The sequence below is a fragment of the Zootoca vivipara genome, chromosome 6, assembly GCF_965207765.1.
Source record: "Zootoca vivipara chromosome 6, rZooViv2.hap1.1, whole genome shotgun sequence".
NCBI lineage: Eukaryota > Metazoa > Chordata > Lepidosauria > Squamata > Lacertidae > Zootoca > Zootoca vivipara.
Window position 1 is genome coordinate 71,447,740 of NC_142589.1, and position 142,337 is coordinate 71,590,076.

Below are 142,337 nucleotides of genomic sequence, written 5' to 3' on the forward strand. Positions count from 1 at the left end.
TAAAATAATAGCTGCACTTCATCTTCCCCTCCTCTTCTTGAGTCTCCAGAAAAGCCAAGTTTGGGGTGCTCAGAGCTAGGGAAGCAAGCCAGACTCCTGCAATTACCTTCCGTGCCAAAGGTATTGTGCGGTTACGCTGGGACCAGATAGGATAGCAGGTGAAGAGGTAGCGGTCCAGGCTGACGGTGGTGAGTAGAAAGACCGTAGTGAACATCCCCAGAGAGAAGGAGAAGAGCAAGATCTTGCACATGATTCGGCCAAAGATCCAGTCGAAATTGAGGAGGACAAAGACAGCAAAGAAAGGCATGAGTGAGCTGGAGACTAAGTAGGTGAGGATCAGGTGGAGGAACCACAAAGTATTCACAGTTCTCTTCATCTTCATCCCCAGCACCCAGAGGAAGAACCCATTCACAGTTATCCCCACCAAGAAAGATATGAAGATAAGGATGGCAACAACCAGATTTGTGTCTGCTGGAGGGTGGCTTACATCCATTTGTGTGTTGCCGGAATTCTGCAAGGTGATAGTTGTGTTATTTTTCTCCATAGTGCCCTGGAAGAAGAAGGAAGAGATTTGAGATGGAGGCAGGTGAAAGTTAGAGGGAACACGGGGAAGTTGGGGGAGAGATCAGAACACTGGAAATGGGAAAATGCATCTATCCAGTCAGGCTTGTGCACTCTGAGTAAGCAAATATCAAAACTAAGCAACTTAGCACTCAAACTTCAAAGAAACAACATCAGCAACCACATACATTCATATGGTTTCACTAGGACAGATATCAGGTTTGGAGTTCAGACCTAATTCGTAGCCTCCCTGCTCAAACCCATTTCCCATTAACAGCTGGAAACAAGATTGCTGAATATCATTCAGTTTAGAACTCTGACCCAAGACCGCATGAAGGTCCTGTGGACTTCCAGATGTTGCTCAACTCTATCTTCCATCCATCAGTTTCAGCCAGCAAGACCAATGAACAGAGATGATGGGAACTATAGGTGACCAACATCTGGAGAGCCTTGTGTTGCCAATCTCTTGAGTTCCAAGACCCACCCTTTTCCATCTGAAGACTTCATCTTCCATAACTACAAAGACAATCAATTTTAAAGATTTTAAACTTTCCTTCTCTTCCCCACCGACCTTGCCACCCAGTCTTCAGAGCATGTCCACTCACTTGTTCTGCTCGTCTAAAATAGTTGTCCTCAGCACTTTCCACTGTGCGTTTCAGCATTTAGTAGAAGCATTCTGAGGGCATAGCATCTTTATGAGAACTGAAAGACTTCTCCTCGGTTTTTGGGAACAGAGTGCCCTTGAATCATATATTCTTAGCAAGTTCCATTGCCAATGTTGCCTGTTTTAGAGTAACACTCTCAGCATGTTGACTCAGAAGTAAATTTCACTGTCTGCAACAAGGTTTACTACCATTTTTTGTTTCGTTGTTATTTTAGTTTTTGGCTTTGTCTGCTTGCCTTTGGCTTTCTGAAGAATTGCAGCCTCAAGTCCCTGTAGCTGAAATATCATTTGCATTCACTGCTTCAGTGGGCGGTTTCACTTCAATTTTTTAAAAAGGATGTGGGGTGGTTTCTATTTCAAACTTTTGAAGGAAAAAATGGGATGGTTTTAGGTCCAGATAATATCTCGCCCCACTTTGAACTCTCATTATCATGCCTTTGTGACACTGACTATATTTGGAAAAATACAAGCAGAGGATAATGGAGGAAAGCAAAGAATGAAGTATCAGGCAGCAAATGCACTCAGAGTCCCATGAAGCAGCTTTTCCAACACCTTCCTAGCTTCTCTGCCAATTTATGGCTATAAAGAGGTGGTATGGAAGCCAGGAGATCAAGAATGATGCCGCAGAAGTGATGAGGATTCTGAAAGGTTTCCCAGCCCTCACCAACTTTTCTTTCTTCGTTCTCTGACCTACCTGATAAGAGCAGCTCATGATGATTATGAAGGGAACCAGGAAAGCCAGGAGAAGCCAAATGAGAGTCAAATGAACATGATACCTTAGGCCTTTGTCTACATATCATCCTAGTCCCCAAGAAAGCGTAATTATTGACACACACAATCCTCCCCTTTTCCACCTCTTGTGTCTCCAGGAAACCTAAGTAAGGGTCACTCAGGGCTCGGGGACACAAGCTGCACTTCTATGACCAGTCTCTTTGCTCGAGATATTGTTTGGTTATGCTGGAACCAGATGGGGTGGCAGGTGAGAAAGTAGTGTTCCGGGCTGGTGATGGTGAGAAGAAAGGCAGTGGTGAACATTCGCAGAGAACCCAAGGAGTTGATGAGCTTGCACACAACAGTGCCAAAGACCCAGTGAAATCAAGAAAGATGTAGGCAATGTAGAAAGCATAGGAGCCAACTCCTAGGGGCCGAAGGGTCTTTGCCCCCCTCATAAAATATTTGAGGGGCTTCCCCCCCCCCCAGTTAATGGGCATTGCCATTCAAATAGTATGTGTATGTCATGTCATGTGATTGACTATGTCTGCTTCAGTGTATCTGAATAAGTGTGCATGCACACAAAAGCTCATACCAATGACAAGCTTAGTTGGTCTCTAAGATGCTACTGGAATGATTTTTTTAAAAATTTGTTTCGACTACAGCAGACCAACACGACTACCTACCTGTTGTATTATTGCATAAGATTGACTGGAGCCCACTTCATCAGAACATTGCACATTCATTCCTGATGCAATTTGTGGCTGACTGTTTACAGTCTTGATAAATGTTTCTGCTTTTTCTCATTTTCTTGCATAATCAATCAGTTTCCTGCATCGCTGCTAGCACAGTGGAATGTGGCAGACACACTGGTAGAGGGGGACTACTGGAAGATTTGGAAAGATACTCCTGACACATCAAAGGGGTAAGATTATTAATCTTAGCATTGCGCTCAGTGGGACCTAGTCATTAGTAACTCAGCTTCCCCAACCTGGTGTCCTCCAAATGTTTTGGACCACGGTTTCCATCATCCCTAGCTAGCACAGTTGGGGAAGGCTGCCTAAGGAAGTGTTCCGATTGTATCATTTGGTTTGTCTGAATTGGTCTGAGGGCACATGTTGCCTCCATTTGGTGCAGTTAAGAAGGTCTGGGTCTGGACAGTGTATGGATGGGAGACAACTGGGAACTCTATAGTCACTACCTTGGTTCCCATGTTTTAAGAAAGGTGGGATATACATTCAGGACATAGCTTCTGAATTTGTTTCTCCTTTACCTTCAGTTGCTGTTTGGCCTGCTCATCTACGATAGCTCTATCCCATAGTGTGTTGTGTTCTTTCCTCTGTCCCATAGTGTGTTGTGTTCTTTCCTCTGTTTGTGAGATTAGCCAAGAGAATAATAGGTTTCTATACTGTCCATGTATATTTTTCATAGCTAGTATTGCTCTGATGTACAGTGGTGCCTCGACTTATGAATTTAATCCGTTCCAAAGGCACCTTTGTAGGTTGAAAGATTCGTAAGTCGAAAAGCGCCATTGGAAACGTGATTTCTCATAGGAATGCATTGGAAATGGAAAAATTCGTAAGTCAAAAAAACCCTATCTAAAACTGCCGCAGTTTCTGTTCAGATGTCGAGAAATTCGTAAGCATGCGGCCATTTGCCCCACTCGTAAGTCAAAAAATTCGGTTGACGAGTCGTTCATAAGTCAAGGTACCACTGTATTATAATTCACAGTTACAGATTATGCAGTTCTCAGTTCTCTCAGCATCATGCCTAACAGGTAAACCAACCTATTGCAGCATATATATCATGCTAGCAATTGGGGTGGGGGTGGTTCTGAATGATTGCAGTCTATTTTTTTGTCAATTACAGTTGTGCCTTCTCTGCAAACAGCTGGAACTTGCTGGAACTCACTTATGGCACTTCTCAGGTAAGTGCTATTGCCATTATAAGGGAACAAGGAAGGTGTTCGTGGTAAGTTCCAGCACCTCTTTTTCTAGAAAAACAGCACTGAGTAGTTGTAAGTACCATTGTAGGTGTTCTACCCTGTAAAGTGTGGACTTCTCTGACAATTATCCAGGATTAAGTTTCATGAGGACTTCTTTTATTTTTTTAAAAAATCACAAACTGATGAGCAAAGGTGGACAATCGGATTTAAGACTGGAAAAGGGAGAGAGAAACCGAGATAGACAAATTTATCCACTTCTAAGCAAGTGCAATTATTATTATTATTCCTAAATACAAATAAAATAATTAAAATAACAGGCTTAGAGTAGCGTGGCTTCAAAATTATTCGAAGGAAGACTCATTCTGTATGCATTTTTCGTGGTCCTCATTCTTTCAGTTTCTTGGGAGCCTAAAGTGAACAGCAGAGTTACAAAAAGTTTTCAGAAGGAGGAGCAAGATGAGCTATCCCCTTGGAGTCTTCATTTTGGGACTGGTTTCCAAAACCAGGGACTGGAGAAAACTGAGAGGTCAGAGCTATGGGGACAACACAGAGTCTATACTCTGGATTATCCAGTCGTCCCCCCCCCCCAGTAATAGGGGACAGGGAGGAGTGGGTGTTCTGGAATAGGCTGTTGGAGTTTCTTATTGTCTCCTCCATGCAGGTGCTCAGTGCCTTCCAGGGTACAACCTGACGGTCATTCCTGAAGTGAGAGTACAGGAGGGGATCTGCGCCATCTCCTGCAAATTCACTTACCCAGCATTCACTGACACCAGTGGTGTTAAATTGCATGGATATTGTTTTTTGTTTTGTTTTTTTTAAAAAAAGTTTACGGATACTCTCATTTTGACTCAAGAAAACCACCATTATATAGTTCAAATCAGGGAAAATAAATACAGTAAATGGACAAAAGTACGAAGATTCACAAAATGTTTAGGGGTATGCGTACCCCCAGGGGGAAAAGCGCTGGGTATACCAAAGGCAGCAACACAACGATGGGAAGGAAAGGTTAGCCTTTGTTCATGATCACTTCCATCTGTCAGGGGACTTGGAACAAGTGGACTGTCCCCTCACCATTAACGATGCCCACAAAAGCAACGAAAGAGGGTACTTTTTCAGAATATAGAAAGGTTTTATAGTTATCCAACAGAACCACTTTTGAGAGTGTGCCAGGTGAGTACCTGCAAAGATGCCTGGCTCTCTGCTGAAGCCTCTGTCTGCCTCTGAGCCTTTGGGATAGGGTGGGCTATAAATAGCAGGGATAAAATATGTGAATGAATTCCCTACCAGGACCACACAGACACACACCTCCTCTAATAGGACCCACAGTGCTCCACGGGCATAGGAGCCAACTCCTAGGAGCCCCACCCCCAAAGTATTTGAGCCCCTCCCCAGTTGATGGGCCTTGCCATTCGAATGGTGGGTGTGCACTGTGTCATGTGATTGATTATGCGGCGTGAGGCTTATCTGGGCTCCCCCAATATTTTATTCAAGTTGGCACCCCTGCTTCCAAACAGACATGGTTAAGCTTACAGCATAAAGTGTTCAATCTATACCCACACATTTTGCAACATTTTGGTTGGCACTGCCCATGTGTGGATTGTGCACTCTCCCAATGGATCTTTTCTTTTTATGAGTCTCGGAGAATACAAAACCTAGCCATTCAGGGTGGGGAATTTGCACCAGAGGTCAAAGAAAACAACAATTACCAGACCTTTAGAAGGCATCTTAAGGCAGCCCTGTTTAGGGAAGCTTTTAATGTTTGATGGATTTCTGTATTTTAATGTTTTGTTGGAAGCCGCCCAGAGTGGCTGGGGGAACCCGGCCAGATGGGCGGGGTATAAATAATAAATTATTATTATTATTATTATTATTATTATTATTATTATTATTATTATTTACTTTTCTACCACTTGAAGATGGCCTTTGCCTTTTGACGGTTCCTTCCTTTTCTGTCACAGTCAACTTGGCCTCCGTTGATTGTGCTTATCTAGCACACAATCCAGAATGAATCCTTGGCTTTGCTAAATTAAAGTCTGCTATGTTTCATTTTTACTCCTGATCTGTGCCTACTCAGGAAATAATAACCTGACTTTAGTTTAAAGGCTTAGTTATTGCTTGGGGTGCCTGGGGTGGGACGAGCTGCCCATAGGGGTGGGGTGAGGGAGGGGCAAGCCACCCATAGAGGAGGAGCACACAGGGGGGGCTCCGGAGTCTGCCTGCTTCCTCCCACTCAGCCACCCTGCAGCTGGGGAGGAGGCATCGAGCAGACCATTTGGGCAGCACAGAGCCTGCGCGTGCCCGAGCCACAGTGTCTCTCCCAGGAGAGACGCATGGCTCGGGCGTGCTGCAGGCCATGTGGTGAGTGCCACCCAGCATTTTGCCAGCCCCCTCAGTGGTGACACCCAGGGCAGCCCGCACCCCCTTCCTCCCCCCACTGTTGTAGCCCACTGTTTCTAAGCATTTCATTACTCACTTCTCATTTCACCAGTACGGTATTTCTTGTCAATTTTCTCTTCTGGATCAACCGCCTTCCTCCTCACTTCTCTTTCCCCTAAGTTTAAGTTCTGACCTTTTTTGTCACTTTCACCTTCACTATTCTCTTCTCATAGTGAAACCCTAGAATGCCTGTCTCATCAGTTGTAAGTCTCACTGAGCACAATAGTGTTTTCTCCAAAGTACAGCATGGGGAGGGCCGGCCGCCCCCTCAAATATTTTATTGGGGGGCTGAAGTCCCCACAGCCCCTAGGAGTTGACTCCTATGCTTGGAAGTACTACTAAATTCAACAGTTCTTGCTCTCAGGTAAGTGCTTGTGAGTCCTGTTCATAAACCCCTGGTCACGAGTTTCCAGAAGCTGCAGTCAGCTACTGTAAGTAGAACTGGTTGTATAATACTTTATCATTCCCTGTTCTATATCTCTCTAAGTTTCTGAACTTCTACCTTACCTAAATCCATTAAGCATTTAAGCAACAGTTATAGCTTTAATTTTCATTAAGAATCCATTAATTCCTTCCATAACTTAGAAGATGTCAGAGTAGACCCCACACTATTAGGAGCCATCAAATGTTACACACAAACAAACACATACCATTCAGAATTTAAAATATTGAATTCTTTAGTTTCGAATGATATGAATGCAGGAAGAGAGTGGAGTGGGGATGGGCGAGAAATACAATCCAGTCTGCATTTAAAGGCAAGCTACCTAATTCTCACTTTCCAAAACAATATGTCAGGGATGTCCAACTCTCAATAGACTGTGATCTATTCACAGTATTAAAAAACTGATAGTGATCTACCCATGTAGCCTTATCAGCTACTAAGGGTCCTTTAAGTTGCACCCAGGCAGGACAGAGATAGTCAAAACGACACCGGGGTTGAGTTCCAGAGAAAGAATTTAATTTCTTATTAATAAGAGACTCAAGGTGGTCAGCCACGACAAGAGTAAAGAAACACAAATTGCAAAGCACTCTTATACCCTTCTTTTGGGCTCTTTCCCCCTCCCTGTAAATGTGCGCACACGAGGGGGTCACGCACGCAAGGGGGTCACTAGTACACGTCCTGTGCGTAAACACATGCTGGCTCAACAAAGCCTTTAGCCTTCAGTTTACGTGTCAAGCTAGCAACTTCCAGGCTGGAAGTGCATCATCACTGATAATAAGCCCCTCTCTGCCTCTTGTTCTGTCCTCCAGACAAGGCTAACTATTCGTCCTTGATAGCAAGCTGGGCATCCTGTTCCTTTTGCTTTGCACTTTGAAACACTTTGGTACAGAGACGCAGAGGCACTGAAAAGCATTCTAAGCAAGACATCCCAGGGCTACAGCCATACAGTCAGAATTCATACAATGCAAGCAATGCAAACTATAGGATCCGATTTAGCTCAATAATACAATTAGCAAATCTCTCTCTACACCCATTGTTGTATCTACCCAAAGTTTTGAGCTTTTTGGGGAAGCAAAAGTTGTGGAGCTTTCTTAGGAAGCCAAAGTTGTGGAGCTTTTTGGAGAAAGGCAAAGTCGTGGAGCTTTTTTAGAAAGCCAAAGTTTTTGTTTTTGTTTTGCTTTTTTCTAAGGAGATCGCTGGGGGGCCAGAGATCAACCAGGATCTACCAGGAACACACTGTGATCTATCAGTAGATCACAATCTACCTGTTGGACATGCCTGCAATATGTGAACTGAAGCACAACTATCCTGCAAAATTCACACGTCTCAGAATTTTACAATGCAATCCTCTGACCAAGCTGTGTGTCCAAAAACTACAAATAACAGGGTAGAGTGTGCATAAGATTGAATATAGCAGTGAAAATAACATACAAAATGTATTATATTAGGGAGCATCGCTTGGCAAAAATGTGAATAACAGGCAAAATTGCACACAAACTTTAGGAGGCATTCAGAGTAAAGTGCATTCTGAGTAGCAACAACGACCCACAATCTGATGTTGAAAAGTGGATAACTGATTGTAAGATTGGGAAAGTGAGAACCTGAAATTTCCCCATCATTGCCCTGTCATCACCAAAGGTTGGCAGCAGCAGGATCACATCAGATATATTTATATGATCATATATGACCAGTGTAAAAAAACAGCTGGGGTAATAGACTCCATAGAGCACAGAATGTTGCATGAGATATAAAGACAGGCAAGTTCTGTAATATTTCCCATCTGTGCAAATGTCACTGAAGCCACATGAGCTCTTATCTTGATTGTGGTATGTTTTACAGATGTCATTTCCTGTAAGTTCTGCTTATATATTTCCTACTTATACTGTATTAATATATTCTAGCCATGTCCTGTGAAATACCAATCTGTGAGAAGAAGCCAAAAAGACAGAGGGGCTCATTGTCCTGTTTATATGGTAAGTACACCTAGCTTTAACAACAACAACAACAACAACAACAACAAAAAATTTATTATTCACATGCTGCCCATCTCACCGTGTTGCTCCAGCCACTCTGGGTGGCTTCCAACAAATTAAAACACAGTAAGACATGAAACATTAAAAACTTCCCTAAACAGGGCTGCCTTCAGATGTCTTCTAAAAGTCGGATAGTTATTTATTTCCTTGGCATCTGATGGAAGGGCGTTCGACAGGGTGGACACAACTGCTGAGCTTTAGGGTGACTGCCACCTTTCCTCCTAATAGCAGATCTATTCCTTTAGCATATGAATGACAAAGAAATATTGATCAAGTGTATCTTTCACAAATACTGCATCTCCATGCTGGAAAAGATGCATCTGTTAGATTCCTGGCTGACATGCATGTGTTAAAGGTATGGAACCTTGTGCAGGGACAATGGGGAGTTAGTTGGTAGTATTTATTATTATTAATATTATTATTTAAAATTGTATATCGCCCTTCATCGGTAGTGGTGCCCGCCCTGTGGAACGCCCTCCCATTGGAGGTCAAGGAGATAAACTACCACCTGACATTTAGAAAACACCTAAAGGCAGCCCTGTTTAGGGAAGTTTTTAATATGTGATTTTTTAATGTATTTTGGTATTTGTTGGAAGCCGCCCAGAGTGGCGGGGAAAACCCAGCCAGATGGGTGGGGTGAAGAAGAAGAAGAAGAAGAAGAAGAAGAAGAAGAAGAAGAAGAAGAAGAAGAAGAAGAAGAAGAAGAAGAAGAAGCATAGGAGCCCTGTGTCCCCCAGCACCCACAATATTCCCCATGAAGGAGATGGGCACTGTTGGGATTCAGGACAGTATAGAGTTAACACTCCAGGAGGCGTTCTTATTCACTGGGTGCCTGCCCAGACTATCCGGGCATTTCTTCTTTGTTCTGTGTTAGTTGGTTTTGGTTTTGGTGAGATAGAGACAGAGAAAAGCACTGCAGCCATGCAGCTTGCTTTTGTAGGATTTTCTGTTCATTTGTACTAAAGTAATAAAGACTTCTGTTAGAATAGAAGCACTGGTGTCGAGCTGTTCATTTGAGACATCACTAAGACACAGACAGCTGTCATTCCTTGCTGCGTTTTGAACTCTGCAACGTCCGACAAGAGAGAAGCGTGGCTGATCCGCTGAGGAAGCATGCAGGGTGGCCATAAATGTCGGACCAGATCGTAAATCGAGCTAATTACAGTACCGGGCAGCAGACTCCATGGGTCAAAGGATTTATGACCCACAAACAAACATACTACAACAGGCACCCACAAATTTTAGTGCCAGCTCAGGCAAGGAATCCTTGGTGCAGCGGGGAGGTCGGTACACCAAAAGGAATCCTGTACTGCCCCTATTGCCCAACTTCCAGAACATGCACTCAGAGAACTGGGTCTTCCCAATAGGATGCCCGGTGTAAACTAGTGACTTCCTTAAAATCACTGCAACCCCACCACCACCACCACCACCCATATGACCTGGGCTGCTGTGCCTACGAGAAACCTGGTGGACAAGCAGACAAATTAACAGTACCCAACAAATCCCAGGAGCACAAAAATAACACTATCATGTATGTGTTTATTTCTGTATGTAATTTCTATCCTGCTCTTCTTTCAAAAGAGCCCAGGGTGGCAAACACCAAAGTAATAAAATAATACGATTTTTAAAATGTTTTAAAAATATTTAAAGCAATGAAAACATTAACAGCCATTTAATCTATCAATTAAAAATTTCAAAGATGGCAGGAAGGCACAGTAGGTTTCAGACATGAAATGCATGGCTGAACAGGAAAGTTTTAAAATTCCTACTGATAATTAATAACGAGAGAAACAGATGCATTTTATTGGGGGGAGGGCATTCCATAATTTTTAACTTAATTTTTTAATTTGGAAATTTAACAAAAAGAAGGAACAGGAGGGGGGTGGAGAAAGGGGAAGAATAAAATTAAATGAAAATAGAAAGAAAAATAATACAAAAATAATGCTAATAATGATAGTAAGCCACAATCAGTGCATGGAAGTAATACCTTTATATAAGTCATCCAAATGTTCAAACAGGGGTCCAGGTGAAATTGATGCTGATATGAAATATGTTTGAATATAGCCAGATGTCCTGGACTGGTTGGCTGCAAAGGAATGGTGGCAGGAATCAGCTGGGGTTCAGAAGAAGGCTCAGAGTCCGGGGATTGTTGGTGGGACAATGATGAGCGGTCACAGGGAGAAGAGGGAGAAGACAGGGAAGAGTCTGTATAGCCCCAAGGTTACTTCCTCAGGAATCTGGGCAGATTACTGTCTTAAGTCACTGTCAGCACCAAGCTGCTCCTGTCAATTGTTTCCCTCCCCACCCCTTCTGTCAAATTTATATTATAGGCAGATGTGATGGGTTCATCAAGAAAAGCTTTCTGAGCTAGAGCAAGAACTGATGTCTTAAAGACCTGCTGGAATTTCTCCCCAACAAAGATGTAGAGGATGGGTGTGAAACAAAAATTGAAACAGGCTCCAGTGATGAAGATTGGCTTCAGTACATTTCCCATCATTCCAGATCCCTCAAGGAGCACTGAAGCATGGTAGAGGTGATAAGGAAGCCAGGAGATGAAGAATGATGCCACGGAAGCCACCAGGATTCTGAAAGGTTTCTTAGTTCTCCTCACCAACTTTTTCTTCTTCATTTCTTGGGCTATGCAATAAGAGCAGCCCATAATGATCATGAAGGGAACCAGGAAGGCCAGGAGAAACCGAGTCACAAAGAAAGCAAATTGAACGCGATACCTTAGGGCTTTTGTCTTTTCATCATCCCAGTCATTTGAGAAAGCATAGTTATTGTCACACACAAGCCTGCCGTTCTCTACCTCTCGTGTTTCCCGAAAAGCTAAGTAAGGGGCACTCAGGGCTAAGGACACAAGCCAAACTCCTGTGACCAGTCTCTGTGCTCGACAGATTGTGCGGTTATGCTGGGACCAGATGGGGTGGCAGGTGAGGAGGTAACGGTCCAGGTTGATAATGGTGAGAAGAAAGACAGTGTTGAACATCCCCAGAGAACCCAACGAGTTTACGAGCTTGCAGGTAACTGTCCCAAAGGCCCAGTGGAAATCAAGAAGAATGTAGGCAACATAGAATGGCATGTTCCAAGAGGAGATTAAGTGGGTGAGAATCAGGTGGAGGAACCAGAGAGTGTTCACTGATCTCTTCATCTTCACACCCAGCACCCAGAGAAAGAGCCCATTCACAGCTGCCCCCACCAGGAAAGACAATGAGATAAAGCAGGCAATGGTTAAGTTCATGGACCTTATGGCTACATAGGAATGGCTGGCATTTGTTCGTACTGTTGATGATGCATTTTCCAAGATGGTTGTTTCCATGAAGCCCTGGAGGAAGATAGAAAACAGTAGACTGAGTTAATAGCAGAGGAGGGGAACAAGGCAACAAGAAGAAACATCCTTAACAGTTTTTTTGTTGATATGGAAATTAAAAGCATTATGCCCTAGGATTACAATGTTGGACATAACATGTAGACAGCTGGAAATTAAATTTACTAGTCAGGTGGGTAATTTTTTGGAGTGGAAACAGGCAACCCACAAAAAGAGAAATATAAAGACATTAGTCCCCTTGTGTTCCAACTCATTTTCTCCAATTGTTGCATAGCTTTTAAAAATTGAATCGAGAACCACAAGGTCTCCCAGGAGGAGCTGAAAACAGAAATGTTCATGATGCCAAGCAATGTTACATTTGGAGGAATAGCGATAGGAGAATGAGATCACCTTGGTTATGAGTTCTAAAAGACCTGCTCCCTGCCTTATCATAGAATCATATTGTTTTAAAGTTGGAATGGACCCCAAGCGTCATCTAGTCCAACCCCCTGAAATGCAGGGATATCAACTAAAGCATCCAATACAAATGACCATCCAACCTCTGCTTAAAAGCCTCCAGTGAAGGAGAGTTCACAACCTCCCGAGGGAGACTGTCCCACTATCAAACAGCACTTGCTATCATAAAGTTCTCCTGATGTTTAGTTGGAATCTCCTTTCTTGTAGCTTGAAGCCATTGGTTTGGTTCCTACCCTCCAAAGCAGGAGAAAACAAGCTTGCTCCAGCTTCCATATGATGGCCCTTTAGATACTTGAAGATGGCTATCATCTTTCCTCTCTGTCTCCTCTTTTCCATGCTAAACATACCCAGCTTCCTTAGTCATTTTCCATAAGACTTGGTTTCTAGACCCTTGATCATCTTGGTCACCCTCCTCTGCACATGTTCCAGCTTGTCAATTTCCTTCTTAAATTGTGACACACAGAGCTGGACACAATACTCCAGATGTGGTATGACCAAGGCAGAATAGAGTGTTACTGTTACTTCCTTTTATCTGACATTATAGTTCTGATCAAGGAAAAAATGCTTAAAATGTACATTAGGCAAAACTGTATACAGAGATAAATTTATCAGGAGAAATTCATACTAAAATACTGATCAATTCTCATGAAGAATGTTTTTTAAAAAGTATTTGCAGCAACAATTGCAAACTGATGCAGAAATGTAAACCATTAAGACTGGAAAAATGAGAAAATGAGACAAACAGAAACTGAAAGATTCACTTGCCTTGGTTATTGCATGCCTTAAGTTTAAGAATGCCTGTTGTTACCCACAAGTGAGGATGAGTTAGTATGTCAGTTTCATTTTCCCTCATTTTCCCTCATTTTCGACCAGAGCGGTGCCAAGGCTCTGACGCGTCTCTGAGCCCCTCCTGCCCACTCTGTTCCCCAGAGCTTTGCCCTCCTTCCATTCCGCTCCATTCCTCGATCCCTCCTCCTGACTCACTGCTTGTGCTATCGCTGGGCGAAGTGCTGGTCAGGATGACCGGGGGGGGGGGGAGGCTTTTGCATGCGGTTTTCTCTAATATACACATCGTTGCAAACCATTGTTCTCCATTATAATGTTTGTTATTTCCCCAATTCAGGCATTTGCATGCACATTTCACACTGGTCTGTGGAATTTTATTCACATTGCTTGGCTCCAGAACTGCACCACAAAATTCAGAGCAGAGGAAATTTCAAAGGGTGGCTGGATTTTAGTTCACATACTTTTTGGAAAGTGCAAATTACTTTTGTTTGTTTTTCTTTAAATGGGAAATGAATAAAAAAATTTCTCAATGATCTTTATTGGTTTAGATTAAAAACACAAGTACATAACAACATTTAGTACACAAACAGAAAAAGGAAAGAGAAGAAAGAAAAGGGACAAAGAGAAGGGACAATACATTTCTTCTACATGAATACAATAACATATTAACACAGAATTCATATAAATACAAACTCACAAAAAGAACAGAGAAGGTTTCTAGAATTAAACTAAAAAGACTTCCAAATATTCTCATTTACTATATCTATTCTTTCCTTTGTACCGCACAGTCTCGAATTACGCTAGTTTATCTCATACGTCCACACAGAATATAATTTTCACATTTTATTTTACAAGAATCACTCTAATTCTGCCAAGAGATTCTTGTTCATACAATATTTTTTAAAATATTCTTTAAATATTCTCCATTCCTTATAGACTTTCTGTTTCAGATGACTTCTTACTCTTCCTGTCATCTTTGCCAGCTGGAGGTATTCAATCATTAGGGCTTGCCACTCTGCTATTGTAGGTATTGTTTCGTTCTTCCAATTTCTTGCCACTAATTTTCTGGCTGCTGTTGTCGCATACATGAACAATGGTCTTATGGTTTTTTTTTCTTATTTCTATTGGCAATATGCCTAGGAGGAAGGCTTCTGGTCTCTTTTTGAAATTGAATTTAAATATTTTTTTTAAGCTCATCATAGATGTTATTCCAGAATTCTCGAGTTACTACACAACTCCACCACATGTGCAAGTAAGACCCCATTTCTTTTTTACATCTCCAGCATATAGGTGATATATTTTTATACATTTTTACTAGTTTTGCTGGAGAATAAAACTTCTTCTCAATATGTACCCATAAGCAGGACGCAAAGGCTGCAACTCTTCCCTGTGTTTGTCTCCAGTACGTGGTAGCCTATTTAAAGATGCATTGTGTCCCTGAATGTGGACAGCTAGAGATAGAACAGCGGTAGATGAATTTCCAATTCTCTCCTCTCTATTTTTTCCATGTGATTTCTCCAATTTTATATTGAAAGACCTCACTTGATTTTAGCTGGCTCTCAACTTTCCATGCTTCCTTCCCCCACCCCACTGCACATAATATCCTTGCCCAACAACAAATTACAGTAATGCAGGCTTTTGTCCACCACATCAGAGCTGCGGATTCAGCACCCCAGATGTTGTGGAACTCCAGCTCCCATCAGCCCCAGACACCGTGGTCAATGACTAGGGGTGATGGGAGTTGTGATTCAGCAATACCTGGTGCTTGTATTTCCTGATGCAGCCTCTAAAACCCGACTGCTGAATCTCCAATCATCCAGAGCTCATCCAAGTAGCAGAACGTCCACGGCCCAGAATTTTGGCATTCTGATTCCCATCTTTCCCCACCTCAGGCTGAACTGGGGGCTATTGCTATCCAACCATTCCTTCTCCGTTGCACCTAGCCTGAGAGCTCCACTCACTTGATACCTTTGATCTTCTTTTCTAGAAGTGGTTGTCATCCGAACTGTCAGGACCAATCTGGGGAAAAAAATGCTTAGAGAATATGGGGTATTTCACTGTGGGTGCAAATTAAACACCTTCACTTCTCCAAATAGATTTTCTGTAAAACCCACTTCTCATTTCCTTTTAGCAAATTATCCAGAATCTGTCATGCCTGTTCCACTTCCCTAAGTGATAAGAGATTGCATAAAAAGACAACATTTCTTGTGAGGATGGGGGTAGAGAGAGAGAGAGCTGTGCATGCATCGGCGTGTGTTTAAAATATTTTACCAGGAAAAATATTCAAGGTGGTCAAACTGTGCTTAGACGTTAGCAGCACATTTTGTCTCATAACTTCCTTTCTAGGAGAGCTAATAATAATAATAATAATAATAATAATAATAATAATAATAATAATTTATTTATACCCCGCCCATCTGGCTGAGTTTCCCCAGCCACTCTGGGTGGCTTCCAACAGAAACATTAAAATACACTAATTTCTTAAACATTAAAAGCCTCCCTAAACAGGGCTGCCTTCATATGTCTTCTAAAAATCTGGTAGCTGTTTTCCTTTTTGACATCTGATGGGAGGGCGTTCCACAGGGCAGGTGCCACCACTGAGAAGGCCCTCTGCCTGGTTCCCTGCAACTTGGCTAAATACTTACATTACAAAAAAGAAAGAAAATAATGAATGGTCAGAGTGTGGAGCACCAGTGGTCTACACCAGGCACCCCCAAACTGTGGCCCTCCAGATGTTTTGGCCTACAATTCCCATGATTCCTAGCTAACAGGACCAGTGGTCAGAGATGATGGGAATTGTAGTCCAAAACATCTGGAGGGCCAAAGTTTAGGGATGCCTGGTCTACACTGACTGCCAGTGTCTCAGACAAGGAGACAGTCCCAATCCTACTAGGAGGTGCTGAGGATAGAACCTTCTACCTGCAAAGCAGATGCTTGAACACTGAGCAACAGTCCTTCAATTTAGTCATGTACCCACAATCATGTCTCCCTCCCCTTTCCCTCCCCAAGTTTCCAAATTGTAAAAAACAAAAACAAACAAACAAATGGATGAGCACTGTCTTCACTTCTACCATGCCGCCTTGAGCCCAGAAGGGTGCAGAATATGATACATGGACTCCTTTGGGACCTTTCCCCCTTTGCAATCTCAGGATTACAGTTCAAAAATAGTCATACTCAGAATAGTCTCATTTAAATGAATGGACATGATCGGAATAGACCTACAGAAGTTAATGGGCATGATTAAGTTGAATGAGCCTATTCTGAGTAAAACTTAGCTGCATGCCACACAGTGGGTTTATTTTAAAATACAATACAAAACAAAATAGTTTTCTTAGCCAAGACAGGTTATAGTCACCAGATGTGATACTTACCGGTACTCTCCCAGAGAGGTACTGTCCTTCTTTCAGGCTGATTCAGAGAAGATGAGCCAGAAGAGCAATTCTCTAAGCCTTTTTTATGACCTCAGACCACAATAACTAATTTCACACCTTTGGACATAAACGTGTTTTGTAATAAACTAAGGCTTGTGTTTCACACCTGACTTTATCAATCTCTATAAATACCAACATGTCTTGAGCAGGGCATTCAATGTTCCCTGGTGATGGGCATTCACATTCTTCATATTAATGGGGGTTTTAATTGTACTTTACTTATTTCCTTCTTTTTTCAGATTTTGAGATTAGTAAATTAAATGTACTGAAGTCTGTGGTTTGCTATGTTGGTTCTGCATTTCCTCCCTCAGCGCCAGCAGCTGTGTAAGAAATACACATTCATGTCTGAGGTGTGAAAACCACTTGTGGTCTCTGCAGAAAAATCGTGCAACTTGCTAAATTCCCTTAAAGAATGGTCAGGGTGATTAACTTGTTTTGTGTCCCCACAGCAAAGACTGGAACAAAGTCTTCCTCCCTGCTCCCAGGGCCTTGGGCCTGTGAATGAGACATGTGTGTTGTCACCCCACTAGCATGACATGCATGTTCCACCCACAGGGCACCCCAAATAATGCACAAAGCAAATGCGGTGTAGGATGACAAACAGTGTTGCTACCCTGTAATGCCACAGGAATCTCCCCCACAAGATCTTCTGCTGCTCAGACTAGAAGACAGATTAAACCAAATGAAAATGCCACTCCAAACATAATACTCCCTACAACTTGAGGGTGGTTACCTGTCATGGGTGCTTTAGCTGAGATTCCTGCATTGCAGGGGTTGAACTAGATGACCCTTGGGGTACCTTCCAGCTCTAAAATTCTATGATTCCATGAGGAAGGCAAAAATGATGAGTCCCGAGCCAATGGGAGGCTATCCAAAATATTTAACAGGTGGCTAACAGAGCCCATACTGTTGAGGGAGGGAGGGAGGGCACCACAAGGGAAAAGAGGGGAAAGGTTGGGGAGGAGCAGGCTTATAAACCAAGCCGTCCCCATTGACAATTGGCCCATGGCACCCCTAGCGCCTCCCCAGAACAAACCACTTGAGTCATCTTGTGGGGGGATTTCGGATATGGCTAACATCCCTACCATAGAGTGGAAGTAGAATGTCCTCCTCTCCTCATCCCCTCTTGCATTGTGATTGTTAAGTCTGTCGATTAGGATTGCCTTAAAAAATAAAATAAAATTGTATAGTACTGAAAAACTATACATGCTTTATAAACTCTTGTTCTTAGCAATAATGAATGCGGGTGCCACAAAGTTTAACAATGAATGACTGTGCAGAGGAGTGCAAAACTCTTACGTATAGAGATTTAATTTACTGAAATTGGGATTGCTTAAATGCATTACTGTGCGTTTAATTCTGAAATGTACCCAAGTAACTCTTGCGTGTTTGGTTAACTTGAGTCACATGGGAGATACCTTATTACATTCTCCATTTTGTGTGTAAGTGACTTGTAATGGTTGCATCTCCAGGAGCACCAAAGAAGAGACAGTGTTAGATAACTCTCTTTCTAAACGCAATAGAGCCGAGTGCTAATGCTTCATGACAGAGAGAAGTCCTGAAGTTGATGTTCTCCCAAAGAAGCAGTCAGGAGAAGTCTGCTGGAAGGAAAAAGTGGAAACCTCTCAGAAGGAACTACATGGCCGAGCTGGGCAACGTACGCAGAAGACTGAGTGCAAGTACTGGAAAGAGGGGGGTCGGCCGGCGCTCGGTGTTTGGTGCCCCGCTCCCCAAGCCCAACTCGGCTCCAAATATAAGTCGCACTTTAACTTTTCACAGTCAGAATTTTTTTGGGGGGGGGGGAGTGTGGCTTATATTCGGGCCAATATGGTAAATGTAAATACTTTGCAGGTATTCTTATTTAGCTGTATGTTCTCCAAGTAAAAGCTTTTGAATATCTTGACGAGTGTTTGGACATTGTTTTAATTTCAAGAAAAGAATCGGTCATCCACAGGATTGGGCTTCCTAGCTGCAAATTAGCTACTCTGCCAACAAAAACTACATATGTGTAAAGCAGGAATACATCAGTGAAACAACTAGAGTGTGTTTACCTTTATTGAATAAATGGGAAAGCAAAGCACAGTCGTTTTCTGAGTCGACACCCAAATCTTTAAATTCTACAGTCAACGTGGCAACCTCAAGATGTCGCTGCTCTCCAGTGCCCTTCAGCCTTAGCCTGTAGGGGCAATAGTGTGTCTTGACAACCACATCTTTTATCAGCAGCCAACATAGTGCATCCAAGTTGTTGTTGCCGAGTTCCAGCTCCCTTCAGTCCTTCAGCCCAACACTATCTAGAGGGAGGCCACCTCACTGCTACTCTGAATCTATTGTAATTATTGGGGCGGGGGTATAGCTGTTCATAGAAATGGCTGCTTTTCTCTCTATAGCAGCTTCTTCAAGGAGATCCTAGATTATTCCATTGAGTTGGCATCATCTGCATGGTGCCACGCCATCATTCATGTGGCCGGACTCTTCACCAGCATTTGTATCCTCTATCGGCATGATGAAACCTTTCTTTAGCAAAACAACAGTGGATGTCCTGAAAACCTGCTTGAATTTCTCCCCAACGAAGAGATGGAGAATTGGGGTGAGGCAGATATTCAAACAGAGGCTAATGCTGAAAATGATCCGCAGGACTTCTATTGTTCCCTGGTTTTTATGAAACAGCGAGAGAGCATAATAGAGGTAGAACGGAAGCCTGAAGATGAAGAAGCATGCCACGGAAACCACAAGGACTTGGAAAGGCTTCCCAGCCCTCCTCACCAGTTTCTTCTTCTTGATTTCCTGACACATCCAATGATAGCAGCCCACAATGATGAAGAAGGGGAACAAGAAGGTGAGTAGAAGCCGAACAACAAAGACTGCCAAATCAATTTTGTAGTGCAGGGCCTCTGCTTTGTCCTTATCCTCAGTGATAAAGAAAGCAAAAAAAATTCACACAGACCTTGTTTTTGCCATCTTGAATCACATAGGAAACCAGATAGGGAAGGCACATGACCACAGAAAGGGTCCACACTCCTGCAAGTCACTCTCCTGGCTCTGGGTTTTGTGTGGTTCTGTCGGGACCAGACCGGATGGCAGGTTATCAAGTAGCGGTCCAGGCTGATGATGGCGAGTAAAAAGACTGGGGTGAGCATACCTACAGCAATGCAGAAGTTGACCGCCCTGCACAAGAATGCGCCAAAGACCCAGCGGAAATTGAGGATATTCTGGACAACAAAAAAAGGCAGGCAGGAACAAGAAACCAAGTAGGACAGAGTGAGGTGGAGGAACCAGATGGTATTCACTGTCCTCTTCATCTTCACACAAAGTAACCAGAAGATGTGCCTGTTCATAGCTGCTCCCACCAGGAAGGATATCAAGATGATGCTAGCAAGGCCCCAACTCAGGGGAGGTTCATCTGTTGGGTCATCTTGGCTGAGGTTCATTTCTGTTGGTCTGGCCATGTTGCCTTTTTCCATAGGATCCTGGAAGAAGATGGGAGAGAGAGGCAGATGAAGGGAAGAAGAAATGCAAGAAAGAAAAGAATATAAGATGCAAAGAGGCTGAGAACTTCTGGGGAGATCTGGAAAAACAATTGGTTCCACTGCACTTCTAAGCTAATGAACTTCACATTCTAAGCTCAAAATAAGATAGTAATTTAGATGTTCTTTAGAACCAACCAATAGTCTCAATACACCTTAAACCAGAGGTGTGGGAATCTTTTCAGCCTTAGGACTGCATTCGCTTCTGGGCAACTTTCCAAGGCTCATGTGAGTGGTGGCCAGGGCCAAAGGCACATATGCGTGAAAAAACTAATTGTACTTTTGTGCAGTAAGCACACACACTCACACACCTTTCACTATCCTCCTTACAGGCAGGGAAGAGGTTTAATATCCTGCCCTTCCATCCAAAGGAGACCAGGGTGGCAAAGTTCAAGGACACATTCCAGCCAAGCAAAAATACTTGAGGTGCAAAGTAGGACCAGTGAGGGGTGTGGCCTGGGGAGAGTTCCAAGAGCCCGATAGAGATGCCTGGAGGTCCACAAGGGGCCTGAAGAGCCCTGCTCTTACATATAGGTTTAGGAAAGCTTTTAATGTTTAATAGATTATTGTATTTTAATATTCTGTTGTAAGCCACCCAGAGTGGCTGGGAAAACCCAGCCAGATGGGCGGGGTATAAATAATATATTATTATTATTATTATTATTATTATTATTATTATTATTATTATTATATAGGGGGGCTCTCCTAACAACTCTCAGCACCCTTAGCAAACACTTCCCAGGGTGCTTTGAGGTGAGCCATGGCTATTTAAAGCAGTATGATATTGCACTGCTCATGCTGCTTGGGCCTGATGGGGGGAGGTGGGATCTCACAACATCTGGAGGGCCACAGGTTTCCCATCCCTGTAGCAAATGCTGAATCTCCTGCAATTCAGATCTCTAGACAACAGACCCTCATATTACCTGCAACACTGATGTCCTCTCTTCCACTCTTCTGCATCTCAAGTTGGCAACAGAGTCTAGGAGAGTTGACCTCCAAACACTCCACAAACCCCCCTATCTGCTGAGTATGCCTCACTCACCTGATGGCCTCAATCCACTTGTCTAGAAAGGCTGGTCTTCAAAGCTGTCTGCCATCTGGGTCTGCTTCCAAAGAAGAAATGATGAAGGCATATTAGTGCACAATGTCTTTAAGTTGTGAAATATGAAGCACTGATTTATCTTAAAAATGAATTCTCTGTAACTACTAGCATTGCGTCATGCTTAGTTTCCTGAATGAACTCCTTCACTCCTCCAACTTCAAGGAGCAGCCATGTGCTTTCTTCTGATAATATTCTGTGAAAACAGAGACATTGTGAGCCCATTCGGATTGTGCGGGAAAAACAACCCACCAACCACTGGGAGGTGAACTGCAAAGAGAACTTAATGTGATTCTGCATGGATTGCAATATGGGGCAATTCTAGTTACTGGAGGAATACAATCCTGCCCACAACTGAAATATGGAAGTCCAGATAGGAGGAGCACTGTGAATGGACAAGCCTGTAAATGGTGAGGAATGAAATTCCTCTCTATCTGGTGTGTTTTTCTGTTTGGAGATTCAGCAATTATATGAAAACTCCCTGCAGGCTTGGGCAAAATGGTTGATGAGTAGGGCTTCCTCGGAGTGCACTGTCAAGTCTGCATCATCTGCAAACATCTCTTGGCTAAGAATCAGCCACACTTTTCAACTTGATATTCAACTACATTATGCTTAGTTTCATTCATAAGGGGGGCTGTGGTATGACGCAACAATGAACATCATCAGACATGTCCCCATTTCCCCCTCTCTTTCTAGGCATGTGCACTTTATAAATAAATTAAGGTAAAGGTTAAGGGACCCCTGACCACTAGGTCCAGTCGTGACCCACTCTCGGGTTGCAGCGCTCATCTCGCATTATTGGCCGAGGGAGCCGATGTACAGCTTCCAGGTCATGTGGCCAGCATGACAAAGCCACTTCTGGCAAACCAGAGCAGCACACGGAAACGCCGTTTACCTTCCTGCTGTAGCGGTACCTATTGATCTACTTGCTCTTTGAAGTGCTTTCGAACTGCTAGGTTGGCAGGATCTGGGACTGAGCAACGGGAGCTCACCCCGTTGCAGGGATTCGAACTGCCGACATTCTGATCAGCAAGCCCTAGGCTCTGTGGTTTAACCCACAGCGCCACCTGCGTCCCCTGTAGAAATAAATTATAAATAAGTACCATAAATGATAAATAAGTAAATGATCTAGCTCTGCCTACACTGACATTCCAGGCATTCAGAGAGGGGTCCCTCCTAGCCCTTGGGTATCTTCGGATCTTCCACAAAATCGTCCCTCAACAGATCAACAATAGACATCATGAAGACCCACTGGAATGTTCTCCCCAGCAAAGAGATAAAGAATGGAGGCAAAATGGATGTTGCAACAAACTCCAAGGGCAGTAATTTGTTTTTTTTAAAAAAAACACTTTCACAACTTCAGGCACCCCCTTGAGCAACTTGGAAACTTCATAGCGATGGCAAGGGAAATAACAGATGAAGAAATGACACCACAGCAATTACCAGTACTCTGTAAGGTTTTCCATTCCTCACTAACATTTTCTTTTTCATGTCTCAACCCATCCAGAAATAGAAGCCCATTATGATGAAGAAGGAAAGCGGGGAAGCCAGCAGGAACCAAACTAGAAAGAAAGCTCATGGAGATCCACCGAGGGAAATACAAATGATGCAATCCTTCTTCGCCTTTTGAGTTTCTCAGAAATCCTATGCTCAGGTTGTATATATGTGAATATAGAAACTGTATATCCTAAAGCATGGGTAGGCAAACTAAGGCCCGGGGGCCGGATCCAGCCTAATCGCCTTCTAAATCAGGCCTGAAGATGGTCCAGGAATCAGCATGTTTTTACATGAGTAGAATGTGTGCTTTTATTTAAAATGCATCCCTGGGTTATTTGTGGGGCATAGGAATTCATTCATTCCCCCCCAAAAAATACAGTCTGGCCCCCCACAAGGTCTGAGGGACAGTGGACCGGCCCCTGCTGAAAAAGTTTGCTGACCCCTGTCCTAAAGGCACCACAATCTCTGCTGACCTTCATTCCAAGGAAACCAAACCCTGGAGAAGCTCTTAGAACCCCCCAGAATCTCTCACTAGAATGGCATGTAACAATAGTAACTGGGCAAAACACTTGTCTATTATATGGGCTACAGCAGAGTTCTTCATTGTTAGGTGCCCAAAAGTTGTAGGACTCCTTTTCCCATAATCCCCAGCCACTGGTTGGGAAGATGATAGGAGTCAGAGTCTCAAAACATCTGAGGGCGGAAAGCCCCTGGACCTACCTGTTTAGATTGATTCGTTCCTGATCCAACCTGATTTGGATACAGAATCCAAACTGAAATCCAGAAACCCACATCTTCTGTAGCTCCGTTCATTTGCACTGCCAGATGCATGTGCCATTTTTTTTCTTACCTGGATACAATACATAAAATTTGGATATATGGTAGCCCTCAAGAAGGGTTTAAGCCTGCCAAATGTCATACAGGTCAGTCCAGAGCTTTTTGTGCTAGACATCTTTAAAGATCGCCTTTTCTCTCTTCAAAATGTAAGAGAGAGGGACAAAGAGTTGCTTGAGTGCTAAATCCTGCCAGTTCTTGTGCACCTGTCTGGTCTGTTCCATGAAGATTTTAAAAAACAAATCCAAGCTTTATGGTTGAGGTGCACATTGTTTGTATGGTGATCGTTCGCTGGCTGTTCCTGTGCATAATCTAATGGGCTGTGTGTGTTTGTGCAAGACTTCCTGATGCATTTGCACACACATGACAAAGCACTAACAAAGGCAAGACACGTAAGTCAAAAGAGAGCCGCTGCAGCAACATATCTTTATTTCCTCACATCCAGAAATGCAAGAAGGGCTTTCACCCTCACTAGAAGCTCGGCCTTGCCCTCACCGGTTCTGGAAGGCTCCTATGGAAGAGTCCCCTACACACAGAGACTTTGCGCCTGCCCATTAGGGGAAATAGGAAACCCCGAACATATATATTTTTAATGTCTTTTTTATGCTGAGATTTGTAGAGAAACCATCGACCCTTTGCTGAAGAGGCTCGCCGATCTACCAGACAAGTCCAAACTTAATTCTCTCCTCTTAGGCAAATATCACAAGATGACCTGGCCAGATTCTGTGCCCAGATCTGTAGGCACTGGTCATCCCCTAGAATAAAATAGCTTACTAGGGAAAAGCTGAAGTCCCCTTTTGGGATGCCTTAGGATCAATTTTTATGGTAGGCCAAATCTCAGCCGTATGGATGTATGTATATATCTCCATTTTAACTCATGAGCTATTGCTGCAATCTACTCTAATTGTAGAATGGCGCTGTGGGTTAAACCACAGAGCCTAGGGCTTGCTGATCAGAAGGTCGGCGGTTCGAATCCTCACGATGGGGTGAACTCCCGTTGTTCAGTCCCTTAGGATCAATTTTTATGGTAGGCCAAATCTCAGCTCCTGCCAACCTAGCAGTTCGAAAGCACGTCAAAGTGCAAGTAAATAAATAGGTACCACTACAGTGGGAAGGTAAATGGCATTTCCGTGTGCTGCTCTGGTTTGCCAGAAGCAGCTTTGTCATGCTGGCCACATGACCTGGAAGCTGTATGCCGGCTCCCTCGGCCAATAACACGAGATGAGTGCCGCAACCCGAGAGTGGGTCACGACTGGACCTAATGGTCAGGGGTCCCTTTACCTTTACTCTAATTGTATATTTTATCTTTATGAATGCTGTCACTATTGTGTTATGGGAGCTGGTCTTTGACCGTAATAAATTATTATTATTATTATTATTATTATTATTATTATTATGTCAGAATAGAATTGTAAATAAAATGCAAAACTAACCAATCATCATCATCATCTAAGGCCAAAATGCAGCAGGCAGGGAGAGATCGGGGAAATGACATTGCTAACTAGACTGATTGGGAAATGACTGGTAAGCTATCACACGGGTACTGCTGTAAAGGATAAACAAATGAAAAACTAAGCAAATGCCACCAAACTCCTAATATTGAGAGAGCAAAAAGTCCAGCTCTCCTTCTCCCACTTTTTACCTGGTCTCTCTCCTTTTATGGTGGTGTTTTGCAAATCAGCAACACTTTGCCGGCTACCTGGCTTTCTTAGAGAGTGTTTTGAGCTCAGGATTGAATGGGAACCCTCCAATTTGAATCCAGTAAGATTCAGAATTTGGAGATTCAACCAAATTGGTTGCACAGCATTTGCTCCCAACATAGGCCTGCAGTATAAACTGTATAAACAAGGAGGCATCTGGGATTGGGCCAGGACTTAGGACACTGCAGTGTCAATTCATTTGTTGAAACACATCATTGCAGACTCATGGGCAGGATGGGACGTTTTTCTGCAGTAAATTCTGATGCATCTTCAAAAGACAACAAGCAGTGTTGACCAACAAGCTGGATGTCTTTAGACATCCAGTATGTCTCAAGCATTTAGTATTAGACAAGTGCATAGAGAAAGCAATTGATAGCTACACACCATGTTGACTACATTCTACATCCATTTTTGGCCTCTGAATATCTGGGAGTCACAAGTGGGGGGAATGCTGGTGCAGTTGGGTCCTACTTGTGGTTGGCCACTGTAAGAAGAGAGTGCTGGACTAGATGGGCCATTGGCCTGATCCAGCAGCTCTCTTCATATGCTCTGGTGATTTGATGATGCTATGCATGCAATATTTTCTGCTTTAATACGTTACTGAGCCTATAAAGAATGAAGCAAGCAGAAAACCACATACATACCTCACACCTTTTTATGGTGGAGATGAACAGGCAGTGATGAGGAAGGAGTCAATAGCTGAATTTCAAGAAGCCATACACCATATCCTTTTTTAAAGGGAAATTCCCTTATGCTGAATAGGCTTCCTCATGAGAAAAGGGAAAACTTGGCAGCTATGCATACACACACAATGCATACACACACATACACACACACAGAGAGAGAGAGTGCTCCCCCCCTAAAAATCATTTATATCCTGCATGCTCCAGCTTTATTCTGCTTTCGTCAGGCCACACCTGGAGTCATAGAATCATAGAGTTGGAAGAGACCACAAGGGCCATCCAGTCCAACCCCCTGCCAAGCAGGAAAAGTTCTGAGCGACACAATTTAAGATGGATATTGACAAGTTGGAATGTGTGCAAAGGAGGGCCACCAAGATACATAGCTGTCAAGTTCTCCCTTTTTTTAAGGGAAATTCCCTTATGCTGAATAGGCTTCCTCACGAGAAAAGGGAAAACAGCTATGCCAAGATGATCAAAGGGTCTGAAAACCAAACCTTATGAGGAACGGTTGAAGGAGCTGGGTATGTTTGGCCTGAGAAGGAGAAGATATGATAGCCATCTTCAAATATCTTATGGGCTGACACAAGGAGGATGGAGCAAGCTTATTTTCTCCTGCTCCAGAAGGTAGGCCACAAACCAATTGCTTCAAGTTACAAGAAAGGCAATTCTGACTAAACATCAGGAAGAACTTTCTGACAGTAAGAGCTTTTCGAGAGTGGAACAGACTCCCCCAGGAGGTTGCGGACTCTCCTTGGAAGTTTTTAAGCAGAGGTTGGATGGCCATCTGTCATGGATGCTTTAGTTGAGATTCCTGCATTACAGGGGGTTGGACTGGATGACCCTCAGGGTCCCTTCCAACTCTACAACTCTGTGATTCTATGATTCTATTTATATCCTGCCTTTCTCCAAGATTGGGACTCAAGGTGGCTTACACAGATTAAAACGGCGCTGATAAAGAAAACATAGAAAAGAACAATAGTTTAAAAGTGATTAAATTATTATAGAATTTAAACAATACAAAAACAGATCAAAAAGTCCTTTTTAGCAGGACTGTGCTTTTCAACTTTCCCCCCTCACCTTTAAAATAAAGAATCAGGACTTACAAAACTGAAACTGAGAGCCATTTTAAGTAGTGAGGAAAAATACCTCTGTACATATGTGGAGTGGCATTACCTCCTGACAGAAAAACTGAAAAACTGCTGTGTCCTGCCTCTCTACCCATTTAAGAAGCCAGGTGCAGGTTTTCTCTGAGACACCCTCTGCTGGTACATAATCCATTCTTGGTTTCCTCTCCCTTCAGTCCTTTGGTTCCAGCAGCCAAGAATTGATTTACGAATACAATGGAAGGTACTCTACCCTCCACCAGCTCCATCATCTAATCTAAACTGCGCATTGCTGAGGCACTAATGCAAACATGAAATAATATACAGCATGTTGTGCTTGATTCATCTTATATGACCCTCACTTGTATTGAATAGAAAATATCAACGTGCATTGTAAAAACTGAAGTCAAATCACTGATACGTTGGTTAATCGCTGACGGAACCCTGGAAGAAGGAGAATAATGGGAATTAGATCCATTCCAAATGCTCAGGCCCAATCTTAGTCTCAGCTAGGGTTGCCAGACTCAATAGAGGGCAGGACTTCTGTGCCTTTAATTGCCCTGCTCTCTTTTGAGTCTGGAAACCTTAAAGAGAAACCAGCAGACCCTTTGTTTAATTTCCAAGCAAAGGGTCTGCTGGTTTCTCTTTAAGGTTTCCAGACTCAAAAGAGAGCAGGGCAATTAAAGGCACAGAAGTCCTGTCCTCTATTGAGTCTGGCAACCCTAGTCTCAGCTCCTTTATTCTATTTTTGTATCCTGTCCTATCTTATCAGCTATGGGGCACCAGGAGCAGTTTTAAAGAGACCCAGGTGCTGTAAGCTGGCCATCCTAGTCTATATTTAGTCACAGGTTTACCTGCACAGGTGTTTTCTAATTCCCATCTTACCCTGTTCCTTGATCTGGATAGCAATTTTTTTTTAAAAAAACAACAACCCTGGTTCTGCTTTTAAAAATGTGGGCAATTCTTGAAGGTTACATGCATTGTATTGAGTTTATCCCAAACCTGTACAAAGCTTGTCTAAGCCAAGGAGGGAGTCCTGTTGGCTGGGAGGCCGGGGGGGGGGGTTCTTGGCATGACAACGTAAGTCTGCCAGGCCCCTGGTGGGGCACCCCATCTGGCTTAGCCCTCTGATGCCTGGGTCAAGTATACCCTACTGCCCCCTCCTCTGCATGGGCCTGGGTAACCTGTAAAGGGGCCCTTTCTGCGACCTGCTTCAGACATCTTTGGGAGGTTCTTTTCAAAGGGTTTCCCTGATCCCTGAGCTAACCTCTCTCCTTTGGTATTATTACTAGGGTTGCCAGACTCAATAGAGGACAGGACTTCTGTGCCTTTAATTGCCCTGCTCTCTCACGGTGGGCCACAACAATGTTAGAAACAAAAACAATCGCATCCAGAGTGAGTCTTGTGGTGGAGCTAATCTTTTAGTGGGGTAGGTAGAACTTGTGCATCTCATTACATTACTAGAGGAGCATTTGAGGTATTTTCTATGGCTCACTGTTTTCAGTTTTCTGGTTTGTAATTGTTGTCGGTTTTGCTGTTTACATTTCATCTTCATCACTTTGAGAATAGACTATCCAATGTCATCAGTGGTGATGATGATGGTGGTGATGATGATATATTAATGGTTTAAAATCACCTGTTGGTTCCTATCTGATCTCTGGGGAAAGAACACAACCCCAGAATCTCTGGTTCTAGAATATATTACTCACCTAAGAAGGCGAAAAGGCTGCCCCCTGCAATGGCTACTGCAGCAACAACCCCAAGAACGATCCCAGAAATTATCCCACTGCTCAGCTCCATCTTTTCATCTGGTGGTGATTTGGTCCCTGCACCTTGGATAATGATGGCGACATTTTATTACATTTCTATATCGGCCACCTAGCCAAGTTTTCTGGGCAGTTGGCGTAAGCAAGGAATTGCAAAATGCCATCCACACAAAAAAACTAGAATAAAATCCCTCAGAAATAAAATAAAAAAGGCCAGGCAAAAATAAAGAAACTCAGACCCCAGCTAAAATCAGCATCAAACACAATAACAAAAAGCAACTCAAACAGGAATGGGGAACCTCAGGCCCAGAGCTTCTCTTTCTAGCCTTTGGGATGCTCACCAGATCACAACCCTCACCAGGCCTGCTCTGCTTTTCCCTGGCCTTTTTTATTTTATCTGTGTGTGTGTGTACAAAGAAAATTGCAGTGGTTGCCTCAGCCACTTTGGCTTGTGACTATGTGCATCACTGGCATTATAGGGAACTTGGTACAGAACCCGAAGCACCCAGTGAGATTGATCTCTCTTCATTGCTTCCTCTGTCAATCAGAAGCTTTGCAACCAGCTTCAGCACTGCCAGTCTCATCCAGCGCTTCTGTTGCTCTTGAAAGGCAGCTTTTAAGGGAATCGGCACATCTCAGCAAGCAACGTCACTCATGTGTCAGGGGAGTGTGCCAGTCCAGAACGATTGCATAGTTGATTAACTGAAGGCATTGTTATGTCAAGCAAAAGGGAAATTGTAACCCTGCCTCCTTGTTTACTTTGGCCCCACCACCCATTTTCCCTTTCTGGCTTTCCCCACTTTTAGCAAGTGCCTTCAGAAGGTCTGCCATAAGGCAATATCAGGATTGTGAAGAGGGCGGCATCCTTTAAGAGTGATTTATTTATTTATTGTATAAAGGGTCTCTTGCATGGGCTGAATAGTCTAAAGCAGGCATCCCCAAGCTGCGGCCCTCCAGATGTTTTGGCCTGCAACTCCCATGATCCCTAGCTAACAGGACCAGTGGTCGGGGAAGATGGGAATTGTAGTCCAAAACATCTGGAGGGCCGAAGTTTGGGGATGCCTGGTCTACAGGCATGCCTGGGGGAGAGAGGGACAGATTTAGACTCCCTCAGAGCCAACTCCATAGATTTTCCTTGCCCATGACCAACGGTCTTCTGGAAAGGTTCCCAAGAGAAAGGGGCAGGCAAGAGACCATCTCAATACCTGCTGCTGCTGGACACTCCCTCCCAAACAGAGCCACCCACCATCAACTGCCCTGTGGGAAGGATCCCAGGAGAAAGGTGAAGACAGCTCAGGTTAGAGCATGGTGCTGTCCACGCCAAGGTTGCAGGTTCCATCCCCATAAGGGACAACTGCATATTCCTGCATTGCGGGGAGTTGGACTAGATTAGGCATCCCCAAACTACGGCCCTCCAGATGTTTTGGCCTACAACTCCCATAATCCCTGGCTAACAGGACCAGTGGTCAGGGATGATGGGAAATGTAGTCCCAAACATCTGGAGGGCTGAAGTTTGGGGATGCCTAGACTAGATGATCCTCAGGGTCCCTTCCAACCCTTGGATTCTATGAGAATAAATGTGGGTCCTGCTCCAGCTGCTCTTTCCCTTCCCCTCCACAGGGTCCTGTCAGAAGAATCCCAGGAGAGGATGGGACATAGGCAAATATCACCTCAGAGCTTGCTCCAGCAGAACCATCCCTTCTTCACACACAACTTTTGTGCCATCAACCGCCCTGCCTCAAAAACTTTTAAAATATATTGATATTGTTTCATTTTGTGGGTGGAGTTAACTTTGGAAGCATTTGTATCCTGAAAGCTGGCCTTTCACAATTAAACACAATTAAAAATGATATGCAATCCACCAGCCCTGTCTTGGAGGAAGAGGAGCAGCCAAACTTGTACAACCCACTGTATATTTCTGTGGAAGTCCTGCAATGTTCAGTGGCAGCTTACTCTGCCAGGAAAGTGTGCCTAGGACTGCACACCCAAGGCTTTCTCCTGGAGATGTGTAAATGTTAGCAGACCATGCATGGGACTTAAAGATGAAGTGGGAAGGCATGCTTACTTGTTGGGCTCAGAGGAGAGCTCAGAGTCTTGTTGGGCTCAGAGGAGAGCTGTATTGTGACCTTCCCATATGCATTTGCTCCGGTGCAGGTGACGAAAGACTTTTTCTGGTCATCTAAGTCTCTTGGCCAGCTCAGGGTGCTGGCAACTGTATTGCCCTCAACCCAGAAGGAGAGTCGCTTGGCCCCTGAGCTCACAGTCTCATTTACAAGCTTCCCGTCCACATGCCATTCAATCTTGGATGGAGGCCATGAGTGGATAGTACAGAAGCATAAGAGTTCTTTCTTCTCGTGCTGGCACGTAGTGCTCCCCCTGTTGGTGGCAGCCTCAGGGCGATCTGGGAAAATGTTTTGGAAAGCCAGAGTGAATGAGTCCAATCCTGGACTAGTAACTTACCTGGCATAGCTACAACAGAGCATGAGAGGCTTCTGGGATGCAGAAGGCAAGCCACAGCAGTAAACTTTGTCTTCTGCAGAGGTCACACCTGGAATGGGGTAGCTGCATCCCAAAATGGCCTGGCCAAGCATTAGGGGGAATGGGAGCTGTAGTCCATATCTTCAGGCATGGGGTGTAGGTTCTTGCCACTGGCTTGGAGCAAAGATTGATGGGGGCTTCTAGTTCGGACAGCTCTGCTCACAGATGTAGAGCCAGAACAATTGCCAGTTGGGTGGTGGAGGGCAAGTGTGGTGCCAACATATAAAAGGAACGTAGAGAGTACCTTCTATCATATGCGGTGGTCATGTAAGGTAACAAAAACATTTTGGGAAATGATATATAATGAACTGAAAAAAATGTTTAAAATAATCTGCATGAATGTTATTAACTCAAGGATGGAAAGATGCAACAATCTCGACTAAGGAAGAATGGCAAGCCAAACTGCTGGACTTTGCCGAAATGGGAAAACTGACTGGGAGACCCAGAAATCAAGAAGATAAGGACTTTAAAAAAGAGTGGGGGAAATTTATAATTTACCTAAGAGACCATTGTAAGCTGGACTTCAAGAATCACTTGTAAAGCAGTGAGGTTTATGTATAATTCAGAGAAATTAAAATCATGAAGAATATAATGATATGTAGATTGCTAAGGGGAAAAAACACCAACAACTGTTATTAGGACCCGTGTAAGGGATTGGGGGGGATCCCACAAGATTCAGAGAAATGATTATACAAATAATTTTGCTATAAAACAATATTTCAATAAATAAATAAATGAATGGAACATAGACATGATCCTGCCATGTACAGGTCAGTAAGTCTTCAAAACATAGTACCACATTTTCCCCCCGTATAACACGCCCCTGGGTATAAGATGTCCCCTATTTTTGAGGGTGCAATATTGAGAAAATGGGGGGAATGACCCGAAAGAGAGAGTTACTCACAGCCAAAGGCAAGGCGGATGGTTTCATGTACTGCATTCTTCAAGTCATGGTATTTGACGCTGCAGGTGAGGACTTTGCCCTCATCACCTAAGGAGGGCGTAAAGGTGATGTCAGCTCCATATGTCTCACTCCACTCGCTCTCTTGCGTATGCCAGACATGTTTGCTGTGAAATAATTTGCCATTCCAGTTGATTTGGGGATTTCTCCCTGGGCACACTCCTGGCATGAAACATCTGAAAGTGGCTGGTTTACCCCAGATTACCTCTGATGGCGTCACAATCTTTGGCTTCTTCAGGTCTAAAAAAGTGAGATTCCCCGGGAAGGAGTGAGAAGAAAATTCACAGGGCATTGAATAGGATGCATGAGCCCTCGGTTAAGGGTGGGATTTCTCAGTCACAGCCATTTTGCCACTCTTAACTCCCACCATGGTTGCCGTGCTTTTGTTCTCACGGGCCTCTCCCCCCCCACACACACACACAGTTAAGAACTGCATTATATCCTGGAAACTAACAGTCCGCAGGTCTGAATGCACTGTCAGCACAATTTTGAAACATTCAAATCACCCTGAAGTGCTTCAGAGTCTCTTGCTTCTAAATCCTATGTTTAATGCTCCTAGGAAAGCCACCTACCCGTCAAGAAAATCTGAGGTTGAGCATGAATTCGCTTATGGAAAGAAAGAAAACTGTATCCTTCTCCTTTCTCAATTCGCAAGTAGTACCAGCCCACATCTTCTGGCCCTATATTCTTGATGCTGAAGGAGCAGTCACCCATCTGAGGATCTCCTGTCATCATGAAATGGGTTGTGGTAAGATTGTGATTTTCCTTATTGGTGCAGACAAGTTTACCAGGGATCCAGTATCCGGGCCACATCCAACTGTGGGATTTATCTGCATCCTTAAGCCAATGGAGATATACTGGTCCAGGCTTTGCCATGAACCAATTAGGTGTAGTAAAACTGCAGGAAACATAGGCACAGAAGCCTTTCTGTACAGTGATATTTTCGGCCACTTCGATGGAAAAGTCCAAGTCCTGGGCCAGCATGCCTGCCAGAGAGGGAATAAAAAAGATTTAACTGTTATCTAGAAATGTTCGCTTAAAACAAGCTCAGTGTTCTGCTCCTCTAAGGTAGCCACTTGAGCATTGCCCCCCAAAAGAGCCAGTGCATTGCCCATCCCGAGAAAGGGCAAAAGAAGACACTTGCATAAAACTTGCATAAAATCTGCAAAAATAATCCTCAGAGTACCATACTGGCTACCTCTGATTATTAATCACTGTCCTTGGAACTGTCCAGGATGCTGAGAGATTTTTCTTAACACACTTGATTTCTGCTTCTTGCCATTTAAGAGGATTTACGCTCCCTGCCTCCGAATCCCTTGCTCCCTGCCTCTGAATCTGCTCCAAACCACTGCACATCCCCACCATCCTCAATCTGACTTCAGTGAGCCCCTACTTGCCTACCTTCCACAGAACCTCCTCCTCCTCCATCTATGTGGAGCCACTTGTAGGCTTCAGCAAGGATGGGGACAAATCTAGAATCAGTTGACTCTGCCAGCCATTGGCTTTGGCTGTGTTTGCTGTTGACTCTCTTGTCCTCATCCTTACCAGTCTAAGAGGAAACCAGCCATCCAGTGGACAGGAACATTGGGGGTTTTTTTATAAAAAAAATCAAAGTATTTTCTCACCTTGTCAATTTCACTTCAGAAGGAACAGGGAAGAGATGGTAATGGCAACAATAGCGGACAGGAAATAAGATAATGATGGAAAGTACAGGGTGACTGAGGGACACGGGTGGCACTGTGGTCTAAACCACAGAACCTAGGGCTTGCCAATCAGAAGGTCAGCGGTTCGAATCCCTGCGATGGGGTGAGCTCCCGTTGCTCAGTCCCAGCTCCTGCCAACCCTAGCGGGAAGGTAAACGGCTCTGGTAGGAAGGTAAACAGTGTTCCCGTGCGCTGCTCTGGTTCGCCGGAAGTGGTTTTGTCATGCTGGCCACATGCCTTGGAAGCTGTACGCCGGCTCCCTCAGCCAGTAAAGTGAGATGAGTGCCACAACCCCAGAGTCGTCCACGACTGGACCTAACAGTCAGGGGTCCCTTTACCTTTTTTACAGGGTGACTGGGGGGTGGGCATAAGGACTTGGACAAATCATAAAAAGACAAAGGAATTAGTGGTTTTCTTCTTCATCATTTCTGCACATGGCTCTTACCTTTGCAAAGTAAGGCAAAGATCAGGGTTGCCACTGTTTCTAGAGAGGTCGCCAAACCTTTTGTCTTTGAGGAAGGATTTGCAACCTGCCAGCTATTCTCCGCCTCCATCCTCTTCTGGCTACAAAGGAGATCTGTCAGTGGGAAAGAGGGAAGGGTTTGACAAGAAGGTGGATTGTGACTACAGGCCACTGAAAGATTTCTGGTTGTGCTTGGGAGGTCTCATCAGCGATCCTTGCAGCCCAATCCCAGGCATGTTTACTCAGATGTAAGTCCCATTGAATTCAGTGGGGCTTACTCTCAAGGAGCTGTACATAGGCTTGCGATCTTAGATAAAAATCATGCCAGTGGTAGGAGCACTGCTTTAATTTACAGTGGTACCTCTGATTAAGAACTTAATTGGTTCCGGAGGTCTGTTCTTAACCTGAAACTGTTATTAACCTGAAGCACCACTTTAGCTAATGGGGCCTCCTGCTGCCACCGCGCCGCCAAAGCACGATTTCTGTTCTCATCCTGAAGCAAAGTTCTTAACCTGAGGTACTATTTCTGGGTTAGTGCAGTTTGTAACCTGAAGCGTTTGTAACCTGAAGCATTTGTAACCTGAGGTACCACTGTATTTGATTTAACTGGCAGTTAAAGGTAAAGGTAAAGGGACCCCTGACCGTTAGGCCCAGTCGTGGACGACTTTGGGGTTGCGGTGCTCATCTCGCTTTTCTGGCCGAGGGAGCCGACGTACAGCTTCCGGGTCATGTGGCTAGCATGACTAAGCCACTTCTGGCGAACCAGAGCAGCACAGGGAAATGCCGTTTACCTTCCCACCGGAATGGTACCTATTTATCTACTTGTACTTTGAGATGCTTTCAAACTGCTAGGTTGGCAGGAGCTGGGACCGAGCAAGGGGAGCTCACCCCGTTGCAGGGATTCAACCCTGTCATTGGCAGGTAGGGGTGGGCAAATCTGTCAAACTTTGCTCCTCCATTTCTCACTTTTCCAATCTTAAGACCTCAATGATTTCACATCAGTTTATGAGGGTTTTTTTGTATGTTACTTTCCCCCCCTAAACTATGCATTATAATACACAATTTACCTCCTTACCTCCATTTTTGTAGATGATACTTAACAGGAGCTGTACACCAAAATTCAGGGAAATGTGTGAATTGCTGTGTTTTGTTTCGCATATTGCTGCAGAAAATGTGAATGGAGATGACTCATCTTTAAATGAGAACCGAATCAAATTTCCAAATGCCCCATCCCTACCCAGATGTAACATGAAATTGCTTGGAATATGATTCAATCTCACCTCAAAATAGCAACAGTTTGGAAGCCCCCGCAAGCAGCTGGAGGGGGGGAGGAGAAGAGGGTACTGATGGAGTCTAAAATACTTCATGTACCTTGACTCATTAATAAAAAATCTATAAACAATGGTAAAGTCTACATTTTCCCATTTTCTAATTTTCCACTTTTCTCTCCCACCTCACTGCCTCTTATTCATTCTAAGAAGATTCCGACTGCCTTGGAATATTACATCACAAAGGATGCCCATATTGTCAAAAGGCAAGGACATTCCACAGATTTGGATGAATCTATTCATTTCATAAAAGCATTTTATTTTATTTTTTAGAATTGGAAGGGACCCCAAGAGTCATCTAGTCCAATCACCTGGGGTTCATCCAGTCCAGCCTTTCGCATGATGAATTCTGCATATGTTAAATAAGCAGGGAGACGATATACAGCCTTGTCGTACTCCTTTTCCAATTTTGAACCAATCAGTTATTCCATAACCAGTTCTTACTATAGCTTCTTGGCCCACATAGAGATTTCTCAGGAGACAGATGAGGTGATCAGGCACTCCCATTTATTTAAGAGCTTGCCATAGTTTGCTGTGGTCGACACAGTCAAATGCTTTTGCGTAGTCAATGAAGCAGAAGTAGATGTTTTTCTGGAACTCTCTAGCTTTCTCCATAATCCAGCGCATGTTTGCAATTTGGTCTCTCTTTCCTCTGCCCCTTTGAAATCCGGCTTGTACTTCTGGGAGTTCTCGGTCTACATACTAATTACTAATTATCACATACTACCAGTAATACCACATGCTAATAGAAACATGAAATAATGTGCAGCACATCAAGGTCAATTCATCTCATATGACCTTCACTTGTATGGAATGGAAAGTATCAATATCCATAGTAAAAACTATAGTCAAATCACTGGTCACTCGTCGATGGATCACTGGAAGAAGGAGAATAATGGGAATTAGAGAGTATTTCATCACAAAGAGCAGCCACATTCTCAAAGGGCAGGGACATTCTGTTGGGAGTGACAAATCTTTCCATTTCAGTTCCTTATCTTTCAGATTTTAGTTCTCCACATTTCCACATCAGCTTGCAAATTCATGTAATGTTTGGCTGGCGGGTATATCTGGCTTTCTAAACCATCTTCCATGGTATTATATTGATTTTATTGATGCTGTGTTATATCACACTTTTGCAAGTCACTGACGGTGCCTTCATTACAGATCTATAGTCACCAGGCGAAAGCCTTCCTCTTCTCCAAGGTCTTTGGCTAATGAAACTATCCATGGCCTTTTACATACTGGGGAGGGGGGATTTGGGTGTTGTTGTTGTTGTTGTTGTTGTTGTTGTTGTTGTTGTTGTTGTTACTATGCACACGAAAGCTCATACCAATGACAAACTTTGTTGGTCTCTAAGGTGCTACTGGAAGGAATTTTTTTATTTTGTTTCAACTACGTCAGACCAACACAGCTACCTACATGTATTTTTATATTTTAAATATTGTAATCCACCCAGGGATCCTCAGATGAAGGGCGGCATGGAAATTTAATCAATAATAATAAATGAATAAATAATGTATAAAGGTAAAGGGACCCCTGACCATTAGGTCCAGTCATGACCGACTCTGGGGTTGCGGTGCTCATCTTGCTTTATTGGCCGAGGGAGCCAGCGTACAGTTTCTGGGTCATGTGGGCAGCATGATTAAGCTGCTTCTGGCAAACCAGAGCAGCACACAGAAACGCCATTTACCTTCCCGTCGGAGCAGTACCCATTTATCTACTTGCACTTTGATGTGCTTTCAAACTGCTAGGTTGGCAGGAGCAGGGACCAAGCAATGGGAGCTCACCCCGTTGCAGGGATTCGAACCGCCGACCTTCTGATCAGCAAGCCCTAGGCTCTGTGGTTTAACCCACAGTGCCATCCGCGAGGGAAACTGCTTTGCAAAACTGTGGGAAATTGCATACAAAAATGTGTATATTGGGGTAATTTCACACTAAAGTGTTGGTGAATTTTTGTGGGGACTTAAAAACAAACAAATTTGTAACTGGTGTGAAAATGGGGAGAACTAAGCTTTGAAATAGTGAGAAGCTTTTGAGAAAGACATGGGCAGATGCATTGATCCTTACAGAACGTCTTTGCCCTTTTAGAATGTGGGTGTGCTTTGTGATGGAAAAGGATATTCTAGGGCAGTTAGAACCCATTTGGAATGAGCAAGAGGCATTGAGGTCAGTGAGAGAGGGAAAGGGGCATGCACAGGCAGTTGTTTATAGATCAAGAAAGGATCTTGTGTACACTATGTTTTTAGGCATTATCTGTGTCCTTTTTCACTCTTCTACCCAATCCATTTTAGTGTGCGCACTTCCAATTTGTTTAATTTGCCTGTGCACAAATTTCTGAACACACAAAATATCCTGCAAGGAAGGGAATAAAGTTGAACGATTAGTCCCAATACCACTGGCATTATTGTTATCTAAGACTGCAATCCTGTGCACATGTATATCCATCATCTGATAATACCTGCCCAGGCACAGACAGAAATCCTTCGGCAACCTCCTCCTCGTCAAATCCTCCCCTCTTTCTCTGTGCCAGTTCTACTTCCATGAGAATAACTGTAGCCTGCACAGGATGCAGGGAGGGAGAAGCTGGCAGGTTGTGAATTCTCCCTCAAAGACAAAACGTTTGGCCTCCTCTCTAGCAACAGTGGCAACCGTGATCCTTACCCTGCTTTGCCAAGGTGAGTGTGATGTGCAGAAAAGTCACCGTAGAAGTCCCGTCACTTTCTGATTTCTCCAAATCATAATAATACTCTCTTTGGTGACCCCACTGCTGTTCCTATCACATTCTCTTCCCGTCTCAAGTGAAACTGATGAGCCTTGTTACATGTTCTGTTCCTGTCTTTTGGGCTTGGTGATAGGGGTGGGGGAGAAATTTGTTTAGAAGAGGCAAAATACAGATTATGGAGGAAGTTGTATGGAAGACAGCAGGCAAGTGGGGGGTCAAGCTGGGGACAAACTGAGGTTGATGGGGAAGGGCCCCATTATTCCTAATGGACCAGCCTCCACTGCTCCTGTCTGTTTGCTTTGAGCAGCCCTCAGTAGAGTCTAGGAGAAGCAGACCAAGCAGTGGTCTGGAGAAGATAACTGGATCAGGGTATGGACAGACAGGGAGTGTAAATCCTACCAAAGCGCAGGAAGCAAGAGTGATCAGAGAGAAAAGGTGTTCAGCACCCTGGACAGTTCCCAAGAAAGTTATTATTAAAGCAGTGGTAGAGTGGTTCTGGACTCCAGATCCCATCATGCATGACTATAGGCCATGCCAGCTGGAGTGATGGGTTCAAGAACATCTGGAGGGGACATATTTTGTATGCCAAGGGTCTTGGTTACAATCACCAGCATCTCTACTTAAAAGGTATCAGGTTGCATACCTATGCCTGAGATCCTGTTGAGCTGTTGCTACTCAGAGCAGACAACAGTGGAGTGGGTGTAGCAGAACTCTGGAGTTCTGCTCAATTTTCAATATGTACTATAATCAAGTGGGGTAAAAAGTGTGGTAACATTTGCACCATCACCAGGAGGTCTAAAATGAAACACTCAGGATTTAGGGAAGGTCTCTTTTTGGTGGCTGAGTATATTCACAACCAGGTGGCTTAGCTGGTGCTCCTAGAGCAAATAATATAAGTGGAGTAAATGCTTTGGGGACTGGAAAAGGTGAGGGAAGGAAATGGTCCTTAGCCCTGTTCTCAGTTACAAAAAATGGGGGGGGGGTTGTTGCCTTAAGAAGGGATCTCCTCTTGTTAAACCCAGCCAAGGCCACAAAGGTAGACTGTAACGGCAAGAGGAAGTGGTAAAAAGACTACAATAAAATTGGCTCTGTGCACATCAAATGGAGAGGATCTAGCTATGGCACAGAATACAAAATCTGAGTTTTCTTGGTGATTTTTCAGGGCACACATCTTGAGTACCCCAGTTGCTTAGTAAGTATCTGTTTCATAAAACAGTTTGAAACTTGTCTTACTGTCATGGGTTTCTGTAAAGAACTATAGTAATGGAATCTTTGGCGAGGCTGCTGATAACTCTTTTGTGGTATCTCAGACCCTTTTGCAGAATGGCAGCTCCTAGAGGAATGCACAGCTAGACAGAAGCACACTGAATTTATGTTCTCAAAATTTTATTTGGAACCATGAGGGCTAGAAACCTATTGTTTGAACTTTGAAAGCAGAGGTTCTCAATGTTGTAGCACGAAAGTGTCTCAGGAGCTTACACATCAGCTTCATGTTGCCCCCTTATTGTACTAGACCCTACTATTTTGCCCAGAGCTGGGCAAAAAAAACAATAAAACAATAAAAAAACAAAAATTTTAGTTCTAAGAAAAAAAGGGGGGACAGTGGAGTGTGTAGAAGGCAGCTTCTGTGAATGACACTCACCCCAAAAACATTCTGCTTTTCCTTGCTGGAATCTGAAATGAAGACCAGTGGTTGATTCCTGCAGGCTTCTCTGGTCCAGTGAGTGAGACTACCCCAAGAGGGGACACATAGTGGTGACATGCCCTGTTTTACAGAGGGTAGTCCCCACAATGTAAAGGCATCCTCTGTTTGAAGGGCTGCCTGGTCAAACTTCAGTTTAAAGACAAAGAAGGGAAAGCAGGAGGGCCATTGAAGGGGCAACTGGGCAGCAGACTAAGCAGGCATGCAGCTCACCTGGTCAAAATCCTTCTGTCTATGGTAAGATGCACTTCTGTTTCAGTTACAGTCCTTGTTTCTGCATTTGCATCTATAAATATGCATTAGCACATGCAATTTTGTGCAGAGGAATCTCCTCTTCCGCTCTCTTTCTTTGCCATATTTTTGGAAGTGCTGGATTAATTGGTAGCCTCTGGACGCTAGTTAATTCCCCCCCCCCCCATGCACACTTTCTGACAGGTATGCTGACCAACAACTTGGACTTTAGAATCACAGTGCCTGACAGCATCTCTGCACAGCGAGGCTTCTGCATCCACATTCCCTGCAGTTTTACTACTCCCGGTTGGTACAAGCGCAGCTCTGAGCCACTGTATGGCTATTGGTTTAAGATTACGGATCGGCAGACCTATTTGGCAGGGACCAACATCTGGGTCCCGGGTGAACTTAAGGCCAGCAATGATGAAAGGCAGAGTTCACTTAAACTTCATTCCACTCATATGAATTTATCAGGGGATCCAGAAGAAGGCGACTGCTCGTTTACCATCATCAATGCTGGGCTGGATGACCAGGGCCGGTACTACTTTAGAATTGATAAAGGAGAGAGCTACAGATACTCTTTCAATCCTTCCACTTCTCAAACTCACACTAATCCTAAGGTTGTGCTGACAGGTAGGTGGCTTTCCTATTAGGGGCATGCATAGGATTCAGACAAATCCCAAAGCCTGAGTTTAAAGCATCCTGCTTTGAAATGATTTGTAGTTTGTCTGAAGCAAAGCGGGATTTCTCCAAAGAGCCCCAAGCAAAAGCAACAATCTCTGAAGCATTTCATGGTACAGTAATTCAAATATTTGAAAGCTGTGTGGTCAGTGTGTCTGCAAGCATGGAAATACTTCTCCCCAAGCTTGCCATATAAGGAAATTGCAAGGCAGGGGAGTGGAGAGCTTTTTTGTGACTGACATGTCTACTCGCAAGTAAAGAGGGCTTTCCAATCACAGTATTTGCAAGGAGTAAGATGTTGATGCAATGTATCACATTGTCCTTGTTTGTTCTCTGCTCTTTTGCTAGTTCTACTCATGGTTCTTGCCTGGGACATGCTGGACATTGAAGTCCTTCTGCCTCTGGGCTCCATACCCTCCCACCCACTCTGGTGAAATCAACTTTGCCCTTTGATTCCTATCGAGCAGAACACAACCTGGAGCTGTTTCCCATCCCATTTGTCATATTTCTGTACCCTCAGCACCCACAGTGTGAGAAGGACATTGCCCTCATGTCCTGCTTGTGGGAGTTTTCAGAAGCATCTGGTTGGCCACCCTAGGAAATAAGGTGATAGGCCATTTAGTCTTGAGTTCCACTGAAATTAATGCGGCTTAAGGAAATCAAGACAGGAGTGCCTGGCGTGCTATGGTCCATGGGGTCACGAAGAGTCGGACACGACTAAACGACTAAACAACAACAAGGAAATCACAACTCATATTCACATTTATTTCAATCAAACCAGAGTATGACTAACTTGTCATGGATCCAGCTCAATATTTGTTGCCCCCCCTTTTTTTAAAAAAGAAAAGAAAAGTTGTTGGTTTCACTTTGAGCTGATGTTTTTTATCACAGTTTTAATGTTTGATCTGTCTCTTTTCATTACAAATGGTTTTATAATTTTATTGGCAGCTGACTTGTGAGTTCATTGAATGAAAAGACCAAGTAGAGATTGAGTTGAGTTAAAATAATAATAATAATAATAATAATAATAATAATAAATATCATTGCCCTGGGATTTTGCTACATTAAGGTGCATTGATGTGCACATAATGGGCTCTCAAATGTGTGGCCAGGAGGCTCTTGAAAACAAAAGGATGACAACCTTGATGGGAATATATATATATATATATATATATATATATATATATATATATATACTTTTTATTAATTTTTCATCATATATAAATTTCATTACATTCCACATTGTATATTTTAACATTCTTTCTTTTTACTCCTAAGAGTTTACTTCCATTCTTCTTTCTTCTGCTCCTTCAGTCATCTTTATCTTTCGCTTTATTCTCTCATCATACATCTTCATCTTTTTATCTCACATCTTATCTGTTATATATATACATACAGCTCTTGTATACAATATATTGTACAGTATATAATGTTATGTACTGTATACCCATACCTTAAATTCTTTTGTACATTAATTATACCGGGAATATATATAAAAATAAAATAAAAATTGTCCAGATGCACCTTAGAGACCAACTAAGTTTGTTCTTGGTATAAGCTTCCGTGTTGTGCATGCACGTAAAAGCTTATACCAAGAACAAACTTAGTTGGTCTCTAAAGTGCTACTGGACAATTTTATTTTTTGTTATATATTTCAACTGTGTCAGACCAACACGGCTACCAACCTTGATGGGAGTTAAGAATGGCAAAGTGACTATGACTGAGAAATCCCATCCTCAAGGCAGGGCTCATGTGTCTTACTCTATGCCCAGTGAAACTTCTTCTAATTCCTCCCTGGGCATTCTCACTCGTTTAGGTCTGAAGAAGCCCAAGATCATAAAGCCACTTGAAGTGATTTGGGAGAAGCCAGCCACTTTCAGATGTATAGCAGCACAAATGTGCCCAGGGACTAAGCCCCAAATCACCTGGCCTACAGAGCCTGATATACACCCTGTTTACACAACATCTTCATGGAATACTCAACAGAGCAATTGGAGCTCGACCTATGGAGTTGACATCACCTTCAAGCCCAGCTTAGCTGATAATGGCATAGTCCTTACCTGCAGCATCAAATACCATTTCTTGAAGAAAGCAGTCCATATAGCCACCCGCCTTTCCTTTGGCTGTGAGTAGCTCTTTGTTTTCTTTCCTCTCCCTGCATCCCAATCCACAAACTCTCAGCAGCTCCCTGAAGATCAGATGCCCCCCACCCTGTTTTGCCCTTTGGTTTCCCACTTCCCCCTTTTTGGTGCCCTCAGCAACCACATTTTGACAAGGGGGACCTGAATCACAGTGTTGCAGTGCACCTCATCCTCTAAGACATCCCTTGGGCCACATACAAACCTCTGCCTAATCTTATGCAGAAGCAGAATAATAATAATAATAATAATAATAATAATAATAATAATAATAATAATAATTCTTGCAATTTTCAGTCCAAGTGATTCTTTGAGAAGGCAGAAGGGTTTTTTTTTCTGCCAGTTTTGAACAGGATTCATAATGGCATTTTCTAGGAGAATTCAGATCAACAAGAACACAAGGTTACCTTTCCCTTCCTATCTCAAAACATGAAGGAATGTATGTAGTCATTTGTTCTTGCCAGCAATTTTAGGTAAAGGTAAAGGGGCCCCTGACCATCAGGTCCAGTCGTGTCCGACTCTGGGGTTGCGGCGCTCATCTCGCTCTATAGGCCGAGGGAGCAGGCGTTTGTCTGCAGACAGCTTCCGGGTCATGTGGCGAGCATGACAAAGCTGCTTCTGGCAAACCAGAGCAGCACACGGAAACGGCGTTTACCTTCCCGCCGGAGAGGTCCCTATTTATCTACTTGCACTTTGAGGTGCTTTCGAACTGCTAGGTGGGCAGGAGCTGGGACCGAGCAACGGGAGCTCACCCCGTTGCAGGGATTCAAACCGCCGACCTTCTGATCAGCAAGCCCTAGGTTCTGTGGTTTAACCCACAGCGCAATTTTACACATGCTTAAATGAACAGGGTACATTGTCTGTGCTAAATTGAGATGAAACCATTTCCTTCTCTCTCTTTCTCTGGGTGCCTTCAGCCTGTATCTAGCGTATTTTGTTCAAGGGATTCAAGCACATACCGGTACCAGAAATCTAGGTTTGCACAATTAAAGGGATTGAAGTGTTCTGCCCCCTAGTGGAACAAACACACTTTTTTTTTTAAAAAAAAAGGAAGACTACTTCTGCAGTCCGGAAAATGATGGGGCAGGGGAATGCACTGGAAAATGTATGATGTGTGGGAAGACTTCTAAGGAACCAAAAGCCAATGAGGATGAATGCAAAATGAATGCTCAATAAAGATCAGCTGTAATTTAACCGAACCCTTGCCCACTTCTCTCTTGGGCCCATCTGTGCTATAGATTTTTTTTTTAAAAAAAAACTATGATACCACTTTAAACAGTCATGGATCCCTCCAGAGAATTGTGGGAGCTGTACTTTGTTAAGGTTGCTGAGTATTGTTAGGTGACCCCCCTATTCCCATCCCAGAGCTACAGTTACCACAGCAGTTTAGCAGTCAATCCCTCTTCTCAAGATACTCTGGAAATAGGCAATAGAACAAACAAACAAAAAATACCTCCATCTCTCCCCCCCCTCTCCTTTCCCCCACCTACAAGATGTCTATGACAAAAGTGTCTCTCACCAAATGCAAAGAAACTGTGAAAAAGATTGTGAATTGAAAGTGGAGACAATAGGTGTACCTTTCCTTGTTTCTCTGTTTGCTTTGTAACACAAATAAACCTTAATAAAAATAACTTTTTTTAAAAAAAAGTGTGATGTGCACATCCACATCTCCACCCCCATCGTTCTGCGGTCCAATACCGAGGGCCTTTTGGCAGTTCCCTCGTTGCGAGAAGCCAATTTGCAGGGAACCAGGCAGAGGGGCTTCTCGGTAGTGGCGCCCGCCCTGTGGAACGCCCTCCCATCAGGAGTCAAAGAGAAAAACAGCTACCAGATTTTTAGAAGACATCTGAAGGCAGCCCTGTTTAGGGAGGCTTTTAATCTTTAATCGATTATTTTATTCTTCTGTTGGAAGCCGCCCAGAGTGGCTGGGGAAACCCAGCCAGATGGGCGGGGTATAAATAAATTATTATTATTATTATTATTATTATTATTATTATTATTATTATTATTGCATTCTCAATACCACTTTAACAGTCATGGCATTGCCCAAAGAAGCCTGGGAACTGTAGTTTGTTTAGGGTGCTGGGAATGGTAGCTCTGCGAGGGGCCTCCTAACAACACATAGAACCCTTAGCAAACTACAGTTGCCAGGATTCCTCAGAGGGAACCATGACCGTTAAAGTGGCATAACAGTGTGTGGCTGTGACCTCTGTATAAAACAAACTTTATTTGCTTCCACTGCCCGGAAGCCTCTCGCGCTCTGTTGTAGCATTGTAAGACATGTTAATAGTTCTGAATTTGGCTCATTCACCCCGGCTTGTGGTTGCTTTTCAGATAGGCCTATAGCCAGCACCATCCTGCCTCATGCTACATGTGAGAATGAGGACCAAGGCCACCTTTGCACCTGTTCTTTCCACTGCTGGCCTCCACCAACACTTACGTGGGAAGTGGACGGGGTAACCGTCACTGGGAACAGAAGCACAAGTGACATGGAGGTCTTACACTGGACAGAGGGCAATATGGCTACCAGCACCCTGCTGTGGAAAAGGGCCTCCATTGACCACTATGAGCCCTTCATCACCTGCACGGCAACCAACCCCTTTGGGAACCAGACAATGGTGATCCTACCTGGGTCCAACGGAACAAGTGAGCATCCCCTGCCCCAGACTTCACCTTTAAGTCATGGGCATGCTAACATTTACAAATCTCCAAGACAGGCAAACTTGGGTGGGCAGTCTTAGGCAGACCTTTCCTGGGAATAGGCACCACTGAACATAGCCGGACTTCCAAGGAAACATGCATCCGATTGTGCTGTCTGGCTTCATCCAAGGCAAGGATGGGGGACTTTTCTCAGCCCAGGGGCCACATTGCCTCAATTCAGAGCTTTGGGGGGCCACATGACAAAACTCAGGAAAGCCAGAGGGAGTGAGTTAGGTGGGGCCAAAGTAAAACAAAATGGGTGGGGTTACCATTGTGACCTTTACCATTATTTAGTTGGCTTCTACATAACCACCTCCCCTTTCAGGGACCATATCTTACAGTTAGCGCTGATGAAGTTTGTGTAAGCCTTTCTACAACTGCTGGCAGTGAGGGCAATTCTACTGCCCTCAACAGGGTTTCTAAATTGCAGCCTGTTAATCTGGTATGAAGGTGATGCTTTGTGTGAGATAGAATTAAACATGCCCCCAAATGGAAAACGAGTGAGATCCCAACTAAAGAGGAATGGCAACTTAAGCTGACAGAATATGCACGGCTTACAGACTTAATATATAGAATAAGAGAACAAGAAGAACATACATTTAGAGGAGATTGGAAAATGTTTATTGAATACATGGGGGGAAATTGCGTATACTTGAAAACGTTGGCGGCGTTAAGATAAATTCAATGATGTAAATAAGTTTGGATGGATGTAATAATGGAATACTGAATGGTTTAGTTTTTGTAAAATATGCAGGGGTTTATGATATGCAAAATGAACCATGGAAAGAGAAGAAGGGAAGCCATTGACATTTTAGCAATCGGTATTCAGAAGCATGACTACCCAGGGAGTCAGAGCATAGCCATTGATAGTCTTCTCCTCCATGAATTGGTCTCATCCTCTCTTAAAGCCATCCAAGTTGGTGGTTATCACTGTGGCAGTGAGTTCCATAGTTTAACTATGCACCCCCATCGTTCAGCCCGGACTCTGAGGTCCAGCTCCAAGGGCCTTCTGGAGGTTCCCTCAATGTAAGATGCAAAGTTACAGGGAACCAGGCAGAGGGCCTTCTTGGTTGTGGTGCCTGCCCTGTGGAACACCCTCCCATCAGATGTCAAAGAAATAAACAACTATCTGACTTTTAGAGGACATCTGAAGGCAGCCTTGTTTAGGGAAGTTTTTAATGTCTGGTGTTTTATTATATTTTTAATATTCTGTTGGAAGCTGGCCAGTGTGGCTGTGGAAACCCTTCTCCCTTACCTTTTCTCCAAACTAAAAAGTCCCATACTTTGGAAACCTCTCCTCATGGGAGAGTTGCCCCTTCACCATTTCGGTTGCCCTTTTCTGAACTTTCTACAACTGAGAAAAACTACTCCCAGTGTGCATGCACATGAAATCTCATACCAATGACAAACTTAGTTGGTCTCTAAGGTGCTACTGGAAGGATTTTTTTTAATTTTGTTTTGACTACAGCAGACCAACACGGCTACCTACCTGTAACTACTCCCAGGTAAAATCTTCCCAGCACTGGAAATGCATGTATATTCGAAAAATGAATCATGAACAGCACATTTCACAGAAAATGAAATGCTTGATTATTCTGCAGTTTTGAAGCCAAACCTAATTACCTTTGAAGTTCATTTAATGATGATAATGAACACAAGATGATAAATATCTTTCAGACTTTCCAAGATATACACACCCACATACACAGAGCAGTTATCCCACAGGCTGCATTCAGGGCTCCCCTTGATTTAATGATGACTTTAATTAATCAAGCAACTAATCATAATTAATTGATAATCAGATTTAACTTGCAGGCAGTTCAGAACACAAGCACAAGATATGCGCAGCTTGCAGGCTTAACATATAGAATAAGAGAACAAGAAGAACATACGTTTAGAGAAGATTCGAAAATGTTTATTAAATATAGAGGCGAATTGTGTGCACTTGTAAAGGTTGGCAGCATTAAGATAAATTCAACGGTGCAAATAAGTTTTGATGGATGTTATAATGGAATACTGAATGGTTTAGTTTATGTAAAATGTGCAGGGATTTATGATTTGCAAAATGAACCATGGAAAGAGAAGAAGGGAAGTCATTGATATTTTAAGGATGTTTAATTAATACATTCCTTCATGGGTAATCTCCTGGGGCATGATGGCCAGAGGCAAATGTGGGTGTGATCCTTTCCTTTGTACAATGGGCTACATTCCAGCCACACAGCAGTCAGAGGTGTCTACGCAGACATGTGCAGGCACATCTCTCCATCCAGGCAAGCAAGAGGCATTCTCACAATTCAAGCGGCATTGTTGGTGCCCATTGGGAGTAGTAGGATGGAAGGCAAGGAGACCGGCAGCAGGTGGCGCCAGAGCCAATGAGATGCAGAGATAAACTCAGCCTAGTTTTGCTGCCATCCTCCTCCTGGATGGGATTAACGAGGAGGAAGATAACAGTCAGGTTGCAGGTAGGAAGGCAGGACAGCTGAGGGGAAACTGAAGGCAGAGTGAGGCTGATGGGACAGTGCCCCACTTGCTGCAATGAACCGGCCTCCACAGAAGTCAAGGAAACATTCTAGCCAGGCATAAGAACCCAAGGAGGGTTTCAAAGCAGCATTGGTGAGGATCATGGACTAGGGAGAGCCCCAATGGTGACATCGAGAGATTGGGGTGGAGGGATACATTCGGACCTGGGTCTGAGCTTCCCCTCCCCAGTCTAAACTGCTTTAGCTGCTTTATATTTATGCTAAATTTAGTGGTTGGGACCTTTTGTTGGTTGGCTGGGCTTCCTGTTCGTGATGGATTTGATTCTGGTTTTACAGAGCATTCTTGGAGGCCAACATAGGTAAAGGTAAAGGTAAAGGGACCCCTGACCATTAGGTCCAGTCGTGACCGACTCTGGGGTTGCGCGCTCATCTCGCATTATTGGCCGAGGGAGCCGGCGTATAGCTTCCAGGTCATGTGGCCAGCATGACAAAGCCGCTTCTGGCAAACCAGAGCAGCACATGGAAACGCCGTTTACCTTCCCGCTGTAGCGGTTCCTATTTATCTACTTGCATTTTGAGATGCTTTCGAACTGCTAGGTTGGCAGGAGCTGGGACCAAGCAACGGGAGCTCACCCCGTCACAGGGATTCGAACCGCCGACCTTCTGATCAGCAAGCCCTAGGCTCAGTGGTTTAACCACAGCGCCTTACCCCTATTCCAAACTCCATTGAGGGAATCTCTAAGGAAGGCTTGCTGAGCCAGTAGGTGAGCAAAAGCCCATGTTTTGGGCCCTAGGTCAATGTGATCAAGGTTTGGAATAGGTAGAGGTCTCTTCATTTTGTCCCCTATGCCCATTTGGGGAGGACTTATGACAGCATAGGTTGCACCAGGTGAGCCCCTACACTGAGTCAGGGTGAGCCCCAACTCAGCACGGAAAGACAAAGATCTGTTAAATCTCTGGCCTCATGGTAGATTTGCATTGTGCTGTTATTATTGTGTGAGGGTTTTTTTTTGTATTTTCCTGGTGTATGTCAACTGCCCAGAAAACTTGATTGGATGGGTAGCATATAAACACATTGAATCATCTTCTACAGACAGCTCTCCAGCACCACCTTATGTGAAAATGAAGATTCCTTGGGTCATTTCTGGGATCACTCTTGGGTCCTTTACTGTGCTGACTGTTGTTGTGGCCCTGGTTTACCTTGGCACAGGTGAGTAATGTGGAGAGCAGGCTCTATCCTCTCCTCCCTCAGTTGTGGTTGAGTGAGACAGGCATGTCATCTCCCAGCTTGCCTATCCATGGCATAAAGATCCTTAGTGGATATTTACCCATCTTCCTCTACACCAGGAGGTGTCTATCACCTTCCCCAATCTCCAGAAATGTATCACTCTGTTTCCCTGTAAAATATGACTTTGGTTTTCATAGGTCAGAAGGAGCCAAGTTTTGCTCAGTTCCGGGGCTGTCTTAAGCATATAGGGCACCAGGGTGCAAAGATTTGCCTGCCCCCCCCCCGGTTGCCCAGTCCCAGGCGTGCAGGAGAGCAGAGCCAGCTGGCCACCTCAGCATCTCACTGGCTTGGTCGCCTCTGAACTTGTGGCGCAGAGCCGCCCGCAGCAGAATAGCCCACTGCAACACTCCAACCGACGCTCTTCAACAGAGCGGGCTCTTCCCCGGACTCAACTCTCAGGCCCCGGACTCTCGGCCTGGCGCCCCTGAGATCCCTGCACCCAGGTGCCCTGCACCCCAGGTGCCTATGGGTAAGACGGCCCTGCTCAGTGCAACCTGGGAGAAGGAGCAGCTTTTGTTTTTGACCTCATGGGTCGATACAGGATGGGAGTAATCACAGGGATGACACACAACAACGGGGGGGGACACATAGTCCAGGGGGAACAGACACATCCTCCCCCTTTCCTGGGAAACAAGGACCCTGAGTCAGGCACAGCAAACAATCATAAGAAAACAAAAATAATTAAAACAACAAATCCAAGGACAAAGTTCATACATCCGGAAAAGCATCAAAACACTAACCAAAAACAAGTTATGCAACCATTACCATTTAAAACACAAATGACATCAATACCCCCCCCCTCAAAAAAAAAACAACCACAGCAACATGTGACCGGGTCAGCTAGCAGTGTATATAAAAGCCTGAGGTATTTCTGCAGGGTGGGGGGTGGGCCTGAGCATAAGGAATGGATTTAATACCTATGCATTTCTTCCCTCCAGTATCCGGTCGTCAGATTTACAGGCATCGTAGAGATGCGGCTGAAGTTTCTACGATGGATGCTGCCATTTCCCATTCAATGCAGGTGCGGAATTGAGTGGATCATATGAAATTAATTTACCATGACATGCTAGCTATTGTTTCATATTTGCATTCACAGCCCAAATATGCACAGTAGAGTAACTTCCCTGTGCTAACAAAATAAAATAAAAAATCATTCCAGTAGCACCTTAGAGACCAACTAAGTTTGTTATTGGTATGGGCTTTCGTGTGCATGCACACTTCTTCAGATACACTGAAACAGAAGTCACCAGACCCTTATATATAGTGAGAGGGTGGGGAGGGGTATTACTCAGAAGGGTGGTGGGAAAGGGTGATTGACTGATAGCTGTTGACGACTGTTAACGACTGCAATTGGTCTTACAGGAAAAAGCGGTGAGATGGCTAAAAATAGCTTTATCGTGTATAACAAGATAAGAATCCAATGTCCCTATTCAGACCAGGTCTCTCCATGGTTTTGAGATACCTACCTGTATCTATCTATCATCTTTTTATCTATCATGATTATGACAATGAGGAAGTTCTTCCAACATATTCCACTTGGAATTTCCACCTCATGTCTCTCAATTTTCTCTTCAGGCTCCACAGCAGCAAGACAACAAGGCCTAGATCAACAGGCCTTGGTGGCGACAGAACCCACTGAACTATTAGCACTGATTCTCTTGTTTCTTTCAACAACGATAAAAGAACCTTTCTAGCCCTTATTCAAGACACTAGGGACTAGCGCCCTTGCCCTGCAAATGTTGCATGTACAACTCTCCTTCTTCCTTCAAATAAAACCTTTTGGTTATTCATGTATAACCTCTTTATTTTGCCTTTCAAAGCATTTGAGGCATACATTCCCACCATGTGTTGGACAGACCCAGCAACATTACAATGAAGGAGGGAAGGCCAGCAAGACCTGAAGCAAAAGACCTTGATCCTTTGAGGGCTGTATTTTCTCCCCCATTTCAGTCACTGCAAATTCTAGAGAAAGGTATTTGCTTTGTGTTTTGCCCGACTTCCTTTTGCCCTTCAGTCTTCAGCCCTTGACTCCGCCCACCCTCAGAATGTGGCCCTCAAAATGTTGGCCACATAAAATCCGCTCTGTGGGCTGAAAGGCATTATCCACCTTTGCTGCCCAAAGCACCACTGCTAATACATACAAACCTGCCTTTCTTCCACATAAGGGACTGGGGTATTCAGGGTGAGCCACGTAGGTGGAATCAATCTCCACGACCACAGTGTTGTGCAGTACTGCTGAGACCATATGGGGTGACAGATGAGGTCCTTGTGGTACAGGCCAGCGGTTGGAAAGACTATGGTAAATCTCTCCAGAGTCATGGAGGACTTGACAAGTCTGCACATACCTCCACTGAAGAAAAGTCCACTATCTTCATTACTCTTAGACTCGTAGACTTTTCTTTAAATCAATTTTTATTAGATTTTCACTTACAAATCAATCATATCAAACCAATTATTCCAAATTATACAAATATATATCTATTAAACCAAATATTATGCCAAATTATAAAAAAATTTACTTCCCCATGCTTCAAATTCTGAGGGTTCTGAATATCGATATTTGCTGCCATTCTAATCAAAGTTCCAAGTTCTTTCCAATCCTTTTAATCCAACATAGTCCAGATCTTTTCCAACAGCCTCTGAAATATTTTCAGGTGAGATTTACCACAAAGCCTATGTTTTCTGTCCAGCTTCCCCACAAATCCTTGCATTCTCCTTCCAGACTGGAATATCTTCCAAGTTGTGCTGTTTGTCATGGGCAGATGCCCTCTTAAAGATCCAATAAATCATGTCCAGGCTTCTGCTCTATGCGGCTTGGGACCCTCATACCTACAGGACCGCCTCTCTTGGTATGCCCTACAGAGGACGTTAAGGTCCACAAACAACAATACTCTGGAGATCCCGAGCCATAAGGTGGCTAGATTGGCCTCTACTAGAGCCAGGGCCTTTTCAATATTGGCCCCAACTTGGTGGAACGCTCTTTCCCAGGAGACCAGGGCCCTGCGGGATTTGTCATCTTTCCGCAGGGCCTGCAAGACAGAGCTGTTCCGCCTGACCTTTGGGCTGGACTCAGCCTGACCCCTGTGTTTTCCTCCCTCATGGCCTGGATTTATGGACTACTTGAAATGAGGCTGCATTTTAAATTTTAATACTGTATTTTCATCTGTATTTTAATTGTTTTTATGTTTTATTGTGGTTTTGTTGGTGTGAGCCGCCCTGAGCCCGGTTTTTGACTGGGGAGGGCGGGGTATAAATAAAAATTTATTATTTATTATTATTATTATTAATTCCTCCGGTTGCGGATTTGCAGTCTTTCCAGGCAGGGTCAGCCAAATCCATATATTAACACACATCTTATAACAAACCCAAGGCTCCCCCGCCCTTTGACTGCTTTCCACTCCCCGGCCTCCATTTTTAGCGAGCTCAATTAAAAGTGCGCCACAAGTCGTAAATCTTCTTAAAACCGTCCACAAAGAATTTTAACAACCTCCAGCCGTTGATATAACCACCCTAGGGAAGCTTTCATCTTACAGGCTTATCTAAACAAATTCAAATAAATCCTCTATTGTATATATTTCAATGTCCACACAGTTTATATTTTTATAACTTCTCGCTTGTTCTAGGTACTTTAGACAGTCTATCCAGGGAAGGTGTTAAGTGTAATCTTGAAACATAAAAATAAAAAGTTCGCTTCCCTTTCTGTTCGGTCTAACATAATATTTTCTTTCTTTAATACAATATTTCCTCGACTCTTTTATCATTCAAAAGCTGGATTTTCTGGCAGTGTCCTCCTCCTCTGCATTTGAAGCATGTCCATGAATTTAAATCCAATTATTCCTCTTAAATCATGGACTCGTGCACGAACAGGGTGGCCTCCAGGAGTTCCGGCCCCCACGGGTGCTTGGCCCAGCCCCCCCCCCGCCCAAAGGGTCGGAGTGGGTTAAGGGGCACCTGCAGCCCAGCGGCCCTTCCCGTCATCCCGGGAGGGTTGGGAGACTGCCTACTCCCCAAAGCAGCCGCCAAATTTCCCTGTGGGAGTCGGGAGAGATGTTACGGGTCAGCCATTTCTCCCGACGAGCACAAGCGGAAGTAGACTCGTAGACTTTTCAGCAGCTGTTACACCTGGAAAGTTCTTGAGCTTTTTTAAGGAAACCACCGAAATTGTTGAGCTTCTTTTAGACAAACCCCAAAGTTGTTGTTGAGTTTTCTTTTACAAAAACACCAAAAAACATAGAAACATGTGATTTTTCAATTGACTTGCCTAAGATCCAGGACAAAGCACCTTTCAGGAAATCCTCCCCCACCCCACCCCCCAACATCAATTACACCTTTGAAATCCCAGTAATGTCCAGGAAACTCCAGACACATGGCAGCCCTATTTACCATTCATTCACAGTTTGTTGTTGTTGTTGTTGTTGTTGTTTAGTCGTTTAGTCGTGTCCGACTCTTCGTGACCGCATGGACCAGAGCACGTCAGGCACTCCTGTCTTCCACTGCCTCCCGCAGTTTGGTCAAACTCATGTTATGTATAGCAAATTTTTACCTGAGTAGAATGTGTGCTTTTATTTAAAATGCATCTCTGGGTTATTTGTGGGGCATAGGAATTCATTCACCCCCCCCCCCAAAAAAATAGTCTGGCCCCCCACAAGGTCTGAAGGACAGTGAATTGTCCCCCTTCTAAAAAAGTTTGTTGACCCCTGCTCTACCCCTTCTACAGGCACGTCACATAGTTTGATTCCCTATGGCTCAAAGAATACTGGAGACATATGTCTTTGTAATATGTCTTTGTAATATGTACTTGATTAAAAAAAATACACAGGCAGGCCACGGGTGGAGACAAACAGGCACTCTTGCAGGCGCGGTAGCATTTATCTATGTCTAGTATTTCATGGGCTGATGAGATTTCACACTTGACTCCTGAGACAAATCGAAATGATTAAGATGTACCTATTAATTCTGAGGCAGAATTTCAAATCTTTTTGCAGATTCATTGGGGAGCAAAATTTCCCCCCACTGCTAATGCAAAAGAACAGCTTTCATACATAGTGGAGGTCCCTTTTTTAGCACCTGAAAGCTGCTGCATGCAGACCATTACTCAGAATGTGAAGCCATTATTCAATCTTGTATATGGAAACAGAATCTCAAAACCCCCTTCTCCAATGTTGAGAATCACCCCAGATTTGAATGGATGAGATGGTCTATATGCAATTTTGTAAGGGTGTCCATTCCACAATGTCCTGTTCTTTCACACTTTAATCTGCTTTGCAGCTTCACTTCCTGTTTGATCAGAGAGTCAAACCATAGTTCTGCCCTTGAGGGCAGGGCTTTCCTCCTTAAGAAATAGCTGGGAAGGGAGGACAGCAATCTAGATTAGCACTCTGGTGTGACAGTACATTTCTGAGCACAAGTGTTTGTGTTGACCTTTAAAGCCCTAAACAGGCTTGGCCCAGTATACCTGAAGGAGCATCTCCACCCCCAACGTTCTGCCCGATGGCAAGAAGCCAAGTTAAAAGGAACCAGGCAGAAGGCATTTTCGGTAGTGGCGCCCACCCTGTGGAACACCCTCCCATCAGATGTCAAAGAGATAAACATCTGACGTTTAGAAGACAACTGATGGCAGCCCTGTTTAGGGAAGTTTTTAATGACTGATGTTTTAATGTATTTTAAATCTTTGTTGGAAGCTGCCCAGAGTGGCTGGGGAAACCCAGCCAGATGGGCGGGGTATTATTATTATTATTATTATTATTATTATTATTATTATTATTATTCTCAGTCTAGAGCAGCCTTTCTCAATCTTGGGGCCCCAGATGTTGTTGGACTATGATTCCCATCACCCCTAGCTAGCAGGACAAGGGATGATGGGAGTTTTAGTCCAACAACACCCAACAGTTTGTACCTGGGTGAGGGACAGGGAGAAAGGGAGTGGTTATGTTGCTGTATGATATTCTATTGCTCTAGATGGGAGCATAAGTGCCGACAATGTGGGGCCCTGGGTGCCCAGGCACACGAAAATTTTAAATGAAGGGGCTGCCCCCCCACCCCTGATTCCACTTGGTAGCGTGTGCATACCATGGGGCGTGTGTGTGTGTCATGTCAGCACGCCCCCCCCCCCACGATGTGCACACAGGGCAATCCAAATTAACATATAACAAATACAAATATCCAAATTAGCACATAACATTTAAAAACAATTCGAAGCAACCCCACCCCCACCCCAAATAAAACAACACCCACCCACCCAAGTATTTCAATGCAATTCCTCGCATTGGTTCATTCACCCAGTGCAGACACTTTGTAAGGAAGGGCTGTGCTTAAGGGCAGAATTATGCCATGTAGGTCACACGTGGTTTGGTTCTCAGTTCAATAAAAATGAAACGTGTTGTGGCTATTGAGGTCTTGCAACTCACTGTAGACATGACTGCATGACCACCACCCCACTTCCAGTACTGTACTTGGAACTCACTAACAGATAACTAACTGCCTGTGCTCTCTCTGATCATTGCTCCATACTTTTCCTGCAGGAGGGAAGGGCCATAGCTCAGTGGCAGAGCCTCTGGCTTGCATGTATTCAATCCCCAGACTCTCCAGGTAGGGCTGCCTGGAACCCTGCAGAGCCTCTGCCAGTCAGTGTAAACCACACTGGCCTGGACGAGCCAATGGTCTGGCATGGTATAAGGCACGTTCCTTTGTTTCTATGAATCTCCTGGGAACTGAGCACTCGGATGTCACAGCTACTGATTTTCCTGCCTCATTTGTTGCATCACTGTCCGGGTTGTGCAAAGTGAGGAACAAACTGTTGTGTACCTCGGTCTTTGTTGCAACCGAGATTTCGCTGTCTCCCTCCTGGAGAGGAGACGGTCATTGAATACATCCCTGGCTAAGAACCAGCTTGTCCTGAAGGCATTTGGAATCTGCACATGGTGAGCCAAGGTATGTGCAGGACCTGTGGCATGTAGTGGGCTTTTTTTCCCTTTCTCCCCAAACTTGAAGGCGGGAGGAGCGAGCTGTTGTTGCACCCGTGATTCATTTCTGCTCTCCTGTGGCTCCTGATCCAGCAGGTGCGGAAGGCTTTTGCAGTCTTTCAAATAATTAATTATGTGGATCACAGATCCTGATCCTCATTCCCTGCTTGTGGGCTTCCCAGAGGCATCTCATCAGCCACTGAGGGACACTGTGCGCTTGACTGGGAAACCCATTTCATCTGTCCAGTTCCTCTTAGAGTCTCATTTTCCCAACTTTAGGGGGTTGGACGACATGACTCTCGGGGGTCCCATTCACCTGTACAATTCCATGGTTCTGTGAAAACAAGGCATGGCACCGTTCAGAATTGGATTCTCTTGCTTAATAGCTGCTAGACAGGAGGATCTGATCCTGTGTAGCACTGCATCACAAGTGTTTTTTTTGGGGGGAAGCTGTTCATCAAGCAGCACCCACACCCCACAGAATTGGTGCCTCAGCCATTGTTAAGCAGAGGCTTCAATCCTGTCGAGAAGGAAAGAGGGGTGTCTTCTCCTGAGAAGATGCAGCCCCTCCGGTCAAGTAGGTCACAGACTTTCCCACTCAGTTTTCCTGCCCTGTCTGCCTCTCCATCTTGCCTGGTGGCCTGCACCCTGAAAGTCACCCTGGGCATAGTTTTGAGTTTGGAAAGCAAATAAAATGGTTGATTTGTTGATTGAATTTCACCAGAATCTACCTTATTTTCAGTAGCACCTTAAAGACCAACTAAAAAAAAGCTTTATCATGTATAATGAGATAAGAACCCAATGTCCTCTAGGCTCAGCCTAGAGATTAAACATTGGATTCTTATCTCATTATACATGACTAGTATCTTGAAGCCCGTTAAAATAACGGGTGCTAGAGCAGACCTGTTGCTCTAGCAACCTCGGGGACATTCATAGAGGTGATGAAAAGATGTGGTGATGGTGGTGGCTTATAGGTTTATCAATGGCACTGACAGAGGAAAGGGGGGCAGAGTAGTGGCCTGCAAAGGGTGCAGAGTGAGAGGGGCACCTCCCTGCTGCACTGCTCTTCCTTTCCCCCCTGCCTCGCCTTCCCTCTCCGCCGGTGGGAGAGCATGAGCTTGTGCCTGTGCTGCCGCCCCCTAAACCCACTCATCGCCCTTGCAGCCACCGCATGGAGGCAGAAGCAGGCGAGAGGGAAGGACAGTCGGAGCGGAGGGAGGACCGTGGAAGAGGACGGGGCTCCCTGATGAGGGAGAGGGAGAGGGGCGGCAAAAGCCCCAAGTACGCCACTGATCAGTGGGTGACTACATGCAGCCTCCATCGCGAAGCAGCAGCTGTCTTGGACCCCTTATTGTGCCCCTTGAGTTCAGCATCGTCTATTGGACTGCAGGGACCCCGACCGAAAGGAGAGTCTTTCTCTCTCTCGCTCACTCTCAGCCTCTCTCAGCAGCTGCAGCTGCCCCCTCTGCGCCGACTCCTCCGCATGGGGCTTGTCCGGGCTGGCGTCTCCTCAGCCGCCGCCTCCTGCTCCTCCTCCCTCGCTTGCTCGCGGGTCTCTAAGGCAGGCGAGGGCGGTGCTGCTGCTGGAAGCTGCCGCCACATGGAACCATCTTCCACCTTCACCTCAGGTCGCCGCTACTGCCCCGGTAGGGAAACGGTAGGCAGAGGGGTTGGGGGGAGAGCGCTTGCGTGCGTCAAAGTCTCTACGTCTGATCCCTGTGTCCGTGGGGCACATGCGCAGTAACGCGGACACAGGGACTGGACGCAGAGACACAGGGACTTTATTATATAGGATAAAGCTTTTTCAGCCATCTCACCCCTTGCTTTTTCCTGCAAGACCAATTGCAGTCCTTAACAGTCGTTAACAGTCGTCAACAGGTTTACCACTCCTATCAGCCAATCACCCATTCCCACCACCCTTCTGAGTAATACCCCTCCCCACCCTCTGACTATACATAAGGGTCTAGTGACTTCTGTTTCAGTGTATTTGAAGAAGTGTGCATGCACACGAAAGCTCATACCTATGACAAACTTAGTTGGTCCCTAAGGTGCTACTGGAAGGAATTTTGTTTGTTTGTTTGTTTGTTTGTTTCAACTATGTCAGACCAGCACGGCTACCTACCTGTACCTTCTTTTCAATAATTTTCAAGTGAAATCCCCCCCTTAATGTATACCTGAAGGAGCATCTCCACCCCCATTGCTCCACCCGGACACCGAGGTCCAGCTCCGAGGGCCTTCTGGCTGTTCCCTCCCTGCGAGAAGTGAGGTTACAGGGCAGAGGGCCTTCTCGGTAGCGGCACCTACCCTGTGGAATGCCCTCCTATCAGATGTCAAGGAAATAAACAACTAATCAGTCAGATGGGCAGCATATAAAATTGTTGTTGTTGTTGATGATGATGATTTTTAAAAAAACGGGGAATGGTCGCAAAACTGCACAAGGCATTTTTGGTTCTGCACCAGCATTGGTGGCATCTGCGTCACCACAAACTTTGACTCAAGGACTCATTTTGGACCAGCTCCTCTGACTTTTCAGAAGATGGGGAAGCTGCCCTCTCAGCCCACGAAGGGGAAGTTGTGGTCTCTTCTGAGCTCAGTGTTGTCGCTGGTTTCTCAACTTCCAGAATGTGTGGTGCTCCAGGCATGGGGTGAAGGGGGGCCTTGGGGGAGCAAGACACAGTCAAGCTTGGCAGCCCAAAGAGAACATCACATCAAGAAGTCGTTGTTTTTTAAAGAGGCAGACCCAGATTGTGATATTGGAAGCGTTTAGATAGCTCAGCTTGTATTGTGTTTGCACGTGAGTAGCCCAGGCATGGTGAGTCCTCACAGATGCTCAGCCTAGAGATTAAACCAGGTGATCACTGCCATCTCAAGAGTTATTCTTTAGGCCAGTTGTTAGAAGCTGCAGGATTGGAGAACGCTCTTGTTTTCAGTTCCTGTTTGCTGGTTTCTCCCAGGCACCTAGTTGACCATTGTGAGAGCAGAATGCTGGACTTGACGGACCATGGCAGGCTCATCCAGCAGGCTCATTTTATGTTCTTATATGCAATTGTTCTGGCATTCCTCATCCAACATACCTCATTGAATTCAGGAGGACTTACTTATAAGTAGTAATTCTAAGATGCCATTAGAATTGTTTCAGTGGTTTGCTTCATTACAGGGTGTGGGCCTTGCATTGTAGCATTGTAGAAGTGGGATTGAATTTAGGCCTACAGTTCTCAGGCAAATTCTCCTAAGACGTTTTCCTGCCCCCCCCCCAAAAAAAGTGTACATCAGTCAAAATGGCATAAAAATGTGTTTATTAAGAGAAATTCACACTAAAATGCTCGAAAATTGTCATTTTTAAAATTGCTGCAGAAATGTGGAGAACCAAATTCAGGACCAGAAAAATAAGAAACAAAAAATGCCAGATTTGGTATAGCCTTCCATCCCTAGTCATACCTAACTTGGGGCCATTCATTTCAATGGGTCTACTCTGAATAAAATTTAGTTGGATACAACTCTCAGTTGGCACATGTAAAATACAGTGGTACCTCGGTTTTCAAACGTCTTGGAAGCCGAACGTTTTGGTTTTCAAGCACCCAAAAACCAGAAGAAATTGCTTCCATTTTCAAACGTGCCCCAGAAGTCGAACGGCTTCCACTGTGGGGGTTTGTTTGTTTGTTTCCCAATTTTCTCCATTGACTTTGCAGACTGCCCTTTGCGCCTCGGTTGTCGAACGTTTCAGAAGTTGAACTGTCTTCTGGAACGAATTACGTTCGACAACTGAGGTACCACAGTACTAGATGATAGATAGATAGATAGATAGATGATAGATAGATAGATAGATAGATAGATAGATGATAGATAGATGAGAGAAGCCTAAGAAAGAAATCAAAATCTAAGACTGAAGATGCTCAGTGATCACAGAATGCTGAATGTCCACTGTAGGGAGAGGGGAGCTGGAAGGAGAGGAATGGAAAATCTTGAGAGAAGGAATGGCCAGCTGGCTGGAACACTGACCAAGGGCACTCCACACTACAACTGTTCTCACAGGTCCCACTCATTCCCATTGATAGCATATTGAGGGTCTCTGCACTAACTGGTACCACAGCAATATGGCGGCCCCCCACAGATGTTAAGTCAGGTTTGTTTGTTTTAGCATATTGCCAGTAATCCAAGGTGTGAGATTTAAAGCGGGGAGAAAGACACTAAATATGGCCTGTTTCCTTTTCTGCAGACATCATGAACTCCTCAGCTGACCAGGTTGACACCACATCGGTGGAAGCCTCCATGCGCCACATCGCCATAGTAACCAACGTCATCATTCTGATCCTGGGCGTTAGCGGCAATGGGCTGGTGGTGTGGGCCGTAGCCAAGCGGGAGAAACGCAAGACCTTCACATCCACCTGCTACCTCAACCTGGCTGTGGCAGACCTCCTCTTCTCTGCTGGCCGTATCCCTGCCCTTGTGCAGGAGATCATGCACGGCAGCTGGCCCTTTGGCCTCGCCTTGTGCAAGCTCCACACTTTTGCCCGCTACCTCACGGTCTTCACCAGCGTCTTTGTCCTCACCGTCATCAGCGTACACCGGTGCCTGTTGATCGCGAGGCCCATCTGGGCCCGCAACCACCAGGGCCCTCGCTTTCAAGTCCTGGCATGCGCTGGGGCGTGGATCCTAGCTCTCGCCTTCAGCGCCCCTTATCTGGTGGTGCGCCATCTTGAAATAAAAAATGGATTGGCCTACTGCGTCTATCGGGGAGATCTCAAGAGAGCCACAGACCTGCCCCTGAGGCTGAGCAGGTTCTTTGGAGCATTCCTGGTACCCTTCATCATCATCGCTGTGGCCTACTTGGTTCTGATTTGCAAGCTCCGCGGGCGGCGCTGGGAGGGCTCCCACCGCACCTTCGGTTTGGTGGCCACCATCGTGGTGCTCTTCTTCGTCTGCTGGCTCCCCCACCACATCTTTGTACTTCTCAGCACCGTGTCAGAAGAAAAGCACATGTGGGGGATTGGGCTCAAGCTGTCGAATGCTCTGGCGTACCTCCACAGTTGTGTCAACCCCGTGCTGTATGGCTTCGTGGGGTATGTCCGAAGCAGGGGTCTCCGTCGGCGGGCTTCTTTCTTGGGACTCTTCCGCAAAGCACTAACTGAAGAGGATGAAGTCTCCGCTGGGGCAGAAGCATCACGGAGCCTTAGTCAGAAGGTCTGAGAAGCAGTGAAAGGTTGGGACATTCTTGCAGGGAAGGCTTTGCCATGAAATCCCCTGGCTACTTTACTTTCAGAAAAGATGGGAGGTTGCAGTGCCTGTAACAAGAGATCTGGTGATCAGGAGAGCTGACTTTGATTCTGTACCTGTGACTTCCTTGATACTCAGAGCTGGATCTAGGCTTTAGTGTGCTCTCGAGAAAGATGACCTCTGCAGGCTTCTTGCCTCCACCTAAACACTGCCCAGTGCCCATTTTCCTCTGCATCTGGGCCTAATTTCAACCACTACCTAGAGCAGTAGGCAGACTAAGGCAGCTGCCTCCAGAAGCAGACATTAGGTGTTATGAAAACTGTGTTATTTAGTTTAATCGTATTGTATTTTTCTGGCAGAGAGGTGTGAGATAATTTTTGTTTTTTTTGCCTCTGGAGCCAAAACAACTTGACTAACCTTGGAAACTTTGCACCTTGATTTAGAACTGAGGGGTGTGAAGCATCTGCCTTGGGCCACCAGGTGTCTTGGGCCTGCTCTGGCCCAGAAAATAATGGCAAATATATTTGAAGATGACTATCATATTTCCACCCAGTCTCCTCTTATCCAGGCGAAACATACCCAGCTCTCTCAACCATTCCTCATAAGGCATGGTTTCCAGACCCTTGATCATCTTGGTCGCTCTCCTCTGCACACGTTCCAGCTTGTCAATATCCATCTTAAATTGTGGTGCTCAGACCTGGTCACAGGACTCCAGGTGTGGTCTGACCAAGGCAGAATAGAGTGGTACTATTACTTCCCTTGATCTGGACATTATACTTGATGCAGCCTAGAAGAACATTAGCCTTTTCTTTTCTTTTCTTTTTTTGCTGATGCATCATGCTGTTGACTCACGTCAAGCTTGTGGTCAACTAAGACCCCTAGATCCTTTTCACATGTACTACTACCAAGCCAGGCGAGCCCCATCTTATATTGGTGCAACTGGTTATTTCTTTCTAAGTGCAGAACCTTACATTTGTATCTATGGGAAAATGTTTCATTACTTTTGGCCCAGTTCTCCAATCTGTTAAGGTCGTCTGGCATCCCAGTTCTGTCTTCTGTAGCATTAGCTACTGCTTCCAGTTTGGTATCGTCTGCAAATTGGTCATAGGGCTTCAGTAAATTTTGAAATCAAATTGAAATTGGATTTGAATTAACTCTTGGCTTTAATAGGATGCATTTGATGTGAATTTAATTTTGGCTTGTTTTATATTTTGGTATTTGCTACATTCTGTTATATTGACTTCCATTCCAATCTGCTAATTGAGTTGTTTTCTGTTTTGCTGTCTTATGCTATGGGCTTCCCTAGGGAAAGCAAAAAAGCAGGATATAAGCAGCGAATAAAATGGAAGAGAAAGGACATTCTGGAAATTTCAGCTTAGTGTGAACACGTGCAAAATTGCCTTTGAAGAAGTTGTCTGTCCCCACCGCCACCTGGTTTCATTATCCCTTGGCCATCTGTACTCAGGGAGGTGTGCGTTACAGCTTTCTATCCTCTAAAGGTCACTCTCCTATCCTTTCAGGACTATCTCGTAAACAATACACAGTCTAGACAGTCTCTTTCCAAAGAACAGATATATTATATTATCCATCAACCTAATTTGTCATCCTTTTTCTCTTTCTTAGAAGGTTCAATTACTGCACACATAAATGTCCTACTCCAACTACATTCTGCCTCATGAGGCCTTTCCATTCCTTTTGATAAGGCTTGATCCTGACCTGCATTTTCCTGCTGCCTAATCCCTGGGTCACTGCAGGGCCCATCATGGATGCAAGGATATATCTTTGGAAATGGCAAGGCAATATGTTTAGCAAGAAATGCTTGCTCAAAGGCATTTCTGTTATCTCACCAAATCATCTGGGGCTGTACTCTGAAACATTGGCAGGAGGTTGAGAATAGATTTTTTTAAAAAAAATCACAGAATTTGATTCTGTGGGGACCTTGGGTGGAGGAATCTATCCGTTTCAGTTTCTCTCAGTTTCTCATTCCCACCCCCAATCTTAAATTAAGATCTTCACATTTCCACCGTAGCTTGCCATTTTTTAAACACAAGAATGCCCCTGTCAAGGTGGCCAGTATTCAGGGGTCATGTGGGGTTGCCATATTTCAAAAAGTAAAAACCAGGGCACCCCGAAAATTGTTGAGTTGAGCTTTTTTAAGGAAACCCCAAAAGGTGTTCTGCCTTTGAAATCTTGGGAAAATCCGGGTGTATGGCAGCTCTAGGTGGGGGCAACTGAAGACCAACATATGGAGACCATGGGATGGGGGGAGCACACTGCACAGACCAGATGCCCTTCCCTATACCCTGGACTTCCCTAAATCCTCCAGCCCCTTTTGTAAATGTCAGAGTAATCATAACACGTTCTCTGAAAATGCCAGCTCAGCAAACGCTCTAATCTCCTCATAATTGCTATTATACAACCTCACCAGCTAGGTAGAGTGCCTGCTTTCAGAACTGGGTTCATATTGCCACCTAGAGGCAAGAAGGACCGAGGAGAAATCCCTTCTGCCGGTTCTGTGTTCCTCGTTCATGGAGAAAAGTATTTCTGTACAACCACATCGTGAACTAGAATACACCATTACAAACAGTGCGGGAAATCGTTCAAATGACTGGCTAATTAAGCAGCTGCAAAGGTCTGTTGATTAAAAGTATTCAAGGTGTGCCCACAAGTCAATAGTGAGCATGCATGCCAAATCTCTGCTGGAAGAGTCTTCCACAGCGTTGAGGCCAGTGACATCAAATGCCCACCATCTAGTTGAAGCCAGCCGGACCTTTGTAACATGGGACACACACACACACACACACACACACACACACAAAACCTTCCAACATTCCTCAAATCAACTTCATTAGTGTAACAGAATGAACTGTGTCAATGGTGGGTAATGTACCATTCTTCCTGGTCAATGGCGTAAAGGTAAAGGCACCCCTGACCATTAGGTCCAGTTGCGGACGACTCTGGGGTTGCAGCGCTCATCTCGCTCTATAGGCCGAGGGAGCCAGCGTTTGTCCGCAGACAGCTTCCAGGTCATGTGGCCAGCATGACTAAGCCGCTTCTGGCGAACCAGAGTAGCGCACAGGTACCTTCCCGCCGGAGTGGTACCTATTTATCTACTTGTACTTTGTGCTTTTGAACGTCTAGGTTGGCAGGAGCAGGGACCAAACAACAGGAGCTCACCCTGTCACGGGGATTCGAACCGCCAACCTTCTGATCGGCAAGCCTTAGGCTCTGTGGTTTAGACCACAGCACCACCCACGTCAACGGTGTAGCCTGACTAATAAAAATATGCAACTAGAAGGGCTAGAGGAATTCAACTGTTGCAAATCTGGGATCTTGACAAAATATCAAATTTCATTTTTTGCAAATTAAACAGTGTGCAAAGCCCCTGTCATTTTTAAAATTGCTGCAGAAATGTGGAGAAACAAATTTAGGACCAGAAAAATAAGAAACAAAAAAATGCCAAATTTGGTATAGCCTTCCATCCCTAGTCATGCCTAACTTGGGGCCATTCATTTCAATGGGTCTGCTCTGAATAAAATTTAGTTGGATACAACTCTCAGTTGGCACATGTAAAATACAGTGGTACCTCGGTTTTCAAACGTCTTGGAAGCCGAACGTTTTGGTTTTCAAGCACCCAAAAACCAGAAGAAATTGCTTCCATTTTCAAACGCACCCCAGAAGTCGAACGGCTTCCACTGTGGGGGTTTGTTTGCATGTTTCCCAAGTTTCTCCATTGACTTTGCAGACTGCCCTTTGCGCCTCAGTTGTCGAACGTTTCAGAAGTTGAACTGTCTTCTGGAACGGATTACGTTCGACAACCGAGGTACCATTGTACTAGATGATAGATAGATAGATAGATGAGAGAAGCCTAAGAAAGAAAGACTGAGTTGGTTTGGGGCCCAGATCCAGGTTAGGCTGCCCTGGATCATCCCATGTCACATCAGAGCCACTCCGAAGCACTGGATCATGCCCTGAATGGACCTGTGGGGGGCAGACATAGGACATATTGATATTCACGGCCTAATAGGAAAGCTTCTCAGCAGATGTTTTCCTTTTCTGCTAGTGACGAAGAATTTTGTGTAACTCAAAACTAGACCAATATAAGTTTAATTTCATGGTCCCTTATAGAACTCCTTTTATTTTTCAGTGCCTTTGTTCCAAGTTAGTAAAATCATTCCAAGTGAAGTAAATTGGCAATGCATAATGTAGAACTTCATAACTTTGATAGTTATTTCTACTCCCTGTGCCATATGTTACCATGTTTCTTTTGCCAAAGACCAAGGTAGCTCTGACCCATCGATCCATAGCTGTCAAGTTTTCCCTTTTCTCGAGAGGAAGCCTATTCAGCATAAGGGAATTTCCCTTTAAAAAGGTGAGAACTTGACAGCTATGCTTCGATCTCTTTCGGAGCCAAACGCCCTGCACTTCTTTTTCTTCATCATCAACTCTCTGGGCTCCAAGGTTGCCCTTGGCAACTCAGAAGAGGAAGAGAACTTAACCTGTGAAAAAGAAGTCCCCTGTGGGACTCAGATACAGGCTGCCTGTGCTGGAAACCATAGCTGCCAAGTTTTCCCTTTTCTCGCGAGGAAGCCTATTCAGCATAAGGGAGTCTCCCTTAAAAAAAGGGAGAACTTGGCAGCTATGCTGGAAACTGCTTACAGGTGGCCTTCCAGGAGAAGCAACAGCCCTTCAGAACATTTGCACAAGAGATGCTAGGAAGGACGCTTTCTTGCCCAGAATACATCGCTTGGAAACCGTAGAGACTGAGCTGTCCAAAGAGCCTAAGGGGTGAGGAAACATTGGCCCTCCATATGTTGCTGGACTATCAGTGGCTGCTGTCCAAGTTGACTATGTTCCACCTCCACTGTCAGAGACTGAATAGCAGGTCCTAGGCTGTCACTCTAACCACTACACTACTGCTGCCTCCTAGGGTACCTCATCCTTCCCTAAAACATGGGGTGATGGCAAAGGGCAGCTTTCCCCAGAATGCTTATGGGCTTTTTGTACAGAAAGGGGAGGCAAGGGTTCGTTTGGAAGCTCTGCTTGCAAATCAACAAGACAGAATTGATTGTTCCAGGGGTGAGAAGGAGCAGCCACTTCAGGTCAACAGGGTCACTGGTGGAAAACCAGGCAGGAGCCATTAGCAAACGAAAGAGATCCACGCCGTTGGTGTTCCAGGCCTATGCAGTAGCCTCAGGGCCCAGAGACCTCCTTTTGATCTGTAGGCTTTCGAATCCAGCAGTGCCATGAATTCAAGCAGCTACGTGCTCCCACTGTTAATCTAAGCGAAGGCAGGTCCATCATGTCAGATGAGCTCACCACCTCCTCAGCACACCAGCATCCTCGCCAAGCCCTCACAGGAGGCACTCGTAACGCCTGGCTTCCTTTAGTTGTCCGCGGCGTTTTTCTGGGAACAATGCCGCGAGATAGTTTGCTCCCTCTCAGTTGGAGAGACTATTGTGCTCACATTGGCAATCATCTCCTGCCGCTTTTAGCCCCTCTGGAAGCTGAACGCAAAGGATGCAGACGATGGCTCATAGCTAACCCCCTCCTCCTCCTCCTCGCCTCCCCGCATCCATGCACCTTTCAGATGGATTTGCAGGGAAATTAAGACTGAAATGGGACACTCTCCATTTCAGAAGCTAATGAAAGGAAGGCAAGAGAAAAATCGGGGGCCGTTTGTGTGAATGCAGGGTCTTGGCGTTCTGTCGTGGATGCTTTAGTTGTGATTCCTGCATTGCACCTAGTCAAACAGTTCTTTTGTTCTATGGGATGGTGCAGCGACTATCTCTGAACAGTTTTGCCCAGAGCAACGAGGGATGCATGTCACCATTGTTTTGCAATCTGTGTGGCAAGTGTAAATGATTAAAGCATTAGTGGCAAAGGTGAGTTTTAGAGCAACTGTTTAGCATGCAGATTGTCCCGGGTTCAGTCCCCAGTATCTCCAGGTACAGCTGGCAGGGACCCTGGGCAGTGGCGAAGCTGCATGCTCCGCCACCAGGGGTGGAGAGCAGGCGGGGGTGTGTGTGGCGTGCGTCCTGGGAACATTGCACGCTGCCTGTGGGGCGTGGTGCCTGGCGCAAAGGGGTGTGTGCGGTGTGTATTGGGGGTGGCTGTGATGGTACACCCCTCCCCGTTCCTCCACCAGTGACCCTGGCCTGAAACCCTAGAGAGCACCTGCCAGTATCTGTACCAGTGTAGACAGTACTAAGCCAGATGCTAATAATAATAATAATAATAATAATAATAATAATAATAATAATAATTTATTTATACCCCGCCCATCTGGCTGGGTTTCCCCAGCCACTCTGGGCGGCTTCCAACAGAAAAATAAAACACAGTAATCTATTAAACATTAAAAAGCCTCCCTGAACAGGGCTGCCTTCAGATGTCTTCTAAAAGTCTGGTAGTTGTTTTCCTCTTTGACATCTGTTGGGAGGGCGTTCCACAGGGCAGGCGCCACCACCGAGAAGGCCCTCTGCCTAGTTCCCTGCAACTTGGCTTCTTACAACGAGGGAACCGCCAGAAGGCCCTCAGTGCTGGACCTCAGTGTCCGGGCAGAATGATGGAGGTGGAGACTTCAGGTATACTGGACCGAGGCCATTTAGGGCTTTAAAGGTCAACACCCACACTTTGAATTGTGCTCGGAAACGTACTGGGAGCCAATGTAGATCTTTCAAGACCGGTGTTGTGTGGTCTCAGTGGCCGCTCCCAGTCACCAGACTAGCTGCCGTAGTTTCCGAGTCACCTTCAAAGGTAGCCCCACGTAGAGCGCATTGCAGTAGTCCAAGTGGGAGATAACTAGAGCATGCACCACTCTGGCTAGACAGTCTGCAGGCAGGTAGGGTCTCAGCCTGCGTACCAGATGGAGCTGATATAGACAGCTGCCCTGGACAGAGAATTGACCTGCGCCTCCATGGACAGCTGTGAGTCCAAAATGACTCCCAAGCTGCACACCTGGTCCTTCAGGGACACAGTTACCCCATTCAGAACCAGGGAATCCTCCACGCCTGCCCGCCTCCTGTCCCCCACGAACAGTACTTCTGTCTTGTCAGGATTGAACCTCAATCTGTTAGCCACCATCCATCCTCCAACTGCCTCCAGGCACTCACACAGGACCTTCACTGCCTTCACTGGTTCTGATTTGAAAGAGAGGTAGAGGTGGGTATCATCCGCATACTGATGAACACCCAGCCCAAACCCCCTGATGATCTCTCCCAGAGGCTGCATGTAGATGTTAAAAAGCTCCAATGGTCTGAGTCAGTATAAGGCAACTTATTTTGCCCCTCTGGGAAGCAGACAGGGTAGAGCCTGCAGCCATAAACAACGGGCCAGAGGGCAGCTGATCACAAGGTGTGCAAATAAGGAAGGTTAGTTACTTAAACGTGCCTATTTTCGTCTGTGTGTTGCTGCGGGTTGGCATGCGAGAGCTACAGGAAACCAAAATAAACTGCAATGGTCTCGTCTCATGGTGTGCCGCTTTGACAGCTGGAGAGAACGAAGGCGCTGATGAGATGGTGAGATGGATAGGCACCAAGCTGTGTCCCAAAATGCTGTTGCTGGTGGAAAGAAGATGCACCACTTTCAGGGTCCACAGGAGAAGAGATGCAACAAAACCATCATTCAGTAAAGGTAAAGTGACCCCTGACCATTAGGTCCAGTCGTGACCAACTCTGGGGTTGTGGCGCTCATCTCGCGTTATTGGCCAAGGGAGCCGGCGTACAGCTTCCGGGTCATGTGGCCAGCATGACAAAGTCGCTTCTGGCGAACCAGAGCAGCACATGGAAACGCCATTTACCTTCCCGCTGTAGTGGTACCTATTTATCTACTTGCACTTTGACGTGCTTTCAAACTGCTAGGTTGGCAGGAGCTGGGACCGAGCAATGGGAGCTCACCCCATCGCGGGGACTCGAACCGCCGACCTTCTGATCAGCAAGCCCTAGGCTCAGTGGTTTAACCCCCAGCGCCACCCCCAGCAAACTTTCACAGCCTTCATGAATGACTTTCAGTTTCATACATTTTATTAATCTGCTTTCAATATATACTCTTATGAAACTGGAGGGTATTACAATAATCCTGCCAGTGTTCTTATCTGTTTACAGTTTGCTTGTAAATATTCAATAAACCATTTCTATTATTTTATAAAAAGTTTGTTGTCTTGATTTCTCATTTTTCTGGTAAGTTTTGCCATTTCTACATATTCCAAAAGTTTTTGTATCCATTCTTCTTTTGCTGGGACTTTTTCTTTTTTACATTTTTAGGCAAGTAACATTCTTGCTGCTGTAGTCGCGTACATTAATAAATTTCTATACAGTTTGGGTAGTTCTGTCCCTATAATTCCCAAAAGGAAAGCTTCTGGGTTTTTTTTTACAACCGTTAATTTAAACATCTTTTTCAATTCATTATATATAATTTCCCAGCCTTCAAAATAGAGCAGAAGTGTTGGTTGATGGATATCAACATAAATTTGGCAGTTCCGTTATTATTTTCTTGTTGCATTTGTTGGTCACTTCTTACACAGCAAGGTTTCTAATCAACGTACAATGTGTTTTAAAGCAGGAAAAATCAACAGGAGCAAACATACATTTTTTAAAAAAGTACAATGGTACCTCTCGGATCCGTTCTGGGGTGCCGTTCACACCCCAAAAAGTCCGCAACTAGAGCGGTGCTTCTGCACACGCGCAGTGAAATCCGGAAGTATACACTTCTGGGTTTGCCATGTTCGCAAGCCAAAAAGACGCAACATGAACCTAACGCAACACGAGGTATGACTGTGCTTATGAAAATGCAGTTTTGTCGATATGTGCATTTATATGCACACACTGATATTTTTATTTTTAAAAAAACCTTGTGAAAATTCATTAGCATTTTAGTGTGAATTTCTTCTAAAATGCAATTTTATATGCATTTTTGCCCAATGTACACAGTCTAGCAGAATGACACATACAAAATTATTATTATTATTATTATTATTATTATTATTATTATAGCCTGTTATTTTCACCTGCATGTTCTATCTATATCCGCTTTACCCTTTACATGTTTTACATGTGTTTTGGGGGCAAATTACTTGACTGGAGCCCTGTATTGCAAAATTTGGAGGCATGTGAATTTCAAAGGAAATTCACATTTTCATAAGTACAGTAATACTCATGAGAAGAGAAGACTCCCTGGAAGAGACCCTGATGCTGGGAAAGCTTGAGGGCACAAGGAGAAGGGGACGACAGAGGAACGAGATGGTTGGACAGTGTTCTCGAAGCTACCAACATGAGTTTGACCAAACTGCGGGAGGCAGTGGAAGACAGGAGTGCCTGGAGTACTCTGGTCCATGGGGTCACGATGAGTTGGACACAAGAAAACAACAACGAATTTCAAAGGATGGCTGTGTTTTGGTACTCGGGTTCTTTCAGAAAGTGCAAATTAGGGAGGCCTGCTTTAAAATGCAAACTGAATCAAACTTCTCCCCCATCCTTATCACCTGCCTCCAAAGTCATACCCTGACAGTGCCACTCCAGAGAAAACATGTCTGCGTGCCTCTGAGGCCTCCTCTCTACACTGATGGCCCTGATTGTGGTGGCAGATGTTTCAGAAAGATGGCAGAGAAGGAGACAGCCGGTGATGAGCGTGATAAGAAAGACAGTTGGGGACTTGGTGCATTCTGCATAGCAGGAGAGCAAAAGAGAAGAGGGCTGCTGAAGAAGACTTCAGGAAGCTGGAGAGAACAGCCAACAGTTGGGTAACTAAGACCCCCCCCCAATGTCTAAGGTATGATATCCAAGGGTATGGGAAAAGATGGAAAGGGGGGGGAGGCTAATGTGAGGTGTCTCGGTACTCAGAATGTGGAGGGTAGCAGAGGGTAGTAGCTGGATCTAAGCCCAAGCCTGGTTTCCCAGGCCAGATTTAACATAAGAATCTAGTAAATGGGTCAGATAGTCCAGTGTTTCCCAACCAGTGTGCCTCCAGATGTTTTGGGACTACAACTCCCATCATCCCTAGCTAGCAAGACCAGTGGTCAGGAATGATGGGAGTTGTAGTCCCAAAACATCTGGAGGCACACTGGTTGGGAAACACTGAGATAGTCCACCAACTTGCCACAGGAGCCTCCCAGATGCCCATGGGAGGCCAGAATGCAGGGCCTGAGTGCAACATTCCTCTCCTTGCTTGCAATTCCCAGTGACTGGCATTCAGAAATATACTGCCTTCATTACGCAGAAGGTCCCAGTTCAATCCCTGGCTTCTCCAGGTAGGACTGGAAGAGATTCCTTGTCTGAAATCCAAGCTGCTGCCAGTCAGTGTATACTAGTCTGGATGGGACCTCTATAAGTCCCTGTAGAAATTACATGGAATTGTTCCAGGCCATCTGGGCCTCTGTGAATCTCCCTTTCGATTTATAAGTGTGAAATAAATAACAACAACAACCTGTGATTGTAAGTTGCTTTAAACTGCTTTTAACATTGTGTTTTAATTGCTGTAACCTGCCCTGGGACCTTAGGACGAAGGGTGAAGGCATCTTACTATGATGGTCATGGGAGAACATAGGAATCACTGATAGTCTTCTCCTCCATGGCCATCACAACATCTTCTGGAAGCTTGTGACTTGTGTGCCTGCAACTCCAGGTTTCTTGGGGATGGGACTGTCAACTATCCACCTATCAGTTTAAATCAGTGTTTCCCAAACTTGGGTCTCCAGCTTTTTCTTTTTCTTTTTACTACAGTTCCCATCATCCCTGACCACTGGTCCTGCAAGCTAGGGATGATGGGAGTTGTTGTCCCAAAACAGCTGGAGACCCAAGTTTGGGAAGCACTGGTTTAAATGAATATTATTGTGGACGACGCTGTGCCAAAAAAATTCTGCTATGTTCCCCCACCCCCGTCCAACCGTTCTCCAAACTTAACTCAGAAATTAAGTCAAATGTCAAGTTTCACACCTCTGATTCAAAATATGACTTGGGAACTAGGATTTCTTCATGAAAATCTGATACCAGTTTGAAATCTGTACACACACCCTTGCCTATTCATTCCAGTTCTGTGATACCAATATGGCATTTGTGTGGGTGTTTTGTTTTGTTTTGTTTCAGGACAAATAGAGAGAGAGAAAGAGAGAAGTGGTAAGTGAACCTGAGAAGAGATGGATCTTCTCCCCTTCTTTCAACTTGACAATGACACAGACTTTCCATCACCCACCAACAACAACATGTTTGACTACAACTGGACAGAAGAATGGCTCCTAGACCCTCACTCTGATGATGCCCACATTTTGCAAGCAATGAGAATCTTTTCCTTGGCAATTTACACCATCACCTTGCTCTTGGGGGCCATGGGCAATGGCCTTGTTATCTTCCTCACCGGTTTCCACATGAAGAAGACAGTTACCACCATCTGGTATCTCAACTTGGCTGTGGCTGATTTCATCTTTGCCCTTTGCCTCTCCACCGAGATAGCTTACGTAGCTCTGGGTTATCGCTGGACTCTGGGGAGGCTGATGTGCAAACTCAACACCGTGGTTCCCCTCTTGAACATGTTTGCCAGCGTCTTCTTCTTAACAGCCATCAGTGCCGACCGCTACGCTGCTGCGGTCCACCCGGTTTGGGCCTTGAACCACCGTGGTCCCCAGCTTGCTTCCCTGGTGGCAGTGTTCATCTGGGTAGCAGCCTTGGCTCTCAGCATCCCGTACTTCAGCTTCCGCGACACGGAAGAGCTAATGGATGGCACTATACATTGCATCTACAGCTTCCATTTGCAGGATGAGGGCAGCCTAAGGACACACCGTCTCATGGTGCTTGCTGAATTCGCGCTCGGCTTCCTAATCCCCTTCGGCGTCATTCTGGCCTGCTACTGCGCCATCATGATCAAGCTAAAGGGGAAGATCTTTGGCCAATTTGGACGATCCTTCAAGATCATAGTGGCAGTGGTCATGGTCTTCTTCTGCTGCTGGTTCCCCCACCACCTCTTCTCCATTCTCGAAACACTGGAAGACGATAGCCTTCAAATGCAAACCACCCTAGATATTGGCACCCCAGTGGCTGAGGGCCTGGTCTGCCTCAGCAGCTGCCTCAATCCCATTCTGTATGTCTTTGTTGGGTCCGACTACAGAAAGACCAGTCGCCAATCCCTCTTCCTGGCCTTTAAAGGAGCGGTCAGCGACAAGTGGGCCTTCACACCTTCTTTCCCCAGCAACAGAACCTCCAGCTCCACTTCGGGAATGGAGTCCTGCATGGTTTGAGATTTCCTTTTCGCAAGTTTATGTGTAGTCCATGTTCCTTACCCACCCACCCACCCACCCACCCACCCAAAAAACCTCTGCCTGGTTTTGCAAACTAAATAAATTAGGGGAAGGGGTGGTGCTTCCAGAAGACCTGTTTCTTGAGCATTCGTCCTGATCTGCTTGCAGGAAGATATGACAACATTGGCTATTAAATGAGCATTCATTCCCATTTGTTTGCGGAGAGGTGAAATGATGTTGCGTCAAGGCAAGTGTTACCTTTGTTGTCCACACACACACACACACACACACACACACACACACACACACACTTTGCAGGCTGTCTCCCCAGCACTTTCCTTATCATAAAAAGTCTGATCTTTTGGGGATAGGGGGTTGTTGATTGCACAATTTGAATTTGCCTGTTTGTGATTGACTCCATGGGCGTAGCCAGGGGGGGGACAGGGGGCAGCTGCCCCCCATCAAGTAAAACAGTAGAAATACTTAACTAACTGACCAAGCACATTGGTTCTGCCCCCAGTAACAAAAGTCCTGCCCCCCCCCCACACACACAACAAAAATCCTGGCTACACCCATGATTGATCCCAAAGTGCTGTCATTTTCCGGTGGAAAAGCCCTATGCAACTTGACAGTTATCTCTGTTAGATTCCAGAAATGGCCTTTTTTGGTGAGTTGCACCCAGATTTGGGAACTCAATCCCATAGCACCCTCTCAGCCAGCCACCAAACATTGAGTTCCTGGCAAGTCTTCCACCTGTGAGGTTAGCTTGTTTTATTCTGTTTTGACTCTGTTGCAACTGGCTTTTAGTTATCATTTGCTGCCTTTTAAAAATACCAAAGTCCTTATTTCCTTCTTGCAATATTCATGTTATATGATTTTATGTGAGGTTATGCAGTTGTCAGCCATCCTGAGCATTAAGTGTGGAAAGGCACGATATAAATATGTTTAATTAATCCATGAATGTCTTTTACACATGCTGTTCCCAGTGCCGGATTATAAGCTAAACAAGCTATAGTTTAGGGCCCCCCAAAAAATTAAAGGAAAAAAAACTGGATGTACATTTCCAAAATATAAGATGAAAAACAAATAAAATAAAACCTACATACAGCAACAGTGTTTTGTTTTGTGTAGACACCTGTGATGTAAGCAATGGGCCCCGCCTGCTAGCCTGCTCCCTAAAATATCACTGGTTTTCTCATTACTATATCAATTACTTTGATAAAATACATATTTTGTTATGTGCAAATGGCTTTAGATACCTATTATATCCATAAATTACCATATAACATATATTCAACACAAAAAAACAGTGTTGTTGACAAAGGACAGCTGGACATATAAAGGGCCCCATTACCTTCAGTAGCTTAGGGCCTCATCAAACCTAAATCTGGCCCTGGCTGTTCCACTTCTGCTAGCTGGGTGAAGCAGCAAAGGGCTACAGCAACCTGAGGGCCACATTCCCTCTCAGGCAACCTCCAAGAGGCCACATCTCAGTGGTGGGCATAGCAATGAATACAAATGTTGCCTTTGTACTGAAGTAAGCAGGGGTATTCTGATAAACAACAAACAGAGTTCAAGGAAAATCACCTTTATTTCATTACTGCAGTAATGGTCCCCAGTCCAGGCAGACTGAGGCAAAGTATGCAGCTCAGTCCAGACTTTTATACATTTTGAGAGGTACGCCCACATGATACAAGAGCACTTACCGTAGATCCATCTCTCTTATGATACCGGATGAGCAGCAGGTCAAGAAGGTCGTTACAGCATGTGTCCTTTAGATCTTTTGCCGAGAGATAACATACTTCCCTACTTGGGCATCTTCCCAGATTTCTTGGGTCATACTGACCTGACTCTGACCCAGCATGTGAGGATATCTAGCTTATGAGCGCATCAGGCCCTTGACAAGATTCTCGCCTGTTCAACTGGTCAGGTGGGCTTAGTTTACTCACAGTTGATTCCTCACAAGTTTCTAGCCTGGGTCTGCATAACCTTTCCATAAACCTTTTACCTTCAAGTGAACTGCAAGAGGGAATGTCTCTCTTTTTACATCCTTTTATTTTTACAGGCTTGGGGGTCATTTGCAAACTTGGTTATTTTCTACTCAAATTGGTGATTTAGAATAAATTCTGATTGACGCTTCCTACAGTACAGCACACCAATTTCCACAGACATTCACATCTTCCTATCCGTCCTTCAGCCAAGCAAGAGGCACCATCAGAGTTTAAGGGCACATTCCAGCCAGGCAAAAAAAAAACATTCAGGGAAGGTGCACAGTGAAGCCAAGGAGGAATGTGTCCAGGGTGAGTCCCAAGGGCCAGGCAGAGGGGCCTGAGGGCCACATTAGGTCCTGTGATTTCCTGAGCCCAGTGCTTTTTTAAAAAAATGTTTAGGGGTACTCTCATTTTCCTACTCAAATTGAAATACTGCCCCTCAATGAGGCTAAACTTAGATTCACAAAGTGCTTATTGGTGTACGTACCCCTGTGTCCCCCCAGAAAAAAAGCACTGCCCGACCCTGAGCTGTTGATTACCCCTGAAATCCATCTTCCTGGCAGACAAAAGTTCTAACCTGACTTCCACTATGCCTCTGTCAGGCACTACCAAGCCTGCACCAGATGCCCTGTGCCCCTGTGGCCCTTGCCCTTTGCTCCAGCGCCACTGAGCCGCTAGTCAGAGAGATTGAATGGCAGACACATGGAACTGAGATCAGAGCCCAGACGGAGACAGCAACATCCATCAATGGATCCTTGGCATGGTGACATCAGCGCTCCGCCTCTGTGCTCTCCCTGCTGCATGCTTTTGCCTGGGTTAACAGTCATTGAACTGCCATATTCCATCTTACTTGCCTGGATGGATGGAAGTTGGAAAGGTCGGTGGGTGTAGAAAAACTTTTGTGTAGCTGAAATGCACCATCCATTGCTCCACCCGATTTTTGCCTCTGGCTCCACCCCCCACTGGCATGTGCCCCCCCCCGAAGGTTGCCCACGGTGGAATTTGGCCCTCAGATTCACAGTGTTTCCCCCTTCCTGGTTTAGACTTTGAGAAGTCTCTATGAACTTGTTGCTGCTGCAAACTTAGATGAGTGTAAAATGCCCCAAGGCACTCTTCTAACTTGAAATTGGCAGATCCTTCCACCCATCCATACTTGCACCCCCATGTGGATGGGGAAGAATAGAGGGCACAGTGGGATCCCACTGTTGGCTGTCATGCGCTCGTGTGAATGCCTACCAGGGCAGTTGGGGGCCCTGGGAAACTAGCCTGCTTTTCCTAAGTTCCCAAAGTCTATGTGCATGCAGTTGTGGGCTGACAGGCTTTGTTCAGGCATTCAGATGAGCACGTGGAAGTTGGTGTCGGGCTAGTGGGCCTGATCCAGCTTTTCCACCTCCATGTACCTGCAATGCAAACATGCTGCATGGGAAAGGCTCCAAGGCGTTAACACCAGCAGGGGTGGCTTCGTGGATTTCTTCACCCCCTCCTTAACCTTCATTCGCCTCCCTCTTTCCCTCATCAACTCAATGCCACCTCCTTTTCTCTCTGGGGAATTGATCTTTGAGTTTCAGGGTTCTGGCGATGTTCCTGGACTCCGACTGCCATCAGCCCCAAGGCAGCAAAGCCACTGGTCAAGGATGATGGGCATTGTAGTTCAGTAACATCTGGAAGGCCACAGGTTCCCCATCCCTGCTTTTTTATACAGTGGTCCCTCGCTAGACGAATGCCCTGCTAGATGAATTTTTCGCTAGATGGATGGGTTTTGCGATCGGAGGTTGCTTCGCAAGACAAATTCATTTTGTGAAAAATTCATCTAGCGAATCGCGGTTTCCCATAGGAATGCATTGAAATTCAATTAATGCGTTCTCATGGGCAAAAAAAAAAAAATCAATGCATTCCTATGGGATTCGCAATATGAATTTTTCACAAAACGAATTGACTCACAGAACGCATTAAATTCGTCTTGCGAGGCACCACTGTATCCCCATTTGCTCCAGAGTTGGTTGATAAGGATCCACTGAAGGGGGCATGCTTGAAAACTAGGACCTCCAAGGACATCTGCCTTTCAGGGTGGCAACATACAAAGCAAATTCAAATCCAACAACAACATCAAAGCAAATACTTTTATTTAGATACAGGGATACAAGGTCAATGCAGAGTTAAGACAGTCTTGTTTTTTTAAATGGCTGTCCATAAAACTTTTACAAAGAGACCAATATCAATTTTTTTGAAAAAAAAGTCCACATAGCATAGCATGAAACATCAGGTCACAAAAGAATGATATATGCACCTACAGTGCTATTTTTCTAGAAAAAGAGGTGCAGGAACTCACCATGAAAGCCTCCCTTGTTCTCCTATAATGGCAATGAGGTGCCAGAACTGAGTTCCAGTGAGTTCCGGCTGGAATAAAAAAACACCGTATGCACATACTGTAGATCTGCCTTCACCCAGCTGGTTGCTTCCAGATGATTTGGACTACAACTTCCCCAGCTCTAGCCAGGACTATAAACAGTGCAGGGTAGATTCTGAATGGATGCATTTCACAATCTTGCCCTGGAGGGTGGGGTTTGGAAGCAGAAAGTTTCATACACCCTGGGAGTCTAACTCTACTGAAGATCTGGTCTTGTTGGTCACCAAGCTCTGGCTGCTGTCCTCAGCGAAGGCACTCTCAAATGCAGAGAAGAGTGAGTATCTCAGCCTCTCCTTGAAATCATGCCCCATGAAGGCATACAAGATGGGGTTGAGGCAGCTGTTGACGAAAGCCAAGCTGGTTGTCAGCGGAACGCCGATGATCAACACCAAACTCAGATCTACACCTTCGTGTGCTTTCAGCTCAATGAAAGAGAAGACATGATAGGGAATCCAACAGACAAAAAAGGCCACAATCACTGCTGTGATGACCTTGAAGGGCTTGTTTGATTGGCTCAACTGGTTCCTCCTCAGCTTCAGAACAATCGCCCCGTAGCAAATGACGATGACGCTGAAGGGGATGACGAAGCCAAAGATGAACCGGCTGATGCTCATCGCACGATGCTCCTTAAGGCTACCATATTTGCTGTAGCAGTTGGTCTTCTTTGGATCACTGTGAGCTGGGGCTGTATTCCTGAAATAGAGGTTTGGAGAACACAGCACCAATGCCAAGATCCAAACACCGAAGGCCACAAAGGAAGCAAGCCGGGGTGTCCGATGATTCTGAGCCCACACAGGCCAGAACACAGAAATGAACCGGTCGATGCTGATGATCATGAGGAGGTAGACACTGGCATAGAGGTTGAGGAAGGCAAGGGTAGTGTTCAACTTGCATATTGCCAGGCCAAAGGGCCAATGAAAGTCCAGGGCTAGGTAGACAATGCTCAAGGGAAGGAAGAAAGTGAAGGCAAAGTCAGCAATGGCCAAGTTGAGAAACCAGACAGTGTTGACTGTCCTCTTCATACGGAAGCCGGCAATGAATATAACCAGCCCATTACCAATGACCCCCAGCAGGAAGGCAAGGCTGTAAATTATCATAGGGACAATGTTCAACCTTTTTCGCAAGGTTTCTTGAAATATATATGCTTCCTCGTCATATTCATAATCATAGGGAAGACCTGTGGGGTCTGGAAAAGAATTATCAATGGGAAGGTTTGTCAGTGCAGTTGTGCTCTTCATTCTTTTTGACTGAGAGTCTCCTTTATTGAAGTCTTCTCCCTTTTCTTGGCTGAAACAAAGCAAGAACATTAGGCCCAATGTGCAGGAGAAGGTCCAGCATGCTATTCGCCACAGCAACCCAACCAAACACCTCTGGAGGCTCACAGGCAGGACAGAGATGACCCATAGAACAGCCTTGTCCCCAGCATGTGGTATTCAGAAATATCCTGGCATAGGTTACCGCAGAAAGGCAGAATACAAATAAATGTTGATGGCGACCAGGAAATGAGAATTCTCAGCTTTCCTCCCAAGCCTTTAAAAAAAGTCAAGACCAAATACTCACCCTTCAGCTCCCAGCCTGTCCTCTCCCCTCTGAACGTCGATTGCTGCAGCCCCGTGCCTGCAAGGTGGGGAATGAGGTGTTATTATGGAGTGAAGGCTGCCAAGGAGATGCTCTGCATTTCATTAGCCCACACAGGGGGAAAAGGTTGCCTCTGTGTCACTCTTGGCCCAGGGGAAAAAAGTAGTAGCACAGTTGACAAACCTTTGGGAGCTGGGAGCCATTTGTCCACGGTGACAGCAGTTGCCGTGTTCTCTGCCACAGTTCCTTTGCCTCTTAACGGCACAGGAAAATGTTTTGAGGAGGAGGAGGAGGTGGAGGAGGAGGTGGAGGCTTTCCCCTGCAGGCTTCACCTGTTGAATTTCTACCTGCTAGGCAGCTGTCAAAGGACCAGAGTCCCAGAGGGAAGCAGAAGTGGCTACTAGCGGGTACAATGGCACCCGCAGACAGCATCTTGGTGACCTCTGAACTAGAGGTTCATAGGAGCCCAAAGGAAATGCACACAACCACACACACCCTGCACGTTTGCAGCATGCCTCGGGCGACACAATTTACTGGCCTGGGCTCTCTTGCTAGGGAGCCTTACTCCTGGAACATATGGAGTAACAAGACAGAAAAGAGAAAATGTCCCTGATCATGTGAAGAAAACCTGCCCTGCTTCACCACAGAGTGAGAACAGTCCTCCCTCGCCGACCCCGCAAGCGAGACAGAGCATCAGCGTGCACCATAAGTCATGCTGTCAAGGGGTGGAGAACACCCAGGCATTTACTGATAAAGCCTCTACGACCACCTACTCAGTCCCCATCCCCTGTGCCCCAGAATATGCACTTGCTTAGCCAAACAGATGGGAAAGAGAGGAAAGAAGAAACTTCTCCATTCTCCCTTCCTTGTGCGCATTCAGGGTTGGCCAGGGGTTGCCACTGTTGGGCAGTGGCCAGGGGCCCCCACCACTGCAGCTTCTGCTCCTCATTGCTATCACTGCCTGTTCAGCAACCCTCTTCGATCTTGCAAGCAGTGATAAGGGCAAGAAGAGAAGATGGAGCAGTATCTCCATCTGGGCAGTTGTGCAGACTGGGCCAGGATGGAGAGGGGCAAGCAGTGCCTTGGACAGGAGCAAGGGCAGATTAAGACCTTTAGAGACCCTAAGCACTTAAAAGGATTTTGTTGCTTCCATAAATGCCAGATTCAAAATACAGTGGTGCCTCGCTAGACAAATTTAATTCGTTCCACCTCCGCTAGAAAAATCTCTTCGTTAAGCGAAAAATTCGTCTTACAGGGCATTCATCTAGCGAGGCACCACTGTATAAACAATAATAAACTGTAAAATAAAATTTTATCTTTTGAAATGAAACAAACCCTAAAATAATGTTTCTTTTTGTATACTTCCACTTCATTTCATGACATGAACAAATTAATTGCTAGCTTACAGATGAATCTCGTGATTTAGTGCTTTAATTAATAGAGACAGAATTTTTTTCTCAGAATTTGTAAACTGAAAAGTTGAGTTGCTGGTCCATAGAAAAACCAACAACGGAAAATTTCATGCCCTCCAACATTTCTCCGATGAAAATAGGGAAATCCCATTCCATAATGATATTTTTGCTATTTATACCCCACACATCTTACTGGGTTGCCCCAGCCACTCTGGGCCACTTCCAACATATATAAAAACATAATAAAACATTAAACTTTTTTTAAAAAAAACAAAAACCTAACTTATACAGGATGGCTTCAGATGGCTCGGGGGTCAGATAACTCCATACCCTCCAACATTTCTCCAATGAAATAGGGACATCCTAAGGAAAAGCGGGACATTCCGGGATCAAATCAGAAACTGGGACGGCTCTTCTAAATCAGGGATATCCAAGGAGAATAGGGACACTTGGAGGGTCTGAAATTTCTGTGGTGGCCCCCTTCCCTTGATGCCCTAAGCACATGCTTATTTTGCTTAATGGTTAATCTGGCTCTGGACAAGAGACCTCAAAGTCCCTTCAAGACCTGGATTCAGCATTGCATAGATTAAGCAGGTTCTCCCCTTAAGGAGAACATGGGCTGCAGAAGGGTTAACAAGACATTTCCCTGGTTTGTTGGGTGGGTCAGTTTGGATGGCCACTGGGGTATTGTTGCTGGGGGAAATGTTATGTTGCAACTTATTTGATTGACAGCCACAGCCTATATATACTGAGCAAGCAGCTTACGATTTCACTTTTGGTGCTTGCAACGGATCTCCCTCCCTCCCTATATTTAGGGGTTTTGTTTGCGCATGACGTTGCTGTGCCTGTCATGGGGTCGTCCGTTTTGATGCAGGGGCCTAGTAGGAATTTTGCCACTTGGCTGATTGGCTGGTGCCTTGTGGTTTTTGCCTACTACATAGCAAAATGTCACAACTTGTAAGGTTGCGGTTAGGCATTGGTTCAAATTGGATGGTGGAGGGGTACGGATTTGGCTGGGCCTGCCCCTCAAAATTGCTGCTGCCTTTAGGGGTATTCCATTAAAGGAATCCTGGGGCTCCACATGTTTGTCCGTACCCCCGGTAGGGGCTAGGACTGCGCATGAGCCTCGGGGAGCATCTGGGGGAGAGGTCAAGGGCTTGGTGGCCCTGCCCCAGCCTCCCTCAGAGGGTGCTTACCTATCCTGGCTTCCCCAGTACGCTAGGGGAGTCAGATCTGTCCCAGGCGGGGGACAGATGGCTGGGGAACCAATGCCTAAGCAACCACTCACATTGTTGTTGTTGTTTAGTCGTTTAGTCGTGTCCGACTCTTCGTGACCCCATGGACCATAGCACGCCAGGCACTCCTGTCTTCCACTGCCTCCCGCAGTTTGGTCAAACTCATGTTCGTAGCTGCGAGAACACTGTCCAACCATCTCGTCCTCTGTCGTCCCCTTCTCCTAGTGCCCTCCATCTTTCCCAACATCAAGGTCTTTTCCAAGGATTCTTCTCTTCTCATGAGGTGGCCAAAGTATTGGAGCCTCAGCTTCACGATCTGTCCTTCCAGTGAGCACTCAGGGCTGATTTCCTTAAGAATGGATAGGTTTGATCTTCTTGCAGTCCATGGGACTCTCAAGAGTCTCCTCCAGCACCATAATTCAAAAGCATCAATTCTTCGGCGATCAGCCTTCTTTATGGTCCAGCTCTCCCTTCCATACATCACTACTGGGAAAACCATAGCTTTAACTATACGGACCTTTGTAGGCAAGGTGATGTCTCTGCATTTTAAGATGCTGTCTAGGTTTGTCATTGCTTTTCTCCCAAGAAACAGGCGTCTTTTAATTTCGTGACTGCTGTCACCATCTGCAGTGATCAAGGAGCCCAAGAAAGTAAAATCTCTCACTGCCTCCATTTCTTCCCCTTCTATTTGCCAGGAGGTGATGGGACCAGTGGCCATGATCTTGGTTTTTTTGATGTTGAGCTTCAGACCATATTTTGCGCTCTCCTCTTTCACCCTCATTAAAAGGTTCTTTAATTCCTCCTCACTTTCTGCCATCAAGGTTGTGTCATCTGCATATCTGAGGTTGTTGATATTTCTTCCGGCAATCTTAATTCCTCACATTAATACACTCACATTAGTTGTATTTAAATAAAGTTGTGGCCAAAATTAATGCCAAAAACCTTAAACTTAAATTCTGTGTGAAGTGTGTGTTATTGGTGGGAAGTCTTGGTACCTCGGCACGCAATGCCAATGGTGGGGAATGTCAGGCCTTGGAGCCCAAAGTCAACCCTCTAAGCCTATCCATCTGCGCCTCAGCCCTCTCCCCAGGCCTGGCCCTCCTTCAAGCTCCTAGCCGAGCTGGAGTTTGTCTTTGAACCCTGACCACGCGCCTCGCTCCTCCAGAGTGGAGGATGGAGAGTGGGGTTTGAGTGTGTGCAAAAACTAAAGGTAACATTTGTTGATCTGCCCGCATTTGTCTCCGGACCCACCCCAATTATTATTATTATTTATTAAAAATTAAAAATCACTATTTTTTTTTAAAAAAAAACAACACAACACAACAGCAGGTCAGAGCAAAAGTTTCTACATTCTCTCTTCCTCTTTGGAGATCAAGAGCAATTGCCACACTGTGGTAACTTCCTGTCAACCAGGAGCCTGTTACGTACCTTGATCTGAGGCAAGACCAACATTTCTCGGGTGAAAATAGGGACATTCTATTCCAAACCAGGAAGCTTCTCCCGCATTTGATCTTGCCACACACATGTATGTCATATCTGCATGTCACCTTGAGCCAATGGCAACATCTCCGCCGAAGCTGCCTCATGGGATTGTTGTAAAGGGGGGAAAGTGTGGTGGAAGGGATCGTGTGTGACGCCTTCCGCCATAGCTGTCAACTTTCAGATTTGAAAATAAGGGATCAGCAGCCTCACCTGTCCCGGGGACAGTCTACGCTATGGTATATCTAACAATCTAGGATAGCAGTGGGAAACAGCGCTGGAAAAAGGGAATTTCTAGCAAAAAAGGGGAAGGTTGGCAGCTGTGGCTTGGAATAAGGGAGTTTCCCGCAAAAAAGGGGAGGGTTGACAGCTATGCCTTCCGCAGATAAATGGAATGTAACAAAACTTTAGCTGTAAGCTTCCTTGAGTCCCTGTCAGGGGGGAAAGGTGAGTAATAATAATAATAATAATAATAATAATAATAATAATAATAATATAGAAGACATTGTGAGAATGATCAAGAACCTACCAGAGAGGAAATCCTATTGAACTCAGTGGGATTGCAGTGTAAGGCTGCACAGTCTTTACCCAGTTACCTGGGAGTAAGCTCCATTCAATACAGTGTGACTTCTCAATAGACAGCGCAAGGCTCCATTTACAATGAAGGAACAAAGACTCCACACATTTCCTTTAAACATTGCAATTAAAGAACTGAAAGCGTATTGGCTACAGTTTCCTTCAAAATTATAAGAAGGGGTTCGTATGCCACCTTCACCGCTACCTTTGTTTGGTGCAGGCATTTCATTTTCAGTATGAACGTAACTCCGTTTTCTACCTGCACACACAGCGCAAAGTCTCCTGTTTCCAAAAAGGACAGAAGGTGGTTGGATTTTTCTGGAGGGGGGTGTCTGAACTCTCTACCACTTCTTATCAAGATGAGGAAGCGAGGAGAAAGGAAAAGTGGGACATTCCAGGATCAAATCAGAAACCAGGGTGGTTTCTGTAATTCCGGGGTTGTCCCTCCCTGGAAAACCAGGACACTTGGAGGGGATGCAAGCAGAGGCAAACAACTCACCATGTAGACCTATTAGCATTTTCTTCACAGTACCTTTTAGCTGGCAACCAGGGCAGTATTTCTCCACCTGGACATCCAGTGACTGATGATTCCCATTCATCATCCAGTTACCACAAGGTACAAAGCCTGAGACCACCTGCACACATTTAAAGCACTACGATAGCACTTTTTAAGTGCCCACGTAATTCTGGGAACTGTTGAGGGTGCCGAGAGGTGTCAGGAGACCCCTATCCCCCTCCCACCGCTACCATTATTCCCAGAATTCCCTGGGGAGATGGATTGATTGTTAAACCACTGTGGGAACAGCAGCTCTGCAGCTATGACTGTGTTATCCTGTTCCGATAATGGTTCTATACACATGCACAGAGAGAGATTTTATCCTCACAAAAATCCTGCAAAGTAGAATAGGCTGAGCAATAACAATTGCCCCAGGCCTGTCCAGTGAGCCTCGTGTGGCAGAGGGAAACTTGAACTCGGGTCTCTCTGGTCCTAGGCTAACATTCTGCCCATCCTGACATCCTGCTGCCCACTTTGTTTCCTCCTCTCTTTCTTTCAAAGCTGCAGTAATCGGTAGCAGGGGTGGGGAGCTCTCTAGCTTAGTGGTAGAGCATCTGCTTTGCATGCAGGAGGTCCCAGGTTCAATCCCCCGCATCAGCATCTCCAGGCATAGCTGCCAAGTTTTCCCTTTTCTCGCGAGGAAGCCTATTTAGCATAAGGGAAAATCCCTTAAAAAAGGGATAACTTGGCAGCTATGTCTCCAGGTAGGGTTGGAAGTGACTTCTACCTGAACCCATAGAGAGTCACTGCCAGTCTGACAATCCTGAGCAAAATGGTCTGATACAATATAAGGCAGCTTGCTGTGTTCCTAATTCTAACCTGCAAGAACAGGGGCAGGAAAAAGCAAATTCCAAAAGACAGAAAGCAGCAATCCCACAGAGTTTCTTTTAGGAGATGATAGATAGATAGATAGATAGATGATAGATAGATAGATAGATAGATAGATAGATAGATAGATAGATAGATAGATAGATAGTCTGCCACAGGACTATAAAAAGCACAGAGCTTCCATCAAGGAGGAAAAGTATCCCCTGTTCCTCCCAATCAAGGTGGTGCTTACCTTAAAGAGAAAGAAAATCTGTGCTGCTGCCTCAAACACAAGGAGAATTCTCTAAATGCAAAGAAGAAAGCAGAAGTGGGAGGATATGTAGATATGAAAAGTGGGGTGTGTCTTTGTGACACAATCCCCTTTTACACCATGAGTGGTTCCTATAGGAGTTGCAGAACAGGGTGGCGGGGAGAGTCCATCCACCCATTCTCCTCCACCTCAACAGTTTAAAGTGGAAGGCTGCGATGGCCACCATCTCGGATGGCTTATGATAGAGAAGGCTATCAGGGGCCAGGAATGCCTGGTGCTGGCAACTGCAGGCGTGGAGAGTGCCCTGCTTGCAGTGACTCTGCAGTAAAGCAGTAGCTATGCATGCAGAAGGTCCCTGGTCAGATACCCAGCGTATTCAGGTAGGGCTGTGAATGCCCCTTGCTTGAAACTGTAGCAACCCATTGCCAGCCCGTGGTATTTCTTAATTCCAGTGCCTCCGTCAATACGCATGGCACACACAGAGAGAATGAGATCAACCCCTAGCTCGAGAAGCTACTAAAAATAAAGAAGACCTGCGACAAAATGTCACAGAATCGAGTGCTCTGGTGCATCGTTCTTGCCAGCCGGCCATACCCTCCTCAGATTACTCCATTCCGTTCCATCCCTTTCCCTCTCTCGGCGTTCCATGGCCACTAAGCATGCTCAGCCTTCTGGGGCTGTTTCAGGAAAGGGACTTGGCTTTTTCTTCTTCTTTTCCTAAGAAAGAAAAGAAAAACTTCTGCCAACCTTGCGATTCTCCCTACACAATGATACCTCCCCCTTGTACTTCAGTAGTTTTCACTACCTGCCCATCCTAACTCCTGAGTTTACTATTTGCTTTTTTTAAATAATTAAATCTCCCATATGATTGCAAACTCCAATCGTATATATCGGGTTTTTTGTTACACATTTTCTTCTTGACTTCCTGACCCTCTGTCCCTGATGTTTTTCTCCTATTGTTATCCCTCATTAATAGCTGCATCCACATTTATTTTCTAAGCCCTGCAAAATCCACTCTTTACTTTCTTCCAGTGCTCATATCTCAAATCCTGCACGTGATTTCACATAAGAATGATAATTCGGTAGGCAGTCCACCAATGGCAATTAAAGGCACAGAAGTCCTGTCCTCTATTGAGTCTGGCAACCCTACTGGCGCATGCTAGTTGTGGTTGAGCCTAGAGGCAAACATGGGTAGGCCTCCCAATGTGAATTCAACCTTGGTACAGTAGGTTTGTTTTGACATACTCATACGCCTCTCACTGTGTCCTCTAAGCACACAAGCAAGAGGCATCATCAGAGTTCAAGGCTTCATTCCAGCCAGGCAAAAACGTTCAAGGAGGATGCAGAGCTCTGCTGGGAAAGGGTCTGGTTTGGGGGAAGCGGGTGTGCCCTAGAGAAAACTCCAATGGCCAGTCAGAGAAGGCTGCAGGGCCACATTTCTCCCTGGGGCCAGAGGTTAAACCTACTTGCTGGAAAGAATTGTCATTCAGGGAAGTGAAAATGATGTCAATTGTCCACCAAGGCTGGTCTTGCAGATGTCAGCAGGAAAAGGAAAGGAAATTTACAGAAACCTTATGTGTTGCATGGGGAAGAGCTGAAGAAACGGCAGGCAAAAATAAATAATAAACATGTTGCAATCCGTTTTATAAGGTTGTCTTACAGCAATGATATTACCGCCACATGCAAACCGACTTTCCCCTTTATCTCAAGGCCTTCATATTGTGCAACAGGGACGGGCAGAAAGTAGATTTACCGGCACTGGTAGATAACTGGGGGGGGGGGTGTGGCTTTCAGTAGATCAGAAAGGATCCAGAGGATAACTTTTAAAGATAGGTCCTTAGCTTATAGCAACCTATCTGCTTGGGCCTGGCTGTGTATCTGTACACAAGGCACAATCCAGACAAAGTTGAATTCTTTTAGGAAAGCTTTTAATGGTTAATAGATTGTATTTTATTTTAATATAAATTGTATTTTAATGTCTGTTGGAAGCCGCCCAGAGTGGCTGGGGAAACCCAACCAGATGGGCGGGGTATAAATAATATAGTAGTAGTAGTAGTAGTAGTAGTAGTAGTAGTATTTCTGGCTCAGAAGGACCCTCCAGAAGTCCCTTTTATAGCACGCTGTGATTATGTGTGCTCATGGTGCTATCAAGGAGGTGACTATTTGTAATACTATTTGTTCCTGCAAAAATCTTGGGCTGGTCACACTGCTCCACTTCCAAGCAATGCAATCAATCAATCTGCCCCAGAGGCTGAGGCAACCTGGTAGATTCCTGATTTATTGGGCAGTCATATTCAGTGGATATATCCCATTTAAAAAAAATGAATAGCAGCATGGTGTGCTCTGGTCCATGGGGTCACGAAGAGTCGGACACGACTAAACGACTAAACAACAACAACAAAACTAGTTTTTAAATAAATAAATACCCCATAGCTTCCTGCTGAAATCCCATAACTTTTTATACCACGGATGTTCTGCTTTTCGTTTTGTTCCACTTTTGTTGTGCTATGGCCTGTCCACACATTTGTAATGTGTTAGCATTGGGGAAGCATTGCTGAACAAACTAAAGCATGAGTTTGCAACCAGTTTTCTGCTGTGTAAAGGGGGAATGAACTCTGCTAAGTAAAGGAACTTGCTAGCACAAGTTAGGAAGGATATCAATAAACAATATATCCTCTCCTGCCACCCTCAACATTCCCATACATGGGAGGGGGGGGGATGAGGAAGGGTATGAACCCTTTGATGAACCATCATCTCCAGATCCCCAGGTTCCATTTTTTTTAAGGACATGTAAGTTTCTGGCATATGTAGAACCTAAGGCAAAATGTACAAACATGTTTCTTCTCATTTGTGAGCGTGTGTGTGAGAGAGAACGATAAATTTGCCTGTCCCAGACATGGCTTTAGAGTAGCACAACCAGGGCAGCTGCACTTACTCGGTTCTGTGCTGTAGGGGGCACCACAACAATGCTGTAGAAAGGAGTGTGAGAGGCAGAGGTTGCAAAATTCTAGGGTAGCACAGGACGCCATTGAAATTTAGCAGCCCCAAATCCACCACGGCCAGCTCCCGCTTTCAGCATTTTACTTTCCCCGTCTGGGGTGGGGGTGGGAATCCTGCAGGTGTCCTTCGAACTTCCTCCTGCCTTGAATTACCTCGCAGAAACTTGGAGCGGGACCTTTTGTGTGGCTGCCCCTGTTTTGTGAAATAGCACTCCTGTTGAGATACAGTGTGACAAGGGTCCACTATCTGCACTTTACAGAAACAACTGAAGACAGTTTTTGTTCCGACAGGCTTTCCCAGCTGGGTAAATGTTACCACAAGTAACCATTACCACAAGTGTCCATTTGTTAGGGTTTTTATTTTAGTTTTAAATGCACCAGTTGCTTTTGTGTGCTTTAAACTATGGTGTAGTGGTAGACTCGTAATCTGGGGAACCGGGTTCGCGTCTCCGCTCCTCCACATGCAGCTGCTGGGTGACCTTGGGCTAGTCACACTTCTCTGAAGTCTCTCAGCCCCACCCACCTCACAGGGTGTTTGTTGTGGGAGAGGAAGGGAAAGGAGAATGTTAGCCGCTTTGAGACTCCTTCGAGTAGTGATAAAGCGGGATATCAAATCCAAACTCTCTTCTTCTTCTTCTTCTTCTTCTTCTTCTTCTTCTTCTTCTTCTTCTTCTTCATATTATCCAACGTCTTTGCTACATTAGAAGTGTTGTTAAAATCCTGCTAATGTTTTCATTTGCTTACAGGGGTCTCTTAAATACATTATAAATCTTTCCCACTCTTTCTTAAAACTTCTGTCTTCTTGGTTCCTGAGCCTTCCAGTCAGTTTTGCCATTTCAGCATAGTCCAACAGCTTAGTTTGCCATTCTTCTCTGGTAGGGACTTTATCTTCTTTCCATCTCTGGGCTAGTAGCATCCGCACGGCTGTCGTTGCATACATGAAAAGTCTTTTCTGCTCCTTTGGAATCTCTGTACTTACAATTACTAATTAAAAAGCTTCTGGTTTCTTTATAGAGGTTCTTTGAAACACATATAAAATTACACACATATTCTATGCACTAATACTCCTAAAGTTACCAGTACAGAAAAAGAAACGTACAATACATAATACAGTACAAAATAAGCCTTCAAAATGTACAAACGTGGGATCCAAATGCACGTACCTTTAAAGAAGGCCATGCCACTTTAAACAGCCATGGCTTCCCCCAAAGAATCCTGGGAAGTGTAGTCTGTAAACTGCTGAGAGTTTTAGGTAACCCCTTATTCCCCTCACAGTTACAATTCCCAGAGGTCCCTGGGAAGGGGTTTTGGTTGTTAAACCACTCTGCAAATTGTAGCTCTCTAGGAGGAATAGGGGTCTACTGACAACTCTCAGCGCCCGTAACAAACTACAGTTCCCAGGATTCTTTGGGGGAAGCCATGATTCTATGACTAAAGTGGCATGGTACTGCCTTAAAGATATAATGTGGATGGGGGGGTCTTGGTTTGTCCCTCTGGGGTTTCCATAGACAGGGGCGGAGGAAGGGGGTGCAGTGGGGGCAGGCTACTCCGGGTGTCACCAATGAGGGGGGTGACAAAATGCTGGGCAGCACTCACCGCAGGGCCTGCAGTGCGCCCGAGCCACGCATCTCTCCTGTCCAAAACGGTCCACCCACCACCTCCCCCTCAGCTGTAGGGTGGTTGAGTGGGAGGAGGCAGGCAGACTCCTTTGAGGCCCCGTGGAGCGTCCTGCCCTGGCTTGCCTTGCCCCTCTGGCAGAGGGCCCCACCCCTGGGCGCAGGGCACACACGCCGCCCCAGGTCCCCAATCGGCTTGCTCCGCCACTGTCCATAGAGCCAGCATAGAGTGTAATACTACACTCTGCAGGATAGTTTTAGAGTAAATAATATTAGCTTCACATACCTGAAAGGTAAGATTTGTATTTTGATATGCAGGCCATCCCAGCGTACAGCTTACAAAACAGCATAGACCTTGATTACCTCCAAGTGCTAAGCAACCATTTTGCTTCAGGCCATTCCCAACCCTCCATCCCAAAACCACTGTTTTGTACTTGGCTGTGAATTGGGGAAGGAGAGGGAAGACTCAAGGATCAGGGCAGAGAAAAGACTAAAGCAGGGTTTTGCAAACATGTGTCTCCAGCTGCTGTTGGACTACAACTCCCATCATCCCTAGCTAGCAGGACCAGTGGTCAGGGATCATGGGAACTGTAGTCCAACAACAGCTGGAGACACAAGTTTGCAAAACCCTGGCCTACAGTTTGCCCCTTCTGCTCTAGACAAGGTGACACTCTATCTCCAAACTGGATTTGCTCTTGGTTAACACCTGTGCTGAGGTCTCACTGAAAGCATTCTCAAACGCTGCAAGGACCGACGTCCTCAGTTTCTCCCTGAAGTCATGCCCTACAAAGACATACAGGAAAGGGTTCAGGCAGCTGTTGACGTAGGCCAGGCCCGAGGCCAAAGGTACCCCCACCACCAGAATGGTCTGCAGCCAGGGCGTTACTGTGGTGACTGACATCTCCAGAAAGGAGAAGACATGATAGGGGAACCAGCAAATGAAGAAGGCCAAAACAACTGCCACCATGATCTTGAAGGGTCTGCCTGAGCGTGTGAGGCGGCTGCCCTTCAGCCTGGCCGTGATGATGCCATAACAGAACAAGATGATGGTGAATGGCACCAGGAACCCAGCCACGAAGCGGGTCATCACCATGGCTCGGTGACGATCCTCTCCCAGCTTGGCAACCTCCTCCGTGTCCAGGTCATCCGACAAGGCAAAGTTGTTGTAGCAGTGGGTGATATTCTCCTCGCCAGAGGAGCTCCCAGTGTCCCGGAAGAAAAAGTATGGGGAGCTGAGAGCCATGGCTGCTAGCCAGATGCCCAGCGCCACCATAGAAGCCAGCCGGGGTGTGCGATAGTTCTGGGCCCAGACGGGACAAGCCACAGAGACACAACGGTCCATGCTGATGACAGTGAGTAAGAAGACGCTGGCAAACATGTTGAGGAAGGCCACGGTGGTGTTGAGCTTGCACAGAGCCTTCCCGAAGGGCCAATGAAAGCCGAGGGCCATGTAGGCCACACTCAGCGGGAGAAAGAAAGTGAAGACAAAGTCGGCTAAGGCCAAGTTGAGGAACCAGACAGTATTGACAGTCCTCTTCATGCGGAAGCCAGTGACAAAGATAACCAGGCCATTCCCTATCACCCCCAGCAGGAAGGCCACGCTGTAGAGCACCATGGAGAGCAGGTGCATGGAGTCACGGAGGCCGCTGTTGTCGTCAAAGTCAGGATAGTCCTCATAGTCTCCATAAAGGCTTTCTTGTGAGGTGGCATTGTCAGCCATTTTGGAGGAGGAGAACTTGAGCGAAATTGGGGTGAAGGGTGACCTGTGGGAAAAGAAACTACTGGTATGATTTGAAAGACATGGAGTAACATTATACACATACTGTTTGTTGAATGAGTTGGCTTAAAAAAATAAAATAGCCAGGGCATAAGGTCTTAAAACAAGGCTGGAGAATCTGTGGCCCTCCAGGCGCAGTTGGACATGGATTCCCATCGGCCCTACCTAGCATGCAGAGCACAGATTCCACACTCTTGACCTGAAATAATTTACTCAGGCTTGTAAATGCTAGCTGCTGACTGGGTTGTTTATGGTGATCAACAATCACTTCCAGAGAATTGCACAAGGAAAATCCTTTCACCCCACCCTGTTAAGTCATAGATGACTCATGTTGGCATATTTGTTTCCCCCAGAACACCATTTACTGAGCCACTGTTTTGGACTGCTGCCATATTTCTAGACTTTTTCAGCAGCCATGAGGACTAGCAACTTGGGGGTTGCTTTTAAAAAACCTACTAGCATCCTCAAGAAGCCAATTTTTCAATCAAGCATTAGACCATGTCCACATGTGCCCAGAATCCTGTTGGATATGCACACTCTTTTATTACCTAACTTCTTAACAGGGGTTGAAAATAAGGACAAAAACTACATACAACAGCCATGTGCAATTGGTCCTCAATGGGTTTTTATCTGCTTCTGCTTCTTTCTTTTTTTTTTTTACAAAATGCAGCCTCAGAGGAGGCATATTTGTTGGCGGCAAGATGCCGTAAGTGGCACCCCTCCCTGCACCTGTCCACCTCCTTGTTTTCATTACTACTGCCCATTTATTTCACATCTCCTTTTAGGAAAAGCAAGTGGAAGCTAAGAAGGAAGAGAGGCATTCAATTTTGTTTGCATTTTAATACAAAAATTACCTAATTTGTGGTTCTCAATACAATACACCAGCAGCAGCCAGCAATGTGACCTCCAAATATTGTTGGATGACAACTCTCATTTAGCCACAATTACCATGGTCACTTGTCAGTGATGATGGACGTTGTAGTCCAATGGCACCTGGAGGGCTCCACATTGTTTACCCATGCAATATGTGAAACCAAACTGCAATTGCCTATTGAAATTTGCACTTTTCCAAATTCTGTGATGCAGTTCTCCAACCAAACCCTCCGTACAAAATAGCAGGCATCAGGGTAAGTGTTCATAAAAATCTGTACATTGGTGAAAATCACATTCAAAAATGTATTACAGTTGGGGAAATTGCTTGCAAAAACATGCATGTTAGTCAAAAACTACTTTACAAATGTGTGAGTTTAGGACAAATCCACACAAAAAGGCTGTTGAATTTTCATGAGGATTCTTTTAAAAATCCAGAAATTGCTGCAGGAAAATGGTGAACTGAATTTAAGATTGGAAAAATGAGAGACTGAGAAACCGAAAAGGACAGGTCTGCCCTATCTCTAGGGGAGACTGTTTCCCCTTCTATCACAGCTTCATGCTCAGAGGGGCACAGTCAACATGTCTCCACAGCAAGGCAGAGCAAGCCCTAGGGGCTCCGGGGGTTGGCCACTTCCTCGAGTATAAGCCGTGTTGGGTACCCAAGAATATTGACCCTGGCTACACTTGCTCTTCCCCAGAGGCTACAAACTCAAAATGTAAATCCTGCAGGGGGGGGGGCTTTGAAACTCTTTCCACGGATGCCAGTTTCCATTTTTTAAAAAAGCCCACATAAAAAAATGTTTTTGGCCCTGCAAGGAAAAGCTACAGGTTCCTAACACACTTAACATTTTCAGAACTGTGTTTTTTCTGTCTGCTCTTCCCAGTGTTTGAGATTTATCCAAAAGCTAGAGGATTCGGCGCAGCTCCCAGAGAAGGAAGACGAGAAATGCCACAAGCAACCATACATGGTTTAGCCACTAAGTGGAAGTAGAGATTTAAACTAGCAGCAAGTTTCTCTCCAACTTCTGCGATCTGCGAGTGCTGCACACCTTCCTAGCATCTGCCTTACGCTTTCCAACAGAGCTGGGTATCTTACCAGTTTCACTTTCAGGAGAAAGATCCATTGGTCTCCCATTCTGTAATTCCTTTTAATTTACCTACATCCTCTTTCCTCATATTTTTTACAATTATTTTCGTTTTCTTCCCATTAACCCTGAATCCTGCTACATCTCCATACCTTAATAATTTCTCTTTCAATTTATTTATTGTTTCTACTGGTTCCTCCAACATTATTATAATATCATCTTCAAAAGCCCTAATTTTATATTTTCTCTTCCCAACTGAGATTCCCTTAATCTCCTCATCCTTCTTAATGTCCTGTAATAAAAATTCCAGCGATGGGATAAACAGTAATGGAGACAGTGGACATCCTTTAGATATCTCAAATTCTTCTGAGATTACCCCGTTTACAATTAATCTGGCCATTTGTTTCTTATAAATTGCCTTAACTCCTTCCAAGAATCTATCCATTGCCCCAATTTTTTCCAACACTTTTTTCATGAATCCCCAAGCCAGATTGTCAAATGCTTTCTCCACATCAAGGATACACTCCTTTCACCTAAAGCTATGTTCTCCAACTGAACTCTTCCTCTAACCCAGGGTTCCCCAAAGTGCGGCCCTCCAGATGTTTTTGCCTACAACTCCCATGATCCCTAGCTAACAGGACCAGTGGTCAGGGATGATGGGAATTGTAGTCCAAAACATCTGGAGGGCCAAAGTTTCGGGATGCCTGCTCTAACCCATGGGTAGACAAACTAAGGCCCGGGGGCCAAATCCGGCCCAATCGCCTTCTCAATCCAGCCCGCAGACGGTCCAGGAATCAGCGTGTTTTTACATGAGTAGAATGTGTGCTTTTATTTAAAATGCATCTCTGGGTTATTTGTGGGGCATAGAAATTCGTTCAATTTTTTTTCTTCAAAATATAGTCCAGCCCCCCACAAGGTCTGAGGGACAGTGGACCGGCCCATGGCTGAAAACGTTTGCTGACTCCTGCTCTAACCTATGGATGGGGTAATATGGGACTTACAGCTCCCATCAGCCCCAGTCAAAGTGGCAAAACAGGACAGGGCTCCTGTTCCTTTAATACTTGTGTAGATGGGGGAGCTTCAGCAAGTGTATCTCTGTAAGCACAACTCTTAAAGGTACAGGAGCCATGTCCCATTTATTTCAGCTAGGGTTGGGCAAATTGATCAATTTCAGGTTTTTTGCTTTTCCAAAATTCTGTTCTCCACATTTCCACATCAATTCACGAATTTCCATTTTTGAGGCGAAGGGGAACCCTCAGGAAAATTTGCCAACATTTTAGTGCGTATTTCTCCTAATGCACACATTTGTATGGAATTTTGACTAATGTACGCATTTTTGCAAAGCAATCCCCCCCCAATATAATGCAGTACACTTTACCCCAGTATATGCATCTTTGCACACATCACTTGGCTGAGCATAGCTGCCAAGTTATCCCTTTTTTAAGGGATTTTCCCTTATGCTGAATAGGCTTCCTCACGAGAAAAGGGAAAACTTGGCAGCTATGCTTGGCTGAAGAACTGCACTGCAAAATTCAGAAAATACACATTTAGTCACTTCCGTGCTTTTTCTTTTTAGAGCTTTGGTGGGCACACGTGCTACCCGCAAGTAATTTTTTTGCTGCCACAGCTGCCCTTAGGTTGGCCTGGTTGCTATGAGTCTGCCTCCCAGTCCAAAGCCCTTACTAAATGGGCTGACTGGGAAGCCAGTAATGGTGAAGCTGAAGTGGGGAATGGAATACAAAGGCTACTTCGTCTCCATCAATGGCTACATGAACATGCAGCTTGCAAATACAGAAGAATATATTGATGGTGCATTATGCATTAGCTGGACACCTTGGTGAAGTTCTGATAAGGTGCAATAATGTCCTTTGTATAAGGAGAGAAGAAGAAGAAGAAGAAGAAGAAGAAGAAGAAGAAGAAGAAGAAGAAGAAGAAGAAGAAGAAGAAGAAGAAGAAGAAGAAGAAGAAGAAGAAGAAGAAGATGAGAGAATAACTATTTTGGGGGGAAGTTGTTGTTTTTTAACTGTGCTAAGAAATTAAGTTATCCAGTTTTGTTGCTTTGCTTTTTAAAGGTTTTGTCAAGCAACATATTTAATGGCCAAAAAACAAACATTGCCATTGAAGAAAAATTACCACTATGGAAGAAAAATAAACATACTATTTCTGACAGTAAGAAGGAAGGAAGGAAGGAAGGAAGGAAGGAAGGAAGGAAGGAAGGAAGGAAGGAAGGAAGGAAGGAAGGAAGGAAGGAAGGAAGGAAGGAAGGATCTCATTTCAAAGGATTTATGTGTTTCAGTTCGCTTATCATTTTAGAAAGTGATAATTAGGTGGGTACACCTTTACATTTCAACTGAATCAAATTTCTCCTCCACTCCCAGTTTCAACGGGGCTTGCTGAAAACTTCAATGTGCATAGATTTTTCCCCTGGAAAAAAAGGACAAGAACAGCAGAGGAACACTCGGTTCAGAGCCACAGCCCCCAAAATATCATATTTAGCCACAGCAAAGGGATTTGTTTTGCCCATGTCCTGCAGGAGTTCACATTTCTTTTTCTTTCTTTTCTTTTTTGGTCTGTCAGTGCACCAGATGCCATGCAATTTGAAACTTTCCTTTGGCCAAGTCCAAAACTGCAGTGCATGTGCCGTGGTTGGGGTGTTCTATGGATTGCATAGTCCAAGTGATCATTTTACGAGGTTCTCGCCAAATTTATTTTCTTCATATGTTTATCTAAAATATTTTTAGGATGCCTTTCTGGGCAAATGCCTATCCAAAGTGGCTTAAAGACAAAGGCAACAACTGAGGAATAGAATAATAATAACACAAAAAGATGTCCTATTTTCTAGGTGTTGGGAGGTTTGAAGAACTGGTGGGTCAGAGAAAGAGGAGAGGGAAAAGAGGGCAGGGCAACATCCGAAGATGATCATGTAAGGGTTGTAAACATGGTGCCCACTGTCAGCGGCAGAGCTTCATGCTCCGCCACCGGAGACGGATAGCAGGTGTGCTGCCCCCAGTGACGTGGCGTGCGTTTTGGGAGCAGGGCATACCGTGCGCAGTGACATGACATGCGTTTTGGGGTGGGGCACGCCATGCACAGTGGCAGGGCGCATGTTTTGGGGCAGGGTGCGCAGGGGCGGGGCATGCATTTTGGGGGCGGGGCGGGCAGCGGCGATGGCGCCCCTATCTCCCTACACCCCTGCCCACTGTAGAATTATAGAACTGCAGAGTTGGAAGGAACTACAAGGAACATCTAGTCCAACCCCTGCAATGCAGAAATATTTTGCCCAACATGGGGCTCGAACCCATGACACATCCTGTACCAACTGACACATCCTGTACCAACTGAGCTATCCCATATGCTGGGGTTGGGTGGGGCAGATGTCACGGACTCCAACTTCTATCATCCCTGATCATTGGCTGTGCAGGCTGGGGCAGATTGGAGTCACAACTCAGAATCTTTGGAGGGTCCTGGCAACCCCTGCTGTTATCCATCGATGTCCCTGGAAGAATGCTCATAGCTCCAGGGTTGCACCATCAAGAAAAAGAAAGGAGCCAGCAGGTGTGGTTTGCCCTCCCCTGCCCTACAGAAACGAACAGAATTATAGCAGAGGCAGACAGAATTAGGATGATCAGATATCCTCCTTTACAGATGACAGTCTGTTGAAACCAGGACAAGTCTGGTTGAAAGATACAGTACTGGGTTGTCCCCAACTAAGTTCTAATCAGAGTAGACCCCAAGGAATGAATGGACCTAAGTTCTTGTTTTTTGTGGAGCGGGAGAAAGGAGGGAGGGGGTTTAATGAAATCTGCAGTGTCCTACTGCCGACTTCTTCCAATTTTAGCCAAACCGCACACCTGTTTGCCTTCTAAGAAGAGATGCCAAAGGGTCAGGCACCACAGAAGCTAGGGGGGCTTGAGCTGCCCTTATACCTCCCTCCCTCCCACCCCATGTTACAAGCACCAATTGAATCCTCCTTCTCAGCCCCTTATTTGACCCAGAGCTATATGGGTAGCCTGAGCATGATAAGAATGAGGATTTCAAATGATTATCACTTTTCACCCTACAGTTCCAGAATGGATTAGAGCAATTTTTAAATGCAGGTAACTCACAACTCACACGGGTGGCGCTGTGGGTTAAACCACAGAGCCTAGGGCTTGCAGATCAGAAGGTCAGCAGTTCGAATCCCTGCGATGGGGTGAGCTCCTGTTGCTCAGTCCCAGCTCCTGCCAACTTAGCAGTTCGAAAGCACGTCAAAGTGCAAGTAGATAAACAGGTACCGCTACAGCGGTACGGTAAACGTCGTTTCCGTGAGCTGCTCTGGTTTGCCAGAAGTGGCTTTGTCATGCTGGCCACATGACCTGGAAGCTGTACACCGGCTCCCTCGGCCAATAACACGAGATGAGCACCGCAACCCCAGTGTCGGTCACGACTCGACCTCATGGTCAGGGGTCCCTTTACCTTTAACTCACAACTTACAGACATTTTACTTGCACGAATTCAGCTATACACTCTTGGCAAAAAAATAATTAAAAGAGGATGGAAAGGGGCTGAATGTTCAGAGGGGCTGCTGCAAAGAATGCCCCACCGTGAGCCATCATCCCTCGAACACCTGATGTCAGTGGAATTGGGCCCAGAAACAAACTGGCAACCAAGGCACCTGTTTTGAAACAGCAGCTAGTCACTGCATTTTGGGCCACTTCAAGGGCAGCCCACATAGAGATTTGCTGCACTCCAAGCCTGAGCGACTTGAATAAGGGACTCTGGGACTTCAAGACTCTCATACACCACTGGGGGGAATAAGAAACTGGGAACAAGGAGCCAATACTAGCCTCACGGGGCAAAATGAGGGGGACGTGCAAAGCGGTTTGGCAATCACAATTCGATTATGGTGATTGTGCCACATTATGGCACTCAAAATTGGGAGGCATGTCAACAGCACTAAGTGCGTCTGTTGCGCTTTCATTTCTCGCCACAGTATTTTTTTTTATTTTTAGTGTTTTTTTAAAAAAGCATGCATTCTGCTTCCACAAGGCAAACTTCATTTATTTTGCATTCAGAAAAATTACAGGCAAACAGCATCAATAATAGACTTCCGGCTTATTACAGGCGGAGCTCAGGAAATGCAGCTGTGCCAGCCCCTAGAGCAGAGATGGGGAAGCTGTGCCTCCCCCAAACTTTTTGGACTGCATCCCCCATCATCCCTGGCCACACTGGCTGCAACTGATTGGAGCCCAATAACACATGAAAGGTCACAGTTTCCCCACTCCTGTCCTAGAACCTCAGACTATGGCCAGGAAGACCTGGGTTTAGGATTGCATGAATCTCACTGGGGGACCCTGACTTGGTCAACTTGCACTTTCAGCCAAACCTCCCTCGCAGGGTGGTTGTGAAGGTAATAAGGGAGGGAGTTGTGTGCTGCCAACTTGCAGTGCCCCCACAAACCACGGACTGTTCTCAAGTCAGATCCAACTTCCCTGCCTTATCTACACCCAATCCAGGGGGTGGCATTGCCGGCCAGCTTCCTCCCCCTTAGCCTCAGTGTTGTCCAGTGTTTTGCCCCTCAGCATGGAAGAGGATGGAGATGAAAAGTAGAATTAATTGGCTCCACCAGCCTTAGCTCTGGCTCCACCTACTCTTAGGCTCCTGTTTCTGGCCCTCCCATTCTCCAGTATACACCACCCATCGCTGCATGCTGCAATGAGAAGGAAGGAACAAACAAAGGAGGTGAAATAACAATCTATAAACTTTCTGAATGGGTGTTCAAACCCTGCATACCACTCCACCAAAGATAGGGAAATTATATCACTCTTACCTTTGAGCCCTTATCTCCCTAAGTCTTTCTGCTTTTCTCACCTTCCTGGCCTCCGTACCTCTGGTTCTGGGGTTCTTCGGGGACCTCTCGTCTGTCTCTGAGCTCTCTGAGAGCTACTGGTCCCTTGCAGGCTAGAGAAACTCACAGGTTGGGTGTGTGCATTCCTAGGGAGATGGAGAGTCCGGACGTGTGGCTTGAGGGATCGTCCATTACCCGCAAACCATTGCTCAATCACATTACTTTGGCAGCCTGCAGAGAGCTGGCACTGGGATCGCAGCAGGGGCAGGCTTAACCCTTTCACCCCTGGACTAAACAACGGCTCGGTGCAGCACTGACGTTCCTCGCAGCCCACCTCAAACATATTGGGAAAGTCTCGGCACTCCAGAACAGGAGCTAGTATTATATCAATAATCCAGCCCAGTTAATTGCTTCCAGAGGGTGAGGTGAGCTAGAGGTCGTAGCCCATACCTAGCATAAAGCTCCGTTCCCAAATGATCACCTTTCAAGCAGAGGTCCCAGAGTAAAACTCAGACTTGTTTGGTTGGGAGAGCTTTGTTCTTAACTTCAGCTTGCAAAAACAGAGTAAATTTCAAAAGTAAAAAAATAAAATAAAAGCAGTGTTAGGGTTGTGGAATGGATTTTCATATGTACTGTATTGGATTAATCTTAAGGAGTTTGTGCATGTTAGGACTTCCTCTGTGTCAAAGTTCAGCATAGCTTAGTTTCAACTTTAAAGAAATGTACAGTACGTGTCCCACCGAAGGAGGGAGGTAGACCAGAGCAACAGACAGTTCTTGTGTTTCTAGAGATGATGAATCATGCTTCTTCCTCCCAGAAGGTCTTGCCACAAACTGATCCCACATATCAGCCTTGTTTCTTCTCTCTCTTTTCCCACCATTGTTGACCATCTAGCCTAGCAGAGGGGAACCTCCAACCCATGGGCTGAATTAGGCCCATGGGGCCATTTGCCCCAAATGACACTCACCTGCCTAGGAATGGGGGTGAAGTTCAGTTCGCATTTAAAGTCAGTGCTACCTAAAAATGATTGACTTGCGGGATCCGAAACCAGGGAGAGACAAAGTTCCAAAGGGAATGGAGTAAATTCATTGACTAAATGGAAAGGAACTGTAGAAGTTTAAAGACACTTGCAGGACTGAAATAAATCCTACGAACTTGATTTAAACATGTTGGTAAAAAGGAACTGCGAGATAAGAGTGAGAAATAAAGCCGAATGGCAGGAGGGGGGAAGTCATAGCTCAGCAGAGCGAAATGAACTGAGATGGGTGAATATAAGATGGAATGTATTAAAGAAAAATTGTTTTTGATTTCTTGTTTATTTGGAAAAATCAATAAAAAATCATTTGAAAAATAAAATAAAGTCAGTGCTACTTAATTCACACTTCCTGAAATGCCAAACCAAACCAAACCATCCTTCAGAAGTCACCCTTCTCCGAATTTTGCAATGCAGTTCTCCAGCCAGAAACAAGTGCAAAAAGAAGAAGAAGAAACATAAAAATGCAAATGTTGGTGAAAATAACCAAAGAAATGCATTGTATTAGGGGAAGTTGCTTTGCAAAGATGTGTCCATTAGGGCAAATGCACACCAAAATGCTGGCAAATATTTATTTAAAAATATATACATTTAAAAATGCCAACAGATTTGGAAAAATGCGGAGAAATTAAGTTAAAATTGGAAGAATGAGAAACTGAAATAGATAGGCCTGCCTATCGCTACCCACAACCGATCTTAAAGGGAGCCTTCAAATGTACCAATCCCTGCCCAAAGTGATATATATATATATATATATATATATATATATATATATATATATATAATTGGTGCTAACTACAACCCCTGCTGGAATCAAGACCCCCTGAGTGCAGCCAGACCCTGTAGAAAGTGGGAAACGCAATCAGTGCCAATCAGTTGAACAGCACTTGACTGCAGCTCCCATTGCGATGGACCACAGGGATTGTCCTTTGAAGCTCTGTATGAGTTCAAGGCAGGCTGCAAAGGAAGGAAGGAAAGGAATCGGGAGCACACTTGGAATATTCTCCCAACTCTTTCCTTTGAAGCCGGTCCTCCTGACGTCATGGTGGCCCACGAGGGCAGGGCTGCTCAGAATCTACCCTGCCAGCTGGATCTTTTCCTTCGCCCCTGACGCAGAACTCTCCTGGAGAACTCAAAAAATTGCACTCTATCTTTTTGTCTGTATTTTGGCTGGCCTAAGAGAAGTATTGATCTAATATGGGTTTTGAAATTTTACTTATGGCCCAACACAAGCAGATGGTTGAATCAGTCTTATTACTCGTCCATGTCAGTTTTGCATGTGACAATTTCCACCCTGTTTTTGCATTAACCTGCCATTTAAAAAAACAACATATCAATACAATGCTTCATATTTAAATCCAGTCATGGCTGTTTAAAGAGGAATGTATAGTGCGTACATCCCTCCTAATATGCACATTTTTAATGCACTTTTTCCTAATGTTCACCTATTTTGCAAGCTATTTCCCCTAATGGAAATGGTTTCGATGTATAAATTTGTTTTAATTGCTTTAATTATGAGATTGTTTCACACATGTTTTGTTCCTGGCATTTTTACAGCTAAATCACTTTGTGATGTTTCATAGGAAGTGATTCACAAATGGAATGCAATAGTATAATGCTTTCATGGATGTTTCCTTTACTAATAAATGCATTTCAATGCACAATTTACCCTGATCTGCTCATCCTTATACACATTCTCTTGGTTAGAGACCTGTGTCACAAAAGTTCAAATTTTGCAGGGCATTAAAATTCAAACCAAACTGAATTTCATCCCTATCCCTACTAAGTTCCTAGCGGAAACAAAATTGCTTATGCCAATGGCCAAACGATGGGCTCGGCATAACACCTGCAGTGGAGACACCTGGGCAATTGCAATAGGAACTTTTGTAATGAAGCAGGCAATCCTATAGACATGAAGCTGGTATTAGTTAAGCAGGCATAAAGTACATCAAATCAAAACTCCACTCACTGCTGGGTGAGTCCCCCTAAGCCTGGCAGAGGGGAAACAATCATTTAAAATAGTGTTAGAGTTACGGTACACTACCTTTTCAGTGGCTTAGCAGGTCATGTGACTGAGCTAAACAGGTTCAGGATCCAGCCTAAGTCCCTCCTCTCTGGTCCCAGAATGCCATGCCCCTGCAACACCCCCTTTTCAGAGCTTATACTTCCAAAGGAGGGGAAATATATGTTGGTGCCTCTCCAGTCAAGCTGAGGGTGGGGCATTAATGCCAACATAGCCCAGCTCCACAGGGAATCTTCCAGCTCTACTGGAGATCCATGGGATCCTCACCCCACTCATCCCAGTGGATCTTGCTGTAAGATTGGTGCATACTCTAGTTATCTCCCACTTGGACTACTTCAATGCGCTCTACCTTTGAAGGTGAGCCAGAAACTGCAACTAATCCAGAAAGTGGCAGCTAGACTGGTGACTGGGAGCGGCCGCCAAGACCACATAACACCGGTCTTGAAAGACCTACATTGGCTCCCAGTACGTTTCCTAGCACAATTCAAAGTGTTGACCTTTAAAGCCCTAAATGGCCTCGGTCCAGCTCTGAGGGCCTTCTCTCACTGCGAAAAGTGAGGTTGCAGGGAACCAGCCAGAGGGCCTTCTCGGTAGTGGCGCCCACCCTGTGGAAAGCCCTCCCACCAGATTTCAAGGAAATAAATAACTACAGTGGTAACTCGGGTTACAGACGCTTCAGGTTACAAATGCTTCAGGTTACAGACTCTGCTAACCCAGAAATAGTACCTCGGGTTAAGAACTTTGCTTCAGGATGGGAACAGAAATCGCGTGGTGGCAGTGCAGCGGCAGCGGGAGGCCCCATTAGCTAAAGTGGTACCTCAGGTAAAGAACAGTTTCAGGTTAAAAACGGACCTCCGGAACGAATTACGTTCTTAACCTGAGGTAACACTGTATCTGACTTTCAGAAAACATCTGAAGGCAGCCCAGTTTAGGGAAGTTTTTAATGTTTGTTTTTTATTGTACTTTTAATATTCTGTTGGGAGCTACCCAGAGTGGCTGGGGAGGCCCAGCCAGATGGGTGGGGTATTATTATTATTACTATTATTATTATTATTATTAAGATTGCTCCCTTGGGGGACAATCACAAGATTTCTTTTTCTAGAAACAGGTGTTTCTAGAATCACCTCCTCTCCTCCTTCCAAAATGGTAATTTCAGCATCAACTTCCCAAAAATGCCATGCAGGATTATTGGGCTCTTATCCCTGGCCCCAAGAAGACAGCAACGCCTGGCGGCTAGAGCTGGGGCTGGTTGCCAGGATACGGGCCCACTCACAAACAAGGCAAACAGAGCGGCCACAAGCTCAGAGCATTTCTGACCACAAGCCACAGCTGTGACAAAGCCAGGCTTCCCATGGGTAAAGTGGCAAGCAACACCCATTTGAGGCTCCGTGGCCAGAATGGCTCAAGCATTACGATCAGTTGTGGGGTTGCTGGTTTTTTGTTTTGTTTTGTTTAAGTGGGAAAAATCCATCATTAAGAAAATAAAGCCCAGGCATATATAACCTCCCGCAATTTGCTGTGCCCAAGGAAGTTCCCGGACGTTCAAAATCAACCCCACGCTCTAGGATAAACAGTGAAGCCACCAGCTACTTACTGAGTTCCCATCCCCAAGCCCAGACAGATGAATTTTCACTAGGGAATCAGAGGGTGGCAGATGGGTAACAGAGAGTCATCCCAAACTAATATTGTTCTAACCCAGTTTATCGGGAGTGTTGTGGGACCTTAAGGGATGGAAAGGGGGGAAGCTGGGAGTGAGCAGAGGAGAGCAATAGCTGAGGGTGGGAAAGGATGAGAAAGCTACCCTTCAGAGACAGTGTGGAGTAGTGGTTAGAGTGCTGGGCTAGGATCTGGGAGACCAGGGTTCAAATCCCCACTCAGCCCCAAAGCTGAGGGTGGCTTTCAGCCAGTCACTGTCACTCAGCCTAGCCCAGTGATGGCGAACCTATGACACGCGTGTCAGACGTGATACGCAGAGCCCTTACTGCTGGCACGCACCCCATTGGCCCATTCGCGCTGTTGTTGTTGTTTTCCCCCATTTGTTCTCCCGCTCCTCCTACAGCTTGCCTCCACTGTTGCTGGTAGCCAGAGATTGGTTTTTTAACCCTTTCTGTGCTGTTTTTTTCCTGGCACTTTGGCAGACTATGATTGGGTGTAACAGCGTTCGTTTTTTAACCTGTTCTGTGCTGGGTTTTTTGGCGCTTTGGCAGACTATGTTGGTGCTGCGTGTTAGTTCCAGCGAAGGTATTATTCGTCATTTATTTCTGCTCTCTTCCCCCCCCCCCAAAAAAGCGCAGCAGCTTTGGGGCATCCCCCCAAAAAAAGCAAAGCAACTTTTGCACCCCCCAAAAAAACCTCCAAAACTTTGGTTATTAGCAGCTCCCCAAAAAAGCTCAACAACTCTGGGCACTTTGTGATAAATAAGGGGTTTTTGGTTTGGTTTGGTTAAATAATTAGTTTTTGGTTTATTAAATACAGTTATATATTACAATTATACATTTTTGTTATTTAAACTATAAATATCGCAAAATTATGGTTTTTTTCCTCGAAGTGAAACACCACCCGAGTTATGCTCGGTTTTTTTGGCGAATTTTGACACACCAAGCTCAAAAGGTTGCCCATCACTGGCCTAGCCTGCCTCACAAAGTTGTGAAGATGTTGCCACAAAGATAGAATGGAGAGGAGGGAAAACCAAATTTGCCTCATTGAGAAAGGGGAGGAGAGATATAAATGTAATGCTTTTTTTATTTTAAAAAAAGGCATTTTGACGTTTTCTGCAAGTCTGCAAAAGCTTCTACCCCATAACGATTATTAGGTCAGTCAGCCATAATTATAATACATGATGACGTCACTAAAAGCATTGCATTGATTTATTCATATTGGGATGCCTGCTTATTGATTCTTAGCCCCTCTGTGGTGAGAGGCTTTGTTTGATATTCTGTACTGCACCGTCCCAGGGTAATACTTTTCTTATTTTCTGTCTCGTTGAAAATAAATTTTTAGACGTTTATTTATTTATTTACTTGTTGGAAAGCCTAAAAGGACAAAGAGCCGTCTTTGAGCATAGAAAAACTTCCCAGAGGGGTCGCCCAGAGGCACATCTCACTCACCATAGGTGAGCTACTGCTGACATACCTATTTTAAAAGGCATCACAGGCAGGTGCAGACTGGGCTTGCACTGCAGGCTGCAGGATGAAATTGAAGCAGTGGCTGGAGAAAGAAAGCATTTGCCCCGATTCCAGAGATTAATCTGGGCGAATCTGTTAAGCAAAATAACAAATACAAAGGAGTCCCCTAGCACATTAAAAGATTAACAAAAGCATTTCAGCCAAAAACTTTACGTGGACCGTTGCCCATTTCACCAGATGTAGTAAGTGTGACTCTTGGTTGATGCGCACACAGAAGAAAGTTATTATGCAGCAAGATCAGATGGCCCAGCGGCATAAGAGAGTAGATCTTTAACTCTTCCCACTGGACCGCCTTTTCATTTGTGTGCTTTGTAGGGATATGATTTTCACATCCTCTCTTGCTGGCCTCGCTTTGCAATAACATTTTCCCTGGCAAGCCCGCGTTTCCCCTGCCTGTTTGCCCATGTCTGCCAACCTGATGCCATAATAAATTTGCCAGCTTTCAACATTTTCCAGCTGGTGGGCCTTCATGGGAGGAGTAGCATTGCCAGGTCCTTACCTGAAGGCCATTTTATAATTCAGGGGTCAGCAACCTTTTTCAGCCGTGGGCCGGTCCACCGGCCCTCAGACCATGTGGTCGGTCGGACTATATGGGGGGGGGGGGTTTGAACGAATTCCTATGCCCCACAAATAACCCAGAGGTGCATTTTAAATAAAATGACACATTCTACTCATGTAAAAACACAATGATTCCCAGACTGTCTGTGGGCCGGATTGAGAAGGCGATTGGGCCACATCCAGCTCCCAGGCCTTAGGTTGCCTACCCCTGCTATAATTCTTTTCAAAGAGGGATGACAACTACGTATTCTTTTTGCAAACCGCTTTGAGTTGTTGTTGCTGTTGTTGCTGTTGTTGTTGTTGTTGTTGTTTATGATCAAGCAGTACAGACCCTCCAAGTGTCCCTATTTTCCAGGGACATTCCTGATTTAGAGAAGCCGTCCCAGTTTCTGATTTGATCCTGGAATGTCCTGCTTTTGCTTAGCACGTCCCTATTTTCATTGGAGAAATGTTGGACGGTATCCAACCCCTGAGCTGTCTGAAGGCAATCCTGAATAGGGAATATTTTTTTAAAAAAATGTTTCATGTTTTATTATGTTTTTATATGTACTGGAAGCTGCCCAGAGTGGCCGGGGCAACCCAGTAAGACGTGTAGGGTATAAATATTAGAATTATTGTTATGGAATGGGAGAAATGTTGGAGGGTATGGCAATATATAAATTAAATAAATAAATACCTTATTTGCCAACTGAGGCTATAGGGTACCCCCGCACTCACTCACTCACTCACACACACACACACACACACACTTCCTGAATACCTGATCTGGACTCCACAAAAGTTGTTTTTGCTGCTCCAGTGACAAAACCAATGTCTCTATGCTGCCATTACTGGCACAGACCATAATTAGAGGGCTTTAGTGCTGAGAAGGCAGAAGGCAGGGAAACAAAAACATGAAAATAAACCAGTCTTCCCCCTTCGCTGCTGACAACCCTAAATGTAAACCTCTTACAAGCACCGCTTCCTCATACAGTGTCCCTGTGTTCAAGCGGGCCTGATCCCCAGGTAGGCATTACCTAGGTCTTCAGCCTGCTGCTGCAGTCCTGTACCCACTTACCTGAAAGCAAACTTTGGATAAATCAATGGGTCTTCCTTCTGAGCAGATTGCATGGATAGTGCGCTATATTCCAACAAGTCTCAGGGAGACGACAGCCCAGGTAAAGGTAAAGGGACCCCTGACCATTAGGTCCAGTCGTGACCGACTCTGGGGTTGCCCGCTCATCTCACATTATTGGCCGAGGGAGCCGGCGTATAGCTTCCAGGTCATGTGGCCAGCATGACAAAGCCGCTTCTGGCAAACCACAGCAGCACATGGAAACGCTGTTTACCTTCCCGCTGTAGCGGTTCCTATTTATCTACTTGCATTTTGAGGTGCTTTCGAACTGCTAGGTTGGCAGGAGCTGGGACCAAGCAACGGGAGCTCACCCCGTCACAGGGATTCGAACTGCCAACCTTCTGATCAGCAAGCCCTAGGCTCAGTGGTTTAACCACAGCGCCACCTGGGGCCTGTAAAGGTAAAGGGACCCCTGACCATTAGGTCCAGTCGTGACCGACTCTGGGGTTGCGCGCTCATCTCGCATTATTGGCCGAGGGAGCCGGCGTATAGCTTCCAGGTCATGTGGCCAGCATGACAAACAAGTATTCCAACAAGTCTCAGGGAGACGACAGCCCAGACACCAGCATAAATGCCTTAGCTCAACTGTACAGCGATGGTTATTTATATGACCATTTTTCCAGACTTCTGTGAGCTGCGGTTGACTTGCTCCCTGCAAATTAAAACTGAAGGCACGCTTCGGTCTTGCACCTGTTCATTGGCCAGGGAGTGGAACAGTGAACCCCACCTGCTTGCAGAGGATTCCCCCCCCCCCGTATTGCTGCATGACTCATTGGAACCACTGGCAGAGGAAGAGGAGTGCGGGGGAGCACACGGCCCCCAGCAGCGCAAATCCGGTGGGGTGCCATTGCAGTGCCCCCCCTCGCTGCGGGGTGCGCATCGTGCCCCTGCCGGCAGTGCGCCACGCTCCTGGGGGTGTGACCAGCCCCACCCCCACCTTCTCTCCACCCCACCCCACCCCCAGTGCCGGAGCATGAAGCTCCGCCACAGATTGGAATGGGTGTGTCTCCTCTGAGGTTTAGACTACATTATTACAGAGAGTTCTGTGATTCTTTACTTCTTTCTTTAACCCCCCAATAGGCCAGGGCAAACAGTGTCTGAGTAGAAGGATGGAGAGACATAGTTTGGGAATTATTTCTGCTAGGCAATTTATGGTGCAGCAAAGTGTTTGGCAATGGTCTGCAATTACTATGCCCTGAAGGCAGGCTGTTCTCTAGTACCTGCTAACAAGAGGCAAGACCTGTTCCTGACTCAGCCTGCTGGCTCAGATGCCTTCATTGTGAACTTGGTGTATTCCCTGGCATGGTATATATTCTCTGTAACACTGATAGCTGTACAGTATTTAATCGTTCAGCCCAGATATTGAGGTCCAACTCCAAGCTCCCTACCTGCGAGGAGTGAGGTTACAGGGAACCAGGCAATCAATTTTGTTCAATAAAATAAACAAATAATAGAGAAGAGGGTGGAACTTTAGAAGCAAACCTTGGGATGAGAATAGTGGTGCTGCAAAGCCTGGCCATATTTTTATTTGTGGGACATCAGAGGCATGCCTTAGGGCCGGATGACACATTTCCTGAGCTGCAGCAACAAGTCCTCACAGCCTAAGAGGAGGGGAGGATGTGGTTGACCCCAAACTGGCTATGGCTGAACATCAAGGGCCTGAGGAGTTCCAACAGGGCTCACCCTGGATCCAGCTCAGTTTGCAGTGATGTTGCTGTGTCTCAGCCTCTTCCTCCCTCGCTCCCTCTCTCACACACTTGCCAATACTAACCACTAAGTCTTACTAACCTGAACGTGCTGCCTGGAAGCAGAAATTTAGTCCAAGCAGATTTATGACCGTGGCCACATTCACACCATGCACTTAGAAAACTATGGTACCACTTCAAAGAGTCATGGCTTCCCGCAGAGAATTCTGGGAGCTGCGCTTAGAGTTGTTGGAAGACTTCATCTGCCATTCTTCTCTGCTTGGAACTTTTATCTTCTTTTCAGATGAAGTTAATAGACTATGCTGAAATGGCTAAAATGACCGGAAGAGTCAGAAATCTGGAAGACCAAAGTTTTAACAAGGAGTGGGGAAAATTTACAACTTATCTTAAGTTAAAATCCTTAGTAGGATTGGAGTGTCACTTGTAGTTTAAGGGTGGTTTTTGAACACAATGAAGATGTAAAAGATTTGGATCATCATAAAAGATGTGGGAGGAAATGGTTAATAATAGGACCCACAAAGGAGAGGATGGAAGTCCAGGAGATTCCTTGGAATCTTGTTTTTATGATTTATGTTTGATATATCTCTGTATAATTTTAATTTCTGGGGAAAGGGATTGGTTGTTGTTTTTATAAAAAAATGTTTTATTGAAGAGGGATGTTTGTTGTTGTTGTTGTTGTTGTTGTTGTTGTTGTTGTTGTTGTCGTCGTCGTCATCAACATTACCCCAACCAGTCTGGGCAGCTTCCAACACATACAAAAACATGTAAATAACATGGAATGATTGTTAAACCACTCTGGGGTGGGAATAGGGGTCTCCCAACAGCTCTCAGAACACTGAACCAACCACAACTCCCAGCATAGCAGCCAACTACAGGGGGCCGTGGGTGCTCGGGCACCCACAATAATATAATTGGGGTGTGTGTGCCGGGCACCCACAAAATCAATGAGCAGTGCTGCCTCCAAGAGAAAAGCAGTTGAGTTCCGCCCTCCACAGCCACCGAGCAAGGCACCTTTGGGGGAGGGGTCTTGGATGTGGAGGCAGAGAATCTCTGCCATTGAGTCTGAGCCCTTCCCCACGGAAAAGTATGCCTCACCGGCTGCGGAGGGCAGAGCTGAACTATTGCTCTCTGTGCCACAGCTGCAGAGAAAGAAGCAGTTCAGCTCCGCCCTTCGCTGCCAGCCAGCAAGGCACCCTTTTTCAAAGGGAGGGGGCCCCCACAATTCTAGGGGAGAGATGGCACCCCTGACTCCCAGAATGTTAATGTGGCCTGTGCTGGATTCTATGTGGCATGCATTGATTCTACCTTGAGAACCACTGCTGTCCCCCATCAACTTCTCTCCAATGTTTTGATGTTTTGCACATGTGTAGCTCATGATGGAGATCCCATACACACTTCAATGGGACTTAGAATTTCTCCTGAACTTGCTGTTCAGAATGGTCTATTTCCAATCAGCATCAATTTCGTATATGCTCAATCTTAAGTGTGTTCCATCCATTCCCTACAGTAAACTGCTATTTTTTTAAAAAAAAATGTTGTGGAAATCTGTGTTTAAATACCATTTAAAAGTGTTACCTGACTACACAATACATATTGATACATGTGCTTTATCTCGTAAAATACACTCATCCTAAAATGCACCTTTTAATATGTGTTTTGGAACAGAGGTTTTTTGCTTTTCATTTTTTTAAGTCGAGAACTTCTATCACAAAATTCGCACGAGTACAAAATCTGAAGGATAATTATGTTGCAGTCTGCATATTATTCCGAGAAATGTGGGTCAGATCAGATCATATCAGAATTCCCAGAAATCAAATTCCTCCAGCGTCCTTACTTCCAGGTAAACACGGATGAGTTCAGGCCAGAAACAACTCGCTCTGTGTTGAATGTTGCTATCACAGGATAGAAAAATACAACTGCTCAGGGATTCTTTGGGCTGGGGTGAGGGATCCCCTCTGGACAGGTGGTAGGGCACACACCCAAGAGCCCTTTGCCAGATGACTACATGCCTTATTCCTTGGGAAAATATTGCTTAATTATCAGTTCTGGGATGTTGCAGAGGCAGAGCCATGATTAGGATCTCGGCATGAACACACACACACACACACACAAAATTACAGCAGAGATGAGGAGAGTAATTTAAACATTTTCCAGTGTAAATCACCCCACACCACAGCTTCTATTTGCCACAATAACAAAACCGACACAGGGCAAAAAGTAGCTGCGGGCGGGGGGCATTTTCATAAAGAAAACGAAAATGAGATACCTTTTTCTAGCATGGTGGTCCTGATTGAAATCACTACCCCAGCCCTAATGTTAACTGGAGTGTTTTGGGGTTGTTGTTTTTAGTGGGACAACCTATTCATTAATTGTCAGCATCATGTCCAAAGAGTAGCTCTGTTCTGCTTCATCTTGTTTTGCATCTGCTCATCTTATCCACAAATGAGTAGTTCCTTAGCACTGATTTTTAATATGCAATCCTGGGCTATGATACAACTGTGCCGCACAGTCATTGCGTGACCTCAGAAGGCTTTTTCTTCTCTCTCCTCCACTGTTTTCTCCAGATGTTTGTTTCTACACTCCTTCCTTTCTTCCTTTCTTCCCCTTGGCCTTTCCCCACACTCCACAAATCTCTTCAAGTAACTCTCCTCCGAAAGCGGCTGCACCTCACAGGGTTACACCTGATTGCTGTGTCCTGCTGCCAACCGAAAACACAGAACCAGTAAAGTTTCCTGCAACATAATATTACGTTTGTACTATACGGAACGAAAGCCCTGCAAATGGAATTTTTGTAAATGGCCGTCAGGTGGCAGTCAAAGCTTAAACTGGACAGGTTTTCTGCCCTGTTCTGACTACTGAATTCATAGCCCCGGGGCAAGGGGTGAAGAACTGAGGGTGGGGAGGGAGTCGAAGAGTCAGGACTCCTGGGTCTTGAGATTCCTGGCTGTTCAAAAGAAACAGGATTCAAGCCTTGTAGGAAAAGAAAGTAGCCTGTGGGCCTTCGGCAGTGGTTCAACACCAGGTTTCTATGGCAACTGAAGACCATGGCAGGCCTCAGATATTTCAGACCCTTCCCTCATTTTAACTTCATTTCTAAGTAAGGCAGCAACCTGTTTCTGGGTCTCGAGTCTGCCCTAAGTGCTCCTGATTCATCGGGGACAGCCGTTAGACAGCAAAACACATAGATTTGTCAAACATTAGGTCCCAGGAGAAGACAATAAGGAAAATAAAAGCCATGCAGATACATTCTTTTCTTGCTTTCTTCAGGATTCAAACAAGGTTGCTTATTATGAGCCATAAATAAACAGAGTATAAATAAATAAACAGCCATAAATAAACAGAGTATTATGAGCCACAGACAATGCTTTTTTCTTTAAAAAAAATGTTTAGGCGTACTCTCATTTTGCTACCGGTACTCATATTTTGCTACTCATTTTGCTGCTGCCCCTCAATGAGGCCAAACTTAGATTCACAAAATATTTAGGGGTATGTGTCTCCCTGCGTCCCCCCAGAAAAAAGCACTGGCCACAGAGCAGTGTCAGAGTTGTAGGACATCACAGGGCAAATGGGACTGATACTAATTATACTATCAACTCAGCTTATACTGAGTTGCATGGCATCGTAAGCTAAACTATTACTTACTGGGACTGCACAAGGTTCAGGTAGGTAGCTGTGTTGGTCTGACGCAGATACACACACACACACACACACACACACACACGTGTGTGTGTGTGTTGTCCAGTAGCACCTTAGAGACCAACTAAGTTTGTTTTTGGTATAAGCTTTCATGTGCATGCACACTTCTTCAGACACACCGAAACAGAAGTCACCAGACCCTTATATATAGTGGGGACTGCACAAATTGTTTGTTTGTTTGTTTGCTTGTTTGCTTGCTTGCTTGCTTGCTTGCTTGCTTGCCTGCCTGCCTGCCTGCCTGCCTGCTTGTTTGTTTGTTCTTACCCATGATTGCTGTCAAGTTTCCCCCCTTTTTAAGGGAAATTCCCTTATGCTGAATAGGCTTCCTCGTGAGAAAAGGGAAAACTTGAATGTTACCCATTCTTCACCCTAAGATCCCAGCACGGATTACAACAATTTTAAATTCAACATTAAAAACAGTTTTAAAACTTGGAATTACAAAAAAAGAAAAGAAAACCCTACCCCACAATAAAAAGTAACATCTAATAAAAAATAACAAAAGCAACTAATAAAAAGTAACAAACATTTATGAAACTGTTTATATTAGATTTCTGATCTTTTGCATTATAAATTTCAAAGGCTGTTTTCTTAATAATAATAATAATAATAATAATAATAACCCACAGATTATTTACTATTACTCTGCTTGATTTATGGAAGGTACAGTATATATCATCTGAGGACTGGCTTATAGTTTTGTGCTATCATCCTATATACACTGGGTTTTGTGTTTTGTTTTTACTTTAGCTTTTAAGGTTTTTGAACTGCTCTTCAGGGTACTGATTTCTTCTTCATTGTAGGCATCTATTTTCTCATTAGTGGTCATTTTCCTGCTTTCACTCAACTTATCTTCAAGAAACAGATCTTGTAAGGCCTGGGAGACATCACTGCTCTTTGCCAGTTTTTTTTCTAGAAGAAGGGAACTTGATATGATATTGATCTTATACTCTGCGAGGGCATCATTGCTGCCGTTGTGGATACTGACAGACCACACAGCAGCTCCGGCTACAATTACGTGATGCTTTGGAGAATGTGCAGGCTTCAGAGAGAAACTTGCAGCCACTTTGCTCCTTTCCTGATCTTTTGCCGCTTAGTGTGTCACTTAGTATACCAGTAGCTTAGTGTGTTTTTGTCCAAATCCATATTTAAACCCTCTCCCCTCAAAACACAAGCTGGTACCGTCTTCAATCAGTTCCTGACACAATAATAACCATGCGCAAGTGGTGGATTTATTCTGCTTTAGCTCATTCCGTGATGCTTCCCCAGTGCTACCACATTATTGCTGCCTGGAGGGGCTATAGTGCAACAAACGTGGAACAAAAAGATGAACCAGAAAATCTGTGGTATAAAAAGCTACGGGATTTCGGCAGGAAGTTGTGGGTTATGCACTCACTGGAAACGAAGCAGCATGACCTCCTCAGAACCTCTGAAGGTTCAAAGAGCATCAAAAGCAAGATCATGTCTGACCTCCCTGATAGCATCATGAGCACAAATCATGAATGTGCCATGAAAACAACAATTTGAGGGGTCCTTATTTTTCAGCCTTTGAAAGAAGTTTAAATAACTGGAGGGGGCGAACACCTTGGTCATATTGTATATTTAAGATAAGAGGAGAGGGCAGCAACGGGAGAGGCCAGAAGGCATCTGGTCCAGGACCTTGCAGGATGTTTGCTTGTCACACCTTAAAGACAGATTTATGGTGGTATAAATCAGTGATGGGGAACCAGTAGCAGTCCAGATGTTGCCAGACAAGAAGAAGAAGAAGAAGAAGAAGAAGAAGAAGAAGAAGAAGAAGAAGAAGAAGAAGAAGAAGAAGAAGAAGAAGGGGGGGCTGGGAGAAGAGGCATATTTTTGCATGACCTCTAAAGAGATGTAATGAAGGCGCCAGGTGAGTATCCCTGTAGAACTAGGAAAGTACAGAAGAGGGCAAGCACGATAAACTGAGGTTGAGTCACCTTCCTAACAAGGGACAGCATTTGGGGGATTTTGAACATTGGGGCGAGAAGGAGATAACCAAGGGAGACATGATAAAATTCTGCTTGGAAATTTCAGCTGCATACAAGGAGCTAGGGGGGATGAGGACAGAGATTTCCCTTCCTTTCCTCCACTTGTGCCATTTTGTTGAAGTGGGGTGCCAAGGAATGAGGACTGAGAAAGGGAGGAGGTGAAATATTGTCCTTCTTGAATTAAAATCCAAGCTGGAGAAGAATTCAGTCTGAGCCCCTGAAACTTAGTATTTACAAAGACAGACGTTCAGGTCGAGGATTTAATAGCCATAGTACGTTTCTAAATAACTCTGTGTTCTTGAGAACACAGTTTGAAACCACAAAACCACAGCTGAAATTAAACGTGCTGGTGAAACACCCTTTCCTCCAGTCAGTGGTTTCTGAAGCATTGTTTTATTCGTTTTATTGATAGCCCATCTTATATTCAAAATTTCTTGATCTCCCATCATAAATAAATCACATCACAAGTATTACAACTGTTGAAATTTTATGGGTGTTTTGCTTTCTTTGAATCTTCTGGAGTTATCTTAATCTCATTGGCTCCCCTTGGCTCACATAGCTCTTTTTTATCATGCAGTGTGTCAACTTTGTACTGTTTTTAAAATTCATTTCCTGTTTTTTTCTGGGGGGGGGTTACTGTTTTTTTTGTGCTAAATTTTGACCATTGCCTTCAGTCATATATGTGGAGGGATAATAATACAGTGGTACCTCGGTTTAAGTACACAATTGGTTCTGGAGGTCTGTACTTAACCTGAAGCGTACTTAACCTGAAGTTAACTTTCCCATTGAAAGTAATGGAAAGTGGATTAATCCGTTCTAGGCAGATCTGCGGAGTACTTAAACTGAAAGTACTCAAACCGACATGTATGTAAACCGAGGTATGGCTGTAATAATAATAATAATAAAATAATGTCGTCTAACAGTAGAAGAACAAACCCATAGCTCCAGGAGCAGTAAAAATAAGGGATTAAATTTTGACCCAACAAAAAAACTAAACAACACCCCCACATCAACCATCTCCAGCCACCCTGAGCAGAAAGTCAGGAGCGGGGAACTTGAAATGACAGATAAATCCCTAAAATTCCTTGGATTCTTCCAATCCTTCGATGGCTCCCTTGTATCAGCAGAACAGCACTCCCACCCACCACCCACCCCTGTGCTGAATCATTGAACCACTCGCTTTCCGAGGTTGCACAATGCCCAGGCTCTGGTTAAGATCAAGTGGTCTAAGGCTGACTCACTCTCTTATGCCAGACCACCACCCCCTGCTCCTGTTGACCAGACTGCAGAAGTCTATTATCCAGTGTTATTCCTGAGCATTGCTGCTGAGTGTAAGTGTGTGTGTGTGTGCGAGAGAGAGAGAGAGAGAGACTGCCAGTCTTGAGTCCTAAAGCGAAATTGTGGAGGGGCTGGTCAGGCCAGGGGGTAAGAGGAATTTGGAGGAGCTTCCCATTGATAATCCTGAGGAGGAACCCAGTGGGTTGTGACAGGCTGCCTCAGGGCCTCGAGAGACAGAGAAGTCATCCTGGGAGGCAGCTGCAGAGTCAGATCCCTGCGAGGGTCCCAGGGGTGTAGCCTCCCAGTGTGCCACTCTGCCCTCCCATACATCACCCAGATGTACTGTTCCCATTTCACTCCCAGATTCTGTGCCAGTGTCACTGTTGTGTAGTGGGTCTTCAGTGATTTCAGCTCAGTGCAAATAAGAAACAGGAGGCGAGGATCTGGTACAACATCTCTTTACTTCAAAGAACAGGTAAGAGCAGGCATCCCCAAACTGCGGCCCTCCAGATGTTTTGGCCTACAACTCCCATGATCCCTAGCTAACAGGACCAGTGGCTGGGGAAGATGGGAATTGTAGTCCAAAACATCTGGGGGGCTGAAGTTTGGGGATGCCTGGGTAAGAGCCAGAACACAGGGAATGGGGAAAACTGGGGCTTATATAGTAACAGAGAACTAGCAGGGGATACATTTTGGCGGGAACCAATGGCAAGGATTCCGCTCCAGCGGGAACCAATCCGGCAGTGGATCCAAATCCTGCACCCTGAACCAGCAAATGATAGACCTTCCCGCTGGAACTTGTACATTCAAATAAACTCTGTAATACAATACAATAAACTCCATATTACAATACATACTTGGCTGTGCTATTACTTTAATACACAACAGTCACCTCCGAACCCAGCAACCCCTCCAGCACTGCTGGAGCTTGCCCCTAGCCCAGGCATGTCCCAAGTCAGTTTCGGGGGCCTAATCCGGCCCCTGTGGCAGTTTATTTCCTTGGGGTAAAATCCTTTTTAAAAAAGATCAACTTCAACCCTAGAAAAAACACTCAACAACTTCAATCCTAAAAAAAGGTTAAAAACTTTGGTCGGCCCTTTGGTTGGCTCTCACGGACCTTCACTTCATCAAATCTGGCCCTCTTTGAAAAAGGTTTGGACACCACTGCCCTAGCCCATCCTCTCAGGAGGAGTCAGGTGCCAAGTTTGGCTTGGAGCCCCTACTGCCGCTGCCTCCATCGCCTAGGTCACGGGGACACCAGAGCAGGCATGAACAGACAGCTCAGGTCCAGCCTTCCAGAAGGTGTTCCTGCTTGCTTGCCTGTTTATGTGTGCCTTCCCCATTCCCATATAATGGGGAACCCAAGAGGACATATAGGGCCAACTTCTTAGCTTGCATATCTATGCAGAGGACCTGGTCTGAACACTATTTGCCTGTGCACCCCAGTGAATTGAACACCCAAGATTTTGGCAGAAACCAGATTCCAAGTTCAAGTTCTTCATCCAGTGAGAGCCAGGATACCACTGCCTGTATTTCTGCAGAACCCTGGAGACTCATGTCGCATGGGAGTAGGCAGGGGGGGCAGGGGGCAGTTCCCCCCCCTAGAAGCACGGCCGCTGGCCAGCCTGCCCCGCCGCCCGCTGCCGCTGCCCTCTGGGAGCCACGCCTTCCTTCCCACTGAGGTGGCCAAGCGGGAGGGAGCGGGCGAGATCGGGAAGGAAGTGTCAGTGGCATAGAGACTGCCTCTGCCGCCCAGACCAGCAGCATGGGCTCTGCACCCCGCTGAGACAGAGGACGCCAGCACTGCCGAAGATGAGGCGGTGGCAGCGGCATGAGTGGGCTTTGGGGGGGGTGCTTTTGGGAGGGGGTGGGTCTGCCCCCCCCTGCACCAGCTGAAATCGAGAGCAGCTGTGTACTGTTTCCATGGCCCTTAACTTGGTGGTCTGCTGTGACCTGGGGGTGGGGGCTTGGAGAGGAGTTAGACACCCATCCTGCAGCTGTGCAGTCCTCCCACCGCAACCACTGAGGAGGAACACACATGCATGGGCTTGAGCCCACCCACGTTCCCACTTTGTGGCCCCTCCCCTCCTGTACCTTGGCCCCGCCCCTTGCCCACGCCCCCCGTAGTTTTGATCCTGGGTCATAGCTGCCAAGTTTTCCCTTTTCTCACGAGGAAGCCTATTCAGCATAAGGGAATTTCCCTTAAAAAAGGGGATAACTTGGCAGCTATGTCCTGGGTACGCCCCTGTCATGTCGGACCAGGCATATGCAAAAGACTCCTCCTACACTTCTCTGAATTTTGCCATGCAGTTCTCCATCCACATAGTGTGCAAATAAAAAAAATGCCTATACAAAGGTGAAGTACACATTTTAAAAAATCCAGTATTATTAAAACAAAAACAAAAAAGCATACAGGACATAGCTGCCAAGTTTTCCCTTTTCTCGCGAGGAAGCCTATTCAGCATAAGGGGAAATCCCTTTAAAAAAGGGATAACTTGGCAGCTATGATACAGGAGTGCATTATTTTAGGGGAGATTGTATGTGCTAGGAAAAATCTGCATTAAAATGCTGGTGAATTTTCATGAGGACTTTTTTAAAAATTGCAAACTGATGTGGAAATGTGGGGGACAGAGCTTAAGCCTGGAAAAAATGAGGAACAGGGAGAAACCAAAACTGACAGATTGGCCCATCCCTGGTCATGATAAAGGGCAGGGTAGCCCCTGTGCCAGGATCAAAGCCATTCAGCTCACTTGACTTGGGCTGGGCTTGTTCTCCCTTTTTTTCCTCCTACACAGTTTCCCAGCACTGCAGCTCTGAGACAGATAAGGCAAAGCTGGGTCCTCCCAGCAGCTTTGTCCTTTTCTTTCAAGTACTCAAATTGCATCTCAAGAGGCATCTCAAAGGTTAGTTCCGATTAGCTTCCCGCACCACCTTGCAACAGCCAGGAATTTTTGAGCTTTTGATTCTGAGGAAATCTCCTCCTACAGGTAGGGATGTTGGATACCAGTTATTAGGGAGAGGTGATAGATGGGCTAGATAGATAGATAGATAGATAGATAGATAGATAGATAGATAGATAGATAGATAGATAGATGAGAGAGAGAGAGAGAGAGAGAGAGAGAGAGAGAGATGATCAATGAGAGAGAGAGAGAGAGAGAGAGAGAGAGAGAGAGAGAGAGAGATGATCAATGAGAGAGAGAGAGAGAGAGAGAGAGAGAGAGAGAGAGAGAGAGAGAGAGAGAGAGAGATGATCGATAGATTAGATAGATAGATAGATAGATAGATAGATAGATAGATAGATAGATGATAGATAGATAGATGATAGATAGATAGATGAGAGAGAGAGAGAGAGAGAGAGAGAGAGAGAGAGAGAGATGATAGATAGATGATAGATAGATGATAGATAGATAGATAGATAGATAGATAGATAGATAGATAGATAGATGATAGATGATAGAGAGAGATGAGAGAGAGAGATGATAGAGAGATGATGATAGATAGATAGATAGTTGATAGATGATAGATAGATAGATAGATAGATAGATAGATAGATAGATAGATGATAGATAGATAATATATTAGAGATGATTGGTAGATCCTCTATCTATGGGAGCAGGTATGTGGAACCAAACTGTTTTGGTACGGAAAATTATTTCCCTCTTTCTTTTTTCTGTTGGGACTCACGTCCTGACTTCCTGAACTGCCCGATCAAGGCATGCGCCACTCCCAGTCAGAACAACAACACCCTGGCATTCCTCAGTGACCACACTGGCAATCCTACCTGCAGAAGAGTTTCCATACAGAATCCTCTTACTTGGTCACACCACGGTTCGACAAGAGGACGTCACGCTGGCACAGAAACCACACATACTATAATCCTTTTACTTCATCACGCCAGAGTTCGGCAAAGAGACACAATGCAGGCATAGGGAGAACCATATTGCAACTCTCGTACTTGGCCACACTTGAATTTGACAAAGGAACAAATTACTGGCATATATAAAGGCATTCAAGGCCAGATCTGGTTTGGGTGCTTTATGAGGCGGGCCAGAATGAAGCTCAGGTCAGGTTGTGGGGGGCATGCACAATCCCAATACAGGGTACTGTCAGCTAGGACTATACGCTATGCTCTCACCAAAAACCCATCAGCTTTGATGGGTAGTCAAAGGGAAGTGTTAGGGTGTCTCAGTCTTTTCACCTTCCTTCCTGCCACTAGACAAAGAGGACAGGGCCCATGTCCCTGTAATGGTGGGGTAGAAGAGAAGATTTCAGCAGGTGTCACACCATAGACCTGAGAAGTAAATTAAGACTTCTGAAGAACCGGGGATCAGAGAACAGAAACAGGCTGAGTTGCAACCATTGCACTCACAGTCCTGGCTTCTCCCTCCCTCAAAGGCTACTACAGGCACTTCTAAGAACTCAAGAAGAGACTGGCTGCTGGATCAGGCCAAAGGCCAACTGATCACTTGAAGAACCACTGTACCTTAAAAACCATTGTAAACAATTAAAATTATTAGTAGAGTTGGAATGATACTTGTAGTTTAATGTTGAATTTTGTGTCTAATGGAGATTTAAAAGATTTGGATTAATAGACAAGATGCAAGAGGAAAAGGTTAATATAGGGACCCACAAAGGGGAGGGGGGAAGTTCAAGAGATTCTTCAGAATTCTCTTTTTATGTTGGTTTTTGGATAATTGTTTCTAAAAAAATTAAATCTGAAAAACTGAATAATTTTTTTTAAAAAAAGATAAAATAAAAAGCCCACATGCAGAATGCAACACAGCACTCTCTCCACTAGCGATTCCTAGCAACTGGCATTCAGCAGTCAACTACTTATAAAAGTCCTTTTTTGTTTGCCCTGCATCTCCCATCATTCAGCTGCTGGTCAACTCCAGATTTTACTATTACAAGAAAAGGAGGGAAGCTCCCAGTCCACTTTCTCTTTCTGAACTATGCTAAACATATGACGGAATGTCGGGAGAGTTTGACTAAATGCTGAGAAATGTGTTCTACGTTATCTCCATTGGAGTATTTTAGAGGGCCCTCCCTGCGGGCTGCCTCTCGAAATGCTTAACCACAATATTTTTAATGCAATTTTCCACTTGTCTAATTTAATTACCGCTGGAAGATCCAGCAGCAATTCCAGGCATCCAAAAAAAATAGGCCTAGACAGGTTTGAGATCTTCTAAAAGTCCTGTCATAAATATTAGCCTGGTTAAGGAAACAAGTTTTTCTTTGGGGGGGGGGTGATCTAGCTCAGTAGCAGAACATTTGCTTGGCCTGCAGAAGTTCCTGGGTTCAATCTATGGCATCTCCAGATAGGACTCAGGGCGGCCCTTTGTTTGGAGAGACACTAAAAATCAGTGTAGACAATAAGTAATAAAATGTGCTGGGAATGTAATGAGAAGGAAGGAGATTTTTATCATATGTGGTGGAAATGCGAAAAAGTTAAAAGATTTTGGGAAATGATATATAATGAACTGAAAAAGATCCTTAAGTATACTTTCCCCAAAAAAACCAGAGGCATTTTTATTAGGAATTATTGGACAAGAGATTGCAAAGGAGGACTATATAATATTTTTGTATGCGACAACCGCGGCTAGGACTTTATTAGCCCAAAAATGGAAAACTCAGGATTTACCGATGATTGAAGAGTAGCAGACAAAAATGATAGACTATGCGGAACTAGCAAGACTGACTAGCAGGATCCGGAACCAGGGGGAAACAAGGTTCCAAAAAGACTGGAGTAAATTTGTGGACTATATGGAAAAGAACTGTAGAAGTTTAAAGACACTTGCAGGACTGAAATAAATCCTGCGAATTGATTTTAAATGGATGGAATAAAGGAACTGTGAGATAAGAGCTGAATAGAAAACCAAATGAGGGGAGGGAGGGAAGTCAAGCTCGGCAGAGCATTGAGAAGGAGAAATTTGGGAATAATTGTTAAAAAGATAGTTGTGTGTGTTATTTGTTTTTGAATGTTTGTTAGTTTTGTTTATTGTTTTAAATGTGTTTATTTGGAAAATTCAATAAAATGCTTTATAAAAAAAAACCAGTGTAAACAATAATGCACTAGCTAGACCAATGGTCTTCTTGACTCAGTAGAAGGCATCTTCCTAAGTTCCCAAGAGAGGCATCTCAAGCTTCTGGAAGTTGGAAAATGGAAATTTGCCTGCCTGGGATGAGTCCTTGAACTCAGTTGATGCCTCTTGCTTCCCTGGATGGAGGGGAGAGAGAGAGAGAGAGAATATCACCCAGTCCTGTCGCGTCCTCAACCCCCCCTCCAGCTGCTATGAGAGGCAAGGCATCATGAGGAATAGGCCCGCAAAAAAACTGTGACCGGGGTGATGGCCCCCCCCCAGCTCCACCCACGCTACGCCTCTGATTGGAGCTGAAGTCCAGCAGCATCTTCCATCATCATCATCATCATTGAAGTGTAGGTGTGTTCCCATGAGGCAAGGCACAGTGATAACAGCAAGAACCTTTATTGAACTATTACAGAAAGCTTATATACATTTCTGAAGGCCTTGGCCACTCCCACTCCCACTCCCAATGTGACTGGCTGTCTAAACTTCCAAGCTGCAAATCATGACTCAGAGTTTAAGGGCCAATGGCAGAGGCCCAAATCCTGAAATGTTCTGTGATTGGCTATCACGTATTGAATCAGAACACAGGGGCTCATAATCCTTAGTCCAGACTCAAGCTCAGGCAAACACAGACCACTGAATACATAACAATTATCATCATTATTATCATCATTATTAATTTATATTCCACCCTTCACCCAAAGGTCACAGGGTCGCAGGTTCCCCATTCCTGCTCCAAGGCAGAGGCAAGTACTGTAGAAGGAATCTGATATGGCAAAAGGATCTTCTGATAGATCTTGGAGGTTTGCAGCAAATCTGCAAAGGCTTCTGATTCTGAAGAGTTTAGGAGGAAAAACTGGGGGGTGGGGCAAATGTTCTGGTGGGCATTTATTAATGGCTGGTCTCTCAGCCTCAATTTCCTCGCCTATAAATATAAGAATTCATCTGTTGCCTTTGAGCAGGTCTTAATGCATGTTATCTGGCCAGCTTTAGACTTCAAATACCAGTTTCTGGACACTGCAGGAGGGGAGAGTGGTCCTGTTCTGTTTGCAGGCCTGTAGTTGGCCACTGTGAGAACAGAATGCTGGACTATACAGGCAAGTTCTTTTTGTTCTTATTTAATCATGTCTGAATCCCAGTAGTAACCTGAAAGTAGATTTGTACTTGTATATGCAAGTTACCTTATTCTGTGGCTCACAGCCTAGAGCACGCACTGCTGTGCCACCCAAAGCCAGCATTTTTACTTGGTACTCCAATCCCTCCCCCCAAAAAAGCAATACATATTGCTCTAGTTTAAAAACCTCAAGGTTCCAGGAAGGGGAAACAAAGTAGATCCCACAAGCCTGAAGTCTGTCCAGCCCTGTTTATGAAACGTTTAAATCCCACCCAAACTGACAACTTTCCATTCCCTCACAGAAGTGAGATTGCAAACCATGTTGTTCCTTGGGCAACCAAACATTCCATGCCATCACGCCAGCCCAGCCAATCAGCATTAAGTGATGGGCCAGCACCAGCTCAACACATTTGTTTCTTTTGGAAAAAGTGAATGCCGTTAAATCTCCAAGAACGCTGTCTGCAAAAGTTCTTCTTCCAAATCATTACAACAGCATAAGTAGTGCCCTGCTGAGTCAGACCCTCAGTTCATTTAGCTCAGCAGTTCTGCCTTCCGGCAATGCCCAACCAAATACCAAGAGGAAGTTCATAAGCAAGGCATCTGCTCTGCTGCAATGCCCTTTTGGAAGAGGGAGGCTCATCGTTCCAAAATAGAGATCTGCCAGGATTCACGTCTGTTGGTGCCTTCTCAACCAAAAGCCCTACACCACGGTAGGGGAAACTGTGGCCTTCCAAATGTTGCTGGACAGATTCCACCAACTCCAGCCAGCACTGTCAATGATCAGGGATGATGGGCACTACTGAACAGGCCCATACTTGTGTTGCCTCCCTCTGCACCTCTCCTGGGGGTGGGACCTCAGAAGGATCTTCCTTGGTGCACCCAGCCCTCAGAGCCCCGGGAGACCTGGCTGGCTCCTGTGGCGGAACAGTGCCTGATGATGATTCCGGTTCATCATGGGTTAACCTATCACTCCCATGATAAGCAGGTGTTCCCTGGGAGGCGGGGCTAGACGGCGTTCTAAATGGAGGGGGAACAACCTTTGAAAGGCAGTTGGGGGTTGGCAGTTGGGGAGTGGAGGGTTAGAGAGGGAGCAGGAGGTTAGGTTTGGGTGGATGGGAAGAAAGGTTATAACCGTCATTATCAAGATGCAGGAGATGTATTAACAAGACTGTATTATATGAAAATAAGATATGCACTTTTAAGAACCAGAGAAATCCATGTTTTCAAGTTAAATAATAAAGTTAAATGTGCCTAAACGTTCGTGGACTCGGGCAGTGTCTCAGTACCTTCGGAGGTGTGACTAAGAGGCGAGAACAAAGCTTTCCTGTGGAAGAGGAAACTGTTTGCTTTTTCTCCTGTCATACAAAGGGCTGGTTAGTGAAGCCAAGGGAGCCACATAGTTGCCTAAGGAAGAGGCACATTGTAGCAGTAGGGATCCATGGGAGGGAGACCCCACTGGTAACAATAGGTTTCAAACGCAGAGCCCTGAGGTACCCTGGAGACAAGTCCAATTTGGACACCGGAGGTTTACTCCCGTTTGTATAGAAGCACAGGGAGAGCCTCTGTTGTTAACGCAGTGAGGGGTGGGAAACGGGGAATCCCTCACATCTCCATCACTGTTGGTCCTATTTCGCCTGGCTTTTTTTTTTTTTTTTTTTTTGCCGAGAGACCTGAGTTTTGCTCATCTCTGAAAATAAGCAAATTTTCAGACACGGATTCTTCATACAGTTACATAATAAACAAGGCAGCGTTTTCCGATGAAGGCTCTGGAAGGACGGGGATGGAAAACGTCTGCTCCACAACTTTTGGGTGTTCCTGCTGCTTTAGTCCCTGAAACATGTGTAAGCAGGCATAAAAACAAGAGAGTTTGATTCCACTTGTTAAAATATTTACACCCTACACTTCTGTCTCAAGGATAAGAGCTCCAAAAGAGTGGCCAAAAGCAACTCTGTGCAACAAAAGCAACTTGCAATGCAAAGGCATGAAGAGCCAACTGATCACTTGAAGAACCACCTTGCCCCTTGATCAGGTGACTAGATCCCTGCGATCATCAGGGTGAAGCCCTCCTCACCACCCCACCGTTTATTTCATATTTGTTTAGTTTCCATGCAAACCAAGGCCCCTAGCAACTTGGAACACAGCCCCCAATGAAATTGGGTGGGCACCTACGACTCTGATATTTTCTCAGCTGCGTAAATATTTTACCAAGGATTTTTCTTAAGAATTGATTTGATTCAAGGTTATTCATATCTGTTCTGTACCTTATTATCTTATCATTTTACGAGGTCTTAATGAGTTTTGTGGAACACCATCGTGATGCTATTATTTCTTTTATGTATTGGCAGTTTGCAAATGTTATTATGAATTAAATTAATAAGGAAATGGCCTCCCCCCCCCTGCCTGTACATTCCCCCCTTTTGTATCACATCTGTTTGACTGTACCTCAGCAGGAAAGGGCTGTCTTGCTTTATTCGTAGTTACACAGGACCAAGAAAACTTTGGACTCTGTAGAAGTAATAACAAAGGGGACCTCCAACAAAACGTTGCAGTGCAGAAAGCTTCTGTTCTCTGTTCCACCCAGCCATGCCCCTGCTACCCCTCTCCCACCTGGTTTTCCATTCCCCATCCTGTAAGCATCCTGAGACCACAAGAGGCAGACCTGAGCTCAAGGAAGGGAATTCCACAAGAGCAGAATACTACCGGTAGTTCCAGTTCCGTTCTAGGGTGGCCCTGTGCCCAGCTTTACAGAGTATGGCCCTCTGCCTCAGGTATCCTCAACTTTTACAGACCCACTTTTAACCCAAACATGATTTGGGGGGAGTCATTTCTTTATCTTTCCCCCAAGGCATTTTGGCATATTGGGAAAATCTCCACTGGGAACAGGAAGCAGTGCCTCCTTTTCAACAAGAGGCCATTGCAGAAGCAGCATGTGGGGGGTGCTGCTCAGCAGGGAACATATCCAATCTCTAGATCTGTTGGCCCTTGTGAATCCTGCCACCAGAATCCTGCTCACCTTGCCTCATGGGTGGGGCGGCCCTGATTTACATGGTGGTAGTGCTCCTGCCGTGACCCACTTTGGATCAGGACATGACCCACTTGTGGGTTCCAACCCACCAGTTGAAGATAATGCTCTTTCTGAAGGTATCCTCTTGTTTTAAGGGACTGCCTGTCTGAAGGCCAGTTTAAAGAATCCTGTAATTTCCATTGCAAGATTCTACTCTATCCTGTTATAGTAATTGCTTCTAAATTGGTGGCCATGTATATATAATGGCCAGTTCTGTCCAAATAGGGGCCTTCGTTTGTCCTCTTTCTTTGCTGATGCATGTTGCTGCGGTCACCTTATCCCATCCCACCTTAGGCCTGCAAAATTTCATGGTGACAGTGGAGAAAGAGCAGTCTAACTCTCTCTCCTGAGAAGGACCATGGTTTAATGGCAGACCACCCACTTCGCTTTCAGAAACTCCCAGGTTCGATCTCCAGCATCTTCAGGGAGAGTTTCCTGCCTCGAAGCCCAAAGATCTGCTGCCAGTCAAGGCAAACAATACTGAGGTAGTTACAGGTAGGTAGCCATGTTGGTCTGGTATAGTCGAAACAAAATAAAAAAAAATTCCTTCCAGTAGCACCTTAGAGACCAACTAAGTTTGTCATTGGTATGAGCTTTTGTGTGCATGCACACTTCTTCAGATACACTGAAACAGAAGTCACCAGATCCGTGTTTGCATCACATATCCAACCCCAAAAGAGGCATAACTTACAACAGAAAAACATGACTCACTACAAAGCACGTGGCTAGTCACTATAAACAATACTAAACAACAACAGCCCATTCAAAGTAGCTAAGCAATAAAAGACAGCAATAAATACACGTGTTTCCAATATTAATCCTGCTCAGAGGAGATTGCTTGAAATTAATGACTGATTTGGGTTGATTAAATGTACATATGAAAATGCAAATTAGGGTTGATTCGTTTGCAATCTCTAGAAAGAATTGCTCTCATTGAAACTAGGAGCGCTGATAGTGTTTAATTTTAACTCAGTTGGATTGTCTTTCTTTATTTTTGTATGCTTTCATAGTGCATGCCCTTCGGGCAATCTGGGATGGGATGCAAATGAACTGAAGAACTCACTTGGGTTGATATGGATTTGAAACGAATCAGCTTGCCATTGGTGAAAGTTTTAGTTTAAATTTGAAACTACAGGTGAAACTCAGAAAATTAGAATATCGTCAAAAAGTGCATTTATTTCAGTAATGCGACATTATTATTTATTTTTCTTTTAATTTTTGCAAATGCTTTTTTTAATTCCACAGTAATAAAACAAATAGTTACAATAATACAAAAATAAACATTGCTATTACATTTCATTAATTACATTCCATTTATAATTGACCCGCCTAACGACAAATAATTACAATTACAACAAATAAAGGCTTGACATATCTTGCTTTGCATGTCATGCATCTATCTCATATATTGGTTTCACCTTTTAAGTTGCATTACTGAAATAAATGCACTTTTCAACAATATTCTAATTTTCCGAGTTTCACCTGTACAAAAAAAATTCCACATGCAAAATTGGGGGGGGGGGCTCAGACCCTCAGGTTTATATACCGTATATATAAAAACATAGCAACACTCCTACTCCAGGAAGAGAAGGAACTGTAGAAGGAACTGAAACTGGCAGAGTTCATGCCTGCAGAAAGCAGCCTTCTGAACATCAATGTCCTCAGAGATGATGTTGACATAGGCCAAGAGTTTGCCCACAAGCTCAGTCTAGTTGCTAGCGTGGCTCATTGGATTCCATGACGGCAATGCAGCCTCGCCATCATAGGGGCAGTTTCCAAAGCTCAGGGAGAAGTCTGGGATGAACTGACCGGTCATGAGGAAGACACAGTGCTTAAAAGGGGGGGGGGGACTCCAGCAGTAACAACACAAGCCCGAGCCGCGTCTAGAATAACAGCACCACAGAGCACCACCATCTAATTTAATTTTCATGAGGACGTTTTTTATTTTTACAAAATAAATGAGAAATAGAGAGAAACCCAAATTGACTGTTTACCCCATTCCCAGCCAGGTGGTTCAAGATTAGCTTGAAGGAGAGGCGACTCAGTTCCTGGTTTGGACAAACCTCATATTGTGATTGTGGACAAACCTCCAGAAGGCCAAAACTGATTCTGATAAGAGAGAGAGAGAGAGAGAGAGAGAGAGAGAGAGAGAGAGAGAGAGAGAAAGTATCTGATGTGTTTTGCATCTCCCCTCAAATCTATATTTATCCATCAGGTGCACATAGAATACATTTAAGTATCTGAACGGACCACCTCCTAGTCTCTCCCTTAACATTTCAGCAATTACCACCCATTCATCACACTGTCACCAAGACATTTCCTAATCAGTGGTCAACACCCAGATACCACAGTCTACACAAACAGAATCCTTCACAGAGAACTAATATATATATATTTGAAAGGACTCCTGATGACAGGCCTTAAATCTCTTTCTGTGCTAAGGAGAACTGAAATCTGGCACCCAGGCCATAATACTCTGCACTAAAGGAAGCAACATCTTGCAATCTGTATATAACAATCAGCAAATCAGTACACATTTCTTTGCTTTGCATGATTTATTGCACCATATATATATATAATTAGCTGACCCGGCCACGCGTTGCTGTGGTTCTTTCCTGTGATCCCCACCCTGTCCCGATCCATGACGTATCCTGCCCCTCCTCCCTCCACCCCAGCTCATCCCTGTGTTTCGGTAGGATACCCTTCCCTCTGTTGTCCCTGGGGAGTGTTGGCCCCTCCCACCTGTATCTCCATACCTTGGCCCCCCACCCTTGGAGAAGGAACTGTCAGTTTCCGGGTTCCATTTCCCAGTATTTACTTTTGTCTGAGCCCTCTGTTGTCCCCTCCCCCCTGTATCTCCATACATTGGCCCCTGCGCACGCATCGTGAACATTTCTATATATTTAGATTAAGGATTGGGGGTGATGATGCGCCCTGGGACCCAGAGAACTACTTTAAAAATCCCGACCGGGGGGGGGGGGTTTAAATAGCAAAGCCCCACAGCCCCGTAGCAACAGACAGGCCCAGACAGAAGGAGGGGGTCATATGGGCCACTTGGCGCGGGCCTCCGAATCCAAAGGGGGCCTCGGCCAGCATATTCACAATCAGTAAAATGAAAAAAGTAACAAAAGGGTTAAAAACAGGGCCAAATTATCTACCTGGCCTGGGCCTCTGTCTGGCCCTGCAAGGGCCTGGCAACAGAAGGCGCGATCTGAAGCACCCGAGTTGTTCAGTTCCATAAAAAAAACCCAGGAAGTGGAAAGGGGAAGGTAGGGGATTGTAAATCGAGGGTGGGGATTGGGCACTGCAAATATCTGAGGACTTAAACTGGGGAGAGAAAGTGCATGGTTGTTTTTTAAAAAAATACGCAGAGGCTTGCAATCAGTTGTAGTACCGTCTTTCCCCTTTTTTAAGACACCGTCTTATAACTTTTTTTCCTCAAAAAAACACAGGGTGGCTTACTTTCGGTGGGATGTCTTATTTTTTTATTACCAGTACGGTTTTTACGGCTCAGGGTGCTGCTGGGCTCTCTTGAGTGCTTGGCGCTGCAGCAGCCACTGGTTCCGGGTGGCGGGGCAGCAGGCATCCTAGGCCGGGCCAGGCAGAGGCCGCTGGCTCAGGCGCTCCGCCTGCCGCTGCAGGGCGCTCCAAGCTCCTTGGCCGGGCCAGGCAAGGAAGAAGCAGTGAGCCCAGCGGTGGCGACAAGCACAGAAGCGGCAGGGCGGCGATGGACGAGAAGGCGGAGCGCGGGGATGCAGCCAGCAAGGCGGGAGCGCGATCAGCTGTTAAGTGGAGCTCTTGGAGCGCCACTTCAGAGCTGATCGCGCTCCTGCAGTGCCAGCTGCATGGAGTGACTCTGTGAGTGGAGGTGCCTGTGGGGGTTGGTTTCCGCGGAGCGGAAGTATGGCTTATTTTGGGGGTATGTCTTATATTTCTCAAATGCTTAAAAACCCTGCCATGGCTTACTTTCTGACTACGTATTAAAAAAGGGGAAACAGGGTATATAAAGCCCTTACTTACAATGGCCGCTGGAGCCTCGCATGTGACACAATGCCCACTAAATTATAAAGCGAAAACCCCTCGCTGTGCCCCCAAGTGCTTGTTAGGAGAAATGATCAACGACTGCCTAATGCTGCCAGGCGTTTATTAATGCAGCCACCAGGAGAGGCTTTGGGCTTGGGCTTTGGGGGTGGAATAGCTGTTTTGGTGGTTGTTGGACAGTTGCTCCCCCCACCCTACGTCAGCCCATGACCTATTTGGGCTCCTCCTCCCCCCACCTCCCACCCAGGGCTCCATTTGGGATAGTATTTAAAGGGCTGTAGAGCATAGCTGCCAAGTTTTCGCTTTTCTCGCGAGGAAGCCTATTCAGCATAAGGGAAAATCCCTGTAAAAAAGGGATAACTTGGCAGCTATGCACTGTAGAGCTGAGGCCTAGTCTGTAAAATGGAACCGAGGCCTAGTCTTTAGGCTGTAAAGTAGAGGCGAGGCCTTGGCTTGGGCTAGAATTTAGTATTTAAATGTGACCCGAGGCCTCCGCCCTGTCTCTCCATTCCTTGGCCCTGGCCTAACTCTGTGGGTTGTCTGGTAATGCCGCCTTGGTGGTTTCAGTTGTTTGGTTGATGACATCATTATTTTGTGGGTGTGGCATGGACTCCATGGGGAGGGAGGGGGTAGGAGGAGGAGCTGAGGGAATAACGCCACTTGAGGGCGCTGTTTTACTTTGTAGAAAACCAGGTTTATACCTGCCCAGGTGCGAAATTTGAGGGATTTTCTTTTCCAACAACACTCAGAGAGTGGCCTGGATCGTTGTGTCAAAATTCCAGGACGATCGGTCAAGCGGTTACGGACAAAAGTTCAGCCGACACTTTCAAGATTTTTACATTTATATATATATATATAGATTGCCATTGGAATTTTGCTGAGTTACAAGATGGGACAATGAATTATGTTTTCCAAGGAATTTCATCTCCTCCCAAGACAAACCACTGGAAATTTTGCTCAGCCACTCTGGCTAAATTTGGAGATTTCAGGAGGTATCACATAGCTTTGCCTCCTGAAGAATAAGGGCATAGAAATGTTCTGTGTGTGTGTATGTGTTTTATAAGTCCTTGGGAAATTCTAAGCAATATCTACCACAGGGCTGCCCCAAGATATTCTTCTGCCAGAAGCAAATGGCACCCATGCCACGCTTGCTTACAGAAATCAACCAGACACTTTAAACAGTCATGGCTTCCACCCATCCCTGTTGCAAGCACCCTCCCTCAGTGGGTTTGTGCAGCGGTGACTTCTGGATTCTGGCGAGATCTCACAAGAGCTCGGCTCGGCAAGATTGCGTGGAAGCTGCTGCAGCCGCACCTCCCCACTTCTCTGGCAGCGGGGAGAATCCCACCGTCTGAGGCAGCTTCCTCACTCTTTATGATGAAGTGGTACGTAATCTAAAGCTGTAGAGTCTAAGAGAATAAGCGTCATGGGAAATTTGTGGACTGACGAACGTAACCGACTGCTTGTACCATCAGTTCGAAGTGAACTTTGTATATTTTTAAATATTTCTCAACGTTGTACTGAAATTAAAGAATTATTCCTTAAACACAAAGAATTGATCAAAGCTGCGCAGTCAAATAAAAAATACACACGACAGCAAAGTAAAATGTAATTTAATATTTTACATATTATTATAATATATTTGATGTTTTGATTTTTAAGTAAAGTTTTGAAGTGATTATTTTAATACATGTTAAAATGTTTGTAAGAAAATATATATAATTTAATTTAACCCCCCCCCCCCCGCTTGTCCGCTATTTTTTGGAAGCAGACCTGGCCACCCTAGGCTCCATTCCCTTCTGTAGAACCTTCCAGGGACCGCATGTCAATGGTGGGCAGGGCCCGATGAACAAATGTGGGTGGGGAAATGTTACATTCCAGCCACACAAAAGTCAGAGGTTTCTACACACACAAAAACCTGCATCCACCATCCAGCCATGCCATAGGCATCATCACTGTTTGAGAGCACATTCGAGCCAGGCAAAAGCAATTGAGAAGGGCACAGAGCTGGGCAAATGAGAGATGTGGGCTTGGGAGTGTCCTGGGGGCCAGTTGTTGTTGTTGTTGCTGCTGCTGCTGCTGTTGCTGTTTTACAGGTGAAACTCAGAAAATTAGAATATCGTGAAAAAGTGCATTTATTTCAGTAATGCAACTTTTTATTTTTTATTTTTTTTTTATTTTTGCAAATGCTTTCTTTTGGAAGTTTCACAGTAATAAAACAAATAGTTACAATAATACAAAAATAAACATTGCTATTACATTTCATTAATTACATTCCATTTATAATTGACCCGCCTAACGACAAATAATTACAATTACAACAAATAAAGGCTTGACATATCTTGCTTTGCATGTCATGCATCTATCTCATATATTGGTTTCGCCTTTTAAGTTGCATTACTGAAGTAAATGCACTTTTCGACAATATTTTAATTTTCCGAGTTTCACCTGTATACCCAACCCATCTGGCTGGGTTGCCCCAGCCACTCTGGGTGGCTTCCAACACATATAAAAACATCATCAAACATCAAACATCAAAATCTTCCCAATACATGACTGCCTTCAGTTGTCTTCTAAACATTATGTAGTTCTTTATCTCCTTGGCATCTGATGGGAGGGCGTTCCACAGGGTTGCATTCAGCACACAGTTCTGAACTTCCCCCACTCCTGTGATGTACACACCTCGGATCTGGACAGTGGTTGGATTATACAGCACATTGAGTCTCACAATGGAGGAAAGGTCACATCTAAAGGCGAGGCATAAGCCTGTCAAAGCCTGCAGGGTCCCTGAATCTGCTCTGAATAACCAACTTTCAAACTACTTCTTCCCCACAGACGCAGACACAAAGTTAATGAGAGAACTGGCTTCCCAGTTCTAGGAATGAGGGAGAAATTTCATTCAGCTCTCATTTAAAGGTGAACTTGTTGAACTCATACTGAAAGGTAGCCCAGAATTGGCACTTACCTGAATTTTCCAATGCAATTATGCAATCACTTTAAAAAAACCTTATATCACAGTAAAGTGTATGTAAAAATTAATGAGTGGGATTCAAGTACTATAGAGTCCTGTCAGAAGAAGCCCATGCAAAGGCTTCCACTCGCACACTAGGGCTTCCCCCTCTCAACCCCTTGCGCCCCCCCAAAGGTTTTGGGTTTTGGGAGAAACCCCCCCCCCTGAATTAGGGATGCCAACTTGAATAAAATATGGGGGGCAGGTAAGCCCCGCCCACACATAATTGATCACATGCACACCATTTGAATGGCAATGTCCATTCCCTTTGTGGGGCCCACCCCCTCAGATATTTTATTGGGGGGGGCAAAGACCCTTTGGCCCTTAGGAGTTGGCTCCTATGCCCCAAATGGTAATGGGAGGATGAGGATTGAAGGGAGTGTTCTGTCTGGCAAGTGAAAATGTTTGCCCTTGGTGGAATGATCAACTTTGCACGACGTTTAATTCCTCCCAACATATTAGTGGAAATAACATACAAAAAAATGGATGGTTACATATGGGGAAATTGCTTGCAAAAATGTGTACATCGGTTGGAACTGCGTACAAAAATGTGTTTATTGGGAGAAACTCGCTCTAAGACACTGATGGATTTTCACGAGGATTAAAAAAATTAAGAGATTCGTAAATTGTTGCAGAAATGTGCAGGACTGGATTGGAAAAGATTGGAAAATATGAGGAACCAAGGAAGATTATTCTATCCCTGCCTAATGCAGAGACCCCCACTGTGGTTTAAGAAGCATCGCTGATCCTTTTCCTACCAGCGCTTTGGAAGTGCAGCAGTCCGTCAGTTCCCAGAGGACCAAATGTTTGGTTTGTCAAGAGTGAGCAGATGAAAAAATTTTAGCCTGCATAACTGAGGCAAAAGCTAGGCATTCCTAGCCTGAAAGAGGAGGTGTGTTCAGAATGCTCCGCATTACATGCTCCCATTGGCTGCTGGCCAGGAGAATGTGTCAAGAGCAGCCAGAGCTGGTGGGAATTGTGGGCAGACACTGAAAGAGGTAAAGAGTGGGCAGGAAACATTTTTGCTCAGAGAGAGACCCGGAGAGGATTAGAGCCAAGTGGAACATTGGAAGCTGTCTGATAAACAAGCTCATACATCCATCTAGCCAGATATTACCTAACACTCTCATTGGTTTAGTTGGCTTCAAGACCCTGTCCAATGTTCTGATCCACTCCCCCAACCTCCATGGGGCAGGTAGCAAACCTGAATGGGACTCAAGAATGGGAAAGTTTATTTCCAAACAGATTTCTCGATCTGTTTGGAAACAGGAGGGGGATTGAGCAATACACTCATTCGAGAAAGATGCAGGATTTAGGAAACGGAGTTAACGGAAATTCCTGAAACCACAGGAATGGGGCTGCTTCTAGCACTGACTCACCGGTTCTCAATTGCCAGGTATAATTTGTGAATCATAGAAGAGAGCCGCATTACCCCCCCCCCAATTCATCAGTATCAGTCTTTTTGCTGTGGTCAGGGCACAGAGAGTCCACTCGTATTGTCCTTTTGTAAGGTTCCATGTGCTGGGTAAATAATTCAATGGGATATTTTGAATTTAAAGCAATCTAAGGTCGGTGGTTCGAATCCCCGCGACGGGGTGAGCTCCCGTTGCTCGGTCCAAGCTCCTGCCTACCTAGCAGTTTGAAAGCACGTCAAAGTGCAAGTAGATAAATAGGTACCACTACAGCAGGAAGGTAAACGCCATTTCCATGTGCTGCTCTGGTTTGCCAGAAGCGGCTTAGTCATGCTGGCCACATGACCTGGAAGCTACACGCCGGCTCCCTTGGCCAATAATGCGAGATGAGCACCGCAACCCCAGAGTCGGTCACGACTGGACCTAATGGTCAGGGGTCCCTTTACTTTACTAAGTAGGTGGCAATCACTGCCTCCTGTGGGAATGAGTTCCACAGTTTAACAATGCACAGTGTGAAGAAGTACTTTGTTTTATCTCTATTGGATCTTCCAGCATTCAGCTTCATTGGAGCTCCATCCATCCACTTTCTCCTTGCCATGCATAAATGTTCTGTCGTATCACCTCTTCCTCACCTTTCCACAAAACCAAAAGCCCCAAATGCTCCAATCTTTAGTCCTTGAAATCCATAGCTACTCTGTATCTATCCTGTTGTTTGTCATGAAATCCTGTGTTTTGGTGTCTTTCCCTGTCTGACGTGTTTGTTTCTTGTTTTTTTAAAGAAATGTTCTGTTGTATTTTGCATCTCCAATCAGGCCAATTGAAGGGTTAACCCAGTCTCCCAGGTGACTGACAGCAACATTCCACTGGAGGAGGGACTGCCGAGGGTTTAAATATGATGTGCAGCCGTTAAGTGGCGGTTGAGGGTTTTTTGTGGGGGAGCTTGGGTGGTTGTGGAGAAGGTAGATTTAGAGTAGATGAAGTAGTTGATAGGTATTCTGTTATTTGATTACCAAGAACATTACCTGTGAAATTAAGTTTGTACCAATGATACCAGAAAGCAACCATTAAGATTCAAGCCAATAAATATCCATCGTCAAAGTGTCATACCAGTAATCGTCTATTTCATTTCCCAGCTAAGGTATCCAGTAACCCAGTTGGTGGGGAACTCTTTTAAACTGTCAAAACTGCCTTTTAGAGCAGAAAGGTTAGGTTGTGGCTGAGAGTGCACCAAGGAAGCGGGGGGGGGGGCTAAAGGAGGAGACAGGTTCTGGATGGTAACAAAGTTACCTCAGGAAGGAGGCTAGCTTTACAGTAAGGGAGTTTCTAGTGAAGTGAAACCCTTTTCTGAGTACACATAGGAACAGTCTTACTTATAGCCCCGAGTCTATATAGGTACCTGTCCACGTTTTGTGCTGGAAGAGTACTCTCATTTTATCTTTAAATCCCAAGCGTTCTAGGGGGTTTACAGGGAGACTAAAGGGGATATTGGGAGGTGTACTTTACCTCAGGATATCCCCGTTGGTTCTTTTATAATTTGAGAAGTTGGTTGTAAATTAAGACGGAAAGTAAAGGGCTTTCGTCACACCCTTCAAATCAGCTTCAATCCAGGATGAGAAAAAGAATGACCTAGCTATGTTTTAAGCCAGTAACTTGTACACGTCCTTAAACCCTGGATGGCCTGGGGCTGGAGAATACAGTAGCTGAAACCTGAAGGCGACATTTAGCTATACACAGAAGCAACTTTTTTTTAAGGCAACATCTCTGAAAAAGCAAACACTGGGAAGGCAATTTCAGGAAAGTAAGTAACCCAGAACGGATTGTTGAGCTGAAAGAAGATAAGACTCATGCACCTGCGACGGAGTAGATATTTTAGCCTAGTTTTGGTTACAGGTGTATTTGCTTGTGTTCATTCACTGAAATGCACAACGTATCTGGTGCCTTCCATTAATGAGCACCGAGGCATAATTCCCACCCATTGAGCAGCTGGAGAAAGAGTACCGGGGACAAGGAGTGTGAGCTAAGAGACCACAAATTCAAACAGGATGTTGAATTTGGGAAGGACTCAGAGAGAAGGAGTTACAAAGAAGATTAAAGGAGATGATGCATTGGCTGAATGCGAGAGGGAGAAAAGTGCCTTTGGTTATTCGGTACTTAAATAGATTTCAACAAGGAAACAATTGTTCATATTGTTCATAGTGGAGAGGCAAGGATGCATTGGTTTGTAAGTAGCAGGGAAGTGGATTTAGATTAAATGTTAGTCACCCATGAAACAAGCTGCTTACAAAGGTTGAGGAACCGAGATAGTGAAGTAGGAGGGGTGGAGTTGGCCAGGCATCTGTTAGGGATATTTGAGGTCTGGGATGGCTTGTCTCCGGGAGGAGATGATTCAAAGCCATAGAATGGATGAGTTTAAAAGCAGCCAGATGATATTCTGGAGAAGGTAGCAGGGGATATTTTTGAGGTAGGAGGGAACTGCAGCTGCCCAGCTGTTTCCCCGGAGCTTCGGAAAAACTTTTTTGTCTGGGCCACACTTTCAGAATAAAAATCTGTTCATGCCACACCAATGTTTTTTTATTGATAAGACATACATTGGAAAACAGGCTTGTCCTGGGTATCACCTGATGCTCTTGTTTTGAAAAGATATCTATCCATATTCTGCACATAAAAAATATTTATGATACTATACTGACCTGAAACGTTTTAATATTTCTTTGATTGTCATTGAATCTTCCCAACACACTTGCCACACCATTGTGCCACGTCGCACCGTTTGAGAACCACTCCAGATGAACCTATGAGTCATGACTGCCCAGGATTTGACATTTAATAGTTGGCTGGGGCCCTTCCCTTGGGAGCCCTATAAATCAAGTCACTCAATATTAAATCAACAGTCAATCAATAGGTTCTCTCCAGCAGAAATCGCTAGGAGTCCTGATTTCTTCCATCCCTTAAAATCTTGGGTTCAGGGCATAGCTGCCAAGTTTTCCCTTTTCTCGCGAGGAAGCCTATTCAGCATAAGAGAAAATCCCTTAAAAAAAGGGATCACTTGGCAGCTATGGTTCAGGGAGGGAGGGCAAAGGTGTCGAACATCAGGCATTTCCAGTCATCAAAGGAGATTCTTGTGGCTACCCCATAGATAACAGAGAAGGACAGTTTCATCAGTGGGAAAGAAAAGAAATGGAAAAGTTATGCAGGTCTCCCCCTTACCTAAGACCAGTTAATTTGTAGCCAGGAGGTTGACTCTTGCTACAGGTGATGGGTCTAGTTTGGAATGCAGAGTGAGGACCCTTTTGAGATTTTAAATGGCTCTCGTAACGGTTAGTACGGCTAGCCTTCTGAGCCCCAAATCTTGATACACACATTAAATCCCTTTGCTACCGTACCTATTTACTACACAGTCAGCTGTTCCTTGGTGCTTAATCTACCCTTATTTGAAGCCTCTGCATCATGCCTTTGTTCTTTTCCCAGTCTCCTGATGTTGCTTATCTCCTGCACAGCGCCCCTCATTCCCTTTTCATCTGGGTCAACACCAGCCTTGTTCCCTAGCTTGTAGTTTCTTTCTAGCTAAGTGATTTAACCATTTTGTTTCCTACATATCTGTAAGTAACCCAGCCTCAAGCCTCCATTTCAATCGTTGAAATAAGATAGGGCAAATTCATGGGGGGGATGAGGCTATCCGGGGTTACTGGTCACAGTGGCTGTGCTTTGATTCCACGGCCGGAGGCAGCTACGCTTCTGAATACTAGTTTCTGGAAACCACAGGAGGAGAAAGTGCTCTTGCAGTTTTCTCTGTGAGAACAGGATTCTGGACTAGACGGGCCATTGGTCTAATGCAATAGGTTCTTCTTATGTTTCCATAAGACAGCCTGGGTAGCTCGGTTGGTTGGAGTGTGGTGCTGATAATGCCAAGGCTTCAAGTTTGATCCCTGTATGGATCAGCTACATATTCCTGGGTATATGTTTCCAGCTGCTGTTGGACTACAACTCCCATCATCCCTAGCTAGCAGGACCAGTGGTCAGGGATGATGGGAATTGTAGTCCAAAAACAGCTGGAGACCCAAATTTGGACTAGAAGATGATCCTCAGGGTCCCTTCCAACTCTGTGATCTATGATTAGCTAAATGCTCTCACCCAGACATTTTCTTCTGCCATTGCTCTAGTTTTATTTTGTCTCTCTTGAGTGGTAGCCTCCTGCCTTTATGTGCCAGAAAATGAAAATAAATGCATATTTGTTCCTCTTTTACTCCCTGCCCAAATCTCCCTCCTCTTCCTTGGTTGTGTCCAATTTTAGACTGGCGATGCCCTTGGCATACAGAGACCAGCTCCTTTGCACTCTGCAAAGTGCCAAGAAAACTGATGGGGTTCTATAAAAAGTGACGGTTAACAAGCCTGACGCAATGAAAGCCTAGGTGGAAATGAATTCCAGGTGCGCTCAATGGAACAGTGCTTTCAAATAAGTGTGACTAGGATTGCAACCATACCAGAACACAGTAGGACTTGCCTTTGTGCAAACAGTTGTTAGGGCAGTCTGGCAGAACACCTTGTAAAGCAGGGGTACCCGACTTCTAATCTTAAATCTTAACGTCACTTACATTTCCATGCAGTTTTATGTGGATAGTTACTATTTACAGATCTCTGTTTTGTTTCCAGCACTATGTATAGAAGGGGTTTCTTTCCTTGTTTGTCTTTCCACAGTGTCAGGGCTTGAGGCATTTCTTGGGCCTGAAGCAGAAATCCAAAATGGCGACACACACACACACACACACACACACACACACACACCTTTTCTCCTGTTGGAGCCGGATTCTGTTTCAATGATTTCAGAGAGTGTAGACAAGAAAGGGACACTCCACGTAAAAGCAAATTCTGTGTTTTAAAAGCACAAACTTTACACAGAACTAGTAACTGCATTTTAAATGTTGAATTAATGGAAACAGTGGGCAAAATGCTTGGCGTCCTCCATGTCACCTGTACTCCCATTTTTGATCACCCTCATTTTAGGGATCAGGACCACCTCTTTCCATATGAACCTACCCGGACCCTGATATCATCTTCTGAATCCCTCCTTCGTGTGCCTCCTCCTTGAGAGGTACAGAGGGTGGCAACATGAGAACGGGTCTTTTCTGCAGTGGCTCCCCGTTTCTGGAATGCTCTTCCCAGGGAGGTTCACCTGGTGGAATCATTATACATCTTTAGGCAAGAATGTTCCTCTTTAACCAGGCCTTTGGTTGATTGACATCCAATGCCCTTTTAAAATATGTTGAGGGGGGTTATTGGGTTGTTGTTTTTTATTTTATTATGTATTGTGTATTTTTGTGATTTTATGCTGTAACCACCCTGAGACCTGCAGGTACAGGGCAGTATACAAATTTAACAACAAATGTAACAGGAGGAGGAGGAGGAGGAGGAGGAGGAGGAGGAGGAGGAGGAGGAGGAGAAACTTCCAGACTTGGTGTGGGTGGAAGGAGACTGTGAGCAGCAACTTCAAGACCCCTACTCTCCCTTCTTAATCTTTTATCTTTGAGGCGAACATACCTAGATAGCCTGTCAAATAGAGAACTGTCTACAGAGAAAAATAAAAAAATTCCTTCAGTAGCACCTTAAAGTGCTACTGAAGGAATTTTTTTATTTTGCTTCGACTCAGACCAACACGGCTACCTACCTGTAACTATGTCTACAGAGAGTTAGGGGTAAGCAGGAAGGTGGTGAGACCATATTGTTCAGAGTGGTGAAACTGGTTGAACAGGCATTCAAAAGGCAAATGCAGTTCAATATAAAGATGGGGAAAGTGGTTCCCATTCAGAAAAACAACAACAACGATTTCACCTACACATGAATGGCATCTGAAATAGCCGTAACTGACCTGGAGAAAGATTGTGGGCTCATGGTGGATAGCTTGATGCAAATGTCAACTCAAACCATGGCGAGTGGCTGTGAAAAGGGCAAATTCCATTTTAGGGGCCATTAAAGAAGATAGATGTGAGGAGGAATTAAAGAACCTTTTAATGAGGGTGAAAGAGGAGAGCGCAAAATATGGTCTGAAGCTCAACATCAAAAAAACCAAGATCATGGCCACTGGTCCCATCACCTCCTGGCAAATAGAAGGGGAAGAAATGGAGGCAGTGAGAGATTTTACTTTCTTGGGCTCCTTGATCACTGCAGATGGTGACAGCAGTCACGAAATTAAAA

At 45.0% G+C, this 142,337-nt stretch overlaps 8 protein-coding genes and 2 pseudogenes across 10 annotated transcripts in view; 4 read left to right on the plus strand and 6 right to left on the minus strand.

Moving 5' to 3' along the window:
* The window catches only part of LOC118086245 (putative G protein-coupled receptor 33), a 1,736-nt gene extending 1,190 nt beyond the window's left edge, over positions 1–546 (minus strand). Inside the window, exon 1 of the mRNA XM_035117641.2 lies at positions 1–546. This exon is cut by the window's left edge and continues 1,190 nt beyond it. Within this exon, the coding sequence (XP_034973532.2) occupies positions 1–544 (544 nt within the window). The 5' untranslated portion in view covers positions 545–546.
* Positions 547–10,311: 9,765 nt separating this feature from the next.
* LOC118086501 (putative G protein-coupled receptor 33) lies at positions 10,312–16,942 on the minus strand. Of its 2 annotated transcripts, XM_088671297.1 has the most exons (3): positions 16,734–16,942; positions 15,324–15,381; positions 10,312–12,117 (listed from the first exon to the last, which is right to left on the minus strand). In XM_088671297.1, exons 2-3 carry the CDS (start codon positions 15,360–15,362, stop codon positions 11,047–11,049), a joined length of 1,110 nt encoding a protein of 369 aa, XP_088527423.1. In that variant the 5' UTR covers positions 15,363–15,381; positions 16,734–16,942; the 3' UTR covers positions 10,312–11,046. The 2 variants fall into 2 exon arrangements, with proteins under 2 accessions (XP_088527423.1, XP_088527424.1); XM_088671298.1 differs by lacking the exon at positions 15,324–15,381 and having other exon boundaries at positions 10,338–12,117.
* A 2,281-nt stretch (positions 16,943–19,223) lies between these two features.
* LOC148685423 (putative G protein-coupled receptor 33) lies at positions 19,224–20,239 on the minus strand (annotated as a pseudogene).
* Positions 20,240–27,639: 7,400 nt separating this feature from the next.
* Positions 27,640–34,755, minus strand: LOC148685424 (sialic acid-binding Ig-like lectin 14). The gene is made up of 7 exons (XM_088671299.1): positions 34,647–34,755; positions 33,071–33,484; positions 32,442–32,738; positions 31,086–31,400; positions 30,205–30,207; positions 28,943–29,065; positions 27,640–27,677 (listed from the first exon to the last, which is right to left on the minus strand). The coding sequence occupies exons 1-7, from the start codon at positions 34,753–34,755 to the stop codon at positions 27,640–27,642; spliced, it is 1,299 nt and encodes a 432-aa protein (XP_088527425.1).
* A 6,098-nt stretch (positions 34,756–40,853) lies between these two features.
* On the plus strand, positions 40,854–51,539 carry LOC148685425 (sialic acid-binding Ig-like lectin 12). Its single transcript, XM_088671333.1, has 6 exons — positions 40,854–41,280; positions 43,145–43,453; positions 45,801–46,112; positions 49,740–49,856; positions 50,873–50,955; positions 51,510–51,539. The coding sequence occupies exons 1-6, from the start codon at positions 40,854–40,856 to the stop codon at positions 51,537–51,539; spliced, it is 1,278 nt and encodes a 425-aa protein (XP_088527459.1).
* Positions 51,540–56,777: 5,238 nt separating this feature from the next.
* On the plus strand, positions 56,778–63,469 carry LOC118087645 (chemerin-like receptor 1). Its single transcript, XM_035120489.3, has 2 exons — positions 56,778–56,864; positions 61,113–63,469. The coding sequence occupies exons 1-2, from the start codon at positions 56,852–56,854 to the stop codon at positions 62,081–62,083; spliced, it is 984 nt and encodes a 327-aa protein (XP_034976380.1). The 5' UTR covers positions 56,778–56,851; the 3' UTR covers positions 62,084–63,469.
* A 9,749-nt stretch (positions 63,470–73,218) lies between these two features.
* Positions 73,219–74,367, plus strand: LOC118086239 (chemerin-like receptor 1). The gene has a single exon (XM_035117634.2). It carries the CDS (start codon positions 73,239–73,241, stop codon positions 74,331–74,333), a length of 1,095 nt encoding a protein of 364 aa, XP_034973525.1. The 5' UTR covers positions 73,219–73,238; the 3' UTR covers positions 74,334–74,367.
* Positions 74,368–78,430: 4,063 nt separating this feature from the next.
* LOC118087222 (chemerin-like receptor 1) lies at positions 78,431–86,706 on the minus strand. Its single transcript, XM_088672586.1, has 3 exons — positions 86,628–86,706; positions 80,292–80,348; positions 78,431–80,018 (listed from the first exon to the last, which is right to left on the minus strand). The coding sequence occupies exon 3, from the start codon at positions 79,967–79,969 to the stop codon at positions 78,905–78,907; it is 1,065 nt and encodes a 354-aa protein (XP_088528712.1). The 5' UTR covers positions 79,970–80,018; positions 80,292–80,348; positions 86,628–86,706; the 3' UTR covers positions 78,431–78,904.
* A 3,629-nt stretch (positions 86,707–90,335) lies between these two features.
* Positions 90,336–101,165, minus strand: LOC118087344 (chemerin-like receptor 1). Of its 2 annotated transcripts, none has more exons than XM_088672587.1 (2): positions 100,846–101,165; positions 90,336–93,023 (listed from the first exon to the last, which is right to left on the minus strand). In XM_088672587.1, exons 1-2 carry the CDS (start codon positions 101,163–101,165, stop codon positions 91,916–91,918), a joined length of 1,428 nt encoding a protein of 475 aa, XP_088528713.1. In that variant the 3' UTR covers positions 90,336–91,915. The 2 variants fall into 2 exon arrangements, with proteins under 2 accessions (XP_088528713.1, XP_034975793.1); XM_035119902.3 differs by having other exon boundaries at positions 100,805–101,033.
* Positions 96,648–96,954, plus strand: LOC118087345 (small nuclear ribonucleoprotein F pseudogene; annotated as a pseudogene).
* Positions 101,166–142,337: the final 41,172 nt, after the last annotated feature.

What these genes read in the sequence shown, in the direction of transcription:
- LOC148685424 (XM_088671299.1), bottom strand. Translation starts at nt 34,755, where the DNA reads ATGGAGGCGGAGAATAGCTGGCAGGTTGCAAATCCTTCCTCAAAGACA. An exon ending in CTTTGCCTTACTTTGCAAAG is followed by an intron (nt 33,485 to 34,646) that starts GTAAGAGCCATG and finishes CCTCTCTGGCAG; the next exon opens with GCATGCTGGCCCAGGACTTG. An exon ending in CAGCCTTTTCGCCTTCTTAG is followed by an intron (nt 27,678 to 28,942) that starts GTGAGTAATATA and finishes TCCTTCTTCCAG; the next exon opens with GGTTCCGTCAGCGATTAACC.
- LOC118087344 (XM_088672587.1), bottom strand. Translation starts at nt 101,165, where the DNA reads ATGTTTGAGGTGGGCTGCGAGGAACGTCAGTGCTGCACCGAGCCGTTG. An exon ending in GAGGTACGGAGGCCAGGAAG is followed by an intron (nt 93,024 to 100,845) that starts GTGAGAAAAGCA and finishes CTTTTCCCACAG; the next exon opens with GTCACCCTTCACCCCAATTT.
- LOC118086239 (XM_035117634.2), top strand. Translation starts at nt 73,239, where the DNA reads ATGGATCTTCTCCCCTTCTTTCAACTTGACAATGACACAGACTTTCCA.
- LOC148685425 (XM_088671333.1), top strand. Translation starts at nt 40,854, where the DNA reads ATGCTGACCAACAACTTGGACTTTAGAATCACAGTGCCTGACAGCATC. An exon ending in ACCTGGGTCCAACGGAACAA is followed by an intron (nt 46,113 to 49,739) that starts GTGAGCATCCCC and finishes CATCTTCTACAG; the next exon opens with ACAGCTCTCCAGCACCACCT. An exon ending in CCTGGTTTACCTTGGCACAG is followed by an intron (nt 49,857 to 50,872) that starts GTGAGTAATGTG and finishes TCTTCCCTCCAG; the next exon opens with TATCCGGTCGTCAGATTTAC.
- LOC118086501 (XM_088671297.1), bottom strand. Translation starts at nt 15,362, where the DNA reads ATGACAACCACTTCTAGAAAAGAAGATCAAAGGTATCAA. An exon ending in AAGAAGATCAAAGGTATCAA is followed by an intron (nt 12,118 to 15,323) that starts GTGAGTGGAGCT and finishes ATCTTCCTCCAG; the next exon opens with GGCTTCATGGAAACAACCAT.
- LOC118087222 (XM_088672586.1), bottom strand. Translation starts at nt 79,969, where the DNA reads ATGAAGAGCACAACTGCACTGACAAACCTTCCCATTGATAATTCTTTT.